Source organism: Syngnathus typhle, linkage group LG6 (genome assembly GCF_033458585.1).
Source record: "Syngnathus typhle isolate RoL2023-S1 ecotype Sweden linkage group LG6, RoL_Styp_1.0, whole genome shotgun sequence".
Taxonomy (NCBI): Eukaryota; Metazoa; Chordata; class Actinopteri; order Syngnathiformes; family Syngnathidae; genus Syngnathus; species Syngnathus typhle.
Genome location: NC_083743.1, coordinates 6,414,827 through 6,536,722, shown reverse-complemented (window position 1 = coordinate 6,536,722; position 121,896 = coordinate 6,414,827). Strand labels below are relative to the sequence as shown.

The following is a 121,896-nucleotide window of genomic DNA, read 5'->3' as shown; positions in this document are numbered from 1 at the left end:
TGGAAAAGAGGAAAAAAGTGGCTTTGTCTTGTTCGTGTGACCTTTCCTGCCAAGATGGTTTTGGTGACGGGGGATCTGATGAAGGGTTGGGGCAAGGGGGGGGGGGGGGGGGCTTTAATGAAGGGCGTTGCATCCGCATCTAATTGGACAATGATGCGCTTACGTGGCCAAGGGAATCTATCTTAAAGCTACAAAATATCATATTAACACTAATAATACAATATGTAAGCACATTTCAAGGCCCTCAAGGACACTGTACAAAAAATCAACAAGAGGGTGGGGCTGATGCGATGAAAGCAAAGAGGCAGTTTGGCTAATGAGGCATGCAGCAGAGTTCTGGACCACTTGGAGCTTACGTCGGGATTTCGAGGGAGCCCCAACGAGAAGGCAATGGTAACAATCAATACGGGAGGGACGTAACAAAGCCGTGAGGGAGGGGCCAAGTCCGGTGCAAGTGAGCAGACTGAGTTATGTGTAAGGAATGATAGGTAGATGATGAAAAGCAAGGGGGGCCTAGGACAGAGCCCTGAGGGACAGCTGAGGTCACTGAGGAGGGGGCGGATGAGAAGAACTTTGCCTGGATGAACCGAGAGTGGTCTTTGAGGTCGGATTGGAAGCATTCTAAGCCGGTCTGTTTGTGTCCAAAGTCTATTGGGGAGGACGGGATGCAAAACGGTGTCAAAGGTCGCACTCGGGTCACCAGTGAGGAACCGCGCGGTCCGTTACGGTACTTCAATCTTCCTTAGCAAACACAAGCTACGTCGCCTGTGACATGACCTCCTCCGTCTTTCCTTTGCAATCAACATTATTATTTGCCAGTGGCAAAATGGCCACCATTTTGGAGCAGCATCAAAAGGTGAAGAAGCAAAAAGAGGGAGCCGGGTCCCCGGTGGGCTTTGAGCGTGCTGCAATAACACGTGTTTGCTTGTCATCTGACCTCCATTTTCTCATCCTGACCCCCCCATCGCTCGTCGACACAACACGGAGCGCGGCGGTGGACGTTGATGGAGGAGGCGTTGGGCCGGGGAGGGGGACAAAAATAAATAAATCATAAAAGAGTGAATCAGACGCGACGCTTTTGATTGGTGTGATGATTGAGAGCTTGCTGCTTTTCCATCAAGCAAACAAATGGATGGATGTTGCTTTGAGGAGGCGGCGGTGATTGTGCAAAAAAAAAAAAGGCGGGGGGTGGGGGGGGGAGTGGGGTCACGTCAACATGCTTCGGCCCAGCAGCGAGTCGATTGGATTCTAGTTTTTGTGATTTCGTTTTTCAGTTAGCAGCCCCCCCCCATGTTAAGTCGTGGCATTTTATGCAACAAAAAAAGTGCTTCAATAAAAATGTTCAATTTTGAATTGATCTAACTAGTATTAATTGTTAAAAAAAAAAATCAATTTTAAAGGTAATTCCATGAGAGGATAGATCCCAGCGGGACACCCTTGAGGAGCCTCTTTCATCCGCTCCGCTTCGGGATTGGCTGATGAGCTGGAGAAAGAAAAAGGAGCTGGGAGGAAAAGCAATGTTCCACAAGACTACACATTCATTAGCGCAAATAAATCTCCATTAAGACAAATGGCGGTCGCATAATCAAACTGCGTGAACAATTAGACACTTGCGATTAGTTTCCCCCCACAAAATTGGAAGTGACACCTGCACAATTGCGAGAGCGGAACAACGAGGACTCCGAAGAACCACCCTAGTTCGTATTTGGACGTCATTTCTGTCAACCCAAAAACAAGTAACTGGAATGAACAGATGACACAGGTGCGGAGACCATGAAATAAAGTCAATCAATATTTTTTTTTTATTATTTAATCTTTCATAACTTCATTAAAAAGTATTCAAATGAAAAAGACAAATCAAAAACCTGTTTAATTAATTTATTAGTAGCCTGCAACAGTGTAAAATAAAAGAATTCTAGCTGAAGTTGGGCGAGATGCGGGTTACGCCCGAGACTGGTCGCCGGCCGAACACAAAGGTAACCATTCAAACCTAGAAGACAATTTAGTGTTCAATTTGTTTTTGGAAAGTCGGAGGAAACACGATGAGCCACTAGCTGCTTCAGGGGAGATTGAAAAGCGCAAACGCCGGAGGCGCTCAAGTGGAGCAAAGATCAAGTTTTCTCCAACAAAGGCTCCCGACTGCATCAGGATGCTTCAAACGTTGGCTGGTTTCGGGCGCAAGGCTTTGTCGTTTGCTTGGTGCTAGCTTTCATCTCCAAAGCTTCGAGACGAAACAAATGGAAGCTCTTCCCTGGGAAGAGGCACTCATCGAGGGAACGGTTGGGGGGGGGGGGGGAGGATGTAAAGGAAAGGAGGGAAGAAAGGACAGAGGAAAGGTCAGAGAAAAGGGGAAAAAAAGAATGGGGAAGGGGGGGGGGAAATGTGACAAGACAGAAAAAGCAAAAGAAAACGGACAGGGAAAGGAGAGGAAAAGAAAAAAAGAAGTGTTGGTGTAAAGAAAGAAATCAAAGGGCAAATTAAAGGGAACGAGGGAAGGAAAGAGGAAAAAACAAAAGATAGCTAGCGAGATACAAGATAGAGGGCTCCCCCGTGTGGCTTCAGTGTGCACTGCAACTAAAATAAAAAAACTACAATCATGGTAACGGCAAAGACAGCAATGATATGTTGACATTTATTGTGCGCTGACCTCTTGTGTATGTATATATTTATATATATATGTAGTGTATATACATCCATTTTTGAACATCTAAAATGTACATGGGAAGAAATAATAACTTAATGCCACTAGCCGGGAATGGGCGCGGGACACGATGAGCAAACGTGACGAGGATTGACATGGGTGGGTTAGTGTTGCTAAGATAGAAATCTATACATTACTTATACATCCTTTTTTTTCAATCATTATTAGGGTGCTACGACACATCATTGATGAGATCATTCACTTGTTGCGTACATCCACAGCAAAAAGCAACAAAACGTTTGAGCGTGGAGAAGTTATGCTCATGGTTTTGTGCCCAAAGAAAAACAAAGCGGCTGCGTGGCCGCTTTCTACGGCTACTTTCTAATTCGACGCACGCACAAAGAGAGAGAACAGGACGCAGAGGATACACCAAAAAGGTAAACATGCATGGTACAGCACTACCGAGCGAGTGTATGTGAGCACGTGTGTGCGTTGGCAACAGTGCGGGCCGGGTTGTTGACGTTTCCAACAAGGTCCTTATTGCACACTCAACTTGCATGCTAATCAACGAAAGAACGATGACTATCTCTTTGGAAGACTCACGTACGTTACGCGCATCGGCGCGGGAAGCTCAGCCCCGCCCTGCCTGAGCCTCCCTCGCCATCTCAGCGATGGCCACTGATGATGCATGTATGTGTTGCGTTATGTGGCACGCTTAGCTCAGCCTCAACATAGACTCGCACGAAAAGTCGAAATGTCGAGTGCAGCCCCGTTGGCAATTGGCCCTCCAACTTGAGGTTGCCGCAGCAATGGCCACCGTGCTTTGGCACCACCTAGTGGCGTCTTTGTGTCTGGCAACTAAGTTGAAAACAATAAATGACGCATTGGGCTGAGCGTGCGAAGGAGTTTTTTGAAACAATCTTAGATGAAGTCATTTTCTACTGTACATGGTTGCATTTATCCTGAAAGGCTGCCATGAGGAGATTCAAGTGGTTGACAATTTAGGTTGCGTGTGTTCCAGAACTTCCAATGTCACTTCGCATACTAATAGGGAACAACGTAGTGCGTGTGTATGTGAGAGACAATCTACAGCGCTCATTCGAGCATCTTTTATCACGTGACGAATGTCCCAACATTCCAAGCGTTGTTTCTGTTAAAACACAAAAATAGTTGAGAATCACATCAAAGAATCCCAGTAAGGCTGGAATGCCATCTATTAGGAGAGGAAAGTTTCCTCCCAAAAATAAAAATCAGGTCGCCTTTTGCCCCTTGAGCATGTGTGTAAGGTGTCAAAAAGTGTGAGGAAAAAATTGGAGCTGTTTTGCATGGACCTTGGCGGCGCGGCGGCCCCATCAAGGTGACTGGGAGCCCGAACGGTAACTCTTGAAGCTGCCCAGCAGGCTCTGCACTCCTTTCTTGACGCGGCGGGCCACAGAGTCGGCGGGCGGGGTGGGCAAGCAAGACACCAGGCTGGGCGGACGTGCGTCCAGACACTTCTGGTAGCGTAGCTTCAAAACAAAAGTACAATGTTAAAATGGAAACGCCACAAAGAAGGAGGATACTTTGTAAGATAATGGACAATGACAGGACTAAAATGTTTTATGATATCAACATTTCAGGGCGACAAAAATTAACTGATTGAAAGTCAGATCAAAATGGATATGGAGCATTTCTGTGGTTGCCCCTCCCAAATGCAGAAAGACTGACCATGCAGGCGGCCTGGACGGCCTCGCTGAGGCTGGCGGCGTTGGGCTCGCACCAAAACTTGTGGCAGGTGAAGTCTCGCGGGCCGTCGGCCATGATGAAGGCGAAGGTGCGCACGTCCTTGCCCACGCCCATGAAAGACAGGAAGCGCACGCGGCACTCCGACACGACCTCGTCCGTCTGAAAATAGCAAGTTTGGTCAGCCGAGGCGTCGCTTTTCGACGACAAATACATTTCTTGTGCATACCTGTAATGTTAAACAAATGAAATCACATTTACAAAAAGACTGCGCTTGGTTACAGAAGAAGGAATCCAACCCCCAAAAGGGGAAAGAAAAAAAAAAAAGTTCTTGAACCTGTTTAGCGAGTATGGTGAGCGTCGCGGGCGCCACGTTGACAGACACCGGAGTCCAGTCATTTTTGTCTTTGCCCTTCACGGCCACCTCCAGAGCCTCGTTGATCACGTCCATGCCTGCCAAACGTGTCCTCGTGTCAGATACGTGCGAGAGGAAAGCGTGACAACAGGGAGTGGAGTCTTTTCTTACCCACTGGCTTGAGCACGGGCTCGCAGCCGAGGTAATACACTTGGAAGCGCTGGAAAAGTTCGTTCTTGGGAGCCGGAAACTCTGGCAAAGGAAGGAAACGATCCATGTGAGCAACCGGAAAATCTTGAAGAGGTGCTTTTGTTTACCTTCAACGGACAACGGCTTGCCCGTGTCTGAGCTGAGACGACTCAGGCCGGGCTTGGACGCCTTTCTTTCAATCATTATCTATCGGGAACGTGCAAAGAGGAAAACGGTGTTGACCCCCGATGTTGAAAGCGTATAGCACGAGGAGAGTCCCACCTTGGAGCACATCTCGTGCAGAGTGGTGGCGATGTTCTTGGCGGGCGAGTCGCAGCGAAACACGTGACACTTCAGGACCTGCGTCAGACTGTCCCGGGCCACGTAGGCAAAATCCCTGCGGGGCAAAGCGCACAAATTTGAAATTCACCATTATGAGACGGAAAGGTTGCGCACACCACAGAGCAAAAAAAAAAAAAAAAAGGCCTCGAGTATACCTTTCCCTGTGGGCATGGGCAAAAAGCAGCATGGAAGAAAAACACAAGCGTTAGAACAATGGCAAGATGCAGCTGTAATACCCTCAAATGTCCAGCAGAGGCTCTCAAAGCGCAACTCGGAGTTGAAAAGCAAACGAGTCAAAAGGTTGAATCGGAATGATTCTTTCACAAACTCAGGTTGCACAACAATGAGTCCATTTAGCTGCGCTGGGCGTGAAAACGGACCTGCCGTTGTCCCTGCCGACGCCCCATACGCGGATGCTGCCGATGGACTGCACGTGAAGCAGCGTCTGTCCCAACGGGTCGATCAGGTTCATGGTGTCCTTCTCCAGCACCATCAGCATGTCCTTGCCCTGTGTGGAAAAGACGTGCATCAGTTGGCTGAGCAATGTGGCCTTCAACTCAAATGGAGTTTTTTTTTTTCAGGTCTCAGAGGCTGGCGTCACCTCTCCCCAGATGCCGGCCGTGTCGTCCAGGTTGTGCTTGTGGTAGGACAGCTGGCGGATGCAGTTGTTGACGGCCACGCTGCTCTTGCCCGGCGCCACGTCATCCTCCGACATCTCCACCCAGCCCAACGAACGCACTGCAAAGCACTGCCCCCGGCACAAGGGAGACGGTCAAGCAACAGTCCATCACTCTTAGCACTCTCAGCGCTAAAATAAGAGCTAGCCGAAATATCAGGACGGACCGAGTACCTTGCTTTCTAAATCGGTGCAGAGTGGGACCGGGTTCTCTTCATCCTCAGACTGGGAGCAGTTGTAGCTTCAGCGTGAGCGACAAGAGATTTAGTCAGTTTTCCTTGCAAAGCCAGTTGACGTGACGCTAAGAGAACTTACTTGAGGTTGATGGAAGCATAGCGGAGAGTGGCCCCCTCAAACTCTCGCAGGCTTCGATCCGACGCGGCCTCTCCTTCCTCCTGCGGACGTCACGGGTTAGAGACGAGTTGGACTTCTGCCGTGTGCCACGCGTTTCCAAAGCTTGTTACCTTCCACAGCTGTCCGTCGGCGCCGCCTTCCTCTATGCTGGAAAACTGCGGCCAGGATTCCTGGGAACACGCACGACATTGGCCGATCAAACGCGAGCACGCAAACACGGACCGTGCGACCAAGTTCCCTCGCTGGCTCGCTCGGGACTTCCAAATGGGAAAAATGTTTGGGATTCGAGAGGGGGTCTGACCTCAGGCTCATCGCACGGCGTCCTCTCCGGAGACACGGCGGAGGGCATCGTGGAGTCGCCCACCTGCCCTAGTGGGGAGGGGGGCTCCCACTGGGTGGTGCCGGTGGGGATGTGCCAGTAGTAGGTGCCCGACGTGTCGCGCACACGCATCCAGCCGGCCGGCAGGTCCGTGTCCGTCTCGAAGGCGTTAGAGTCCCAGAAGGAGTCTAGGGGGGGGCGATGAAGACAAATGCAGGCTTGGCTTCCGCGTGCTTGTCACGGAACGAGAAGCCGCGGGCGCCTCAAGTTCCCCGGTGCTCGATGGCGCTTACCACGGTTGCCGTTGGGAGAAGAAGCGTCGGCAGCGTTATCGGGGCTGGCGGCGGACCAGTCGGCCTCATCGTCGCTCGGTATCCCGTTGACGTTGGCGAACAGGAGGCAGGCGCTCTTGCCGGGGACACCTCCCTCTTGTCCTTTGGGGGCACCTTCTTCATCTGGAGGAGCTTCCTCCAACTTCTCCCCCTTGTCCTCCTCTTCCCTCTCCTTCTCCTTCTCCTCCTCGTCCACAGCGTGGATGAGGAGCGGCTCGTTGAGGATGTTGTTGGCCTCTTCCCGGGTGGCCGCTTTGGGGGACTCGTCCCGCCCCCCGTCCGGGTTGCCATTGTGGCTGATGTTGCAGTTGTGGTCCTGCTCCTGCTGGTTCTCGCTCACCTTGCGCAGCTGGTTCTGACCCTCCTTGTGCCACTTGGCCTTGTTGCCTGTCGACTCGTGCTCGCACCAGTCGTTCAACTTGTTCTTTCGCAGCTCCTCGTCGCGCTGCTTGTTGGCCACGTACGGCCTGACGTCGTCGTCGTCGTGGCCGCCCATCGCTGCTTCACGTTCCACGTAGCTGTGGACCGACATAGGGGAGACCATATACTCCCGGATTCTCTGCTTCTGCGTGTTGCTGCTCTGTACGGTTTATTGCTCATTTCCACATATCACTCTGTACATTAGCATTTAGCTTTAGTGAGATGAAATCATTTTAAGAAATCTTATGGCAGCCTCGTGAGCAGTCTTTCTCAAATACGAGGGCACGAGGGGGGGTTCCAGGGGGTGCTCGTGACCTCAGCAAGCATTTGAATTAAGATACAATTTTATGCAGAGGTGTACTTATTCTATAGACAAATCTATAGTGATTGACATGTAAAAAATAATGGGGGGGGGGGGGTATCCCCGTTATTTGCGTTCTGTGCCAAATATCCCCCATCCCCGGTGGTTGATTGTGACAAAACTGAATGATGTTAGCCGGCTAAGTCGAAAAAATTAAACATTTATTTATTACCACGATAGCAACCCTGTCGTATTTATTGGTCGTAATGTAATGCAAAATGCATTCCAAGAGGAGCTTCGCTGTTGTTAGCATGCTAGCTCACAAAGCTAGTGAGGCGGTCTCACTCCAGTGGTGTTTTCGTCGTCAATCGAGTCGAATGGCTCAAACTACACAACTAAATACACACTTTTAAATCATATCATTTATTTAAACCAGCCAGCTAAGGCTGACATTTCGCGATGACGTTTTAATCTTTCCGATCCGAAGCGTACTTTGGCTATAGTTAATCTCTAATAATAACGTTGCCCTAAATGTCACCATGGCATCGCGGTGACATTTATTGCTCCTCGTGGAATCAAATAATATGCGATGAAATCAAATAGGCTCCATGAAACCCTGCTACGTCGGCCGCATTTTTTCCCGATGCCTCGGCCCGCCGCCGTATGACAATAACGGCCAGTCTGGCACCGTCCATCCGCCATCACTGCCGTCCGTCATTTTGGCTAAGCTAACGTTAGCTTCACGAATGAGCTCCGGAGCGTCGAATTAAAGAGCAATCTGCCCGTGTGGAAAGTCTTTTCACTTACCGGCGGACCCTCCTTGGCTTCAAAAGACGTCCGTTTCAGCGAGTTAGCTACATGTTTCCATGATTACGCAGGCTCAAACTGCTACCGTGCCAACGGCGACGGTCTCTCCAAACGGGATGGGGTGCGGAGAAGGGCAGTGGCAGCGGGGCTCTTACCCGGTTCGCAGTCTAAGCATCTGAGGGGTGTGTCTTCTCTCCACAAAAATAAAATTCGATATGATTCATGGAGGCAACATTTACAACCATTTGATTAGATTAGATTCCGTGGGACTACGATTCCATGTGAAGCTTTCATAATGTTTATTAAATTTGCAAGAACATGTAAAAGCTCCAAAGTCCAAACTGTTCGTGTCAACTAAACTCAAAGAAACAACAAAAAAAATAATACGCAATATCAAATCAATCTGGTCTCTGTCGGTTGTAAAACATAATTTGATACACACAGATTCAGGCAAGCGCCCCACTTTATATTGCCACGCACAAGCTTTTGGTGAATGGCATAGAAAATGAACACGTAAAATTAGTCATAATTTTCAATTTAATACATATATTGTAGATATAAATACATTTGTATACGTTGCATTTGATTTTGGCTCGGATGCAAAGAAGTAAGCGATGTAGGCACAGAAAAGACAAGATAGACGAGCACGTGAAGACAAAAGAAAATATAATGGCATGCAGAATGCAATGACAAAAAAAAAAAGCCGCACCCACAATGATTTAGAATAAGTACACCATTTGTTCTTCCTTTGATGGCCACAATCAAACACTCATGTTTCCTCACGAGGATTTTTTGACATGTAGAGAAATAAGAACTTAAAGCACTTTTGGTCTAGATTTTCAAAAAGCCCAAAAAAATAAACCATGGGTATTATTTTTGGTGTATGGGAAAACATTTTAGAAATACCTTTAGTCATTACAAAGAAATGCTTTGTCATGCTTTGCAAAATGCTGACTCGTGCTGCGTCAACCCTCGGGTTGAGCAAACATGCGCCTTTTGGAATCTCCCTATGGTTTGATTCAGCCCAAGGCCAGCGATATAGGAACACCTTTCACATCCAACCAAAACCCGTCGATGCCCTCCACAGGTTATTCAGCCACGTGTCTTTAGTCAACATGTCCAACATTAAAAAAAAAAAAAGAACTCTTCCAGAAAAATATACGGCTGCTGAGGGTGAGCAGTTTAAGGCAACATCACAATGTCTGTTCAAAAGTTTTTGTTTTTTTTTCTTTTTTACTTGTCCTGCATTTTCTCCAGAATAGGCACAATCATGTCAAATTTGGGCCTCTTGGCCGGGTCCTCGTTCATACAGATCTTCATCAGCTTGCAGATGTGCGGCGAGATGCCGGGCGGAATGGTGGGCCTCAAGCCCTCCAAGGCCACCTGAAGACAAAACGAGAGTTAACATATCTATCGCAGGGACCAGCCAACTTTTCTTCTTCTTCTATGGCATGAGCCGGACGAGATCTGACCTTCATGCCGATTTCCATGTTGGAGAGGTCCGCGAAAGGCACCTCCCTGGTCACCAGCTCCCACAGCAGCACGGCAAAGCTCCACATGTCCGCCGACCGCCGGTTGATCTCCTCCGGCTTCTTCTGCAGGGCTGCAAAAACGATCAAGCAGACCAAGAAATCAGAACGGCCGCATCTCGTGACGAGTCATTGTTACAGTTTGACTTGGGCCAAACTGTGCGTGTGGTGTGCGGCTTCACGCACCCTCGGGAGCCACCCAGGCGGGCGAGTACATCCTGCCGGGACACTGAAAGGAGAACTTGACGTCGGCCATGCTGATCCTGGCCGTCATGTCTTCATCGATCTGTTGATCAAGCCAAGAGCGAGATGTCACGCCCGGCGCACAATGTAGCCTTGGTGACGTGTCCTCACCATGATGCTCTTGCTGTTCAGATAATGTCGGGGGATCATGGGCTCCAGCGTGTGCAAAAAGGCCATCCCGCAGGCGATGTCCAGAGCAAACTTGACCGCTTGCGTTTGGTCCACCACAAAGTCTGAGAGCAGGACGACACGGCGAGCGAGGTCACTACGAGGTGGGTGGGATCTCGCCGGCAAAGTACTCACTGGTGCCCTCGTGCAGCACGTTGTAGAGGGAACCGTACGGCATCCAGTGCGTGATGATGATGGGATGAGGGGCCGGTGGGGACTGACACGCTCCCAACATGGGGAGCACATTGGGATGGGAAAAGATCCTGCAACAGAGGAAGGGCGCCCGGTTGTGACGTTGCAGTCAACGGGACAGACGGCCCAAAAAAAAAAAACGCACCTGAGTTTGGGATACTCCTCGTTAAAGTCCCTACTTTTCCTGGTGGTCCAGTCGCGGACCTTCAGCACTTTGACCACGATCTCGTTGCCTTGCCAGCGCCCTTGCCACAACTACGTAAAATGGAGAAGAAAAGAAAAAGCATGTGAGACTACTGCAAAAAGATATTGGCGTCGAGAACGGCGAGGGTTGGCCGCATCATCAGCGTACCTCTCCAGATTGGTTTTCGTTTATTCGAGCCAGGAGAGAGAGCTGCTTGTAGTCCACGCCTGCGTGTTTGTTCAAAGTACCGTTGCCTAGAAACAGAAGCGATAGTCATGTGGCACTTTCCAGACGAAATTTGATCAAACCATGTGTTGTGTACTCACGAGGTCGTGTTCGGGTGGTGCCTTTCCAAAAGGTGTCCTTGAAGGGGATTTTGTTCAAGTTTTGTCCCATTTTCTCAGCTTTTTCTGCACAGCAAAGGGTAGAATGAGCAGTGAAGAGTGACCGGCAAATAGTGAGAAGCCAGAAAACAAGGCTGATACCTCTGAGAAGCTCTTGCAGGTGAGGCTTGGCTTTGTCCAGGGGGGTCTCGCCATATTTGTTACAGATGCTCACTTGGGCCCCGTTGGTCACCAGGTCCTGCGAGGCGGACAAGGAGCAAAAACTTGCGGCAATTGAGCGCTGAGGAAAACGGGCATCCACTAACCTCCGCCACCAAGTCTTGTCCCCAGAAGCAGGCGTAGTGCAGTGGCGTGTTGCCGTGTTCGTTGGCGGAATTGCAGTCCGCTTTGCACTGAATCAGCTGCCGGCAAACGGAGGACCAGACGTCAGAGACGGCCGGCGGATTACGTACGCAGCCGAGGTATCGCCAACGTTTATATTTTTTGCTAGTGTGCAAGCTCTGTCTAGACACAATCGAAAATCAAAACGAGGCCTTCAAAAGTTGTTTGCGAGACGAACCGAAAATCACAAAGCCGCATCACATTTATTCCAAACCATAAAAAGAGTGTAAAAACATTTGGACAGAAATGTTGCCCACCAGATGGCGCCAGTTTGTATGCAACTAATAGAGACCATTTTGAGGCATCTAATATTCGTCTGTGACTTGATGACACAACATTAGCGGGATGAGTCGCCCACTTTTCCCAGTACCTTGCCCACAATGTCGCGATGCCCGTGGCTGGCTGCCAGGTGCAGGGGCGTGTCATCCCCGCGGTTCATGACGTTGATGCGGGCGCCTCGCATGATGAGCATGTCCACCACGCCGGAGCGGCCCTCCCGACACGCCCAGTGCAGAGGGCTGAAGCCGTGGTCGTCCCTGCAAAGTTGCAACGTCACTTTAATGGACTTAAGTTCACTTAGGAGTCAAGTCGGGCTGTGCGTCAAGACGGCCCGGCACGGATGTCAAGTTGGCTCACGTGTGCCAATTGGGGTCCCGAGTCCATTCTGCCCATCCCGCGCCTCGGAAGATTTTTTCTTTATCCCACAGGCTAGACTTGATTGCATCACAATCTGCTCTGAGCAGCATTGTGGCTGACACAGTGGGCCTTCTGATGTGCTCTGGCACACGGGCGTCAGCAGAATGACACAAGCCATTCAGTCAAAAGCCGACGCAGACCTTCTAAGGGCAGCGAGAGCTCCATCTGTTCTATGTCGATTAGTTTTTTTTTTCATTCCTCCGGCAGTTTGGCTCGTCTCCTCTGTCTCGCTTCAAATTCAAGCCCCCACACAGACGCACAATAATCAAACCGGAGAGAACTGAAAGAGCATTATGAAGGCAAGTCAAGCTTCCGCCCCCGGCCTCCCGTTTTACTGGCTTGTGCTAACACGTCCCGCGCAGACCCAGTCAGTCCCACTACACAGGTCTATCTGTGCATCGGGCGGGAGGAGGCTCATTTCCTGTCTGAGTAGAAGGCCAAACCCCAAAAACGAATTAACTCAAGTCCCCGGAAGGAAGTCTGATGCATCTTGGAATAAGATCTCAACTGCTAACAAAATGACGGAGAATTGAGCGGAGAGCACCACAGAGGAGCGGCCGTGATCGACAACCTTCTTGGGCCATTTGTGGCTAAGCCTTGCTCATTGATGAGCCAAAAACAGCATCTGAATATCGACTTTCCCGCTCCTGTTAGCATTAGCGTGGCACTTTGAAGCTCTCCGGATTCTCATGTTTGCGGCAGAGCTCGATTTTCGCTTTGAGCTCGACATATCTTCCCCCTCCCGCTCTAAGCCCCTCGTGGCGGGCTGCCGTCATTTATTTCAGGCGCTTGCACCTGCCAACGGGCCTCAGTCCGGCAGATGCGTCACAAGGAAAGCCTCGCCGCCGGCCGGTCGGCGAAATCTGAGGAAACGAGCGACCAAGCATGATTCATTCCGTTTTACAATCAACTGATGACGACGGGAACGGATCCTTCCGGACGCAGCGATTTCGACGGCCTTTCATTCATAAAAAGTGTCAGCGGGAGTTATGGCGACCACTAAATGTCCGCTTCCCGCCGCGCTGACAAAGGGAGTTATATATAAAATCAGCAAACACCCCGTAAAGCTCCCGCCTCGCCATCCCAAACAAGGAGCCTTTGCTCGACAGAGCTCAGCCTGCGCAGCTAGCGCCGTTAGCGGCGTAGCTAAATAAAGACGACGGACTGAAGCGGTAAGCCAGAGGAAAGAAAGCCGAGTGAGTGCTTGTTTGGGGACAAACGTTTGGAAATGGAGGCAGCGAGGGCAAAGTTTCAAGTGCAGCAGCTGAAGATTTGAGCTGCCTTCCAAACGGCAGAATAAAGAGGAATGTCGAAAACGGAATCGGCCGAGCGAGGTGGGGGCGAGATGCGCATTCCGCGCACACTTGTCTGTCTGGCCAAACACGACTTGGACAGCGCAGTCGTCCTGCCGGGCGGGAGCGCGACTGCGGCTGGCCGCGTGTTATTCCTTGTAAGGAGATTTAGCATGCGCCAGCCACGCTTTGCGTTTTGTGGCGGCAGAGTAAACAATCCGGGAGGACGCAAAGTATTTCACGCTGAGATTTGAAGGTCAAACACAATCCCAATTTTCCTCTTGGGGGGTGGGGGTGAGCCGCGCTCCTCTTCTTCCCGCCTGAGGCAATAAATCAGCCAGCCGGGGGGAGCGAGGAGTTCGACGCGCTCATCGGCTAATGGAAGAGTCAGGCCCGGCCCGAGACCGCTGCAGACGCCTTCAAGCAGGTCAGGAGAGGCGTTGGTAAGCCTTGGCTGCCTCGCTTCTGCATCGCGGCCAGCTTCCTGCGCGATTGCCGACCCATAAACACGCGCTTCCGAGGAAGCGGATTCAATTCCAGGCCGGCGTTCTCGGGGGACAAACCGCTGTGCTACTGGAAGTCAGCCGAGGGAGCCAAAGGGCCGAGTCACGCCGGCAAATTTTTAACTTGGGCACGAGGCGTCCCTTTTGGATAAGTTTTTTTTTAAAACAATGACTTAATCTCTTTTAATCTCTAATCTCTATTTAAAAACAGGACAGAACTGTATTTGAAATTGCCAATGGCAAAAATGCACAAATTAATTTGGATACTGGTCTACATGCTAATTAACTGTTTACCACCATAAAATCCTACTCATCATCTGGTAATATTTAAAAGACATTTAGTGCCAATTAAAGCATTGTTTTTTTTTTTAAGATTCATGGATTCAATGCCTTTTTGAAGGAGGCGCAGGAACTCTCACCCTTGGTTGAGGTCATTTTCCGTGTTGTCAAGCCAGAGGCGCACGGCCACAGCGTTGCCTTCCCGACACTGCGTGAAGATGTCGTCCATTTTGGAACGCCCGACGTTAGCCCGAGCGGCACGACACTGCGTTGAAGCGAAGAGACGGAGCTTTCATCCGTCCCTCACCGAAACCAGTGAGGGACACGGTCGCTGAGCCTCTTGGGGGGTGAGGAGGGCGCTCGCAGCAGCCTGAAATAGGAACGAAGGGTGTTGGAAATAGTTGGGGCGGGCTGTACGGCTTTCAAAGAATATTGCAATTTTAAATTTCACCCTTGAGAGGGCAAAGGACATTTTCGACGTGATTCATCCCAAATTGGAGAAATTAGAGAAATCCCGTACATGCATATTGCACCAGGATTGAATGTCATTTGTATTTTCTGATTGTTTTAGAATTAATAACATAGCGTATACATGCAGTTTAAGTACCAAAGAACAATAAGGAGAGATTCTTCAAAAAGTGTCACTTTTGGATTTCATTTTTAAGTCATTTACACTGTAAGCAAAATGCATTTTCAATCACTTCGATAAGAAAGTTTGACTGTTTATTGGTCGTTTGTGAACATTTGCCAATGAATTCAACCAAATATTTGCAAGCTGTTGCTTCCTCAAATGGAGGAATTGCTGTTGTTTGCCTGTGACGGTGACTTAAATGTGTCCAGCTTGATCCTTGACGATCTCGTCGAGAAAAATAACCAACATTGCTCGTAATATTGGTCATATAATAATAATAATAATAATATTGATTTAATGGAAGGCTTCTTGCACTAAAGTGCGTTGATAATTGAATTGTGTTGAGCAATTGGAACTGCAGAATAAGCGAAACATTGCGAGGCGATTATAAATTAGATACTACGTAGAAGATCACCCTAAAGTGTTCGTCAAAGTATTTTCGATATGAAGGCGAAGTTTGTCGGGCTAGCACCGCCTGCCATCACGCTAACGTGGTGGAAAAAGCAAACTTTTTGATTTCCACTCAACAGGCCAGAACACGGAACGCTCAGCCGACACCACACTCGAGTAAAAGAAAGAGGAAGCACAAAAAAGGAGAGGGCCCGGGGGTACTTTTGGCAGCTGCAGCCTAGCAAGCTAACCTCCATTCTTGACGGTCCGCTTCTCTCATCGGCAATTGCAGGTCAGCGACAAAAAAGTCGGCGTCGCTTCGCCGTTTAACGAGCACGACGGGCGGCCTCGAGTCACCAAAACAGTCCGAGGCGGTGGCTTACCAGATGTAAAGGAGTAACTGGAGGCCTCGGGAGAAGTTTATAGCGGTGCTCCTTTCCGTCTGGGGGAGACTGAACCGCGCCGAGTCGTCTGCCCACGTCCACACCCTCGCGTAAGGAGGGACAAGCTACCCTGTTATGGTAGCCGGAGGGAGTACGGCTCCCCCTGCAGGCCATGTGAAACATTGCATCAAAACATTATACCCTCAGGGGAAGGATTCTTTGGAGATACATAGAGGTAAATAAGATCGATGAGGTCCCAATGTCCATTTTATGTCCTACCCCTAACCCCACATTTAATATTAAAATAAATATATGAATTATAAATCAATCTTCTAGCCCCAAAAAACACAGCAACATGTTTTTGTAACATATTTCTCACTTCAAAAAATTGCAGTTTTCACAACTACAGTAACATCATGAAATAGAATGTAATGAATTAAATATATTTTGCATCATAATTTTGTGCGACAATCAAGCGAACTTCTTTCTTTTTCATTTTAGGTAGTGATTCTTTTGTGTGCCACTAGAGGGAGCCACATTGAAATTTACTACAAGGGTATATGAATTTGGTATTTCATTTTAGGTAGTGATTAGTTTGTGTGCCACTAGAGGGAGCCACAGTGAGAATTACTACAAGGGTATATGAACTTTAGTCATGTTTTTATGTTCGTCAGCACCCCTCAAGGGAAGCAAAGTCAGTAAGAACGTCCTTGCTTTGTCTTGCCACATGAAAAGCTTGGCCAATGGCTTTTCTGGACTAAAGCACTGAGACTGCTGCCTGTGAAAGTGCAACCTAACATCAAGTTTGCCTTTTTTGCTACTGAATTTGACCTTGTGAGCTGCATGGAAAGCAATGCTTTGCAGGATAACTAAATAAAGGTGAAAGAGGAAATAAAGCGAGTTGAATCCAGACTTAGTAGTATTGTGAAATATTGCTACTTTTCTTTCCTCAATTTCATCTTTACTCAACTTTAGGTGTAAAATGTTTCATCATGCTAATGCTAAGGCACTCAGCTTGATAAGGTTTGTTTTGATGGGAGCGTGGTGGGGGTGTGATGTGTGGGGGGAAGTTCTCTCATACCTCTCGTACTGTTGATGTTGTTGTTGTTGTTGATTAGCCCAGTGCTGCTTCTCATTTTTGGTCTCAACAATGGCTTGGTGTTGGCGCTTGAGTCAACTTGTGCGGTTACAGAGCGGTAAGAAGACAAGGTAGGAGAGTGCAGTATCTTGGACATGTCAAATGGACGCAGCTGATATCAGCTTAATAGCAGACATTTCCTCCCAATGTAACTTGAAAAGGCACGCCAAGCATTCAAGGGCGGGAAATGCTTCATTATCCGAAGCAGAGACTCCCGTCTGCCCCCACCGCCGTTGTCGTCGTCTTCCTCCTCTTCCGACTTTTGCAACATCTTGAAAGGAGGAATTTGCAAGGAGTGAAAGAAATGTCTTTCATGCAGCTTTTTATGCCTGATAAAAACAACGTCTTAGTTTCAGAAATTTTATGAGGTCACCCTTTTTGTGCAGGCATGAAATAAATTAAATTTCTTTGAGGTGACAATTTTATAAGAACAATCCTTGATGCAAAAATTGTCCGGTCCTATTATGAGTTGAACCAAGATGCTTCTACATGTCTGAAAATGGCCGCCTTCAACCGACAGGAAGTGGACCGTTAGATGGTCCGGGCTGGCATGACCCCGATGGAGCTTGTCAGCGTCAACACAGCTGCTGTGTGCAAGCGTGATAGCCTCGCGTAGCCTCGATGCAAAAATTAAAAATAAAACAAGAAAAAAAAGAGCAAGCAGAATGCATGTCTGTGTCTTGTCAGAGGCGGAGGTCAGCTTGATTAGATAAGCTTTGTATATGCAAACGAAGCTTTGTTTATTACCTCCCCCAAGGAAGAAGATACAGTACCAGTCGTAGGTTTACTGTGACCTTTTTTCCCCAGCCGCTATTTTTAAAGTGTGAAACAGCAAATATTTGGATTTTCTATCACGATGCATTTTAAACCAGGGTTTGTTTTCACAACAGCAATGGAGTCCCGCCCACGCCCTTGACTCAACCTAAAGGTGGCGTGGCAATTCACGTCACACCCAGTCATCTGTTGGAAGCAAAACCAGTTTGAATGTTCTTCCTAAAGTGGGGGAAAGAGATGAGAAAAAAAAAATTGCAAACAACTCTAAAAGCTGTTTTTATGTTGCAGCTCATGTTTAAGTGTTTTAAAAGAAAACTTCTACTGATGCCCTTATTTTTTTTTTTAATTTGATTTTTTTTTTTAACAAAACATTGTACACTTCCCCCACAGAGGCACGCAAACATACGCTTTATCTAACCTCCCCCAAAGAAAGCGTGGCTGGTCATCAATTTCGAGCAGTTTCTATTCTCCGATATGATCTGCTTTATTAAAAAAATTGCATGATTTCTCTCAATGGTTGCGCAAAACTTCCTTACAGGAACTTGGCACTCCCTGCCAGAGTGAAGCTAGACGCTCACTTCCTCAATCTGGCTGCAGCCTGAACGCTGGAAGCAAGTGTAGTAAAGTATGCGTCATCCCAAACTGGTACCGCATCTCCATTTATGTAAAGAAACAAGTGTTTTGTTTTGCTTTCTGGTGCAAATGGTTTTATTTAAGCTTTTCATCCACTGCTGTGGTCAGGAAAACCCATCCGACCTTTAACCCAGCATGTTAATTTAAGTGTACTAAAAGTAGCAACAGATACACAAGCACTTTCCAGGTGGTTGCGTAATTTCAGGATAATCCCCAGTGGGAGGACATCGGGGAGAGTGCACAGGGCCTCATAAATCCACAGTCGGAATTTAGAGCTCATAAAAAAAAAAAAGGTCCAAGAGAGCGTCACACTGAGGACTCGTTGAGCAGCATCTTGGATTTGAGGTTCCTCAGGCCGCACTGCAAGTTGGAGCTGGATTCCGACTGGAGGGCCTCGGAGAGTTTGGCGTCACACGGCCTCCCCGCCAGCGACTTCCTCTTAATGGAGTTCTGAATGGTCTCCGAGGTGAAGTAGTAGACGATGGGGTCGAAGCAGCAGTTGGAGACGGCGAGGCACAGCGCCACAGGGTAGATGGTGCGCACCACTGACTCGGCCAGGCAGCCCTTCAGCGTCTTGGTGCGCACCAGCGAGTAAAAGACCAGGTTGACGTTGTACGGGATAAAGCAGAAGCAGAAGGTGCTGAGGTGCACGGCGATCATGCGCAGGATCTTGGTCTTGTTCAGCTTTGCGCCGCCGTTCCGGCTCACCTTGTGGGGGCGCCGCAGGGTCTGCAGTACCCTGACCGAGCAGCCCACGTTGAGCAGCAGCGGGAGGACGAAGCCCACCGTCTCGATGAAGATGACCACCTTGGACAGGTGCAACTTCCACTGCCTGGAGGAGAAGTTCTCAAAGCAGAAGGTGGTGTTGGCGCGCTGGCGCTGCCGCGAGGTGGTGTCCAACAGGAAGCCCGCGGGCAGGCTGCCCGACAGCACCAGCACCCACACGGCGGCGCACACCAGCTTGGCGTTACGCTTGGTACGCAGCGTCCGAGAACGGAAGGGGTGCACGATGGCCAGGAAGCGGTCCACGCTGATGCAGGTGAGGAAGAGGATGCTGCCGTACATGTTGGTGTAGAAGAGCGACACGGAGACCTTGCAGAGGACGATGCCGAAGGGCCAGCTGCGGTTGATGAAGTAGAAGACGCGCAGCGGCAGCGTGAAGACGAAGAGCAGGTCGGACGCCACCAGGTTCATCATGTACGTGGTGGTCTCGTTGCGCAGCTTGAGCGTGCAGGTGAAGATGTAGATGGCCACCACGTTGGTGACCAGGCCCACCACAAACACCACGCTGAACACCGTGCTGTACAGTGGGTACTTGAAGCCGTCGTTCTGGCTGCAGTTGCCCGCTGAGAAGTTGCCGGGACCCGGCGGCGGGACGCCGTTGAACATCTTGGAGATGGAAGCGCCGTGGGACAGCGGCTCTGCTTAGCGACTGTCCACTTTTATTCCGGACACTGGCGGGGACCTATTGAGGTCATCGCTGATGCACGGGTCTGAGGATAGCCTAAAGTCCTGGACCTTGGAAACTTGTTGCCAAGGATTCAAACCTCTCGACTCGTCCCCGACGTGATGGCCATCCTTGATATCCTCGCGGAAGTCCAGCTCATGGTGGAGAGAGCCGAGGGGGGAGCCGGGATGCCCCTTCCTCCCCCGCTCTAGGCTGAGAAGTTGCACAAAGGGAAGCCGGGCATATCCACAAGATGAGGAGAATGGAGAGCACCAAAGTCCTGGCTTGGGCCCCCGTATGCTTGTCCTCTTCTTCCCTCGCAAAAGCAAAAGTCAGAGCAAGTCACAATCGGTCTTCACTGGCTTGTTTCTTCTTTGCTGGGGTATCTCAGTGAGGAGCAGCTGCTTACTTCTCCTTTGTGCCGTTGGCTCGCTCGCTCGCACCCCCCTCTCCCTCTATTGCTCTCTCACTCAGTCACACACACTTTTGTACTTTGACTGGGCTGGGACTCGGTCCACTTCCCCGCCCCCCGGACCCTCCCCCCTCTCTCTTTTGTCTGCTCCCACAGGACTCACAAATGCTGCATACTTGTCTTTTTTTTTTTGTCATTTCACAGTGAGCTCTCATTTGTCACTGTATTTCCAAACACAAAAATATATTTATTCCAGAAAAAATATTTGCGTAGCAAATATCTGTTGTTTTTTGCCCTAAAATAAAATAAAATAAAATAAAAAATTCCACTTTTGGTAGTTACATGCATTTTTTGATGGGTTTTCTAGGGATAAAAAAATCTGGACTGTTACTGTAAATTTTTAAACCATAATTTTGAATTCCTTTCCCCCTCATTGGTAGCAGGATTGTTTTCCTATCCCAGCTCGGAATTGAAAAACAAAAGTTGTCTATTATAAGCAAGAAAATAAACAGCCGAGTGAACATTCCAGAAAACACACATGCCTGCCATGCAACCTCCGCAATTGTCTTTAGCCTTAAAAACAATCCCGACATTCAAACAAGCACAGGCTGAACAAAAACAGCACCAGACGTGCTCCAATTCCCAAGACTGCTGAAGCTCTCACAATACCAGGAAGTATGTTGCCCCCCCCCCCCCCCCGAATGGCGAGCGATGTCAGGTGACATCACGCTTCGACGGCATCACGTTGGAATTCCTGCGAACAACACGAAGAGATTGAAGCGTTCCCACTTTGAGCACGTTAGCGTGCAGCTCCATGTTTGACTTGCCTTGTAAAGCAACCGGCGCCCCCACAACGGGACACCTGTGCAAACAACCACACCAACACCGTTAAACTGTAACAACGGAAACATTTCTTGCGTGGGTTTTTCAAGGTCACACATGGAGAACAACGAAACAATAACTGAAAACACTAACACGACATGCTGTCCTATGCATGCCACGCCAATAGGTGGCGATATTATTTTGTGACCGTACACTGGCAACAAGATTAAATGATTATCAGTTAGTATCATACATGATAACGCCAAAGGAAGGTGAGACGAAAGGTCACGATCGATTCTTGGGAGTGCTTATAAAAATTCTACACACCCCTATTCAAGTGCTATATTTTTGTGATTCTTTTTTTTTTTTTCCTTTCGGGGGGGTCGCCACAGCATATTGTGCATCGTTCTACCTCACTTTAGCTACCAAGAAAACAAGACAAGTTTGAGTGTTTGCTATGTTTCCTTTTTTAAATACAGATTACATAATGTAACATAGTGCAACTGGTATAAAAGTGTAAATGTTCAGTAACATTTGCAGTCCTAGCAGGCGATCGTTTTTTTTTTTTAAGCCTGCATACCCCCAAAAATACAGGTGCCGTACATTACGCCACAAAAAGCTGTAAACAATACCACGAAGGGGAAGCTCTTGTCATCGTTTTCTACCACCCAGAAGAACGCAATCATAGTGAAGAAAAATAATAACGAAACAAGCGGAACCTTTGGTCTTTGTGGTCTTCATCTTTGAAAAAAAAAAAAACAATAGGGCTTCATTTACCTTAGGGTGTGTTGGACTCCTAAACATTGAACGGTAGCGACGTTATCACAAGTAAGGGCGGAGAGGATTTTTTTTTTTTCTCTCTGTCAGTTTCTGAAGGCCCCGTGGCGGCTGGCTTTGCCGATAAAGTTTTTGAGCAGATCATGGTCCATCTCGGCGAAGGCCTGCGTCTGTGTGACCCTTGTCAGGTGGTTGACGCAGAACTTGAAACAAAACTCCTCCAGGTCCTAAAAGGGATCAAGTCTGGTCAGCAGGAAGGAAAGCGAATCTCAGGCGTCTTTAAAATTATAAATCCATAATTGGGAGGAGGGATGAAAAAAAAAAAAAAAAAAAAACGACCTCGAAAGCGAGAGCATGTTTTTCCAGGAGCTTACCCGGGCTTCGTACTTGACAGCAGCCGAGAGCAGAGTGATGGCGTTGTCCTCTGAGATGCTCCTCTTGATGGTGTCCTGGCACAGCCTCTTGAGCCTGCTCTCCCGGTAGAAGGTGGCCAGATCCAGCAGGCCTGAAAAAGCCGGGGGGGGGCGCAGAGGAAGGAGAGCGGTCCATACCGTTGCTTGTGTTACCGAGTGTCCTTACCCACAGCGTCCTCTGGTGGCAGATTTATGGAATCGGTGTAGAGGTACTCCAGGAAGGCTCGGTACACCAGGAAGGGGAACTGCTGGATTTCAATGGTGTCCTCATCCGTTTCGTTCAGCAGCACACGGAAATATTCACACCTGCGGAGGAATAATTTAAAAAATAACCACTTGGAATCAAAGGAGTTTGCCAAGCCTGAATGCAAAGGGGGTAGGGGGGGGGGTGATTGGTGATTGCTAATGCCTGCATAAAAATGTCAAAACTACGATGTAATAGCAGCATACAAATATGTTGCCTCCATAAAAAAGGGGGAAGTATTATTTCATGCCTGTGTTAAAAGAGAAAACATAAAACTGAAAGCAAAGTCACACTTTCATCAAATATGAGCTGAAGAGCGCCATCATCGCATAGAGGCTGTGTCCTGTGTGTGCCTTTTCCAGCGGCCTTATCTGTACAACATACGGAGCTGAACAAACATAGACTTCCTCAGTTAAAGTGCAACTCCAGCAGCTCGGTGGACACGCGATCCTTGCGCCACAGGCAGGCGTTTTTGAAGTGCTGCATATCTGCGGCGTACTGAGGTTAACGCCGCCGACGCAGCAAGCAGACTGTCTGGCTCCTTCCGAATAACAAGAATGTAGATGCTCCGTGTCCGCGGAACGCCGTTATAAAAAGAGTAACGCGGAAACAATACGTCTGCCTGGGCTTCCCCTTTTGACACCGAGGGGAAACGCCGCCGCGGACACGCGGTGTTCTTTCGCCGCAGCACGCTGGAAAAAGTTCGACTTTCTCTACGCGCCGATGGACGTTTTGCTCAATCGACCGCTCGCTCTGGTTGTCGCCGCGTAGACACGCGAGAATTAAACTTACCTTATTTTTAGTAGGGCTTTGTGCACATGGATGCACTTTCCCTCCACTAGGAACTTCAGATCTGAGATCTCGGGGCTGTCAAACTCTTTTTTGAGCGATTGTGCCACCGTCAGGTAGTCGTCACTGTCTGCGGCATACGGGGGGGAAAAAAAAAAGAAGTCTCTTAGGGTTTTTGAAATCCAATAAACAATAGAACAAAAACAAAAGAATGGGCACAGTGAGCGTGACATGTTTGCAGTCGAGTCAGAAGGAATGAGCAGGAAACAGACTTTCCTGTTTTTCCATTTCTTCGAAAGCTTCCACGGTCACATAAAAGAGCCCGCTTGCATGACAATACGGTCATAAAAAATATCTATGGAGATGTGAAACAAAGTGCAGGGGCTTTAACAGAGGTTGAACGGAAAATTTCCCCACGGGCTCACCGACGGTGAGAAGGTGCCACGAGACGGCGGGCGTGGCAAAGCAGGCAAAAACGTCGTCGGTGGAGGTGAAGTGCGTGAGTTGCGTGTTGGTCACCACCTGACCACGACACTGGCCCCACATCAGCACCTGGCCGCTCTGCGTCTTGGCAGCAGACGTGTGACTGGTGTGGCATGCGGCCACTTCCACGATGCTGCGGGGATACAGCGGTGCCTTTAATTAACTCAAACACTTCGACTTAGCATGTCGTGCGGGTGTTTGCGCACATCTCCTCGTCAGTGCTGATGAGCGTGGGGAGAGAGTAGTTGTTCTTGTTGCCCGTGCCCAGCTGGCCGTACGAGTTGGCCCCCCAGCTGTAAACAGAGCCACCGTCGGAGAGCGCCAGCGTGTGCGCGTAGCCGCAAGCCACCTGCAAGGCGGGAGAGAAAAGGCCCTGGGTGCGCTTGCTGATGTCATTAAAAGGCAAACGGCCTCACTCTTACCTGGACGACCTTGATTCCCTGAAGAGCCGCCACCCTGCACGGCGTCTGCTGGTTGCCGGTATTGCCCAAACCCAACTGACCGTTGCAGTTGTAGCCCCAAGCATAGATCTGCAACAGGGGTGGGTGACATAGGCTCACTTCGCTAGCCCCTCCCTTATTGGATGCATCTTCTGACATCATCGCACCGCCAGCGCTCAAATGGAACTTTTCTTAATTTTGTGTTTTAACCAATTTCTCACTGCAGGACGAGGCTTAAAGTTCTTCCAAAAAAAAGTCTCCTGAAATGAATTTTGCTAATCTTTAATGATGCTCTGACCAATTACAAGATCCAATTGTGAGTGGATTTGCAAGTGAAAGAACTCGTTACCTCGCCGCTGTCCAGCACAGCCATGGAGCACAGTTGCCCACAGGCGATGTTGACCACCACTTTGCTCTGCAGGCAACTGCTGACCCGGCGCGGCGAGGGTTGGTTGCCGCTGGACCCTGATCCCACCTGGCCCGAGTTGTTGTAGCCCCAGGCGTACACCTGAAGGCAGGGGTGACACGTTTGCTGGCTTAAAAAAAAAAAAAAAAAAGTTGTATATAAGATGAGGTGGGGAAAGACACGTAAGGATCAGTACCTCTCCTTCTGTGGTAAGGGCAATGGTGTGGTGGGAGCCACAGGCCACTTCGATAACCTTCTTGTTCTTCAGGTTGGTGCAAACCAGGGCGGGGGTCAGCCCGTTGTTGACGGTCCCGTTGCCCAACTGACTGTAGCCGTTGTGGCCCCATGCGTACACTTCGCCATCTGCGCAGAAAGTCGTTCAAGTTTCCTTGAAATAGGCTGCAAACTATCGCCAGCTTTATCTTACCCGAAGTGGCGACCACCACGTGCGGTCCGGTTCCGTAGCTAAGCGACACGATCTTCTTGCCGCAGAGGACATTGATCCTGCGCGGCTCGATGGTGCTCTGCAGGTCGCCGAGGCCCAAGCAGCCGCTACAGTTGGTGCCTAGACCGAAGACCTGCACGCAGACAAAAAGGCACCACATTTCAAAATAATCAAGCAGACTTCATGCGTTGACATGTCAGGTGGCATCGGGAGCAAACATCTTTGCAAATCGAGGACTTGGACAAACAAAGCTGCAGATTGTAGTTCTTTAAGGGGCATTGCAGAACAAAACAAATGAGCACGAATGAGACGGTTGAATCTCCGCCCTCACTGTCCAGAATTAAGTCCTGACGGCTAAAGATAGCCCTATTCCATCTGCTTAACCCCCCCCCCCCCCCACAGCCTCAGCACGTCGCATGTATCTGAAACCTGGCTCGACCCGGAACCCACAAGGCAGACACTTGCCGTCGTTACCTCGTCATTGACGGTGACATAAAGGGCTTCGTTACCGCCGCTACCAAAAACGCACGCCTGCCGGATGAGGCGGAGTTCCTCAGGCGGCAGGAGGGCAAACACTGGCCACTTCCCCACGTCCAGCATGACACTCGATCACTCACTGCGGCACAAGAAGGGTTGGGAAACCACAAAGAAATATGTTCAAGATGATCAGATGTGAAATGTCAAGATTTAACTTGGAGTCTTACAAAGCCAAAATTGTAATACAACAAACCCAGGAGGATTCCCCCAATACAAAATCTACAGGTAAAGATGCTGATAGATGGTGGCAAATTCCAAATGATTTCGAAACGAAACTCCTCACGTCACCATACTTGGTTGAGACCATGTCGCCAGATGGCACCAAAGCAAAAATGTAAATTGCTTTGTCAAATTTTCTGTTGAAAATGTAAATCTAAGTTCCATTGTAGTTTACAAACCATCATACCAATTATTTTGCACAGTGACTGGAATAACTTAATTGTAAATTCCCTGAACGATTTCATTGGAAATATTGTACAATAAAGATCACACATTGAAACGGGTGATGACACCATCGTGTTGGTCTGACATCACCAAAGATTTTTTTCAAGCGACAATTAACAACACCCGCTGAACTTGATTTGACAAAAATTAAAGCGCATAAAGCAGTCACAATGCACTTCTGAAAAGTAGCAGTAGTCACCCCATTAGCTCGAGAGGCTAGGCTAAAAACAACGGCCATCCCAATCAAAAGCAATAAGCTGTCGTGTTTCACTTCAAAGTCAAAGTCTGCTTTATTGTCAACATCTTCACATGCCGAGACACACAGACATCGAAATTACGTTTTCCCTATCCCACGGTGACAAGACATATTACACGATATACACACAAGTAAACAACGCAATATAAAAAACAAGAAGGCACAAACAATAAATAAGAGTAACAATAAATAATAAATAAATAGATAACACAACGAATAAAAGCCAGTGTGCATACAGACAGTAAAAGTACAGGACGCTACGCAGAACGGGGAAGCAAGTTCAGGATCCTGACTGCCTGGAGCTGTTTGAGAGTCTGGTGGTGCGGGAGCGCAGGCTTCTGTACCTCTTCCCAGAGGGCAGAAGCTCGAACTAAGAGTGAGCGGGGTGACTCACATCACTCACAATCGTGGTCGCCTTGCGGGTGAGATGGGAGGTGTAAATGTCCTTCAAGGAGGGGAGCGAAGCACCAATAATCTTACCAGCCGTGTTCACTATGCGCTGCAGGGATTTCAAGTTGTAGTCAGTGCAGCCGCCACCCCAAACAGCAATACAGCTGGAGAGGACGCTCTCAATGGTGCCGCGGTTACCTTGCTTGTTGATACACAGAGCAACTCTTTAGTAGTTGGAAACAAGTTTAACAGGTCAAGAGGGAGTCTGGTTCATCGTAAAGGCAGGTTGGCAACTTGGCAAAATGCCGCAACTTAGTGCTGCTACACACATCCGCTAGTAGCTCCATTAGCTTAGCGTCTTCCGGTAGCGAAACTTCCGGTATCTTGACGCTGCGTTGAAACGCATCGAGAATTTTATTTCATTTAAAGAATGTACTGTAAAATATATGCACGTCCATTTGCGAATGCACACCTCAAAATGAAATAAAAAAATGTTAATATGACGATTTTCTTAATTTACACGAGTGTCATGGTTTTACTTCTGGATGCTACTACTTCCGGTATATTGATTTGTTCAAGCATCAAGGCTTTCTCAAAATGTATGGATTCCGAACACAACGGTGATGTGCTTATCCATGAAATTGTTTTAATTAATATACGTTCTTTTTTTAAATTATATTGACGTTATTTTTTCCATTTTGTATAAGTATGTGCTGTGCATGTCAACCCACTACAAGTACGTCATTCAATACTGTCATACAATTTTTGAAAATCCAAATATAGTAACAGCAATCTACTATTTGTTACGAATTGTACAGTATACAGGTATTATATGAGAATGTATGGTGAGTGACTACAAATAGCCCTGGGGTCTAGTTACTTTCAGGCAGGTGGCGCTACAACCATAATGCTGCATACAGTAAATAATAATTCTCTTGTCACTTTTGTTCTTTTACCTTAATAAGCATTTTTGGGATAACATTGAAATGCATTGCTAAAATTATGACACGTACAAAGTTCGCATATGTTCTAATGATTTGGGGCTTTCACGTCATATGAAAACGAAACAAAACAGAAGGGGGAAATTTGTCTTTTAATGTGTACTTTCTGCATGTACTTTAATCAATGTCGATTTCGTTGAATTGTGGACTGGCTGGGATTCCCATTGACGTAAAAGGTTTTTCCCCAGCCCAGTTTCATTCGCACTACACTTGTCACCATAGACCAGTCTACACGTCCACAAAACGATCTTCCAGGAAAAAGTAGCATGTAAAACGTCAGAATAATAGTCGAGCGGAAATGAATGGTGCAATTTGAACGTTTAACTCCTTTTGAACGGAGTCGAAAAGGCTTCAATTTACTTTCTATAAATTGGAGCTTCGCCATGATTTCCTGTTCTGCGCATGCGCAAACAGTCGGACGGTAAGCGATGGCGAAATTCCTGCATTTTATGCAAGGAGGACCAGCCTGGGAAGCAAAGTTATCTCGATAGATCGGAACACATAGGTAAGCTTTGACCCAATTAACCGTTTTTCGTCTCCGATCGGAAGCCTTTTGAGGCAAAAAAGGGAGAAGATGGTTTAAAAAACAAAAACAAGCTTCGTCTCGTTCACTATTAGCAACGTAGCATCAGGCGGCTAACGTTAGCATGCTCTCTTTTTTGGCTTGTTGTTGTTTTGTCATGGCAAGCTAACACTTGCACAACTGTTGTTTTTTTCCTTTCTTTCAGGTGGTGTGGGGGGCTCGCACCTAGGGGGAAGCTGCTCCTCTTCGCAGCCCGCTGACGTGGACGACTGAAGGAGAGGAAGAAAAGGCGACAAATTTGTGTGCGGTGCATTGCTTGTCGTCCAATAGCGTCTGATTGAGTGAGTAACATTAGCGGCTCTATTTTGATATAACATAAATTTGCTTCCCTTGTTCGATATGAGTCATCGTTTAAAGAAGCATTCGGAAATAAAGGGACGTTTTGAAACGGTTTGCACCTGCTAATGGCTCCCGCAGCCTGCTAATAATATTATGACACCTGTAGCTAGAATAATCACAGGGCTTAGTAGTAGTTGTTCTTGGTATAGAAGCACGACAGCTAAAAGAATATTGGTTAAAATGAAGCAGAGATGAGAAATAGAAATTGCAACAAAAAAAAGATGCGAGGGTCACTCGAGCCACACTTAAGAAAACCAAATCACGGTATTTTGAGATCAATAGTCTGACAATTCTGAGATTAATATTTGACTAGTGATTAAGTGTTTTTGTTTTGTTTGTTTGCTATCCATATTCACCTTGCTTCAGAATTTGTCACTATTGTAACCAATACTGTTTTAATTTTTTTAAATGATTTTTCAAATTCCATTAGGGGTTCATATATTAAGTCAACATTTAAATATTTTGGCTTCTTGACGGAAAACTGCATGTGCAACAATACAAACGTGTTTAAACACGTATAACAGACTAAACTGCAAATCTACAATATTTTGGAATGGATTGTCCGTTCAGGAATCTTCTGAGAAATTCCTGATGGTTGCCAAGCTATACTGAGGCTTGTGCTCGATGTCTGATTGTTCTTACAACCGCCTCAAAAGTGTTGCTTTGGCTGTACATATGCTATGGATGCCATCTACTTAGCTTAATGCTAACAAACAATGCAACATGGGAGAGACAGGCTAATGAATAACATTGGTTTTGCATTGTAATAACCTTAAAGCAATTAATGTTTGAACACAAATGGTGGAGCACCACTTGTCGACAGACAAAATACAACTTAGCCACATATTGTTTATCCTCTTTGAAGAATGACTAATATTCCTTGCCACACATTTGAAAAGATTCATTGTTGAACGGACACAAAATGCATTCCAAGCGATTTATGTGATTACTGTATGTTTATACACATGACTATATTAGTGCTATTTTTATGATTTATTTATTTTTATGCAGTCTAGGAGAGATCAGGCATTTCCATTCATTTCATTGGGTAAAGATGATTAGAAACGTGTGTTTTGATTTTTCCAGCATTAGCACAGAACAAATAACCTCATATCCCAAGGCGCCACTGTAATAATGTCAAAATGTCCACGTTAGGCGTCAGGTGTTGTATTGATTTTGGGACTGTTGCGTAAGGTCGGCAAGTCCGCCGACCAGCTGCCCGAGGGCATCTGGGCTAAAGAGACGCTCTGCGTGCCGCCCGTTCACCCCTCGTACTTCAGTTCATTGACCGTCGCATTGTAAACGCAGCCGGCCCTGTTGTTTCAGCTTAAGATGGGGAGGGGCTAAAGCTAACAGATAAGCCAGATCACTGTGAGCTTTAGCAGCGCAGGCGTACGGCGCTGTAATTAGGTTCAAGGACATACGATACATCTCGCTTGCGGCCTACTGGCATTTTTGGGATAAGTTACACATCATCTGTTCTCCACTGAAAGCCCACTTATTTTATAGAATGGATCACGTTTGATTAGCTTCGATTCAATTAATCCACTTTACCAGGCTTGAGCCGCTATATAATCTCACTCAGTATAGCACGTGTACATTTCTTTAGGTACATTTTACAGGGTGAGTAATCTGCTCCTCTGTTTTTAGGAATTTGTGTTGACACTAAAATTCAAAGTTGGATTGTGTATGGGCCAGCAGCAAGTTCACCCAAAGTAAAAGCTGCCCCTTTGTTGCAGGCGACCCCCTCTAGTGGTGTGAATGAGGGAGACATGGCAGACCACACCCCACCTCTGGAGTCCAGCCAGCTTCTCAGCCCTGAACTCCCCATCCTGGCGTCACCACCGCCTCCAGCCATGGTCAACGGGGAGGGCCCCCAGCAGGTGCGCTCACGCAGTTGCGGAGGGGTTCCCGTATCGCACTTTTCATCGTTCCTTTGTATGACGGACTTCAGCCCGAGTTGTCAATGGAAGTTCTGGAGAGTGCACGCAAGAAGCCCGTTGGAGGTGCTGCGCTGATTTACTGAAGCGGTCGACACGTTCTGCAATATGAGGAAATGCGTCAATAAGCGTGCTTTATTCCAAAGCGGGTCTTCGGTGTGCATAGTAATTGAGTTCATCGGGCTGGAAATTCTTTCGATCAGATGAAGCTTCATCACGCAAGTGTGATATTGAAGGTATCATCATCTCATATAATCAGACGAGAGCCGCTCGTGAAACCCGAAGCGCTCGGCCAATAGTTTCAGATCCTCAAAACACGCAGTCGTTACTAACTTGAAACACCTCAATCGGTTTTGATGACGGATTTCTTGAGAAGCAGATGTACGTGTGATAGCAAGCTCCCCGAGTAGCCATTGTGTAATGGAGCAATTATTTAATGTCGGCGTAAGTGAGACAGAGTGGCCGTGATGTGAGGGCTGCTTTTTGGAGCGCTTTGATTTCTGCGACTTGCCAAATAGCCCGCAGCTCTCGTAGCCTCCTGCCTTTTTCCATCGTCTCTTCCATCTTGTGCAATTTGTTCAGATAAGACTCTCTAATATTAGCCACGGTTCACATGGCCTTCCAGCCGTCCTGTCATTTTCCACAGTGGAAAGAAGGAAAAAAAAAAAAGCGTCATGCCGAGCCGCGAGAGTGATCTCACGGAATTCGGTTGCCTTGTTGACGGCGAAAAATAAGAGGTCGCTCGATTACCTGCGCGCGTCACGGATCCGTGTGCTTAGCATTTTATGCCAGCCAGTCAGAGGAATAAAAATACGACTCTACCTTCCCGCTTGACGTCATTGCCGCGCCTCCTGTTCGGGCCCATTTGAGCCGTTGCGTGTGCATGAAGGGCACTGAAATGTGGCGTAATAACACGTATCTGATAACACGGGTCTGTTTGTCTTAATATACAGATGGGCTTCTCCCCCAGATGCGTTGATCTTTCAATCAATGATTTACAGTATGATAAACAAAACACTTTTTTTTTTTTACTTAATTCCACAAACAGTGGCCTGGGAGAATTTCCGTCATCAGTTGCAGTTATTTGAAAAGATATCGGAAAAAAAAAAAACAGCCATCACATTATGTCTTTTGGGAGCTGTCTCAGGTGTGTACTGGACCCGAGGAGTGGTTTGGTCTTGACAAAGCCGGCCAGGGCTGTTGTGAGGGTGAAAATCAGTGACGGCTGAACCCCCCCCGCCCCCAACCCTTCCACCACTCTCCCCACCGTCGCTGACCTTTTAGTTTGACAAGCTGCAAGGACACTTCCTCCTCCTTTCTCCCGCATCCAGTTCGGGCTGCTGCAAATTTGCGCTCGACTGGAGCAGTTCTTGTGAGCCGCTGCCACGGGGTCATTACCTGAGATGATTAGAGATCACTTTGTTTACAGCGTGATTCACTGCTTCCGTCCATTAACTGTACCCCCCCCCCCCCCCACACCCATCCCTGAAAGGTCTTCCTGCAGTTGCCGGTAAAAGTGGCAACACATGATTCTCTGTCTGTAAATTTTTAAACCTAGCTAATGGCTCGTGGATTGAGTAGATGGAGTGCAGTTGGCCATGTTTTCGAACCGTTGCGCCTACAGCTTCTCGTTACATCCGTGCCAAGAAATGAGCAAATTTGTGCTGCAATTTGCGAGTCACAATTAGCATTTTGTGAAGACATATTCAAAAGCAAAACTCGGGAAGCAGAAGCAAAGATATTTCCTTGACATTATTTGTCAAAACATCTTGGACATACGCTGATAGTTAATGAAATTGCCAGCCTTGCCTTTGCTCGACTAATTAATACCAATAAGTTGATCCATGAAACAGGCAGTGCATAGGCATGAATGTGTGTGTGTGGGTGGTCTGATCTGAGGCTCACGACCCCGTGTGGGCTCATGTTACCAAAAACGAGCGAGACCTCCCTCTGAACCGCTACGAGGGCCAGACGGGAGTGGACAAGGTGCCCGTGTGCTTGTGAAGCCGCAAACATGTCGTCTGGTGCAATGCCGATCAATTTGCTGCGTGTGAAAGAGAGGCAGCGCGTGTGTGTGTGCGTGTTTGAGAAAGTAAAGCGTGTGTGTGAGTGAAAGTGTGTACGTCAGCAAAGAGAGAGAGAGAGAAGAGAGTGTGAGTCGGACTGGGCCGTTATGGAAAAAGGAAGCGGGATTGCTTTGGTTGATATGGAAATGGCAATTAATACAAAGAGGTTTTTGTATTTGTCACCTTTTTCGAGGAGGTGTGACTCCGCAGTGTTTTGGGGACGCTCCCTTTCCCCGGCCAGAGCCGAGACATTTTCCTCCATCACGTATTCTTTCAGGGGAAAGTCAAAGTAATCGGCGGTGACTGAGATGGAACAAATGTGTTCCTTTTGTTCTTCTTTTGTTACTAATTGCAACCCGCCCTCCCTCATTCAAATAAACGAGTTCCAGTGCCACAAGATCCAAAACACGACGATGCGAATTGAATGAAAGCAAACCGCAAACGTACGTCACTGTCCTTTCCGGCCAATGTTAATAACAAGTCTGTTCTGTCTAACGACATCGCATTAAACCGGGTGATTCCGCCTGACACACTTTGACATCCCCACCCTCGTGATGGCGCGATCTCCTCCGTGGTTTGTTACTAATAATATCTTTAATCTCAGGCTTCATAGTGCATCTTGGGAAGATTCCTCCTTTCCTTTCCTACGTTATCCAATCATGCGAGGCTTTCTAGACACGATGAAAGCTTTTTCAATCATCAATCGTCACTCACACACGTGAGACTGTTGCTGGTTTGTTCCGAGCCCGGCGGGATTTTTATTTTTTTTAAACCCCGAGCGTCACCCCCTCCCCTTACCTCACACGTGGCATTTGGCTTGCTTCCTGTCGTCCAGCTGCCGTTGTCTCAGCGCCACACGGTAAACAATTAAAGAGGAACAAATAGTGAGAAACCTGAACTCTGAGTCACAGGCGGCAGCGACACGTCAGCGCCCTGAGCCATGAAATTATGCAGCGGTGGTTGTAAATCCGTTCCGTGTCACTCTCGCCAAGCAGCGTGTTGTAGCATTGCTAGGAAGTATCAAGAGTACACATGTGCTCCACTTGAGTAGATTGTTCAGATATCTCGACCTAAGTGTTCTTGCTCCTACATCTGAACATAGATATCTGTCCTTTTCTACTCGTTACTTTGTCCAACCTCTGTAAGTCATGACGTGATTTAAAAAAAATAAAATAAAATAGAGCTGAGAAAGAGGGACAGCGCCGAGCAACATGGAGGACGGTGACCCGGGGAGCATCACTGACGATAGCGTAATAGTTCTGGAGGATAGTCACCATCCGTGGCCGTATTTAGAAGAATTGTTGGGTGTTGTTAGTTACACCAACGATGGGTTGTCAATGCTTAGAAATCACCAGCGTGTGCCACGCGATACTTATGCGTCCAATCGGAGTAAGGAAATACAGGTAAGCGGAATTTGTCGTTATCACAAGCTACTCTAGTTTTTGTCTTTGTCAGTTGGCAGCGTGCTGCGATGACATAAAAGCCCGGTTAAGGATTGTGACAAGTTCTAAAAAACAAATAGCAGTTACGTTTGACTTTTGTACTTAATCGTATTTTTGATTGTTTACTTGGGTGTTCCAGAATGTGAATGTGTCCATGCACGCTCAGAAAGAACGTCAAACGTTATTTCACTGAACGATAGGAAACAATGCAGATGCGCGCACACACCAAAAATATCGTTTGATGCTCATTTCAAGAGTCCGCCGTGAAAACCGGCAATGCGAGCGACCGTCATTGCCGCTTGTAGCTTTGTCCGCAATTTAAAATGCCAAAGCAAGCGGCGTCGCGGTATTCATTCTCGGGTCATCGTGTTAGTCGTTTTGGAAGCCTGCGCACCGTATTGTTCCGACGAGCCATCGCGCATCTGCTCCCTCGAAGATAATTATAACAGCCCGAAAATGAGAGCAGGAAGCTAGCGCCCATCACTGCTCAGCCATCTGCGTGACGAGTAACCTCTGCAGTTTCTCCCTCTCTCTTTCACTCTACCTTTTCCGAATCTGTCCAAATCATGCAACGGTGCTCACTTCTTAAACGGCTTTGAAATTACTGAGCCAAGAATCAAAACTTTAGGGACACTAGCCGATCCACTTTTGCGTCCTTCTTAGCTTGAGGTGACGGAACGAGTTTGAAACCAGACAGGTGGAACACTTCCCTAATTCGATTTGTGTTCAAGTGTAAGCGCGTATTAATACGTGGCTGCTAACAAAATTAATCACGCCCCCCAAACTCCAAGTCATCTGACGCCATTAAGCTCATTGTGCTCGGATGGTCCTCAATGTAGCGCGATGGCTATTTTGGTTTAATTCCATTAAATCCGGCTTTAAACACTTCACACGAAGTGAAATAAACAGCAGGATTGCTTTTAGATTTGTGAATGAGCCACTCGTGGGGCCGGCAGCGTTGGGGAGCGAGCAGTGTGTGTATGTGTGTGTGTGTGTGTGTGTGTGTGTGTGTGTGTGTGTGTCACCCTGGCACGGGCTACTCCTGCCTGCCGCTTTAAGGAAGGATGCGTTCAGGATGAACGAGGGCAGATGTCGCTACACAGAAGCTCGCTTGAATGTAACGCTCGATGTGCCGTCTCATTCAAGTGCCGCCGTTGCATTCGCATCCAAAGTTGATCGATCCGTCCCCTCCCTGACTGCGCTTGACTTCCGAGGCCTTCCGATTCTGAAATTTCAAGCTCCACGTTATTGTGGCCAAAATGAAGCGTCACACAAAAATATTGGAGTTTTTTCTTTTTTTTTGGGGGGGGGTGGGAGGAAGGGATGGAGGGAGAGAGAGAGAGAGCCTGTGCAGTCATTTATAAATCAGCCTCGGGAGCCGCTCGTTTTCCTTGTTGTGGTGGATTTATTAACCCCCCCCCAAAAAAAACTGTATTGTTACAGTTTGCGCTTTTGAAATGATGCCCATTAGCCGGCACAGCTGGGCTTCAAGTGTGCTGGCACGCAAGCAGAGGCAGGGCATCTTCACACGAGTTAATCCGGCCTCGAACGTCCCCCCCTCACCCCTCCTAAACACGCTGATAAGGTTTCCCAGCCATTGTCTGAGGGTCCGCCGCGGGCGAGTGCTTATTTGTTGAAGGGGGTTGCTGTGATACGGACGGCAGGGAGGCAGGAGACAGACTGAAGCGCCAGGTCTTAGCGACACCGAGATTTACGCCACTCCTCTTGTGAAAGCCAAACCCACTTTTGCTCCCAAAGCGCCGCTCGCCGCCTCCTGGATGTTGCACACTGAGAGAGTTGCTACAAGTGTCACCGGGATCGGTTGCAGCTAGGGGACCCCCGGTGCAGTTTTTATTTTTTTTCCCCCCACTCTCTCGCCTGCGCCAAAAAGCAACGCCTGGATGAGGAAAAAGCGATGCGGGCGACAGTAAGTAGCAGTTTTTTTTTTGTTTTTTTTTTGTGTACGTCGGGCCGCCGGCACCTCACTGTGACGCGCCGGCCCACTTTGACTCAATTAGACCTCCCCAAGCCACTCGCCCACCGCCCCTTTAAGCCCCCCCCCCCTCCTTCTCCTCCTCCTCGCTGACGTGCGTGTGTGTGTGTGAAGCTACGAGTCTTTCTGTGTGCGCGCGGATGCGTGTGGCAGTCAAAGGACTCGTTCCCCCGTCGCTGCCGAGCACATGAATGGAAAGCCATGTTGGCGATGGAGGTGCTGATGATTCCCGAGCGGCACGAGAACCGCTGCCCGAGCCCCGTGCCGGGCGACTGTCGGTTCTATGACAACGTCTTCCACAAGAGCGAGGTAACCCCAAAAAAATATAAGCTACCTGCGTTCCTTCGGGGATTTTCAAAGTGGAGAGAGTGACGACCCGGCGAGGGATAGTTTGAGATTAAATAGGATTTATTGCTCTGTTATTTGTTTGTGCCGGAGGTGGCGGTGAAAAGCGAATTAAGCTTTGTTATTGTTTGCGAAGGCCCCGCGGTGTCGTGCTTTACTCGCCTGACGGCGCTGAATGGTCGTCTGTCTGCGTATGCTCGGTGGCGACCAATCCGCGTTGGAGTTTCGGAAGCCAACTGGGATCGATTTCAGCTCCCCTCAAACCTAAACAGAATCATCTGGTCATATTCTATTCGCATAAGGTTGATGATATGAAAGTGTTTTTGCAACTGTGAGTTTTAAATGAATGAGTCCACCGATCATCCCATTGATGAGTCAAGTAACCGGGTCAAATTTTGTAAGGTTGCAGGCATTATTGTCCACTAGAGGTCGCCATATTTTGTAATATCTTTGACTTTGAATGTTTCTGGCTTTGACCTAGTAGGCTCAGTGTCATACGTGGCCAAGGAATGTAGACGATTGATCGCATGTTAGCGGCGGTTAGCAACGAGCTGCTGTAGGCCACAACTCGCCCCAAGAGGCTCGCACGCAACCCAGCACAAATTCGACACAACGACACTATTAAAGTCGTGTAAGGCAAGGTACATCAAATTTTCTTTTCCACTTTATGCTGTGGAGGGAACTTCTGCCCGCTACTCTTAAGACTCGCTTGTACAAGCAAACGGCCTGTTTTTTTTGGACGTCAAACAAGTCCTCCCTTATTAGCCCTGGCAAGAGTTGAGCCGCTGTGTATTTATTTGCTGTTTTGCTGAATGTTTTTCTTCTTTGGCAGGTAATCCTGGTGCAGGTAAACCCGGGTGAGGCCTTCACTATTCGCCGAGAGGATGGTCAGTTCCAGTGTATCACAGGTAAGCAACCTCCCCGTGTATCTGTAACGATGATCTTAAACTTTTGAAGTGAACTGATTCCGGTACACTTGAAATATGAAATTAACTCGCCACACTGGTCGTCGCCGCTGGCGTGTGCGCGGTTCATCGAACCGGCGTCTTAAAAGAAGCGTGAACGTTTGCATTCTATATTTAATCCATCCAATAAAATGAATGTCATCAGACTACTGTGCTCACGATTGAATGCACCCTCGGCGGGCGAGCACGAAAGACGTTAAATCGGTTCAAAACCTGCAATATGGTGTTTGGCCTTTAAGGGGCGCTAGACTTTGAGAGCATAAAAGAAAAGGTGCAAGAGTGTCTGAGAGAATGTGCGCAGTATGCGAACCATATTTGGCCCACCCCTGCTAAGATGGATTGGAAACATATCAGGTGATGAAATCATACGCTGCGAGCTTCGGCACCAGCTTTTGCACATCGGTGCCTCTGATCTCATTGTTGACTCGCAACGTCATTTCTTTTTCGCCTATACCTTGCCACACAAAGGAATAAAGACGAGGCTAAAAAGCCCATACAGGAGGCCACAGGCGTGCCGGGTTTGGATGACTAAGATCTTGAAGCAGTGATCTAAAATGATCTGGTGGTGGAAGGGATTTAGAAAAAAGAAAAAAAACAAAAAAAAAACAATCCGAGCCTCTCTTCTCTCCACTTCATGCCCGAGTGCGCCGGTGCCCCCGCCGCCGCCCCTCGCGAGACACATAAAGCGGCCTAATAGGGGATGAGCGTACATAGTGTCTCTGTCAGAGGGGGGGAAAAAAAAAAAAAGAACGAAAGAGGTGACTATTGTAGATCAGTGTGGCTGCTACTAACTGGTCTGTCACAGGGTGCACTCATCTCTGTGACGCGAATAGAAGGATGACTCACCGCTTGCGTCGCAGGAAGGCACAAGAGGAGAGTGTGCGCGCGTGCGTGCGTGCGCGCGTGCGTGCGTGCGCGCGCTCCTGTTTGGTTGGTTTGTTTGGCGTGTCCTCGCCAGAGTTGCGTGATAAAATACTGACTAAAACTGCACGTCGATACTCAAGTTGATGCGAGTCGTGGAAATCGATTTGGACCCAAACTGAATTATTTTTAAAACGTACAGCCCTCGAATCGTTCAACACCCCATCTATTGAGATTTGTCTTTTGGGAGTTTAGACTCCCCACTAGTATTTGTGTGCGCGCAAAGACCGAAGGTTGGACAAAGACTGCGGCGTACTTTATTCTCCAGGTGTCACGATTACTCGATGAATCGACCCCGTGTGAAAGCACAGATCAGCTGTCAAATCAATGTGCTGACAGATGAGTTGTTTGGGCTGATAGCTTTCCTCGGAGCATCGTGTTGATCGAGCTGTCTTTCGCACCATTTGGATTGATGCCTTGTCTGTTCACGGCTGGTCCCGTAGAGCTCCATACAGATGTGCGGCGTCCGTGTCCTGGTTTTACCCACGTGTGTGTGTGTGTGTGTTTGTGTTGGTGCCAAAGCAGAGAGACACTCGGTGTGGGTCCTGATGGCGCCGCAGATGCGATGAGTCTGTTTTTCTGTCGGAGTGTTTTGAAGCCGCCCCCCCCCCCGGTGGCTGGCAGAGATCAGCCAGCCGTCTACAGTTGAGTGTCTGAGAGCGGCCCGAGCCTTTAGAATCCGTGGTGTGATCTTTTTTTTCTTTCCGGTTGACATTTGATAACTCTAAATTAGAATTTTGAAAAATAAAGATATATTTTAAAAATAATATGAATAATATAAATACAAAATAATATTTTTGGGAGTGTGTATGTTAAGTAGCTGCTCTGCCAGTTAAATGTGGAAAGAACAAATTCATGTTTGTGTCAGGCAATTTTGTCTGATCTCTTTTGCGGTTTTTAATCTCAACCCTGCAAAATACTTGCAGGTGACTTTTGTTTTTTTTCCACCTTTCCACTGGTTGCGTAACAGACATCAACCCCACCTCACCCTAATCTGCATCATCCTAGGCCTCGGCATATCTACCGCCGCCGTGCCGTCTGCCGTTTTTTGCATTCTGATGAGACGTAGCAGCATGTCAATTAAGGTCTCGTCAGCTGCTCCCTGCCGCACAATCACTCCAAACTGCGATTCGGTTCATTGTTTGAGGCCTTCCTTTCGAGCCAGACCCTGAACCCACATCACCCGCTTTCACAAAGCTTACAAATGAATAGAAACAAAGGAAATAAATACAACTCATTGTGCCAGGATTAGTCACGACAAAAATAATAGTCGACGTGTAGCACTGCCTCCACAACGATAAATATTAAAAAAAAAAGGAATTCAGCTCATCAGTAATGTACGCTGCCAACTTTTCTTCCCAGCCCTGACACCGAGTTGACATTTTAGCTGACAAGATGTCATGAGGCACAAAGGCACCTAGTGTGCTACATATAGTACTCCGTGTCCAGAACACCATAGTTATTTTCTTTCTGTGGGACTGTTCTTTTTGCGTCGTTATAATCCCATATCATATCCTTAGGGTGTGTGCAATGTACTGGAGAGGAGGACTAACTTAATGTTCATTTTTAATTTTAAGTATCAGTGACTGGTATCAGTAGCCTCCGCAGGTACCTGATACTTTACCAATCAGAAAGTCACCATTTTCATTATGACAAAAAAAAACACGAAAACCAACCAACGCTGGCCGAGCCTCATGTCTCGATGCAGCTCGGTCAGCGTTTGTGTTGCGTAAGACGGCCTGGGCTGTCATGGCCATTTTAGATGAAAGCACAACTGTAACAACACCTCTCACGCTCTCCCGAGCTCGACCCGTCGCGTACGGTTGGCGTAATTGACCCCGCCAACACGGCATTAGCCGCATTAATCCGTTGTTTGGCGTACTCGGCGCCTCCCCCGCCTTTGATTTCAAGGAGACGCTGGCGTTCATTCACAGCTTCCATGGCGAGTAGCTCTAAGGATGACTGAGCTCGTGACTCATTCTCCCACTGCTTCGTCCATCAGTGCGAGGGGGAGGCAGAAAGGGCCAAGAAACCCGGCATGTCTAAGTTTAGTCAAGCAGGAGTGTCCACCTTATTTTTTGCGTGGGCTTATAAACATCAACAACAAACAAGTAGGAGGGCAAAATAAACCCTGGTCCCCGCGGCGACGGCCCTCCTCGCATCGCATTGTAGCACAGCGCTCGCTGTCTGGCTTAGAGTGCTCCCGCACGGCAATACGCGCAAGCATGAAGGTTACCGTTAACGTCATCCACTGCAGGAGCCTCGATGAAATAGCCGAGACAAAAAGCTGCCTTTCGACAAGTTCCGTACTACCTTTTGTGTGGAGGGATTTTTTTTCTTTTCATATACAGCCAATTGCGTCGTCGTCAATGTCAGCTAAATCAATTCTAATAATGTCAGTCAAATGCTCTCAAAGGGTGAGTCCGGTTGGGACGGTTCTTGCTTTTTGCTTTAGCTGCGATTATGTCTGCCGTGATTAGGATTCAAAGAAGGAAGTGCTTACTCGCAATTAGTCCTTTTTTTTAATTTTTTTTATTGAGTCCTGTAGTTAGCCTCGTGATACGGCATGTCACCACAATCACTTCAATTGTGGCTCTCTTGATCTCTGAAGTATCCCGCTCGATACCTTCTATCAAGCCCATGAGGATTAGAAGGAAAGTGTTTTAGAAATCAGCTGTTAAGAATAGCTCTATCTGGACCTGGCTCACACCCGCAAGTCAGGAGGGGACGCTTTCGGACGTGAATTTCCGAACCGGTCTCCCGCAGGTCAAACGGTGACCCGTCTTGGCTCGCACTTTTGCGGAGGAGGACTGATGGTTTTGATTCCGCCTCTTGCTGGAAGCCTGGCACTCCGCAGCCACGTCAGCACAGCCAATGTTCCAGTTGATTTAGGGGGAGGGGAAGACGGGAAGGGGAGGAGTGGGTGGTCCGTTCTATCTGATTCTGTCAGAGGTTTGTGCGTCAGACTGATGCAAAACAAGCACCGCCCACCGTGTTTGTTACCTTAATCAAATGCCAACAAACTCCCATTAAGCCGCCATTTTGCACTCAGAGAGCAACATTTGTCATAAATTGTACATTCTGTTACTCAGCATCAGCTAATTAGAATGTTTTCATCCACGGGCAAGTGCACCACAGAGCATCATTAAGTAGTGGGGGGGAAAAATAAATCATGGTTTTGTCATGTGATGTCGATGAGGGCTGAGTCAGTTTTTTTTTTTTTATATAACCTTTTACTCTGACTGTCTTAGCACACAGCTCGTCCCCACCCGTCTTGTCAGATTACACTTCTTAGCCTTCATACCTTCAAGGCATAATCTGGTGCGGCGCCGTTTAACATTCATATTTGGAACGAAAGGGCTTACAAAGCCTTTTGCAGGTTTGGATTTGATTTTGACGTAATCCGTCCAATTGAAATATCCCTCATCTGAAACCATACAACCTTCTTAAGGTTAGCGTCTGATCACAGACACTCGGCTCATCAAAGAGGGGGAGGCGGTGCTGAGGCTTGGCGATGATGTTTTAAAGGCAAGCCTCTGGACTTGCGGGGCCAGTTTGGTTGCCCATTTGCGCCGTGAAGTACGCCAGTTCCAAGAAAAATGAGGAGAAGGTTTCACGTAAGCAGGTGGCCACAAGGTCAGTATGTGCTGGCTCGTCTTGGACATGAGACGTGGAACTCGGGTCGCGAGTGTTTGTGTTCTTCTGCGTGACTCGGCACCGAGGTTTTCCTCCCCGACTCGGCTTTCTGCTGAGCTGTCTCTCGGGCCACAGCCGTGCAGGGAACGATGTCGTTTCCTCAGCACTTTGCTTAAGTGGTCCGTTTGCATTTTTGCCAGGAATTGTGTGAAGAGAAAAAAAAAAAGTATCTATCTTTGGCTTTTCTGCGTCACGAAAGAATACAGAAGGACTAAAGAGGCATTTCCTCTCCCCCAAAAACATTTGCGAATATGCTCACTTACAAGAAATCAACTAATTTTTGTGGAGGCCCGTCACGACGATTCAGTTGCGCTGCTTTGTTCTTGCTGTCAGTCGCTTTGCACTAACACACACACACACACGAGGGTTGGAGCACCTTTTGAAAACTGTTGAGATGGTTCAGTTCTGCTGTTTGACTTGGGTTCACGCATCCCGTCTTATTTAGGTTCAGCAATATACAATAACGCTAATGCTAGCCAAGAATCTAAAATCATTTAGCATAATGACAAAAGCATTTATTAAAAAAAAAAAAAAAAAAGCCCTCTGACTTTCCTTTATGAATGTTCTTATGTAAGCTAAGGCCTTTGTTTGTCAAAGTCCTTGAAGTTGCTTTTCCTTCCCCCTTTCTGTAGGTCCTGCTCAGGTTCCCATGATGTCTCCAAACGGTTCAGTGCCTCCAATCTATGTGCCTCCTGGATACATTTCACAGGTAAGCACCTTGTAATTGATCGGTGATTCCCAACCACTGGTGCAGTGAGAGTTCAAGTCAAGTGTGCCGTGGGAAATGTTTGTTAACGTTAGCTCAAATGTGGTTTGGTATATGCTGACTTTTTTTTTTTAGATGATGAATACAGACAAGCTCAATTATGTCCTCAAACCAGCACTATTTCTGCATCATGAGTTGGAACACTCAAAACGAGTGTTGGTTTCTTTCAGATCATTGAGGAGAACGGAGTGCGGCGGGTCCTGGTGTTGCCACAGCAACCCGAGTTCCACCCAGGCGGCCATTCTCCTCTCCACCATGCACCGCCGCCCCCCCACGCCCACCTTCCTGCCTTTATCCCGCACCCGGCCATGATGCCCCCGCCCCCTCAGCTGTACGCGGGCATGGTGGGCGACATGAGCTCGCAATACATCTCCCAGTATCATCCGGCTCACATCTACTCAGAGCAGGGTGAGACGGCAGCCGGATGCGGCTTTGCATCTCCGCCACGTAACGCACAATTCACTCAAATTACCAGACCGTTCACGACACGTATGATCCAATTTCTCTCCAGCTGCCAGATTTGCTCCAAATACGATATGACAAAGTACAATAAAGTTACAATTGATTGCGAAGATAGGGTTCCATTTATAATGTGATACAATCTGATTCAGTTCAATTATGATACAACACACTCAGATCGAGATGCGATTCAGTCCAATGACGATACGATTCACTCGGATTGAAATACGATTCGGTACAATAATGGTTGGCTCCCACTTTTCATGTTTTGAATTTATAAACATTGTTGAAAATGTTGACTGCCTCCTTTTTTTTTTCTTTCAAATCAGTCTCTGCAGATTCCCACAGCCAACACGGACGCCCAGCATTTGTCCACAGAGATGACAGAACAAGCAAAACGTACGAGCGCCTCCAGAAGAAACTGAAGGACCGTCAGGGAGGTGGCGTCGGAGGAGGGCAGGTGAAGGACAGCCCTCCCCCTTCACCCCAGAAGACCTGCAGCAGCCCCAACGCGTCCGACGTCCACAACGGCGTGGGAGGCAAAGGACCCGAGGCGGAGCCGCCCGGCCATGCGCTCGACAAGCATGCGGGCCGCGGCAAAAACGGAGAGGCGAAAGGTCAGTGTGTCAAAAGACAGGAAAAAATGATCTTCACTGTCAGTTTTGACTTTAAAAAAAAAAAAAACACCCAAGTGACTTTGTACTCGGTTCCTTCCGACCACTGATGAAAGAGGAAGCGGTTCGGAAGGTTTACATTTGACAGTGGTGTTTGCGGATGTTTGGCAGTTTGTTGTGTTTAGGCGCCGAAAATAGAGCCTCATTAGCGGTGCGAGCAGCAAGACGGCCGACATTTTTCTTGATTGCGCGCTCATTCATCATTACCGTTAAATTGCCTCTTGGCTCGCTTATCTTTGTACAAGGTTAAAGGAAAAACATTGACTTTGGCGTTAACAGTGTACAGACATTTGGCTCTGTGGCGTTTCGGCCCAGCCGCGAAATGACACAATCGTGTACGCAATCGTTTGTCAGCTGCCAAATGTATTGAATTTTTGTAATTCTTTTGTCTCCTCAGAGTTGGATCCCGCAGCACAGGCCTTGCAAGCGCTGCTGAGCACCATCAGTAAACCCGTGGTTCGTATGGGCCCGTCTATTATCTCGTGTTTTTCTTTGCGCCCAATTTGCTTGGATTTGCATGTTTTTATGTGACCATCAGCGAGAGAGAGCTGGCTAATGATGCAAACGCGTGGCGCCATTAAACGTCCTATTAACACCGGTGATGAATTCCCGCTGACGCCCGGCTAATGTAATGTCGGAGCTGCTGACGAGCACGCTCGTGGGGATTTTCCGCTCGCCCATGTGTCGAGCTGAGCCGGAATGGGGTTTCCTGTCAAGAGAAAGGCGTGAAAATGTCGGTACTTGTGTGTATTGACAAAGTATGTCGGGACGGTGATGAAATCTGCGTATTTGTAGTTGTTTTGGTTTGTATTGTAGTTTGGAAGTGTGACCAGTAGCATATGACCTATGTTTATTTTCAGGAAATTTGACAGTCTGGGGGGGCAACAGAAATAAAAAGAGAAAATGGCTGCTCTGAATCGAGGATTAGCACCGAAATAGAATTTCTTTGACCTCCATAAAATGTGCAGTACAATCCTCTGAGCTCCTTGTAAACGGAGCAAAAGGGAGTCCATTTCAAAGCGGCCGGGTAAACCGTGAAGTCTAAGGCCGGATACAAAGAGCTTAAATGGGAAAAGGGCTTTTTTTTTTTTCTCCTTTTTTTGCAGCCACGCAGGTCTGGTCAAAGGACAGTGTTGCGAAACAGTGGGGTGTAATGGAGTAAGGTGGGCCACCCTGGGAGGCCAAGGGGCCTGACCTGATATATATACTTTCTTGGTGGAGCACAAGTTATTTATAAGCCTCCTCAAAAGAGACCCAATTTAATCTTGTGACGATTCAATTCTGCTCGGAAAGGTGGCCTCGGGGCATCATTAGAATCTGTAGACTGCGTTACTTACTTGCACACTTGTGTATGAAGCTCATCGATGCTCGGAAAAGACGTTGTTGACACACCTGCCGGCTCGCCGGATAGCACGTTATCGCTGATAGCGCTTCTGTTCCGTGTACATGCGGCAGGTGACGGACATCCAGGCCCGGGCGGTGGAGGCGAGCTGGAGCGCACCCAAATCGGAGGACGATAGCAACCCCGTGGGGACCCTCAGCTATGAGGTGTCTGTCTCATTCAGCGGCAAGGACGGGAAGTACAACACCATGTACTGGTGAGTGACGTCAACGCATGACTCACAAAGTAATGTACGGCCTGAATATTACGCACTGCTTGAAGTCACTTCAAACAGCTTTTATACGGACCGTGCAAAATGTCCTTTACATTAATACACTAATTAGTTTTCCTTCCATTGCAGCGGTGAGGAACTAAGTGCAACTTTAGAGAACCTTCGACCAGCAACAGACTATGACGTCAGGTCAGCACTAACACGGCCCTTAAAGATGGCAGATGGATTTGGGCTAACCCGTGTTTGGGTGTGTGTGTGTGTCCCTCTCCCTTTCAGGGTCCAGGCCATGTGTAACTGTTTACAAGGAAGTCCGTCGGAGGCGGTGAGCTTCACCACGCTAAGCTGTGAGCCGGAACCTCCCAATGCCCCCAAGAAGGCCAGCGGGACCAAGAACTCTCTCGTACTCCAGTGGAAGGTACCTTTGTGAAATCCAAACGAGTGATGTCGAGCTCCAAATTCAGTCTTCTTGTGAAATTGCTATTATTGTATTTATGAAATGCAAATACACACGCTCCCTCAGTGTAGCTTGTTAAATGGGCCGCGCACAAGGCTGTCGACAATGTATATAGTTTATAGGAGGAAGTGAACAGCGTGGAGCAACAGCAGCCATCTTGCCCGGTTGTTGCGGCGGGGCCCCCCCCCCCCTCTTCCGTATCGTTCCTGTGTAATTAACGCTCTCATTTCGCCAGCGGGAAAAAGCAACGCTTGTAAAAAAAAAAGATGGCCTCCCGTGTGTGTGTGTGCGCGAGGCGTTGTTGCATGTGTGTCAAAGACTTTGATATGTGTGCGTTCACAAGTGTGCGGCTTTTACAGGCTTTGCAAAAACAACCATGCGCCATCAGCAACCCTTTGGTGGATTAAAAAAAAAGAAAAAACGTGCACACAGCTGGATGCATCTTGACTGCCTGACACACTGTTGTCCACACTGCATGTTTGTTTTATTCTTTTTCTTTCTTTCTTCTTTAGGCTCCATGTGACAACGGTTCAAAGGTCCACAACTATATTCTTCAATGGGATGAGGTAATCATGTTTTTGAATGAGCTGCTTCAAAGGCTTGGTTGGATCTTTTTGGACATTTTGTCCATTAATGTTGCCGTTGAGCTGCAGCCTGCTCACCTCCTGCTTGCTTATATTTTGCTGTGTAGGGAAAGGGCACCGGCGTCTATGAGCAGTGCTACTATGGACCTCAGAAGCAGTACAGAGTCAGCAAGCTTTCACCAGCCTCCAGATACTCCTTCCGTCTTGCGGCCAAAAATGACATGGGCGTCAGGTAGGGGTACATCCTTTATCAGCTCACAGCACCGCTGAGGCCAATTTTGTTTCCCGTGTGCGCTACCTGACCGTTCCCGCCTCCTTCCCGCCTTTCCCCTCGTTCTTTTTTCGCCCAGCGAGTTCAGCGACTCTGTGGAGCTTTTCACCTCGTGCAGCGTGCCATCGCCGCCCTTCCCTCCGGAGCTGGAGATGGCCGGCGTCACCTGGCTGTGTGTCAAGTGGCAGCGGCCCAGCAGCTCGCCCAAAGAGGACGACGTCTGCTACGTCCTGGAGATGGAGGAGGAAGGCTCGGTACGATGACGTTTTCGACAAGGCAGTCAGTTCTTGGCTATATTTAGCAAAGCTGTCAGGGGGGAGTATGTGTCTTCTGCTCTGCTAGGTGCGTGATCAAAAGCTAAATATTGTGTGATGATTGTTTGAGATCATAATTCGGTATAGTCACAATCCAAACTATTGATATAGGCAAGTAAAAAAAAAATCTCTTGACTCTGTCCACCATTCAAGCAATATATTTACCATGGTCACTAAAGTGAAGTTGTTTTGTTATAAATTCACATGACATTTACAGCTCGGAGCAGCCTCCTGGAACCACACACACACGAAGACAGCTCCTTCCCTCCTGTCGCACATCTCATATATTTTATCTAACTAACGGTCAATGTCGTCTTGAACGACTCTGCTGCTTCTGACGGCTGTCTTCTCCTGCTCCCCAGGGTTACGGTTTTCAGCCCAGCTACGACGGCGATGAGCTCTCCTGCATGGTCAGGAACCTCCACAGGAGCACCAAGTACAAGTTCCGGGTAAGGGGCAACTGTGCAACTCTGGTGATGCCTTATTGGAAGCGTGTGTGGGGGGAGAATGACTGAGAAAAGTGACAGTGTGTGGATTTTTTTTTCTTTTCTTTTCGTCTAAAACTCTAAGCCCTGGGCACGGAAGCTGCTGAGGCCCGCAGCATCTTTGTGAGTCATGACGGTTCTGCCATGACTCTCCATGGTTCTGCCTCAAGGGTAGCATCCTGCTGCTCATCACCAGCTTGTCAACGTGGTTTTTTTTTATTGGCGTCCCAGGAAGTGGAGTGCATTGTTGCGCTCCTTGTTAGCATAAGCGCGTCATTTCAGTTTAACGCTTTCTACTCACTCGGGCCGACTTGTTTGAATAACAAGTGCATGTTGTTATTCCTATGCTAAGCTATGTATGTTTGAGGCAAATGGTGAATGAATAGAAATATGTTTTGACATTAAGGAACTTGAAAATAAACCTTAGCTCTCCTCACAATATGCACAAAATAATCACCAATGGAAAATTGGATTAAAAATTCGAGCTTCCTTCCCAGAATCATCCAGCTGCCGGATGCTAAGCGGGATGAGACTCACTCAGCAGGATTAGCAGATTTGTGTCTTTGTCTTGACGCCCGGTTTCCCATCCTGCTGTCCTTTCCAGGTGGCAGCGTACAACTCTGAGGGCAAGAGTAACCCCAGCCCCGTGGTGGAGTTCATCACCAATCCAGACAAACCCAGCTATCCCTCCAAGCCTGTCATCAAGGGCAAAGTTCTGCCCAACAGCTTCAAGTTGGCCTGGGGTACAGCAAAGCTTTGCAAAACGCGGACCCGGTCGCACGACTTTCAGTTTTGTGCTTTTCTTTTAGAACCTCCAAAAGAAAATGGCGGCGCCGACATCACCAAGTACGTTGTGGAGATATCGGAGGGTTTAAGTGGTGAGTGAAATAAAAGCTGCATTTTTGTTTTGAGTCTGTTGCAGTCTAATTGAAATGTTCTATCTCTTCTGATGTATGCTCAGGTCTGTCGTGGGAGCTGGTCTATTCGGGCCCGGCCATGGAGCATGTGTGCGACGGCCTCAGGCCCGGCTGCTCCTACCAGGCGAGAGTGTACTGCATGAGCGAGGGGGGGCAGAGCCCGGTGAGTCATTCATAAACGCACGCATTTTCACTCTCACGGCTTTGCGCAACTGCTTTATTTGGTCCAAGGCACGGCAAGGAAAAGGCCTCGACGAGCAAGTTATTAGTTTTGGATGCTTGTAGCTTCCACTTAAAGGCAGGGTTATTTGAATCCGTCTGAAGCCGCCTGGCAGCTTTTTGTCAATACGTAAATGTGTACACTCGACTCTGGATATTCAGAGGAAGCCTGGAAACGCGCACTCGGTGTTTTACCAGCGATTGGTGGTCAGAGTGGAATCGAGTGCATTTCTGAGGCAAGGCCTAACAGGCAGCAGAAGGAATCAACAAATTGAAACACGATTTGATTTGATAGAAAATGACAGGAACGCATCGTCTGGATTAGCATTCAATCTATTTCAAAGGAACTAGCTTAATGAAAATGCCCATTCGTGTGGCCTGTTTTTGTTCCCCGTCAAGACCAGCGTCTGCTAATTGATCAACCCTCCCAGGATGTTTTTCCCTAATTAGTCTCCTCCGCAGATGCTGTTCGTTAATTTGTGCGTCGGCCGTTAGCGTGCGTGTGCATTTATTCATGAGTGGCCTCGCAAGCAAAGATGACTCACGGTGGCAAAGCGGGGTGACATCACGCTTACATGTTTGCCATTTTGTCTGGGTGGAAGTGGGGTGGAATTACATTTAAGAATCGTATTTGTTAGCTGAAGCCGCATTTGCTCCGAGAGTGCTGAAAAAGCTAGTTTGGCATTTTGAAGGTTCTTGTAATCAAATTCTTGATTATTTTCCTCCGCAAGCTGTCGGAGACCCTGCAGGTCCAGACTCCCCCAGTACCCCCGGGACCCTGCCAACCCCCGCGGCTGGTGGGCAAGCCCAAAGCGCGTGAAGTGCAACTACGCTGGGGTGAGTCATTTGCTGCCTTGGGGGGGGGGGGGGTATATTGTGCACTTTCTTCATAAATTGCATTCGGCTCTAGTAACGTTATTATGATCTTGTGGAGCGGAGCAGAGAGAAGGTAAAAGCGACTTTTACAGGTTTAATGGAAACTATCAAAGGTTTCAACCTTTTTCATGTTGACAAATGTGCCCAAGTGTTAACAGCATGCGCCAGGCGCTACGCTAGCTCCGCGCTCAGTGATCAATAGAAGTGAAGTGGAGAGTGACGCTTTTCATCGCCAAGATGTAATAGCATCGATGCAGCCCAAATGCTAGCCTATATCAAAGGTTGATTCATGGACTCATCAAGTCCAGACTGTAAAAGTGTGGACGAGATTCACTTGTTGCATAATAATAACTCCTGCAAAGGATTTGAAGGCTCTCTCAGGGAGGAATACGGGTTTTATTTTTTTCAAATCCACACTTTGGTTAGGTTTCAAATGGCACTTTGATGGCCGCCGCACTTCGACCCTGGAATTAGATGCTTTCCAATTAAAAAAAGATTTAAAAAAAACAGTTGTGCTCAAGTAAGTGTCATTTTTGCAGCGGTGCCGCCGATGGACGGCGGCAGCCCAGTGTCGTGCTACAGTGTGGAGCTGAGCGGGCCGCAGTCGGAGGAGAGCAGGGAGGTTTACCAGGGTCCCGAGCTGGACTGCTCGGTGGGAGGTTTGATGCCCGGCAGGACCTACGGCTTCAGGCTCAAGGCGGGAAACAAGGCGGGGGTGAGAAAAAAAAGCACACTCATACAAACAGGTTCATTCTTCTGTTAAATCAGATGTCTAATGATTCTTATTATTATTGATTGTCCAGTTTGGGCCGCTGTCCGAGCGCTATGACGTCACCACCGGCCCCGGAGCTCCCGAGCAGTGCAAGGCTCCTTCCATCACGTGCAAGTCATTCAGCTGTGTTGTCGTCAGCTGGGAGGTAAGGCGACACAAATCGGCTCAAACGTGTTTGTGGCGCTTGCGTCCGATATGATGACCGATGAATATCCTTTCCCCCCCCCTCCCAGGCCCCACCTTGCAATGGGGCTCCGGTGACCGACTTTCGTCTGGAGTGGGGAGCAGCGGAGGGCAGCATGCAGGTGTGCTACAGTGGCGCGGCGCTCAGCCACGAGATGAAGGGGCTCTTGCCTGCCACCAACTACTTCTGCAGAGTGCAGGTACGAGGGAGAGCACACACACACGTGACATTAAGTGGCTTCGACAAGACATTGAGAGCTCATCAGGTGTCCTGTCAAGTGCTTCCCTTAAGTGGTACCGCCATCCTGTGGACAAATGTGGTCTCGCATCTTCTCAGGCTTTGAATGTGGCAGGCTTGGGCCCTTTCAGCGAGGCGGTCTTGTGCTTGACCCCCTGCTCGGTCCCCGCTGCCGTCAGCAACATCTGCGCCATGAAGGAGTCTGACCTCATCAGGTTTGGCGCTCCTGAGGAGGTGGAAGAGGCGGAGGAGGTGGAGGAGGAAGAGGAAGATGAGGACGAATGCGTCCAGCCGCCGCCTCTGTACTCGCCTTCCACCTGTGTGGGGATCTGCTGGGAACCCCCCCGTGACCACGGCTCGGAGATCACATCCTACTTGATCGACCTTGGCGAACGCCAGCCCGTCTCGGTCGGCCCCGTCACGAAGCACGTCATCCAGCACCTGCAGCCCGACACCAGCTACAGGTGGGGGGCGCAGTTTGGCCGGGCCTGGAACAAATCAACTCGTAGAGAACCGTTTGTTATATTAGCATAATCATTTCTGAACCTGTACTTTTGATGTTTCAGGATCCGAATCCAGGCGCTTAACAGTTTGGGCGCAGGGCCCTTTAGTCACACCTTTAAGTTGAAGACCAAACCCTTGCCCCCCCAGCCGCCCCGCCTGGAGTGCACCGCCTTCAGTCACCACACTCTCAGGCTCAAGTGGGGCGACGGTCCGGGCAAAGCCGCCGCCTCAGACGCCCTCCAGTATCGGCTGCAGATGGGCGACAAGAGTGGCAGGTTTGAAGCGCTGCGGTCTTTCCTGTTTTCTTTTGGTTGGTTATTTTCACACCACGGGCACCCAAGCAGCCATCTTCATGCTCTTTGTGCACGTTGCAGATTTAGTTCCTTGTATGAAGGAACATGCCACACCCACAAAGTGCAGAGGCTAAATGAGTCTACCTCCTACGCGTTCCGCATCCAGGCCTTGAACGAGGCGGGCTCGGGGCCCTTCTCTGCTGTTTACTCCTTCACCACCCCGCGCTCCCCCCCGGCCCCGCTCAAAGGTAGGAGTTTGTCTCCCGTACTCTTCTTCCAAGCGTGTCGAATGCGACTTTTCCAAACTCGCTGAGCATCTGTTGCGTGTTTAGCCCCCAAGGTGGAGCGAGTGGATGACGGTTCGTGCGAGGTCAGCTGGGAGGCGCTGTCGCCCATGAAAGGCGACCCGATCGTCTACACTTTGCAGTTCATGATGGGAAACTCTGATTTCAAGCAGGTGCGCAGGATCCTCCTCGCATTCATCTCGCTCAATTGTCCATTATGCCAAGGCCGTTTTTCTCCGTGACGTTCGGCTAATGTCAGCGCGGCGCCCGATGAGATCAAATAAGCGCTAACTGGTCGTTTTTCCGGCCAGGCGTACAAAGGTGGCGCCACCTGCTTCACGGTGCAGCACCTCCACCCCAACAACGACTACCGCTTCCGCGTGTGCGCCATCCGCCAGTGCCAGGACGCGCTGGAGCTGAGCGGGCCCTACAGCCCCACCGTGACGCTCGCCGTGCAGCGGGGGGGCGACAACCTCGCCTCGGCATCCTCCCCCACTTCTTCCTCCTCCTCCTCCAGGTCCACTTCCTCCTCGACGTCCGGCCGGGCCGGCCGCAGCCTGACGGACGAGCAGTGCGCCTTCTTGCTGCTCATGGTGTTCGCCATCATCGCCATCCTCATCGCGTTTGTCATCCAGTACTTTGTCATCAAATGAGCGGCTGCCGCCAGGTCACCACGATTATTACAGCTTTATTCTTTTCTTCAGTTCTTTTAGGTTTTTTTTCCCCCTTTCTCTCCTTTGACACTTTCTCTTACTTTTGCTACCCCCTCTCAGAGTATGTACATTACTCCTCCAAAAATTAGGGCCGTTGGGTGAAATAACGAGATGAACGTAAAATACACCAAAACGTTACAAGTTACTTCAATTGAAGTTTTAAATTTCAAACTTGTCAGTACTGAAGTACATCTCAGTGTAGCTGACACTCTTCAGGTCTTAGAGGTCTTATATTCATTTTAAACTATCCAACAGTCTAATTTCTGTCGTACAAGTGGAAATTTTACCGGTTGTCAATTTTCAAAAGTAAAACTGAATTAAACAAGTGGGAATTCAGGAATGACCAAAGCTGAAATTAAGTTGAACTGTAAAAGTAACAGTGGTTGTCAGACTTTTTTTTTTTCTTCTTTATGCTCCTATTATCACCATCATGACAGACCTTAACAAGACTGCACCCAAAGAAATGTTTGGAAACAACGTGGTGAACGTTAAAGTTAAATACAACTGAACTGACAATCGCTGTTGTGCACTTTAGGCTCATCCTGGCATTTCACCCGCCAAAGCCAAATATCCCGGACTTCTTGCCAGTACTTCTTGTGTATAACCCTTATTTATATTTGCAGTCGTGTCCAGTATGAAGGTATTTTTTTGTAACTTTTTTTTTTTTTTTGCATAATATCTGCAGGACCTGCCTGCTGGCCTGGTGAGTTTGCACAGTGAGAGCTTGAGAACCACATGAATGGACGGATAACTAAGCCCCCCACCCCCAATATAATAATCTGTAGGAACATCATTTAGCACTTTTTCTTTCATGTGGGGAATGTTGAAGGATGCAAAAAACGTGAGCGGAGAAATCCTATTTTTGTACAGCGGCGGTGGTGGAGGAGGGTGACAAAAAATGGCATGGGCTTCAAACGTCAGTGAAAAATGTAAAGCAACCTAACAAATCCAACAATTTTTTACTCCCATGATGACGACGATGATGATGTAGCTTGGTTTTACAATCACACAACAGCTGCTTGAGTCCGGAAATCTTGTTCAGCACAAAAAAATAATGTCCGCTTCCCTTTTGTTGTTTCCTAGATCTTGTCTCTCTCTGTTTTGTTTTTTGGTGGGGAGGGTTTTTTTTTTTTTTGCAATATAACAAGAGTAAAACATAAATGTTGGCTGACTGCGTCCGGATCGGTATTTTACACCACAAATACACTTTTTAAAAAAAAGTCTTTGTCGCTGAAACAACTGAGCAAATGTAAGAAATATGAGACAAAAAATAATCATAAAAAATCTGTTGTTTCAGAGGCCTTAATTGGGGTTCAATCTTAATTTCATGTTGTTTTTCTTTGTTTTTTTATTTTTTTGCTACCGTTTATTTCGTCAGTAAAGAGAAGAAACACCGTATTAGTACGTGCGTGTTTTGTTGGCTTTGTTTTTGTTTTTACTTTTGGCTCGTCCAGGGTTTCGTGTGAAGTATATATATACATCTATTTTTTATATCATATGTGATAATATAAGAATGAAGAGAAAAACAATTTGCCACGCGCACGCCATCTGTCACATTACTATCATGACTTTTGTCTACTTGTTGAAGTCAAGTCATTTCAGACTTGTCTTCAATCCTTAAATGACAATTTAGAAATAAGATTCTCTCGGTACTTTGCAAAAATAATGTCTTGATTTGGTCCTCCAACATTGTCTCGCACTCGCTCTTTATCTTCGGATAGCAACGTGTGCTATTTAAATGTGACCTGTTCAGTTTGAAGAGATGAATACAAAAAAAAAAAGTGACCAAAACAAAGCCAGATATGCACAAAAATGAGAAATGTCATTTTAATCTTTGCAGTTATACCTCATATTCACCATGCATTCCAAAAATGGCGGTTTGTTATACGATACGTACTTAGCTAACAAGACATATCACTTTCCAAATGTTAATTATGTGGGCGGGGAAATGGAATGGAATCATAGAAATCTATTTCACGTGTATATGTATAGCCATGATATCTACAAAAAAATCCATGCACAATAAAAGATTTATTATTCTTAAATATGGCCTTTTTGTTTATTTAAATATCCAGTTTTCAAAGGTTTCTGCTAACTTTTCCCCCTCATTTTGCAGGAAAGGGAATTCAAGTTTGCAGCCATCTTGGAAAAAGTCGGCCCCAGTGTTCGGAGCGCAATCAAGGATTTGAAACTAAACCTTCATTTAGACAAGAATTAATCTCAAAGATAGTGTTTAGCATTTCACTCTTCATTTAAAGAACAAAAACAGATTCAGCCCCTGATATTACATATTGGTCTTTACAGTTTTCACCATTCTTTCGCAATTCAATGCAAAAGTAGGATAATACCATTTGAGCATTTATTCCGTATTCATCTAGAGCTCTGAATCGTGTCAAGTAGTGAGGAAAAAGCCTGACGAATAAGGTGATTTAGTATCGTACCCTCCCACATGTGCATGCTAACTTCCTCCCATTGTCATCATTCAATTAAGAGACGAGGGAGGAGGAGGAGCTGCTCTTCGCTCTTGTCGCCAGATCACACATATCGTTGTTTGTCGCCGGCCCTCAGGTGGAGATCCTCTCTTCCATTTTCCAGGTAAAGCATGCATTTCTTGTTATTAATTGGATTGGAAAAGGCGGAATTGCTGGCACTGATGGATCTTGTGTGAACATGTACCTAATCTAGTGTCCTGTTTTGCTAAGGTTGTAATGTTCCTTAATGTTGTGGACAGTGGATGCTTTTATTCCGATATGTCATTATTAATTGTCCTTTTATTATTTATTTTTTGTAATTATTTGAATATCAGCATTTTTTTTAATCCATTTATTGATTGGGTTTTTATTTGGATGCTTATAGTATTCATGATTACATTTGTTTATGTGTATATATTTTTTATTTATATTTTTAAATACTAGAATGAGAGCATTTTATTTAATTGCTTTATGGTTCTAGTATTTGTTGATTGTATTTTATTATTATTATTATGATTATTTTGTGTTATATTTCAGATTGATTCAGATTCATTCTTTTTTGCTTGCTGAGCGTTGAATGCTATTTTTGAAATATTTCTTCCAGCATATCAGTGAAGTGACGATGCCCTGGACCAGACCCCAAATGGAGCTCCAGTCTCCCGAGGCGGCCGACCCTCCCGGCGGCGGAAGCGGCGTCTACGACCATCACTACGAGGGCTCCCTGTTCCCCACCTCCACGCTGATCCCCGTGACGGTGATGTGCGTGGCCATCTTGGTGGTGGGCGTGGCGGGCAACACCATGACCATCCTCATCATCCAGCACTTCAAGGACATGAAAACCACCACCAACCTGTACCTGTCCAGCATGGCCATCTCCGACCTGCTCATCTTCCTGTGCCTGCCCTTTGACCTCTACCGCCTGTGGAAGTACGTCCCGTGGCTGTTCGGCGAGGCCGTGTGCTTGCTCTACCACTACATTTTCGAGGGCTGCACCTCGGCCACCATTTTGCACATCGCCGCCTTGAGCGTGGAGCGCTACCTGGCCATCAGCTTCCCGCTTCGCACCAAGGTCTTAGTGACCAAACGCCGCGTCCACTACATCATCGCCGCCCTGTGGGGCTTCGCCCTGGCCTCGTCTACGCCCACCCTCTTCCTGGTGGGCGTGGAGTACGACAACGTGACGGGGACACGCGGCGGCCAGTGCAAGCACACGGACGCCGCCATCCATTCGGGCCGGCTGCACATCATGCTGTGGGTGTCCACCGGCTACTTCCTGTGCCCCATGTTCTGCCTCGTCTTCCTCTACGGCTCCATCGGCTTCAAGCTGTGCAGGAGCCGGGCCGACGTGAGGGGGCCCGGCGCGCTCGCCAGAGAACGTTCGCACAGGCAGACCGTCAAGATCCTTGGTGAGTGGACAGACTTTTTGTGTCTGAGCTATTGGAAGAGAAAATTCCTATGCTTGGGTTCGGGTACCAAGTTCAGTTCCAAATTAGGCTCTCAGGCATGGTAAGGTTTTGGTTCATCAATTATTCCAAATTAGGGATTCAAATAATTTGGGTGTCAAAATAGGGTTCCAAGTTGCGGGTTGCTTGCTCTTGTTGGTCCCCACAAGTAATTTGTCAAGCTTTGTCTCCCTGCTTTCACTTAGTGTTGTCCTGTCACACTGAACGATGTGCGTGTGCACGCTAATTGTTCTCTGTAAAAGCAGCGTGACGGCATTTATATACGTTTCCAATATTGTTTTGTTCTTCTCAAGTTGTCATCCTCTCGTGTGAGAATATTCATGGCGCCCAATCGGCCACGAGGCGTCCAATTGGATCGTCCCGGATGAATGATCATTAATCAGCACTAACGACGCTTTTCACTCTGGTCTAATCTGCCGGCACTCGTTTTGCTCGCGTAACGGCCCCATGGCAGTAAATCTCTTTCAAGGAAGCTTTGCAGCTTGTACAAATCGTTTCACATGTCCGGGTGGCAAAAAATATTTCAGTTGAGGTAATACAAACCAATTAAATCGATTCAGTGGGCCCACTAGGTAACAAGACCTCCTAATACTGTGGCATTTTCTGTGTTTGCGCCCCCTAGTGGTGGTGGTCTTGGCCTTCATCATCTGCTGGCTTCCCTACCACATCGGGCGCAACCTGTTTGCCCAGGTGGACAACTACGACACAGCCATCCTGAGCCAGAACTTCAACATGGCTTCCATGGTGCTGTGCTACCTGAGCGCCTCTATCAACCCGGTGGTCTACAACCTGATGTCGCGCAAGTACCGCTCGGCCGCCAAACGCCTCTTTCTCCTACACTGGCGGCCCGACCCTCCGCTGGACCACCACCGCGCTCGCCAGAGCCAGCTGAGCACCGCCGACCCCGCGGAGAGCCTGACCGGGTCCACCGGCCAACGTCTCTGCCTCTCCGTCATTGAGCGTTGAAGATATCGTCGGAAAGCCCGCACCACAAGGTTTGCTGCTTAACATAGGACAAAAATACGAAAGCTGAATGCAGAACTGACATGGCGACATTTAATATGGCGCCCCCGACATTGGCGATTTATTTACGTTTACATAAGTAACAGGATAGCGTTGAGTTTAAACCACTTGTATCTCAGATCATCTCTTCCCTTTAAAATCAATTAAAAGACTAATGACGTACTTAAATCGAATTAAAAAGAACACCTTATAAGATACTGTCTGTTGAGATGTCCGGATTTCTCTCAACTCATCAGTACGGCACTGATATTAGCAATTTTTTTTCTGAGGATAAACGTTATACGACTGCGAGTACTGTTAATGTCTTTCTACGTGTGTCGCTGCGCTGTATGTTGCTTAAAGGTTGATCATGCAGCAATGTTGACGCTGATTAGCATTAGCATTAAATTAGCAGACTGAGCGGCTAAGCCGTGTGGTTGTTATGAATACAGAGTGTAATTCTCTTGATTTTAGGTTTAGTATTAAAGTGAAGCTCAGCTGGCAATGCCAACAAACTGCTTTAAAATTTCTTTAAGATTTGTTGACTGTTTGCCACACTGCCGCTTATTGTAAAGTGACTTGTCTTAAGTCTGTTCACACAAGTCAAATAAAGTCAGTCGAACGACAACTCGTATCTTGAGAAAAACGTGTAAATTGAGTCACTTATGCCTCAAGGCGGTATCATAATTTAAAATCTTAAAAAAAAAATCTAGTAAAAACATGTTTAGATGGTTAGAAATATACAGTGTCGTTTTTGTGATGTGTCTAATAATTGTAAACCATTTTATTGTCATTGTACTGAAAATTTTGATTAGATGTGGGAATGCTAAATTGGGATGAATAATAACAATGTGTACTTGAACACTAATGTAAGATTTAGAACATGCATCGTAACACAACACAACAATTTAGGTCCAAATCTGATCAATACAAAGTTGATTGGCCATTAAAATCAGGGGAAAAACAGCTAGCCAAATGTAAATACAGCAAAAAAAATGTAGATTACCGAGTGAGTAGGTCAAATATAATACTTCAAAGCCATCCATGGCGTGATATATAAAATGTGCAATGTTTACCAATTAGCTTACCGTGTTGATGGATCAACTTAATGCTACGCTGCACTTAACGATTGACTTTGCTTTTCCATTTGAAAGATTAATGTTACCTTCAGAAGCTTTAACATGATTTCAGTGTGTTGAGGGTGAATTTATACATGCTATTTTGTCGTCATTGGCTAATGTTCATGGCAGCTGCATTTACAATATTTGCAATATGACATAGAAATGATGGGTGACAATGTGATAATGTTGTGATAGGTTTGCTTTAGAATAAATCAGATCAAAGATAAGTGTGTTTGTTTGCATGTTTTGTCTGTTGTGTTATTATAGTCAATACAAGTTAAACCCCCCTCCAAAAATTAAATTAAAAATTAAAATGGCTTACAATCAAAGAGAAGAAACTAACCAATTATTACAATGATAAAACAAATAAAAGCTAGCTAGAGGACCCCAAAAATCGAATCCCTATCAAATAAAGCTTCTTGTGTAAGTCAAGTGTGTGTGTGTGTGTGCCAGTGCCAGCTGAGCCCTGAGGTCCTTGTGGGCCCGCCACGTAAGCGTCTGGACTGGCACATAATGTGACACGGTGATTACATTACCGGGGACCTGACTCCCATCCGCATCACCATATTCAAAGTAATGGCCCCTCTAAGTGCATTTGGGCAAGAGTTAAATGATGGCAGCTTGTCAGCGAAGGACTAGCTCCATGCCAGCCAGTCCTCCAGCACCATTTTGGCGAAGGAAGCACATTTGCTCTTGTGCCTGAAAAGTGTCAAAATCAATGTGAAATACAGTAGCAGTGGTTCTCAAATTTAAAGTATCACATAAAATAGTAGTTAGGCCAAGTGTTCATCAAAAAGGAGCCTGAGGCTTATTCCGAAAGATTGTCAGTAACTTTTTGCAGAGTTATCCAGACAAATTATTTAAATGATTACTTCACACATAAGTTATCTTAAGAAATGACACAAAGATTTGAAGTTACTTCCAAGTTAAATACAACTGAACCGTACTCAACATTTTGCTTTGTATGATTAGAATTGTAACCTCAAGAATTGAAAAGCAAACATTTTTGAAATGGTATATGCTGAATTCCACCTTCGCAATTATTCTTTAATACACCGCTAGAGGGAGCCAGCGTCCTTGTAGTTACTCGCCCCATTTTCCACATTGTCTCATTGTCAACATGTTATGACGTACAACAACACTAACAACATCAAATGTTATTTTCAGGCGATGTAAATGTGGTGTGCGTACGTGTATGTGTTCTTTGCATGAACAGGAAGTGGGTCGCTTCTTTGGGACGCTGGACGCGTGTGGCCCTTGCACAAAATCGCTCACAATATGATCTTATTTGTCACAAGTGGCTCTTTTTTGATTGACTTTTCGTGGTGCTTGTCACCTCAGATTGCTGTATGGCTAAGGCAAAAAAGAATAAACACTGAAATTCATCAGCATCATTTTAATTCAATCAAACGACTAAATTACTGGCGTGGTTGGAATATCACTCAAAAAGAACTAAATTTATCTGTATTTTGTAGGTGAATATAACAAACAACTTTCCGTGGTTCAAAATGAAGAAATAGGCAAATACGTGTCCCTCAAAAGCGAGCGATATGGAAGCGTAAGCTTTTATTTCTTTTATTTTGAAAACTGTTAAGAAGAAGTAGTAGTACTTAAAATGGCTGACTTGACGGTGTAAAAAGTCGCATTCCTCCTCTTCTTCCATGGGGTCCATTTGTGTCCGGATATAAACACACAGCCCCACTCTGTCACATGCACTTTTATTTATTTTAACTACACGACCATAAGTCACCCAAAAGAAGAGAGAGAAGAATAAAGAAGAACATTCTCCAGGATGGAGGTAAAAACTGACTTTTCTATCTTTAAACATTATTTCGTATTAATGCCATTTTCTTTCATGTCATTCTTTTTAGGATTATTCTTTCTCTCTCTTTTTTTATACAATACAAAACGTTTAGAGTGTTTTTTTGAGTGAAGTGTAGATCAGTAAAACATGAACTGAAATATGTAAACAATATGAATTGACACCTTTGCTATTTTTAAGATTTTAGCTCAGTATTGCAGGGAAGAGCTGATTTGTTTATTTGTGCATTTTTGTACAATGCAAATAGCTTCAAATTTGATTTAAATTTCGAAAATAAAGTAAGAAAGCTTGTCAACAGATTAAAAAGAAGAATTTTTTGGGGCCTAATTAGCCAAACCAAACTTGTCTATTTTTTAAAAAAATAATCACAAATTCATGAAAGTTGGTTTTGAATAAAAAAACTAATAAAAAACATGTCAAGTTTAATTCAAATTTTAAAATCTTTAAATTGTAAGTAGGGGCTAGTTAGGACCTATAGATAAATCTAGATCATGTGCCATTTTTCTTATTAGTTTTTATCTATACAAAAAAATTAATTGATTGAAATGAATTTGTATAATAGATTAAAATAAAAAAGTCATATTTTTAACGACGACACTTGAAGCTCACTCTCTGTAAAATAATAAACTAGCTGGCCGCTTTTTGCCACAAACATTAAAGAAATTATTTATATGCTATCTTACTTGCTCCGGGTATTTATTTATATACGTAAAGTACACTTCCTGGGGCTGCACTCAGTCAGTTAAACTGGAGTACAGTATTAGACTTTCCCCCCATTTTTGTTTGACTTCTTCTCTGTGGTATTTCCCTGACGGCTTTTTGAGCAGCCTCCTCCCTGTAACAGCAAAACAAGGCATTTAAAAAAGAAAAAAAAGGTATTTCCAAGTGTTTCATGTGTGTCATGAGGGGCCTGCCAGCACCACCCTGCAGCATGCACAGGATCTGATTGGGATGCCAGATTCTCGAGGTTACCGAATACTATTGACGGCGCCGTACATTCCTTATGTAACGTGGTTTCACGAGAAGTCATTTGACTTGTTTTGGATCAGGTGACGTCGTAGTAGAGCTCACGATTGGCGGCAGATGTGGCATCAGACGGGCTGCGCTGTCAAAGGAAAACAGACACGCAACATCGGGAACTGGCCACAATGTGTACAGTAAAACGTTGGCGTTCTTTTTAGGAAAGTGCTCGTTACTTCCTGGCTGCTAAAATGTTCTGCAGGAGAATCCTGCATCCTGCTGGTGCGCTACTCAAGTCAGATTCTGGCTCCGTGCGAAGCTTTTCCAAAAGTTTGATGATGTCATTGGAGGTTTTAATAGGGCTGTTTTTGTGCCTTTACAAGATGTGCCATCGCTACATTTTGCTCTCCGAGGACTCAGGCCGGGCATTCGTTTCGATTTGTTGACCTCCCCTTTAAAAATGTTTTTAATTACATACACAAGATGGCGGCAAAGGGTGACTTTTGTCAATATGAAGCTCCTCAACTCACTTCAGTAGAGTTGGTGAGCCAATAGGAAAGCAGTAATTGATGTTAACTAACTAACTAGCACTTTGTTTGTGACACTGCCATCTACAGGTACGGCATATGCATTATACTTTTTCAATTTTGCAGACCCGTGTGAACTTGGGCCTACGCTTTCCTCTGTCGTCATGTTAGCTTACCCCAAAACGAGCACGTAATGTGTTTTCTTACTCCGCTATCAGCAAAGACTCACAAGTTTCCGTGTAAAATCTGCTATGGCGTTTAGAGATAGCCGGGGTGGGAACCACACAGAGTCACTCGCGGATAAGGAGGCCCGAGAGGAGGAGCCTCAAAGAGGCTGCTATTTCGGAACGTGGAGAAACGACAAAACGTCAGCCGCAGCTTGTTGTGGGGCTGAGAAGCAGCTCCAGGAAGAGGAAACTTTGTTATCTCCCCTTTATCACCGGCTCCTCCAGCAGCCGCTACTCAAAATGTGCCCCCAGTTGTTGCCCTTTTTTGGTAGGATGCAGCTAGCGCGAATACGGTGGCTCAAAGTGCTCGCTTGACAGCCGATAGCCACGTTTGTCATTTGCTGATAAAAAGTTTTGTGCTTGTTGACTCCCATTATTTCAAAAAAAAAAAAATCCCATAGGATGTGATTGATATAAATGAATCTGCTTTTAAGTCCTCTGCTTCCATAGCCAAGAGATCTATTCGGGTTTCTCGGAAAAGCCGCGGCGAGAAACAATAGTCGGCTTTGTGCGGTCTTCTGCCGGGGATCTGACCTTATCTCGTGACCAACAATGCTTATCGAAACACTTCTCACGAGAAGGGGCTCCATCTGCAAAGTAACTCGGAGCACCAAACGAACGAAAACATACATAGAGGTGCCTTGTGATTGGATGGATTTTGAGTGTGTTCCAGATGTGCTCGGGCCCATCGCGGAGCCTCTCCTCTGTCCCAGGGGCCATCCACGCTGGCCAGGCTTTGTTACGGGGACTTTTTCCCAGGCCCCAGAAATAGTTTGTCCCGCAGTCATTCCCACTGAAGCTCCAATACGGTACATGCAGTTGATTGCTAAATATGGCTCGCTGTTTTTTTTTAGGGGGGGGGTCAGGCATATACTGAGAATGACTAAATATGTTATCGAACATGTTTTTTGTGACGAGAAACAACAGCCACACCAGCTAACATGGTCACGGCTCATCTTAAGTCAGACCAATAGCAACACAAGATTTGTTTTTCCAAGTCTACTTCCTGTTCAGTGTGACAAAACTTGAACAAAATATTGATTTACTAAGTCTTTCGCGGTCAGGAAAGCGTTAAAGCGCTTGCAGGAGTGGGTGGTCCCGTGGCGTTTTTCTGGGCCGCAGTTCAGGGCGTCGGCGGCTGACGCTCTGATGTCATGCGTTTGGGCGGCGGCGGTGCTGAGCTCATGCTGACAACATGACTAGGGGGGAAAATCAAGAAAATAAAGCTTGTGATTAAAATGTGTGTGTACCTAGCTCAGGCGTTAGTTTGTGTGTTCGTTGCCATGGGTTACGCCGGAAAGTGTGCGTGCTAGCGGGCAGCAAGGGGAGGCGAGGGAGGGAGAGAAAAGTTCTTCGTGTACCTCACCTCTAACCTGGAATTAAACATCTGATTGGTTCAAGTAACTTACTCATGCAAGGACAAGAATGAAAAAAAGTGAATGTTTCTTCTCAATTTGTGTGCATCAAGGAGTCTCCATCCAAGCTATCGGTGGCCGAGCTGGCTGGCAGGTTCAAAGGTCAGATACGACCCATGCCCGCCGCGCATGATGAGGTTGGACCAGTTCAATATTTTTGAAGAGAGTTACACAAGCGACACACATTTGTTATATTTTTGCTCTTGTTTTGCAGTTGCCCTTTCGACGAAAAGCTCCGTGTTCACTCAGGTTTCCCATCCGGGACAATGAAGAATCTAATGTGAGTTTTTTTTATTTTTTATTATTAATTCCTTTCACGAGCTGCTATTTTAAAACTTAATTTACCTTGAGCCAATTAAACGACGCATCTGCAGTCAAATAATCATGTTCAATGTTTGTTTTCCAGACGAACACTAACGGAACGGTCCCGAGTCCCATCAAAATCAGGACGAAGAGCTCGTCCTCCATCATCGAAAGACTTCAGGTACCGCAATGCTTCCACCTGCTGTTCAACTACCGCCATTACACCACGTAAGGTTGAAGGTAATTGCTTAGGATGGAGCAGTTGTCCCCGTTGAGCTCAGCTTAAGCAGCTAATAATAGGATGACGGGCTCGCGGGGTTTCTAGCAAGGCTCCAAATCGCCGGCCTTGTCACACGCGTGGTGGCAGCCATGGGACAAAAGGGCTGCCGCTTTTCCCTCTTCTTCTTCTCGCCTGTGCAGGTAGGATAGACGTTTCTAGCTGGGAAGTGTAGTTTGTTCTCGAGTGGTAGTGTTACATTTATTTTGGTCGCAGGACCTTTGTGACTCGCCTCATTGTCAAAATAGATACTCCATGTATTACGCCTGTGTGATAAATGATTGAGTTCCAATGATGCATTTTAAGTGTCAGGATTTGAATATGTTCATTCTTGTGAAGTCTCGTTGGATAGCAAGTGGCGGCATAGTGAGATGAAGAAAATACCTCAAGCTACCATTTCCCCCATAGGCCAACCTCGCTTTGTCGCCTTCCACCCTGCTACCGTCGCCCAAAGTTGCCGAGGTCAACCGGCAGCCCGACTCGCTGCCGCTCGTGGCCGCCGCCACGACCCCGCTGAGCCCCACCCTGCTGCCCACCCAGCTGTCCGTGGAGGAGGACGAGGAGGGTCAGGGGGAACCCGTCGGCTTCGACAGCCCTCCTGAAGCGACCTCGCTGCCCAACCTCCACAAGGTGTCAAAAATGCTAACTTAAACTCAAATTCTCTTCATTTCATCGCTTTTCTTGCGGCTGTTATTGTCCAATCAGATTTCAGGGTCCGTGTCGCCAGGGCAGTTTTATCTGCCGAGGGCCTTTGAGATCTGGAGTGCCGCTCTTTTGTGGTCAGACCAAATCCCAGTCTCATAAAAGTAGTGTTTTGGTGCCATCTAGATTTTCACTATTCATGTTCTGTCTGAATTTTCCCTGTAGTCCCGGGTGCCAAAAGCATGGCCTGTTTAATTTGGGACTTCAAGAATCACCCCAATGTATTTGAACTGCACACGTGTACTACTACATATATTTTTCCGCTGTCACCTTGACACGGGCTTGTCCATGAGGCTATTTGCGGAGCGAGCGATTATGTCACACAGCGCCCATAGCATGTTAGCTCTGCAGGTGTCGCGCGTCTCAGATTAGCCGCAGAGGCCAGCACCATTGGAGACGTAATCCGATTTGCGTTCGGCGTTACTGGCTCAGAGAATTTGTGAAGATCTCACTCACACACGAGAGGTGCCACCAGAGAATGAGTTATAGCAACTATAGTAACGGAGAATCATGAGATATATAAAATATAATGAGAATAAGTGTTTCTGATTTATATCCGATCTACAATCATCTGCAATTGAGTAAAGCTAACCTTTCCCCACATCTGTCAGACCCGAGTGCGGCTGTCGTTCAAGAGACGCCCGCCCACCAGACAGCACAGGAGGTCCACGGGCGAGGAGGCGACGCTCCTCGGCCGCATCCCGTCGCCGTGTCAACTGCACTCACCCGAAGCCAACGGGGACGTGGTGTTACAATGCCCGGACCGGGTCACTCGTGAGGGGGGTGATGGAGAGGAAGAGGAGGAGGACAGAGACTGTGAGGAGGAGCAGGGGGAGCGAGCAGAGCCCCCTGCCGAAGAAGGGGAGACACAGGAGGGGAAAGGGCGGCCGCAGCAGACGGATGGAGCAGATGCCGACGCGGTCCTCTGATCTGGGAACAATTAGCACCTCACAAGAACGCACATATTTTCCAATCTTTAATTTCTTTATACTTTGCTTGCATAGATTTTCCTGTATGTTGTTTGCTGGTCGTCTTTTATTTTATTACTCATCAGGCTGGACTCGGGTTTGGGTTATAAAAGTTATGCACTATAATAAAGTTTCTCGTTTGTGTTGCGTACAAGTCTCTTCACGTGTACGCTGATCATAAAATACAAACAATGTGTGTAGTTAGATGAATTGGTTGATAATATTGATTCAATTGTTTAATTTTATTTCATGTTACATTTGAAAATCACTGACTTAACAGCAAACAACCCTGAAGTAAAAAGATTTTATATTCTAATTAAAGCAAATGAGTCTTAATAGTCATTTCAAGCTTGGCATTGCATTTCCGGAAAGGTGACCAATCGGGGAGCTCAGGTGTTGCCGTGTCATGTGACGTCACTGATCGAAACTGACAGCTTGCCTCTCACCTGTCTGGACGTCAGCACAAGTTGGCGGCTCGGTGGTTACCGTGTGTGTTTTTCAGTCAAAACTGAGCCCAGAATCTTTTATTCTGCTTTTATCTTTCGTTTTAGACGTTTACGGAAAGTTCGCGTTTGTCGTAGCCGAGATATTTCCGGGTTTGGACGGGTTTTTATTTGTTTATTATTATATTTATTTACCCCCGACGCCTCCTTTCCTATTTGGGCAATATGCACATCGTGGAGATTGAGTTGTCAGAATTAAAAACGAATGGGAGCGACGCTCTGGAAAGTTTGGTGAGTAATTGAGCATTTATTTTCCAACAAGTAGACCAAATGAACACTTGACTGCACATTCAGTCTCATAACGTCATCGTTTATCCAGCAAGAAGTTGCTAACTGCCGTTTAATAATATTCTCGTTAGTTGCCCATGAAAGACTTTTCTGTAAAGAATAAACAACTTAATTTTCATAATATTGCAACTTTTATGTCAGTACATTTTCCTGAAAAATGTGTGACTTGTCATATTATGGTTTTAATCTCGACCCGAATCTCAAATGCTTTTAATGTTCTATATAACTAATAAAAGAAAAATCTATGACCTCATATCATCAAAGTAATGTGTAACTTCAATATTGTAACAACAAAATTAATTTAAAAGATTAACTATGATATTAATTAATAGTAAGAATTAAAGATATGAAGATGTCATTTAAAAAATGATGTGAAGTGTAAAATGATCTTAACTATGTGAGCATCGTGTGTGTGTGTGTTTAATGGCAGGTGACCACAGGTAACGGTGACAATCACCCCACAGGATGCGAGGAAACGTCGGGGCTCCTGGGCGCTCAGGTGAGCTGGACACAACAAATAAATAGGAAATGGTCCAATACATCCAGTGCTCCCTGCGCTGTGAAATTTCACACCAAAAAAAAGGAAGTGCTGTGAAATTTCACACTAACTGTGCAGTAGAGTCGATTTTTTTATTTCTTTGGAAGTATTTGTGAGACATATGATTCACCAGCATGACCCCAGAATGAGCAAGGGGTGGAACTTTTAAAGGAAGTGTGCTCTGGGTTTGTGTACATTTTGTTTCAGAGGAACGGTTGCAACGGCGAGACGATGCCTTCAGAACGCGTCGCAACCGAGGAAATCTCAAGCTCTAAGGTCTGACTTTCTTTTCATACCTGCAAAAATAAAAAATCTGGAGCGGTTTCAGCTTTGAAACTTCATTTTCCCATCAGTATTCTTAGCTTCAATTACTGCTGCATGTTATGAAATTGTGATATAGTAAAAAAAAAAAAATCCGCTAGTGCATAGCAGCATTAAGCTATGTTGAAAGTCAACAATGTTTTGATGTGCTAGCGCGTTTCCTGGTTCTGGATTTGGGAGTCGAGGTCCGATTGGCGTGTGTGCTTTTTGTCAGGAGAGCGCGGTGGACAGGGTGAAGCGGGAGCTGAAAAAGGTTGTGTGCGGCGGCAAAGTGCGTCTGTGGATGGTCCTTCTCATGCTCCTCGTCGTCCTCGTAGCTGTCATTCTCATCTCTCTGTCTCTGTGCTCGGGTAAGGCTCCCAAAGTCAAAACTTTGAACATGGCGCCCCTTTATGAAATCCGAACAATAACCCGGATGTGGCGCAGTCGTGTACCGGGACCCCGACGAGAAGTTCAACCGCTCAACGTTCCGAGTTCCTCGCCTCTTCAACGGCAGCTTCGTTCTACCGGGCCTCAACTTCACCGAGGACCTTCTCAGCTTTTCGTCCAATCGGAGCCGAGACCTCACCGGCGACCTGCAAGGCAAGGTGAGAGGCTTCAGATAAACTTGCTTATCTTTAGCGCTAACTCGCTAATATGCTCGGAATGCGATGGTGAGCTACGTGCCTGGGCGTGTCTCAACCTGATGTTCTTCTCTCCCCTCAAGCTGTCAAACGTGTACACATCCTCTCCGGCGCTCGGACGCTACTTCTCCAAAGCGGAAATTCACACTCTCCGGTAAGCACGGCGTCTCCGCTCACCTGTGAGGAATGTGGGGCTCACTCTTCTCCTTCACCAGGAACGGCTCGGTGATCGCAGAGTACCAGCTGACGTTCTTCATGCCCGAGGAGCACCAGGAGCAGCTGAGGAACTTCACGCTGAGCCGGAAGATGGTTTACAACGTGCTCCGGCAGTTCCTCTACGCGCAGGACCGCGCCGCTCCCTCGGCTTTGTACATCGACCCCGTTTCCCTCAAGTTGTCATGAGGTGCGTTGACGCCGTGGTTTGTGCGTCGCAGAAGCACACGTAGTCACGCAAAATCGTCTTCCAAGGCCAAATCTTTTAGGGGGATGTCATAATATTAGGGACGCCTGCACAACGTCACATGATGAGGCGCTCCCCAGAGTGGTTGCCACAATCACGGAACAAATGTAAACCAACAAGTATGACACTCACATGGGCCTTTTCCAGTCTTCCAATCACCTCACATGTAAGTTTGTGGGATTCAAACCTCGATCTCCTGACTCCGAGGCTGGCCCGCTCACCACTTTATGTCGTGCTGCTAATTCGAATCACAAAATATGATGAACAGATTATTGAGTTTGAATTAATAGATGGATTGAGGCTTGTACATACTAGATACTTAATTATTTAATCAGAAAATGCAAAAATTGTGTGCAAATCTGAGACTGGGGGTCACAAATGTAAGATCATTGTCAAACAAAAGAGTATTATTCTTTGCAATGGCAAGTTGTGTGTATGTCTTACATATTTTTTATCATAATCAGTGTTGAATATTTGCAAGATGACGGAATTAAGGTATCTGATTATGATCCCTCTTTTTGTTGTAAAATGGAGGATTGTTGTTTACATTGTGTAAATCTTGCAGTGTTTTCTCTACTTGAACACTAGAGGGCGCACTTGTTCCTCCCCCACGGTTTCCTGTCCAATCTTTGTCGAATTTGATCATTGCTGATGAATACGGAAGTACACTTCTCGTGATATATATTTTTTAAATTATTGGTCCATATTTTGCGTGTTGTTAAAAAAATGGATATGTATTTGAAAAAACAAATCACAAAACTTAACTGTAATACATGAGTGCAATGTTTACTGTCCATTGACCAACAGTGTTTGCCCCAAGGAACTTGTTTTCAATAATAAAAAAAATAATTGGATAGGAAAAACGTCCACATTTTTTATAATATATATATATATATATATATATATATATATATATATATATATATATATATATAATAAACCAAGTTCCTGTCACCAAATAACACTTGTAATTTATTATGTAATTTTTTTTTCTTATATTAGATGGGGTGTCTGTACATGCTGCCCCGCCCAAAACCTCGCCAGCGTATTTAATCAGCGGCACTAACTGGATCAAAGCTGTCTATGCCAAATTGTCGTGAACAGACATCCTAACACTAATTTGTGTTCATTAATCTTATTACCTCATCGCTACCCAGGTCAATCGAGGTTATCCCTAATGCTGACATTAATTAAAGGCCTAACATGCTGAGTGTGCTTGGCTTTTTCTTGGGCCTTTTTTCTCACCGCAGAAGACAAAACATGATAAGGAAAAGAAGTTTAATTACAAACTGGCAAGTGATGTACAAAAGGAAGGATCACATTTGAGGAATCTCATTTAGGAGGAGAAGAGGTCATCTTAAGGCTTCCAAAATTTGTGGTGAACTTCTAAGAAGTCTTGTTCCTGTTATCCCATTAAAGGGTTATGTCTGCTTTTGGCTCCTGCCAAGATCAAGAAGATTAAGTTCACTCTCACACACAGCGACTTTTCAGTCGTTGGGCAAGTCGTCGCTCATTCACATCCCGAGGAGCCTGCCGTCCAGCATGGGCGCCCACGGTTCCAACCTGGACGACATCCTGGAGGAGGACATGCACCACTGGTACACCAAGTTCATGAAGGAATCGCCGTCGGGTCTCATCACGCTCTTCGAGCTCAAAACCATGCTGGAGATGAACGGCATGACTGAGGAGGCCAGCAGCTACGTGGACCAGGTCTTCTTCACCTTCGACATGGATGAGGTGAGATGATGGAGCCATTTTTGAGTCATAGCGAGGTGGGAGGGCAACCTGAGCTCACCTGTCGGGCCTTTTTCAGGACGGCTACATCGACTTTGTGGAGTACATCGCCGCCATCAGCCTGCTCCTGAAGGGAGAAGTCAACCAGAAGCTCAAGTGGTACTTCAAGCTCTTCGACCAGGATGGGAATGGCAAAATTGACAAAGATGAAATGGAGACCATCTTCAAGGTAAGCCTTTTTAAAAAAATTAAAAAATGTTTTAGTCCTCACAGTTTGACGAGTCCAAGAAGCATTAAGGCTTAGCGAAAGCGGGTTTAAGTGAATGAACTCGAAACGAGGTCTAATCCAGGACTTATTTTGAAACTCATCGAACTAGTCAACCCTGTCTCCTACCTGTGCTGAGCTGCAAGGAAAACTGTAAAAGTGATTAAACTCAGAGTTCGAACAGCACCGATGTGGCACTGTGTGGAAGCGAAGCATGCTGAGCGTCCGTGTCTCCCGACAGGCCATTCAGGACATCACGAGGAGCTACGAAATTCCACCCGAAGAGATCGTCGCGCTCATCTACGAGAAGATTGATGTCAACGGGGAAGGTGAGATCGCAAACAAGTCTCGGCAATCGCATGATATTTCAGATGCCGTCTTAAATTGCTCCTTGCAGGCGAGCTGACCCTGGAGGAGTTCATCAGCGGCGCACGGGAGCACGCCGACATCATGGAGATGCTCACCAAGATGATGGACCTCACACACGTCCTGAAGATCATCGTTATGGGACTACGCAAGACGTCCTAATAAGGAGCCGGGCGGGATGCCGCCCACGTGAAAAGCGTGCGGTGCCCCCATGGTGGAGGGAAACCCAACTCTCATAGGAAGAGGTCTTTTTTTTTCAAAATCCTGAAAATTCTTCAGGAATAAGAAAACATGGCGGCACGGAACCTAGAACACTACCAGCTTGCTGGACTGCTTTGCGACAATGTGATCAATAGAGGCCTCAGAAGGTAGGAACCCAGTTGATTTTGAGCAAGGCTCAGGTAACTTAGTTTTTTTGTTTTTCCACTGCTCACAATTGACATTTTCAGGTGGCTGAAGTCAAATCTGTAAATGAGCAAAGGTGCTGCTTTTCCATTGTTTAAAAAATGTGCACACAAGATTGTCATAGTGGCTTAAGTAAAAATTATAATTCTATACGGATGTGGGTGACTTGTACAGTATTGTCAGATGGTGGAAGTGTACCTAATGTTGCGGCGGCTGACTGTGATGTTTGTTTGAACTGTCATCTCCTTGCACTACAGTGTTGCCTTAATAAGACCGCTTTTCACACTGCATGTTTGGAATTTTCATTACAGGATGCATGTAAAAGTCTTTTTTCGATGGGACAGCAAAACACTCTGAAGAATTCTGAAATCTGTACGAGTGAATAAACATTGACAGAATGATGAAGGGATGATGTTGTGGTTAATTTTATTGAATTATGTACAGAATATTGGACAGGTGTGATAGGACAGCCATCTCAGCGCACAGGAATGAAAGGCTCCACAATCTCAGCAAAAGTCTTCTTTTCTGGTGGGGAAACAAAGATGTGGATTATTGCATATAACCTATACAGCATTTATCATGGTCTCCTTAAATTGCTGCCGAAGCCGTCCAATACCAATCAATAGATGTTCTGTCGACAGCATTTCAACTCACCCTTGGGGGCAAAGTCGTCTGGATGCAGTTTCATGTACTCCCTCATGTCTCGGTCCAATTTGGCGTGCACGTAATTTTCATATTTTGTCACGTGGTAGCCGATGAACCAGCCGATAGTCGCCATCAGGACTTGACGATGAGCTCCTGAGAACAACAGATTGGTACGTGAATATTGACATTAATATTAGTCCCACATGGGTAAATTCCAGCATACAGGTGGAAAATGCCCCCCCCCCCCCAAAAGACCTGCTTCTTACAATCAAATAACCAGTTATAAACAAAATGTTATAGCAAATTATACATTAGTAGTAAACATTCTAAGTTCAAACCCACTTTTGGTTTATCAGCATTTAAATTTAGAATATCCCGAATCAATTGCATTTTAAACTAGACATGCAAATGACTTAAAACATACATTAAATGATCTTACTCGAACAAATTGGTCCATGCAAGTAAGCAGATGAGAAGTGTAAGGGGTTGCAAGCTAACATGCTAACCTGATTTTAGCGGCGGCCGGTGGTTAAGGCCGTTTTGGAGCATGGCGGTGCACCAGCCCACGCCGGCCAGCCACAAGGAATTCCGGTTGACGATGCCGGGCGGAGGGAGCCCCTTGCCCTCGTCCGGTATGAAGCCCATGGCCCACCAAATCAAAGAGACGTCCTCTCGTCTTGTGTTGACCTCAGTGATTAGCAGACTCCATCCATGAGGGTTCCGTTTTCCGGCGGAAGTCAAGGTGTGACGTCATGTAGTGCCAGGAAAAAAAGTCCGGCCGGGAACAAGGCGTTTGTTTTGATTTTTATTTCTTCAAAAAGAACGACACTTGAAACAGCATGATTTAATATTGCTGTTTTATTTTCATTCTATTTTTTGTAATCGGATGTTTTAAAGTTTTTTTTTAAACACACAAATTATGTTTTAATAAATAGAAAAATAAAAATGATTATCATTATCATCGGTAACGATATACTTGTATTTTCTTTATGAAGCACTTTTATACGAAGCACGTTTTCCTTTTTTTATTTTTTACAATTTAAAAAATGAATTAACAGATGAGTTTGCAATGCAGTGTTCCGTTAGCGAAGACGTCATTGAAGTGCAGTTCTCCTCCTCCTCCTCCTCCTCCTCCTGCTGCTGCTGCTGCTCCTTCTCGTCGTCCATCAGAAGATACACACACTGGAGTTGTGCTACTTCACCAGCAAGCCGTGCCCAGTTGTTTGTTCCGTGCGTGCGACTGTGGCTCCTTGATGAGGTGACCTATGCATCGCGAGTAGCCGTCAAAAGCGGGGCCATCCCCTGTTTGTTCTTTTGAGGTAAGTGTCACTCGCGTGTTTTTCCTCCATCGGGTTTCGTCTTCAGCTCCACAAAGGAAAAGAGCCAAAATGGCCTGGATGAAGCCAAAATGGCTTCACTCGGTGGCTAGCTGCCCATTAGCCATCCTCGCCGAAAAATCAAGATAACCGTCCACGTTTGACACTTTTATACCTGGGTCCGTTAGGCTAGGCAAATAGACAAATAGGGACTCAATAAAAAAAATGAGGCGTAAAAAAATAAAACCCTAAAATTGCTCTGTGTGGTTAATTTTATTAGTGCACCGTTAGTTCCATCTGCTGTCTAATATATTGCGCAACGTTTGGTCCTTTATAACGATTATACAGTCGCGCCTTGACATGCGAGTTTGATTCGTTGCGTGGCCAAGCTCGTACCTCAATTCATTCTTTGTGGTTGGCCATTTGCAAATTAGTTTTTTTGTGCTCAGGCTATAGCAATCAAAGCATGGCTCTTGTGGCATCTCGCAAGGAACTACAGAAGAATGGTGATACGCTGATTGCAGAAAAATAACATTTTAGAAAGTACGATCGGAAAGCTATTGGCCAGGGCAACTAACGGAGAGAAAGAACATGGAATCAGCATCACAGCAATTATTTGCTAGTCACCGTCACTTCCCTATTTAAATCGAGAAACGATACCGCATCGAGTTGGCGTGAAATATTATTGCGGCGTGTCACATTGGCGATTGATTTGCCAATGTGGGTGCAGCTGACTTGGGGATGACATATGTGGCGATGATATTTCCATCTTGTTTATTTGTCTAGTTGAGCATGAGTATGGAGGATTATGACTACCTGTTCAAAATCGTTCTGATCGGGAACGCCGGAGTCGGGAAGACATGTCTGGTGCGGCGCTTCACTCAGGTGGATGTGATTTCAAATGGTTGATGTCGTTGATGAGCAATGGCGGGAGTTGGCTTCAACTTGTTCTGCGCTTCTCTCAGGGCCTTTTCCCGCCCGGGCAGGGGGCGACCATCGGGGTGGACTTCATGATTAAGACGGTGGAGATTAAGGGGCAGAAGGTGAAGCTGCAGATATGGGACACGGCAGGCCAGGAAAGGTTCCGCTCCATCACTCAGAGTTACTACCGCAGTGCCAACGCCCTCATTCTCACCTACGACATCACCTGCGAGGACTCCTTCCGGTGCCTTCCCGAGTGGCTGCGCGAGATCGAGCAGTACGCCAACAACCAGGTGGTCACTGTATTAGTCGGTGAGTCCCCTTCTACGTCCAAGAAAAAGAGTAGTTGATAGAAAACAGCGCGGGGGGGGGGGGATTAGAAAGGTTCCAGAACACTTTCAGGCCAATAGCAACACGAGATTCATTTTGAGGACACACCGATACTGTGTATCGATACCTCTGCTACTTTGGATATGCAATATTTTATTCTACAATGACAAAAATAATGACACAAATGATAATTTGCCTGTGAACGAAACAATTTGGCAGAATGAAATTCCGATAACCGATTCATCGCCGGATTAGTTTAAAAAAATCTGGATCATGAAATGTATTGAAGGGAAGCATCCAGTCCACTGTTTTTTTTTTTCAGGGAGGTTTTGAATTTGAATGATGTTTTTCAGGTAACAAGATCGACCTGTCGGAGAAGCGCGAGGTGGCGCGGCAGCGCGCCGAGGACTTTGCGGAGGCGCAGCGCATGCTGTACCTGGAGACCTCCGCCAAGGAGTCGGACAACGTGGAGAAGCTCTTCCTGGATTTGGCCTGCCAGCTCATCCGCGAGGCCAAGCGCAACAAGCTGGACGACAACGAGGCCGCGCCCGCGCCCGGCGAGGGCAAAGCCATCAGCTACCTGAGCTGCTGCAGCCTCAACTAGCGCGTCGTGGCGGCAACCCATCACGCCGCGCGTCTCGGTATTCACCAGCAGTGTTATTGGCGCTCTGTCGCCGTTTCCGTCGGGGAATGTGCTTTCTTTCCGAATATGTTGCACAATTGTCTCGACCGCGTGGAAAGCCGCCGCTGCAGCGCTTTGTCCTTTTCCTTCGGCGCCCCGTACCCGTATTCTCAGCGCACGGGTAGAACCGCTGCTCCTTTTCTACTACTGCGTGACATCTCTGTAAATTTTATTTCTTAACATCTAGCGTACTTGTACTACTTTTCAGATGTATGCAAAGATGTCAGACAGTCGTGGAAAAGCGCTACGACAAGTGTGCGACTCGTCAGCAAAGCGCTTACGTACGGCTTTCCGGACGTCCTTGCGCCTCGACAAACTGTGAAATATTTTGCCTCCGACTTGCTGCTACCGTTTGGTTTTAGACAGTGTGAATCAGCATTTTATGCCCTTTTTTAGTTTTTTTTTTTTTTTTTTTTCGTACTGGCGTTTGGCGCTTCTTTTGCTAACATGGCCTCCCGTGGTGTCGTTTGTGTCTAGTTTTGTGTTTCATGCGCTTGCCGGCATGTTTTTCTCCACAGCTGCAATGTCGGGCTCATGTATTTATCATAAGTGTAACGTACTGTATTGCACACACACACATGCCAGATAACTGCACACGTCATTGTTTTTCTTTTTACTGTTCCAGTTTTTGTTCTTGTACAAATTTAGCACTTTGCTTTTGATACTTATACTTTATTTCTATTTGCCGTTACTTATCGTTAATCCATTGGATTGTTGTTAACGCAGTAGGAAAACACTACGGGGAGATTTCTCTGTATAAAATATACCCTTGAGTACTCTGTACGTATAATATTAAATAATCCAACTAAATATGGTGGTCATGTTTCTCTCTAAATAGTTTTAGGTTCTCAAAACGTTTAAACCAAGTTCTACCATTATGACCAATGTTAAAAGTAAACGGTACCCTTAATTTTATATGTACATTTAATGACATTTAAAAATGAGTATGCGTTACTAAAATATTTTTATTCATTATATTAATCTAAGCATTTTTGTCTGAAATGATGCATTTTGCATTCAATTAAGTATAACTGATTGAAAGCAAGATAATCAATTATTGTTTTAGTATTCAAATAAAACTGTCTCTTCACTTCGTCTATGAAATTGTTAGTCAATTTAAATACAAAACAAGTCATTTTAAAGAAATACTGTGCTGTATTTCAACATGTATTTGTAAAATGCCCCCCGGACCGGATTTTGGGGAAGCGCAACACTGACGACACGTTAAGAACTACAACTCCCATGAGCACTTTGCGGTTGCTGACTTTTGCAATGTGCTGACGGCTAAGCAAATAATTCCTGATGAAATGTGACCCAAATGCAAGATTAGAGAACGCCGAGAGGAACTTCACATTTATGCTGAGTAGGTGGTCCCGTGAGAATAACTGTTGCTTTATTTAGAACAACTCGGATGTCTGCTGACTGGCTGACTGCACAGATTCACTTCCTTTTCCCTCCTCCTGAGGAGGATCATCCGGTCTTCTTTCCCCAAAATGTGCTGACGACGGGAGTCTTGACAGCGCTGCAGAAAGATGACGTTAGGGGCCGGGAAGGCACGTTTGGACAGAGTTACCTTCACCGGCGTGCTCTTGTTCCTTGTTGGCTCTTCGCACGCCTTCAAAACGCAACTGTTCCGTAGACATGGAGCCTCCTTTCACTCTCCTGACATCCCCGTCAGCTATGAAACTTTTTACCTTGACCAGAAGGTGAGTTGAACCTTTCGCCGAATTCTTCCTTGTAATTTGTCTCAAAATAGACAAAAATAGCACATAGTCTTTGATGAGTTTCAAATCAGTTGTGCAACAGTTTCAGGTCACGTGTTTTTTTATTTTATCCCCATAATTACAATTCTTTTCCATTTGTGTCATTCCAATATTTTTTTTCCACATCCAAAAACATTACACACGTTTGTGGTTGCTGTTTGATTGAATCAGAGCATGATGAAAATGGGCGTAACCACTTTCCTGGGAGAAGAGTAAACAATAGTAGCACATGATCTACAAATGTATAACAGAGAAGCTTAATCTTTGACCAACTAGTTGACAGTAACATTTAGCATGGCTGCTCCAGCCACCCCCAACCTTCCTCCAGCATCCTTCTACATCCCGAGGCTGATTGTCTTCTCCCCCTGACGCAACACCAAGTCATCACGCTCATCTCAACAGGAAATCCTCTTTCATCGTAGCAAATGGACAGATGTCAGCGAAGCAGTCGTTCTCAAAATGACCACACGGTGGCACTATTTCTCAGGCAACCAGATGTGCATCCGAGATAAGCCCCAAGACCGGTTTTATCAATCGACGTGAAATTATTTGGACGTCATAACAGGACGCACAAAAAAAGCCTTAAGCCCAAAATTGAATAGAAAGTTGGCTATTTTGGTTTGAAGAGGCCGTTTTGAAACAATTCCAAAGCTCACTAAGGAATTTGCTTAATTGCATGCAAGGATCAAACAAAACTAAAACAACAGAAAAAAAAAATGAGCTTGTGGATTCTATGTTTTAAAGTCAATCCAGCTGCATAAAAGAGGTAACTTGTGGCAGATATGAAATAGTGTGACCTTTTCAAGGGACAATAGTGAGACATCATGTGATTAAGCTTCATATCAAAAGGTGACCTTTTAAAAGGACACACATCAGCGTTTAAGTGCTTTGTTCTCACAATTACACTGCACATGACCCCACGGGAGCATGCCGCCCTAACAAAGCCCCCCCCCCCCCCTCGCCGTTCGCTCTTATGGAACGCCCACACGCTGCCAAGCCGAGGCTGAATGCGTGCTTTGAATCTTTCTGCTGTCGCCTGCTTAAGTTACTGCCTCCTTTTGTAACCACGGAGACACTTCAGACGGTTGTCGGGGGCAAAATAAAAACATTTATTTGAGAAGTGTCAAGGATGTTTTGATAAGCTGTGTGATGATACCTGATTTTTTTTTTGCTCCCCCAGATTGATCATTTTGGCTTCGTAGAAGACGGCACTTTCAAACAGCGCTACCTTGTGGCCGACAAACAGTGGCGCTCGCCGGGCGGACCCATTTTGTTCTACACGGGCAACGAAGGTGACATCACCTGGTTCTGCAACAACACCGTAAGCCATTGATCCAATTTGGCTCCTCCCCCAAAATGGATGCGCCTTGCAAATGTTTTTATTTTGCATTTGTGTGTGCAAGTACTGTTGCACCTGCAAGAATGTCATGTACAAGTCTTGATTCTGGTCCAGGGTTTCATGTGGGATGTTGCCGGGGAGCTGGGCGCCATGTTGATCTTTGCAGAACACCGCTACTACGGAGAGTCGATGCCTTTTGGAGCCGATTCTTACAGTGTAAGTAAATTCGCTCATCAAAAATGCTGTTTCGTAATTAACTATTGGTGTGACTACTGAAGTCCTCAGTTGGTTGATAGTCGGACGTTTTGGAAGTGAGTTCCCCTCACTCCCCCCACCCTAGGTGAAAATGTCCACACTGTTTGTCTGCAGGATAGCAAACACCTCAACTACCTGACGGCAGAGCAGGCCTTGGCGGATTTTGCCGTCCTGATCCAACACGTGAAGGTCAGCAGAGCCGGAGCCCAGCGCAGCCCGGTCATCGCCATCGGGGGGTCCTACGGGGGGATGCTGGCCGCCTGGTTCAGGATGAAGTACCCCAATGTCGTTGTCGGGTAAGGATGACAAATTGGACTGACATAAATGTGTCCCACATCAGTAAGCATGATTTTTTTTTCTGGGACAGTGCTCTAGCATCCTCTGCGCCAATCTGGCAGTTCTCAGGTATGGTGCCATGCGGGGACTTCTTCAAGGTGGTCACGCGGGACTTTGCCAAAAGCGGACCCAACTGCGACGCAAACATCCGCGCGTCCTGGAGGGCCATCAATAACCTCTCCGCCACTGGTAAGACATTGGCTTGGCTAAACCGACACGTGTCGCCTCACGATCAGACAAAAATGGCTCATTTGAACGGTTGTATAATCATATTTATACTTAATTCTAATACAAGTCTTTAGCCAGATCCAAAATTATCTTTTGGTCTTTTGTTGTGCAGCGTCAGGTCTGGAGTGGCTGTCCGAAGAGTTCAGCTTGTGTGCGCCGCTGAAGAGCGACAAGGACGTGTTGGCCTTCAAGAGTTGGCTCCAGGAGACGTGGGTGAACTTGGCCATGGTGGACTACCCATACAAGGCCGACTTTCTACAACCACTGCCCCGCTGGCCCATTCAGGTACCCACACTAAAGTGCTGCTGGACCAGCCACTAGTGTTTAGTAAGTTAGTGTGTGTGTGTGTGTTACAAGGAGGCGTCCAAATGCCTCCTTGTTGTTTAGCAGACTTGCTCTGTGGCGGCCTGTAAATGCTTTTGTCACATAAAACGCACTGGCGCCTGATTTGCATGTGAAATTCGCCGGGATTTATGGCAGCCATGTCGGAACAAGAGGAGGGACCGCTGTTGGCTTTAGCATCCCGACACGATTAGAATGCCAAAAAAGCACTTTCCATCACGACTTGCACTCCAAGTGTACGCCCCACCAAAAATACTCCCACGTTAACCGTAGGTATGTTTTGGTGTAAATGTTATGATAGCAACATCAATGCTAGTTTCCTTAGCCTGTCTATAGCATTTTACATTGGGTGTTTGCATCATGCTAGCAGATCTGTTTGTGGTGTCTACTTAATTACACAACTTTTAATTCTAGCAGTAAAAAGCTTGGAGCTGCTTTTTGAAAGTAAATGCCAAACGTAAATGTCGCCGTCGCCATCTAGTGCTTGTAATTAGAACTTTTTGCTCGTAACTCAAAGAAACAAAACAGAGTTTTCGAAATGCAAATATGCAAACCGTCACAGTTGTGGCAAGTTAAAAAGTGACAACCAGCATTTAAGCATCAGCTTTTTTTCTTGTCACTTTTTGTTACGGTTTGATAGTTGATACCTCCGATATAAAAAAAAAAAGGAAAAAGAAAACAGGGCCCTGTTGTTTTTGTAACCCCACGAGTTTTGTTACTGAGGCTTTTGTGTGAGGACTCGGTGGTGGTCGATGGATGAGGACGGCCTAGGACACGTCCAGGCAAAGATTTACACCGTGGAAAAAAAAAAAAGAGCAGCGGAAAGGGGTGAACGGGGGTGGGGCAGGGGGGGTACCATCTTCTCCTTACTTTTCAGCCAGGATTAGCTTTATACATTCATCTCTGCCAACACCTCTAAGCCCTCAATGGGCCTTTCTCACACTGGCTCACATAATCACATTAGTTTTGTCATTAAAAAAAGAAAAAAAAAAAGCTTCTCAGCCTAAAGCGCTTACGCTGCCCATCGGGGTCGCATAACATTAGAGGAAACTCCCGATGACCGTTTAGCCTTCCTTGTGGAGACACGGAGCCGGAGGGAAAGTAGATAATACCTGCTGAGTTGGACGTCAGGGGGGGTCAACAGGGTGGGCAGCACGTGACCAGGTCAGGTGGAAACATGAGGCGCTGAGGTCAATGGGGAGAAAAAAACAAGTACCAACTTTGGCAAGGAAAACAACAGCAGTGGAGCTTTTTTTCTTGAGGGTAAGGGGTAGCGCAGAGAGTCCGCAAATACATTTTTTTTTACAAACCCCCCAAATTCTTCAGAAAATGCTGATAAAGATCCACACTGGTGGAAATGTAAACAATTCCTGCATACTCATTCTTCACGTCCATGTTTTTGTGTGCTCCAGGCCGCGTGCAAGTATCTGGCCTTGGATTCATCCGCTTCCATCAAGCAGCTCCTTCACGGCGTGTCCCAAGCGGCCAAGGTCTACTACAACTACACGGGAAGCTCCTCCTGCCTCAACACCTCCGAGACGGCCACCGGCAGCCTCGGAATACTCGGCTGGGACTATCAGGTGCGCCCCAGTTCTTCAAGTCACATATTTTCATTTTCATGTTCAATAATAAGCTCATCCTCCTCAGGCCTGCACTGAAATGGTGATGCCCATGTGCACCGACAGAGTCATGGACATGTTTGAGCCCGGCGAGTGGAACTTCCAGGCCTTCTCGGACGAGTGCCACGCCATGTTCGGCGTCAGGCCGCGAGCCGACTGGGCGGGCGTGGTTTTCGGCGGGAAGGACATCGCTTCGCACAGCAACATCATCTTCAGGTAAGCCGAGAACAATCTTGAAAATCAAGATTTTAAATATTTCTTTACTTTGCGGTGTCACAGTAATGGAGGCCTGGACCCCTGGTCGTCCGGCGGGGTGACGCACAATTTGTCTGACTCCCTGGTGTCCATCATGATTCCGGACGGCGCGCATCACCTGGACCTGCGCTACGCCAACGATCTGGACCCGCCTTCTGTAAGGGAGGCCCGCATGTTGGAGCTGAGTTACTTTTGGAAGTGGATCAAACAAGCCACTAAAAAGCACCAAAAGGCGTCAGAGTCCGGCTGAAACACTCCAAGATGATTTATTTTTTCTGTTTTTGGATCAAATGCATTTGATGATTTCTGTTGTGTTTTTTTACAAATCTGACTAAAACTTTTATGAAATCAAAATTTGGATTCATCTTTTAAATCGTCAATAGCATTTGTCCTTATTTGGGTCACGGGTGAGCTGCAACCTCTCTTTTGTTGTTGTGTAACTGTCTGAGATGTTTTGCCCACCCGATGCGGACTGAATTGCATCATCAATTTAGCTTAACAATTTTTTCCTCCAAGACAGTTATGAGCGTTTAAAATCAGGCTTTTCTCACAACTACCCTGATAATGATGACTGCTTAGTTGGATCTGTTTTCTTTAATATGCATTGTGGCCTTTTAAGAGTCAACCTGGGAAGATCTTTATCACGTTTGAAGCATCCACAGCGAGCGCGAACAATGGCACGGAAATTTAATAAAAGTCCACAGTCGGAGGAGGCCAATAACGCCAGTGGCGGGAGGTTATTGCCATGTGACCTCTTCCTGCGGAATCCCTCTCCCCGGTGACCATTCAGTCACTCTCCGCCTGTTTGTTCCGCCTGCTAGCAATATTATTAATACAGCTCCCGAGGGGGGTGAGTGTCGGGTAAAAGTGAAGCGGGTTTGGAGTTCACTGTCGTAAAATCCTCTCCCTTGGTATTCAACACCCAAATAAAGAAATACCTGTATTATTCCACCAACCCTTTTGGCACTCAGCTGCTTTATAACTTTTTAAAGAAATATCAGTATTTCCATTCCAGTGAAAAAAACCTAAATTTATTTCTATTGCAAACTCAGTTTAGCTTATTCAGTAGTGTTATGGTCATTAGTTTACCTTTTAACCTTGTTTAGCAATATGGTGTATGCAACAACAACAAAATAAGGATGTTATCCCAATGTCAATAATATTTTTATTTTTGTAAATTTTGTAAAAAAGAGAAAAGTAGAACAGGTGTCATAAAATAACAGGCGTCATAAAATAAGATGATGTCATGAGATGAGGGTGCAGTTCACTTCCGGGTTCACGGATTTTTTTTTTTCGTGTTAATTGCGTGTGCCGTGTGCAGCGTCTTCGACTTTTCTGTCCTCCCACACTTTGTCGTCGACTCTTCAGGTTGGTGTCACACCGTTAAAAATGAGGTAAGTAAACCAATAAAATCTCTTTTAATCTCTTTTATGCCAACATTGAGTCGACAAGTTAAACTAAAAGTGAAACAACGGGTCAATACAAATGGAAACGGCCAGCTACTATTTAGCTTAGCATATGCCACACACATTCGCTGCCTCAATTGAATACTATTTTCTTGTGTTCCCCTCAAATTCATTTTTTTTTCTTTCTATAGAAAAGTAACACTAGGTTAATTAATAAGTGGGAGTTCATTGTCATGCTTTAAGCACCCGAAGCATTTTTTAATTTTTTTATTTTTATTTTATATATTTATTTATTTTATATATTTATTTATTTTATTTATTTATTTCAGGTGGGTGTCACACCGTTTTGAATTAGGTAAGTAAACCAGTAAACTAGGTAAGTAAACCAGTAAACTCTCTTTTTATCTCTCTTATGCCAACATTGGGTCGACAAGTTAAACTGAAAGTGAAACAGCGGGTCAACACAATTGGAAACGGCCAGCTACTATTTAGCTTAGCATATGCCTCGATTAGCTACACATTTTCCTTGCGTCTCCATCCAATGCATTTTTTGTGTTTTTTCTTTCTATAAAAAAGTAACACTAGGTTAATTCATAAATGTGAGTTCGTTATCATGTTTTAATACGAAGCATTATTATATTTTTGAGAGGTTCTAAAAATTAAAGCCGTCTTGTGAAATTTTCATGTTCATGGGTTTGATAAATAATATACTGTCAAAATAGCACTATGGGAAATGGCAGTAAGCTTTTTAAACGGTCAAAAAGTTCAATTAAAAAAATTCTATTTAAACCATTCAAACAAAAAGTTGACAGTATCTGCCGTACTGTACCACTTACCACAATGATGTAAAAGTTGATGACACTCTATGCCCGTTAGATGTGTTTTTTCATCTTTTCCTTCCACTTCACCATTTACAGTGTGTAAATGATTCTTGTTTACTTCCAACCAAGACAGGTGAGCTAGTCTGTCAGGGTTTAGCTTTTGCATTCATTCGCTTTACAGCAGGGGTCTCAAAAGTCCAGTCTTGGGGGGGTGGCATTCCTGCATGTTTTCCAAATGTCCCTCTTGCAACACACCATCCTTGAGGACTGCAGTTTGAGACCCCTGCTTCAAAGTGAAGAAGCTGACACCATGCACATGGGCAACAACTCAAGCGCTGGTATGTTGCCTTTAAAAAAACAACGAAGAATAAAAGCTGGACTTGTCGCTGCTTTGTCGTGAGCTGCGCTGACTTTTCAGATGGCGAGATATACTGCCCGGCGCGGGGGAGGACCGTCGGGGTCCCGCGCCACCCAAGGGCCCTCCTTAAAAAGTTTTCTCAGGACTCTGAGGGGTCGTTTATTCCGTCAGTGTCTGACAGTGGCCATCAATCAAAGGCATTATTTAGTATTCACCGGAGGCCAAACACGGGAGTGTGTCCCGGGGGGACCACACACACACACACACACGCACACACACACACACTATATAGGAAGAGATTAAAGCTTGGGGGTGTCACTATGAAGGAAGGGGGGGGGGGGGGGGTTGCTGAATAAATGAATTCTTTTGGGTTTGGATTGTGTTAATGTTGAGCAATATTGCCGCAATATGGATGTGTGCCCTCAAGAACTTTGTGTGTTGTTGTTTGGGGGGGGGCTACTCAAGTGGTTCGCAATTTCTTGTAGCTTGGTAATTCTCAAAATAATTAGCAATAATTAATATAATTAGCTTGTCATTTAAAGAAAAAGGTATTTCTATTTATTTACATATTTTGTATGAAAACAATTACTGCTCTCGGGTTTCGCTTTAAAAATGGATGCTTTCACATGAAAAAATTTGCAGCTTGCCACCGCATACCTCGGATCAAAAGTTTCCAGTATATGGATAAATCATGATGCTTTTACGTCCCAAAAGTGCTTTAAAAAGCAGTTGCAACCCATATTAACATCCCCAAAGGATATTTAGAAAAATTCCACCCTCCCTTAATAAAACCAATCCGCACCCTAACCTTGTGCCCTTTCGGCCTTGACACAACAATGGCATCTTGTTTCCGGGATGTGTGTCATGCTCTGCTGATGTCAATGACCCCCCCCCCCGCGACCGCGATGACGCCATTTTGTCATAATCCTGTCAGAGATTTAAATTAGACATGTGTGACACTTTTCAGTCACCGCAATGTCAGGATTGCCCTGATAAACAATTCTTATGATCGCTAGCAAACCATATTGTGCAAGTAAGGCTATTATGTAATCTAAATTTAATGCGGAGCAGTCATTCAAAAGTCAGTCAAAATTAGATTAGTGCCGTCACTTTCACCGTCGTCCTTTTTTTCCACTCTCTCGCAATTAGCATGAGAAAGAATGTTTAACAGCCTCACTCCAAGTCTAGAACGGCTCACCTCAAGATGCACTGTTTCCAAGAGGAGCCCGATGAATTATTCAACGAGCGTACTGGCACAAAATAGTTAAAGCAGACTCAGGGAAAAAAACAACAACAAAAACCTTTGCCACTGGCAAGCAACATGGCGGCGGCCCCTTTCAATGGCTGGCAAGGCAACTTCCTGTAAAGATGCCCCCGCCGAGCCTTCATACGCGGCATTTCTGTCAAAGTCGGCTTCGACACTCTTCTGGCCTGCGTTCCTCTTCTTTTTTTTTTAGTTTTTTTTTTTTTATTTAACAGCTCCGGCAGCTTTTCCAGTTAAATGGACTGTTCCATTATTGGAGGAGCATTTTAGCGAGGGGCTGTGAGGTGCAATTTAATGAATCTCTGGCACAAAGCTTCCATTCACTGGCCCAGACGAAGAATGGGGGCTATTTAGACCCTGTAGGGCTTTATGTCAAAGGCGGCCCCATAATAGTTGTCAGGCCGGGGCACAAATTCCCACTGGCCTGGGAATACACCAGAAATCAACTTTATGTCACCGGCAGATTAAGACACAAGCGGCCACTTGGTCCCAAAATCGGCGCATATGTTCGGGCGATCGGCTTTTCCCATGACGAGATGTTACTGTATTGGACAGCGCGCGCGGCACTCAAGTTCAGCTTGCTCGACTCAACAGAAAGATTGTCTGGCTATGAAAAGGATGGACTTTATTTATGCGCAGTCCCGTAGTTGTCCTTTGGGACAAAGAGTGGTCTCGTGTCTTTGTTTGAGGTCCAAATGGTAAAAAGGGAACTTGACCAGATAATGAGTATCAGTAGCAAATACTCGATTATATTAAGGAGTACAAATTGAGTGTTTCGTTCGAACAAAGAGAAGTCTCATGTTGTGGTTTTTCATTCAAACACAATAAACGCATGTAGGCCTAAATATGATGAGGCTGTGTTAATACTTGGTTTCTTCAGAAGTCTTGTATCCCCAGATCGGGATAAAGAGCCATGTGGAAATAGTTTTCCTCTGAATTCCTTTCAGCATGACATTCTGGTTTGTCGTGAAAACGGCGAATGAAAAAGTAGGCCATCTTAAATAACGATGCATATTTTTAAATTTTCTTGGGAATTCTAATTGGCCCCAGAGCGAGGGAGCGTGGTCAAGTTCTTTGTTGTCTTTTTCCACATAGTCTCCTTTTACTTTTACTGGGCATGAGCGCACACAAACTCAAACGACAGAGGAGTGTTCCTCAGCGAAGTTATTGTTCTTTGCCCAGCATGGAATCTCAAACAAAATCCCTCTGGGGATGCAGGTGGCCCCGGGACAAGCAAAGAGTTAAGTCCTGCGCTCTTTGAAGGGGGAAACACCCCCTCTCTCTTGACATCACGGGGTCCGGCCCCCTGAAAGATCCCCTCCCTCCGCTGTTCGTCTCCTCACTTGTGCTCCGGAATGTCGAGCAGCATCAGGATAGTGGCGAATATGATCTGAGGAACTTGTCTGGATTGCGGCGGGTGAGGAATGGCCGCCATCATGAACCCGCAGTTCCTGAATTTCTGCTTCCCTGGCTCGGGAATGGACGGGGGTCTCCTTGGTGAGCCGGAGAAGGAAGAAGACTACAAGGAGACCACTAAGGAGCTGCTGAGCTTCATGGACTCAGCCTCCAGTAACATCAAGCTGGCCTTGGACAAGCCGGTCAAGTCCAAGAGGAAAGTCAACCACCGCAAGTATCTGCAGAAGCAGATCAAGAGGTGCACTGGGATCATCAACGTCACCGATGCGGGAGGGAAAGGCCCAGCGTCCTCGCCCCCGGCTGGCAAGACTGTCCCCAAGCGCGACGGCGTCCAGGTCAGCCTGCAGAACCGCAGTTTGGCTGCCCTCTTCAGCCCCACCACGGAAATCCGTAGTGAGAAAGCCAGGAAGCCGCCCCTGCGCCATCGCAACCTACCGCCTTCCTTCTTCACCGAGCCGGCCAACTGCTCCAAGATCAACCCCGTGGCAGGAGTCTCGCTACGGGACCTGGAGCGAGCCAACCCAGAGGCGGCCGACTTCTTTGAACTTCTGGGACCTGATTACATCAGCTCGGCTGCCGAACAGGAACTCTACCAAAGTGTGCCTGGCCCAGACGGCGGTGCCGCCACCTCCTACGATGGCCACCACTTCATCGGGGGTCTCCTTTACCCTGAGTCGTGGACTAGCTGCTCGCCGCCGCTTGCCAGGAAGCTCCCAACGCCTGTCCAGCCCCCACTCTACTGCCACCCGGAGGCCGCCGCCCCATTGGGCATCGAGGATAACGCGCTGTGCTCGTTAGCCTTCTCCAACTTTTTCACAGACTGCTCTGTACCTCAGGTCAACTACGATATAGGCGATGACTACAACAGGACTCAATATTCATCTCTTTAAGAAAATACGGTATTATGGTAGAGGCGGTGGTCCTTGTTTTTTTGGCAGAATTTTGTTATGGCGGTGAATTAGTCAGAACTAACCTACACTGATGCAGAATATAATTAGTCGGCATTTGAATGAAGAAGACTTTAGATCCTAAATATAAAACAATAAAAATAAAAACGGTAAGCACAGGCTTATTCGATCCTTGAACATGCATGTGGAGGAGCCATTGTAACGGCAGAACTCAGGAATGATTGAAGGGGTCTGAAGGTAATTAAAAAAGTAGTGCACAGGGGCCTCGGTTTTCGATGGAGTCACCTTCCTAGGGTGGTGAGGTAACTGTGCCACAGTCGGTCACTAACCCAGTAGTAAAGTTGCATTTAAAGTCAGTCACCGTAAAATATAGCAAACGCTCCACTAGCTTAAGAGTTGTCATGGCGGCTCATAAACCAGGGCCAGCTAGGATGGTGCTTGTCATGTCCTAGTTGGGTCATGTACTTGGATTAGCTTTAGCATAAGTGCTAGCATTACAGTTAGGTGTACAAACTTTGCCGACACGATCAGATAATGTTTATATCAAGACACAAAGTTACAAAATCTTTCAAGATACTATATTTAGTTAGCGGTTAGCAAGTACAGTCATGAGCTGAATTTTGTTTAGTTTTGGAGCTTCGATGGCTAATGAAGGCATCCAATTTCTTGTTCCCTGTGTCAAGACTTCCCAAAAAGTGCCAACTAAAGTATTCTCGACTGTGACTTTAATTGGTCGCATGTTTGACAGTAGTCTGGAAATATTTGCTTGTTGCCCCTTGACAGATTTAACACTCGGAATTCAATGGAAGATATTTCATAATTGGGCTGCAGAAGTCAGATGCAATCAAATACCATAAATGTGTCTGCCAGTTTGACGAAGCACTGATGCGGAACACTTTTAACTTTGCTTCAAGTTGTGACGATCAACGTTAAGTAAAACAGGAAGAATTGTGTTAAATTCATTTTTAATCAATTTTAAATGCTGTACCAAGATGAAATAAAGCTGGTCTTTATTGCTGTCAACTGACTGATTCTTTTTTTCTTCCTCCCACTCAGCTGACATAAGTGACAATCCACTGTGGGCAAAAGTCATAAAGCCACATTTGCGCAGCTTGGAATGTTTGGTTTCTTATTTTATATGATCAATGTTCTGCGACTATACACTTACTATAACATTTTGCTGGCACACATTTAAACCAACGCTGAATTAATTCAATTGTTATATGACATTTATACTGTGTGGAAAAAATACATTACGGGCTGCTTTTGTGGATTAATCTTCTGCAGCCAGCTGTAAACGACCCCAAACAACCAATTAGGAAGATAAATAGTCTTGTAATTATGTTAATTAGGATGTAAAAGGACAAAGGAAGGGACTGTTACCTCCCTGCGACAGTTAGTATGCAGTTAAATTGAGGTTTTGTTAAACTAATGAGTGTCATAAGTACAATTAAAAAAAACACCACTGTTATTGCTCCATAATTTTATAATTACTCAATGCGCTTGAAATATACACTCCAAATAAACAAACTGCCATTTGTAAACTTAAAAAAAAAAAAAAAGTACAATGAGATTGAAGCCAAAAACAGACCAAGTCCATCCATAAAGGTATCATACAAAGCAGATCTAATCAAAACCAAGGTCTGGCGCCCACTGCCTTTTGCTTTGTGCAACTACAGCAAAAGGGTCAAATATGGTACAATAGATCTGTATTGCAATGTTTAACCTTTTTTTTTTGTAATCTCAAAACATCAAGAATATTAATCATGATGGAAAGTAAAATGACAATAATGAAAAATAGAAAATATGCATCTGTCATCTATTCATGTCAATATTCATGTTGAATATTTGTATGACCGGTATTATTTAAAAATGATACAACCTTAGATGAACCCTTTAAAGATTCAAAAGAATTTTGGCATGAAAACCCCCATGAAACTATCCCTGGGCCCTTGGACAAACTCAGATAAATTGGCCAGAAGATGGCAGTAAGATTCCATAGGAAAATTGAGCCACTCCCCATGGCCTCGTGTCCCTTATTCATAATCACAGGAATGAATATACTGTAAATATTCAGTATGTGTGTGTATGTATCTTTTTCTGTTAGTTGAATTCAAGTTTGTCAGTTGACATTCAACAGATGGTGTCCTGTCATTTCAAGTTTGGTTGCAGGTTGTCACTTACCCTTTAAACACCTTCAGCTCTCGCGCTTGCGCCTTCCCTGTACTCAACAGTTGGCCATCAATAATATTTCTTGAGCGGACCTCTCCAGATTTTGTCCGGCTGCTATCACAGCACAGAGAAAGTGGCTCGCGGCTTCACGCCATTTCTTTCGTATGCATTTCATGTCTGGCTGCCTTACATTTTGGTCCTCTGAGGTGTTGCGGAGACGCTCACCACTTTCGCCTGGCGTGATAACGCCAACGATTTGAGTCGCGTCTGGGTCAGTGACGCCGAAAAAGCCAGCCACAATTCAAAGGTGAAGTCTGTTTCTTAGCTGGGAGGGCTACTTTCTGCTTCAAGGAAAATGTCAACAATTTCGGGCAAAAGTAAGTTTTGCGACTATTTAATCCTTCAGTTGAAATGTATTTATTCAATATACTTCCTTGACACCAATTCCTACTCCTTTTTGCCAAGCCCTGGCTAGCCTATGCCCTCTTGTAGAATTGTTACAAACTGACGAGGCGGGGGTTTACTAAGGATTTTTCTTCTTAGTATTTGCTTAAAATGAGTGAGCTCTTTGAGCACTGAATGAACGCGTTTGTCTGTCCGTCCATCTTGAAAGCTGTTCAGTCAAGTCTGGGTCACGCATGGATGGGGTCAGGATACAAGGTGTGTTTCCAAAAGTTGCTCTCCACGTAGTTGGTCACGCTCCATGAGAGCAAAGAAGTTTGAAATAAAAAAGAATTCTGGGCCCCTGGAGTCAAATAGAAGCTTTTGGCCGGATGTTAATTCATCCCTGGAACATTCTAGTTGCGCTAAATCATTCCTTTGAAAATGTCAGCGACCCACTCGGCATTAGCGTTTACTCTTAAACCTCCAAATCCTTGCTGAAAGAAAAAAAAAATGAAGAATCTGAAGTTGGCAGCTGATGAATTTTTTTCCCCCACCCATTCAACTGCTAACATTTCCAGGACGCTCACTGGAAGCTTCGCCGTTCAAATGTGTTTTTCATTTAGTGTTCTGTTATTGACGGCAATAACACGCTTCCTGGAACATATCGTTGTAGACAAGACATCCAGTCCAGTTCCTCTTGCAAAAGTGTTGATGGTCTCGTGCGATGTGTGCGGATATTGCTAACCACGAAGACATTTATGCTGCCCTGTACAATGCAATAAAATATGAAATGGCTCCAAATATTACAGCACTCTGGAAAGAAGGCTTTTTTATATCTTTTTCTGGCATCTGGAATTCATTTAAAAAGGGAATTTTTAAAGCGCAGCAAGCAGTGAAATCCGTACTCCCAATGATGGGAAGGAGAATACTTTGTAGTACAACCTGAGCGTCCCTAGAGAAGCATAACAAGCTTCAAGCTAAGAAGACACGAAAAAAAAAAAAAACATCCTGACTGGCCTCAGATTGGCTCCTTCATAATTGCAGGAATGTTTCCTCCGGGAGCCAAGGACACCAGCCGGCCACACCGATATCCGCCTTATCACAGGGAAGAATCTAGGGGACGTCTATTTTGGTCGCCCCCGTCCCACAGCAAGGTTCGCCTTCTGTCGCTCGGCCCCAAAGTCGAAGTTTGATGGAATGTGTGACCGCAAAGACGAACATGACCCACGTGCAGACCTGTCCTCAGACTTTGAATTTCTGTCCCTTAATCAGAACTAGATGAAAATATGTTCCCCAATGCACGATTTTGAAAATATGGAACCAGGTCTAAGTTGTGGCGCAAACTCTCTGGATAATTGTAAAAATCAAGTCAATGGATGCATACAATTTTTTCTTATCAGAAGAACGCTTTGGTGTTCTTCTTAAAGTCGACTTTAATGTCCTTACTGGACATTTTTCCCCGCAAGCGGACGGGGCGTGACCCGGCTGTAATGTCTCAGCATTTGTATGCTGATTGTCCCATTTGCATTTGGAGTCAATCGAAGGCATTAATGCGCCCTCATGTTGGGGATCAGACGCTATTTGTGTGAGATTTGATTTGATGAAGCTTTCCGCCAATTTGCGATGAAGCCTTATTGATGTGTCAATAGTGACGCCTTTGTGCGTATCAATACGTGCAAGTGTGTGTTCTCCCAAAAAATAATTCTTTGTAATATTTTGGGTTATTTTTTTTTTTTGCTCAAATCTATTTTGAGGCAATATTATGAGCGTCAAGTCCAAGCGCCATAATGAAGCCATTGGTGGGTATGCATGTTTAAAATGTCGGCACTCCAGCATTTAACAGTAATTGCGCTGTGATCTCATGTTTAATGCAGTTTGTTGGTTTGTTTGCTTGCCTGTAGCGGGCGTGGTGGTGGTTGGTGTGGGGGGGTATCTTGCGAGCTCAATGCATCATTGCACCCCACCCTCGTATGAATGTGATCGCTTCTGGTAGAACAGCTGTAAGCCATTTGTCTTTGTTTGCTCAATGAAGCGATTTGATGGCGGCCGTTGGGAGGATTTCACCTGTTACGTTGCACATCTGTCTCACGTGCTTTTCACCTTGCACCAAAAGCGATTTTCTCTTTTTTTTTTTCCCCAACAAAGACTCCTGATTGCTAGCCAGAGTAAATGATACTCAAAAAAACATTAACACGTTCACAGTGAGTGAAACTCTCACGAGTATTATCACAGTCAGGAATATATTTGGGATTCGCTGATGGGTGTGGCACAAGTCAAAATATTAGGCACACTCGCACGCCAATGAGAGTCAAAATAATTAGAGGTTAAAAATATATCTGTCATGTACCGGCGCCACCTGTGACAGGACCACGCCCCCCTATCAGCGGAATCGCCGCCACCTGCCACAGGCTCGGGGACAGCGCTATATCAACGCCGCCAGCGCAGACCCGAGTGTCCGTCTGTCGCATGATATTGCTTCGATTCCACGACAAACTGGCGTCCATGACGAATCGAAGATACCGCAGAAAGCCTTGTTCTTCCCAGCCTGATCGCCGATCCAGCTCCAGCTACTCCCACCTTACCCCCCCGCCCGCAATAAAGTCTCTATCGCTACGCACTTGGCTGTACTGTCCAATCCCATACATACAGACGGACCAACACTATGCAGCCAGCGAACGAAGAGACGGCATTCGCCCGACTGGAGCGAGCCGAGACCGCCATTAGCAGCCTATCCGCCGACATCCGGAACCTGATCGAGGTGAGCCAACGGCAACAGCAGCAGGAAATGGCCCAAGCCCTCCAGAGTTTGTCGGTGGCTGCGCTCCCGGCTGTCACGGCACCCCCGCCCGTCGACCGAGGCCAGGAGGCTCGTGGACGTTCCAGAGCCCCGCCTCGGCAACATCGAAAAATTCAGATCCCAAACACGTGAGGGCGTTCGTGACTAACTGCCGTATAATGTTTGGTCTCGAGCCCGTCACGTTTCCATCGGAGGCCGCAAAAGTCGGGTTCGCCCTAACCCACCTCATGGACAAGGCGCGGCTGTGGGGGCTGGCCGAATACGAGAGGGGGGCCCCGGCTTGTGACGCGTTCGACGCATTCGTGGAGGAGTTGCTCTGCCTGTTCGACCTGGGCTCTGCCGCCGAAGACGCCGCCGAGGAACTGGTGACGCTGCGTCAAGGTAGCCGATCGGTCGCGGATTACGCCCTCAAGTTCCAGACCCTGGCCGGCAGCAGTGGGTGGAACAAGCCGGCGCTCGTCAGCACGTTCCTCAACGGTCTCGCGGAGTACATGAAGGACGAGCTAGTTTCCCGCGATCGGCCGCGAACCCTGAAGGACGCGATGAACTTGGCGGCCCGAGTAGACCGGCGGATCCGGACGCGGCGGTGCGATCGGGAGTGGAGGTCCCTGCGAAACCCGCCAACCGTACCACCCACCGAGCCCATGGATCTGGGATGGGGGTCATCGAGTGACGGGGTGCCCGTCAGGAGCCCGGGGATCAAGCGGCGTGGGGGGATCCGCGTGAGCTCGACCAGCACAGGCTCTCCCAGTCCCAGTACGCTCAGGTTACAGGCACGTGTCCAGCTCGCGGCGGGCGACCGGAACGTGGCTGCCCTGGTGGATTCCGGGGCGGAGGGTAACCTCATGGACAGTTGCCTGGCACGCCAGTGGGGGATTAACTTCCTGCCTCTGAGCCCGCCCATTCCCGCACGCGCCATCGATGGCCGTCCGATCGGCGAGGTGGCCTTCGTGACAGAGCCAGTCAAGGTACTGCTCTCCGGCAATCACCACGGGACCATCCAGTTTTTTCTTCTCCCCCTCCCAGGGCAGCAGCTCATCCTGGGGCACCCTTGGCTGCGGCAGCACAACCCAGTACTGGACTGGGAGGTGGGGGTGGTTCGGTAGTGGAGCGAACGCTGCCATCGGACGTGCCTCAGGGCGGCCACCAGCCCGCTCGGTGGAGCCCCGCCCAGGTACAGCCCCGACATCTCCACCGTACCGGCGGTTTATCATGAACTCAGAGGTTTTTAGTAAGGCCAGGGCCACCTCCCTTCCTCCCCACCGGTCTTACGATTGCGCCATCGACCTGCTGCCCGGCACCTTCCCCCCCAAGGGACGCGTCTACTCCCTGTCCGCTCCTGAGCGCCGGGCCATGGAGGAATACATCCGGGAGTCCCTGGCGGCGGCATCATACGGCCGTCCTCATCACCTGCAGGAGCGGGGTTCTTCTTTGTGGAGAAGGAGGGCACGCTCCGCCCGTGCATCGAATAAACGCGATAACCGTTAAGAACCGATACCCCCTGCCTCTTCTGTCTTCCGCCTTCGAGAGCCTTCAGGGTGACACCGTCTTCACTAAGCTGGATCTTCGCAACGCCTACCACCTGATCCGCATCCAGGAGGGAGACGAGTGGAAGACGGCTTTCAACACCCCGAGCGGCCACTACGAGTACTTGGTGGTTCCGTTTGGACTCACCAATGCCCCAGCGGTTTTCCAGTCCTTAATAAACGACGTGCTACGAGACATGCTGGACAAGTTCGTGTTCGTCTATTTGGACGACATCCTCATCTTCTCCCGCTCGCTCCCTGAACACATCAAGCATGTTCGGACGGTGCTACGCCGCCTCCTGGAAAATTCGCTCTACGTGAAGGCAGAGAAGTGCGAGTTCCACGCCAGCTCGTCGAGGGGGGCCCGGCTTACGCCGTCTGCGCCCTGCTCCGATCGCGGCGGCGCGGTCGTGGTTTCCAATACCTGGTGGATTGGGAGGGCTATGACGACGTCCACCGCTCCTGGGTCCCGAGCCGCTGGATCCTCGACCGTTCGCTCATCACGGAGTTCCATCGCTGTCACCCGGACCAACCGGGCCCCCGGCGCGGACGGCCGAGGGCGGTTGAGGGGCCCAGGGGTAAGGGCCCGAGACGGCCTTGTCCGCCGGTGCCGGAGTCTTCTGCCCCCGCGTCCGTCGATCCTGCGTCCGACGAGGAATCGGACGTTTGGACGGAGTACTAACGGAGTACCAGTACTACTGGTCGTACGGGGGGTCCTTTGGTCTTTTTTGTGTTTTAGTGCTCTGGAGCCGTCCCTTGTGGGGGGGGTTCTGTCACGTACCGCCGCCATGGGTGTGGCACCTGTGACAGGACCACGCCCCCTTATCAGCGGAATCTCCGCCACCTGCCACAGCCTCAGGGACAGCGCTATATCAACGCCGCCAGCGCAGACCCGAGTGTCCGTCTGTCGCATGATATTGCTTCGCTCTCCGGTCCACGACAAACTGGCGTCCATGAAGAATCGAAGATACCGCAGAACAGCTTGTTCTTCCCAGCCTGATCGCCGATCCAGCGCCAGCTCCAGCTACTCCCACCTTACCCCCCCCGCCCGCAATAAAATCTCTATCGCTACGCACTTGGCTGTACTGTCCAAACCCTTGCAATCAGAAGTGATAAAAATAGTTGATGGAAAACAAATCTCTTCAAAGCTAAACGATTTAAGTTTAATTGAAAAAGACAAACAATAATTCATAAATCATATATAAATATGAATGCAAAATTTTTTAAAAAATGATGACAAAAAGACAACATTTTGGAAAAATACAAAAAATTACTGTAATAAAACAAATAGTAAAACAACACTACAACAAAAGGGGTAAAGTCATCACAGTAACAAATATAAAATAATGACAAAACCTTTCCAAAAAGACTCACATTCACAATTTGGAGCCTTCCATGAATCCAACTTGCATTTTCTTAGTAAGCTAGTCATTTGTTTTCCCAGAAAGTCTCCTCTTATGAATATTGACTGAAATGTACTGCGCACATGTAACCACAGGGCAGGCTCTATCAGTCGGCACAAATATCATGGGTGAGAGTCTGCTCCTCGCTGACCTTTTCGCAACACATTATGATAGCTTCCGTGCTGAGAAGGTCACCCATTCGGCCACGAGATGAGGAGGAGGAGGAGGACGAGGAGGAGGAAGGGCACAATGGGGAGCTGCTCTTCTTCAGGTGTGAATTAAAAAGACTCCAGCCACATCCTGAGATGGACGTGGTCACCAACGGCAGCTAAGTGATCTGCAAAGTCAAATTTAGCTTGATAAAATGTTATTTGAATGTAATCAACTAATCAGGGTCCATTGTCATGCCGCTTTGGTTTCACCCATTAGAACTTGGATCCTGTTTTACTTTAAAAAGCCGCTTGACCAAAAAGGAATTGATAGTGGCGTTAACTTTATGAAGAACAATTAAACTGCCAAAATGTGTGAAATGTCGACTTGTAGTATTGGATTTAATTACATGACTACCTGAAGTTTTGTTTTTTTTCCCCCCCCCGTTAGCTTTGCGCATGTGACGCTCATTTGTATTTGCAGGTAAAACTGATGGAGCACTAGCTGAAATTAAGCTAACCTGACAGCTCGCTGGCATGATGGAAATGCCGCAGTGTGATTTTGTGGAGGACCATCACTCATCCCTTCGCCAATACTCACTGAAGGTAAGCGTCTTAATTCTGAGACTCAATCTGTAAGCAAAATGGCCACCACTCATGTACATACAGTTTGGGAATCTCTCACTACGTAGTCACCGTTTGTATTATTTTTTGTAATATAGTCATTTTCCTACATTATTGGCGTGTCATTTTTGTATAACTTTTTTGTTCACAACAAAAAATGGAACCAAATATTGATTGTATTCATTAATTACATTTGTGCTGTAAAATGGAATGATTTGTTTAATTACCAACATAGCTCATTTTAGTAGAGGTAGCCGCATCCTGAGACATTTAAGGCAACCCCCCCCCCCCCCCAAAAAAAAAAAACTAAACCCCTTTTATGGCCAAATTGACTTCGGCCATTATGCGTGTGGTAACTTTTTATATTGTTGTGCCAGCTGGACTCAAACTGAAGCCTGCTGGGTCATGTGATAGATGCAAAAAAAATGTCAGAATAAACCTTGAAGGAACCCCCATAAAGCACAGCTGCGCCATCACAAAAATGCCATGGCGACCAATTAAAACGAGGCCGCCGCGCAAGTGACGCCGCCTGTGCGCCACTTGAACCTGAACTTTCATAACGTGACGTTCCCCCACGTCGCTATTCCTCGCCCGTATGCAAATAAAAGCAGCTCCGCCGCCTTAGCGATGCCTGGATGCAAAACGTGACATTTATGTGGCGGAGATTTAGCCAGATCGCGAGAGAGCGAGCTAAGTGGCCGACATGAATGAAAAAGAGGTTTAAATATGCTGCCAGGGCCACGTCTCCTCAATGCCGTTTGTTTTATTCGGAGCTTTTTGAGGTTGCAATTAGATTTGGCGAAATGTCAAACCTGCTTCAGAAAATATTTGAGCAGCCCGATGCTTAAATAACACATGGGAATGTTCTTTCTCTCTCTTCTGGGGCTTATCGCACGCTTGCAGATGTGATAATGAAATAGATTGGCATACTCGTAGTACGTGCGAACTTGACATTTAATGGTGGTGGGATAAGACAACGGCACTTTTGTGGCTTTTCACGTTGGCTGCATATCATCTTTTGATAATATTTAAATTAGGATCTCAGAATTAAATTGGGGAAACTGCTGCATTACATACACAAATGTAGAGGCGGGACTAATTCGTACAATTTAAAACCTGTCGTTCGCAGGAGCCTAAACTGAAACATGTCAAGTGTAACTTTTCCGAGATGTTAACATTCTCGGTTCAAGATGTATCGCTCCGGTTTACTTCCTTGACACCTTTGTCATTAAAGCGCTAGCCACCTGAAGCTAGCTAGCTTTAGAATCTGTGATTCTCCATTTTTGCTATTCAATGTGTTGTATTGAGGCACATTGTGTAAATTTTCATTCGTAAAGTGCCTTTTTTTAGCCTTGTCATGTTTATTCACTGCTGCATATGTGGATTGCAGTTGAGTTTCCGTAAGTCCTGTGTTTGCCCACAGGTTGACGAGGTGTAGCGATGAGCCACAAACCAATAAATATCATTTCGGGCTCTCCGGATCCAGCCTGATCCTCATGTCTCTCAGTTCCTCGGTTTCCGCCGACAATCCCCTGGCGCCGTGATTGATAGAAATTACACAATTGTAGCATGCGGGCCATTGCCGCCGCAAAGGGAAAGTGTGGGTCACGGAGGTTTAGATTGCGCCATAAAGCTCCACTCTCGGAGAGTGGGGGATGAATATCAAATTGTGGATGGAGCCCTCGACGAAAAAAAAACAACCTCATTTCCATTCGTCACCGCTACAGTTATCCTTGGCATCTTGTGAGAACTTAAAAAAAGCACACACGATTCTGAAATTGAATTATTACACGTCCTCCGCATTTGATGATGATGGTTGAATTAATTTGACAAATCATCATGTAGCATACCTGCTTTCAATCGGAGCTCCTCTAGGAAAATTCCCGAGTAGAATTTCATCAAAATAAACCCCAGGGTTTCGCCTGAGAAGCACTTAAAACCCAAATGGAATTCCTGTTCAATTTGCCACCTCGAGACACTTTAGTGCGTCCTGCTCACCCAACTTTGTGTCAATCACTGAAGCTGTCGCACACATTTCCACCAGGATATTCGCAAATAATTGTTGAATTTTTAGGAACGTCGAAGCCCTCAAAGGGCGATTCACTCGTCAGAATAATAATCATCATGAGGCAGACTTTGGCCAAAACGAATCCCGTCTTGCCGCCACTTACAATACAAGGGCACGTCTAATCACTGCCAGTCGTTTTAGTTTATTTTTCTTACTCTATAACAACACGGAAGGGAAACCGCTGTGCCACGTTTCTTCACACAAAAGTACGCTTTTTTTGGGCAAGGAGAGGAAAAAAAAAAAGCAGAGACGTCAAAGAGAAAAATCAATAGCTTGTGGATGAGCAAGGGGGAGCAAATTGACCTCAGCAACTCGGCTCAGTGTGTAGCCGAGCACCACGCCAGTGTATTTGTACTCCAAACTATGACTGACAAGTTCACTGCCAAGGTTAGCGCAAAGAAAAATCGTCGGACTGAGGAGGTACAGTTGAAAACGGTCATGAGCTAAAGCTTCATCGCCGAGGAGGAACGTGTACATTGGAGCACAATCAAGTTCTGCAGCCTAACGTGGGCCACAGCAGACTGTGTTGGTGCGCTTGCTCCTTTGCTATTATTAGTCCACGCTCGGAGCTTCATCACAAGCAGCGTGACATTGAGATGATGTTGTTTTACCATCCTGTGTTCCTGTTCAGCGCTAAAATGTCAAGCTTTTTTTTTTTTTTAAAGGAATATTTTCTCGAATACCAATAGCTCATAGAGATCGACAGCGCTTTGAAAAGAACATCGTGTTACTGCTTATAAAATAGAAACAAGTACTTTAAACCGACATTGGTGATTGTTGCTTGTTTCATAATGTTTCGTCATATCTGCCATTTTGGACTTGTTTTTCTTCCACCGATTGATTATTTTTTTTTTTCTCTCTGGAAAGTCTCTTAGGTTTCATGAGCCGTCTCCTTGTCTCTCCTGCTTTGTGTTTATCACGGCCGTTGCAGAAGCGTCGGCGTCGGTGTAATGACCGTTCATAATCTCATGGATCCGGTAAATGTTCCGCACAACGGCCGCGGCGCTCGGCGAGGAATTGGCTTGCCTGATTTTAAATCTGCGATCACGTGACACTGTTTGTTTGAGAGCAGACTCAAGACCGCGGCTAGCAATGGCCGACTTGTTTACATTTACAAGGCCTTTTATGCTACTTGTAAAAACGGCATTTTCTGGTCAGTATAAACAGCACCAACGCTGTCGGACAATTTTCAGAAAAAGTCCGGTACACACGGTAGTCAAAGTACGCCGCTTAGCAGCTTGTGTGTAAAAAGGGGGAAGGCGGGTAAATGCCAGATCTCGTGTTACGGCTCCGCCGAGGCCACATTGTTGTGCTCGCTCTTGAATAAATGATAGACTGGCGTGTCATCTTCATAATCGTCGAACGATGCGTCGGCTCTAATTATGACTCAATTATCTGAATTATCTATGCAAAAAATGTGACAATCTTCTCGGTCTTTGGCATTTCCGTCACGATCAAACGCTTAGTAATTGAACGGGGTTTTGGGGCCGCACACGGATCGTTGCTCCCGGCTGGTCTATATATCAACCTATTTTAGATCTAAAAATCAACCTATTATAGACGTCTATTTCTGGTCTATGTTAGATCTATAAATAAACCTATTTTAAACGTCTACTTTAGGTCTATAAATCAACCTAAGGGTCTATAAATCAACCTAATTTAGGCGTCTATTTTAGGTCTATATATCAACCTATTTTAGATCTAAAAATCAACCTATTTTAGACGTCTATTTCTGGTCTATAAATCGTCTATTTTAGGTCTATATATCAACCTATTTTAGATCTAAAAATAAACCTGTTTTAAACGTCTACTTTAGGTCTATAAATCAACCTAAGGGTCTATAAATCAACCTAAGTTAGGCGTCTATTTTAGGTCTATATATCAACCTATTTTAGATCTAAAAATCAACCTATTTTAGACGTCTATTTCTGGTCTATAAATCGTCTATTTTAGGTCTATATATCAACCTATTTTAGATCTAAAAATCAACCTATTTTAGACGTCTATTTCTGGTCTATTTGAGATCTATAATTAAACCTATTTTAAACGTCTACTTTAGGTCTATAAATCAACCTAAGGGTCTATAAATCAACCTAATTTAGGCGTCTATTTTAGGTCTATATACCAACCTATTTTAGATCTAAAAATCAACCTATTTTAGACGTCTATTTCTGGTCTATAAATCAACCTATTTCAGATCTATTTTAAACGTCTACTTTAGGTCTATAAATCAACCTAAGGGTCTATAAATCAACCTAATTTAGGCGTCTATTTTAGGTCTATATATCAACCTATTTTAGATCTAAAAATCAACCTATTTTAGACGTCTATTTCTGGTCTATAAATCAACCTATTTTAGATCTATTTTAAACGTCTACTTTAGGTCTATAAATCAACCTAATTTAGGCGTCTATTTTAGGTCTATATATCAACCTATTTTAGATCTAAAAATCAACCTATTATAGACGTCTATTTCTGGTCTATTTTAGATCTATAAATAAACCTATTTTAAACGTCTACTTTAGGTCTATAAATCAACCTAAGGGTCTATAAATCAACCTAATTTAGGCGTCTATATTAGGTCTATATATCAACCTATTTTAGATCTAAAAATCAACCTATTTTAGACGTCTATTTCTGGTCTATAAATCGTCTATTTTAGGTCTATATATCAACCTATTTTAGATCTAAAAATAAACCTATTTTAAACGTCTACTTTAGGTCTATAAATCAACCTAAGGGTCTATAAATCAACCTAATTTAGGCGTCTATTTTAGGTCTATATATCAACCTATTTTAGATCTAAAAATCAACCTATTTTAGACGTCTATTTCTGGTTTATAAATCGTCTATTTTAGGTCTATATATCAAGCTATTTTAGATCTAAAAATCAACCTATTTTAGACGTCTATTTCTGGTCTATTTGAGATCTATAATTAAACCTATTTTAAACGTCTACTTTAGGTCTATAAATCAACCTAAGGGTCTATAAATCAACCTAATTTAGGCGTCTATTTTAGGTCTATATATCAACCTATTTTAGATCTAAAAATCAACCTATTTTAGACGTCTATTTCTGGTTTATAAATCGTCTATTTTAGGTCTATATATCAAGCTATTTTAGATCTAAAAATCAACCTATTTTAGACGTCTATTTCTGGTCTATTTGAGATCTATAATTAAACCTATTTTAAACGTCTACTTTAGGTCTATAAATCAACCTAAGGGTCTATAAATCAACCTAATTTAGGCGTCTATTTTAGGTCTATATATCAACCTATTTTAGATCTAAAAATCAACCTATTTTAGACGTCTATTTCTGGTCTATAAATCAACCTATTTTAGATCTATAAATAAACCTATTTTAAACGTCTACGTTAGGTCTATAAATCAACCTAAGGGTCTATAAATCAACCTAATTTAGGCGTCTATTTTAAGTCTATATATCAACCTATTTTAGATCTAAAAATCAACCTATTTTAGACGTCTATTTCTGGTCTATAAATCGTCTATTTTAGGTCTATATATCAACCTATTTTAGATCTAAAAATAAACCTATTTTAAACGTCTACTTTAGGTCTATAAATCAACCTAAGGGTCTATAAATCAACCTAATTTAGGCGTCTATTTTAGGTCTATAAATCAACCTAAGGGTCTATAAATCAACCTAATTTAGGCGTCTATTTTAGGTCTATATATCAACCTATTTTAGATCTAAAAATCAACCTATTTTAGACGTCTATTTCTGGTCTATTTTAGATCTATAAATAAACCTATTTTAAACGTCTACTTTAGGTCTATAAATCAACCTAAGGGTCTATAAATCAACCTAATTTAGGCATCTATTTTAGGTCTATTTATCAACCTATTTTAGATCTAAAAATCAACCTATTTTAGACGTCTATTTCTGGTCTATAAATCAACCTATTTTAGATCTTTAAATAAACCTATTTTAAACGTCTACGTTAGGTCTATAAATCAACCTAAGGGTCTATAAATCAACCTAATCTAGGCGTCTATTTTAGGTCTATATATCAACCTATTTTAGATCTAAAAAATCAACCTATTTTAGACGTCTATTTCTGGTCTATAAATCAACCTAATTTAGGCGTCTATTTTAGGTCTATATATCAACCTATTTTAGATCTAAAAATCAATCTATTCTAGAAGTCTATTTCTGGTTTAAAAATTAACCTATTTTAGACATGTATTTTTGGTTTAAAAATCAACCTATTTTAGACGTCTATTTTTGGTTTAAAAATCAACCTTTTTTAGACGTCTATTTCTGGTCTATAAATCAACCTATTTTAGATCTATTTTAAACGTCTACTTTAGGCCTATAAATCAACCTAAGGGTCTATAAATCAACCTAATTTAGGCGTCTATTTTAAGTCTATATATCAACCTATTTTAGATCTAAAAATCAACCTATTTTAGACGTCTATTTCTGGTCTATAAATCGTCTATTTTAGGTCTATATATCAACCTATTTTAGATCTAAAAATAAACCTATTTTAAACGTCTACTTTAGGTCTATAAATCAACCTAAGGGTCTATAAATCAACCTATTTTAGACGTCTATTTCTGGTCTATAAATCGTCTATTTTAGGTCTATATATCAACCTATTTTAGATCTAAAAAATCAACCTATTTTAGACGTCTATTTCTGGTCTATTTTAGATCTATAAATAAACCTATTTTAAACGTCTACTTTAGGTCTATAAATCAACCTAAGAGTCTATAAATCAACCTAATTTAGGTGTCTATTTTAGGTCTATATATCAACCTATTTTAGATCTAAAAATCAACCTATTTTAGACGTCTACTTCTGGTCTATTTTAGATCTATAAATAAACCCATTTTAAACGTCTACTTTAGGTCTATAAATCAACCTAAGGGTCTATAAATCAACCTAATTTAGGCGTCTATTTTAGGTCTATATATCAACCTATTTTAGATCTAAAAATCAACCTATTTTAGACGTCTATTTCTGGTCTATAAATCAACCTATTATAGATCTATAAATAAACCTATTTTAAACGTCTACGTTAGGTCTATAAATCAACCTAAGGGTCTATAAATCAACCTAATCTAGGCGTCTATTTTAGGTCTATATATCAACCTATTTTAGATCTAAAAAATCAACCTATTTTAGACGTCTATTTCTGGTCTATAAATCAACCTATTTTAGATCTATAAATAAACCTATTTTAAACGTCTACTTTAGGTCTATAAATAAACCTAAGGGTCTATAAATCAACCTAATTTAGGCGTCTATTTTAGGTCTATATATCAACCTATTTTAGATCTAAAAATCAACCTATTTTAGACGTCTATTTCTGGTCTATAAATCGTCTATTTTAGGTCTATATATCAACTTATTTTAGATCTAAAAATCAACCTATTTTAGACGTCTATTTCTGGTCTATTTGAGATCTATAATTAAACCTATTTTAAACGTCTACTTTAGGTCTATAAATCAACCTAAGGGTCTATAAATCAACCTAATTTAGGCGTCTATTTTAGGTCTATATATCAACCTATTTTAGATCTAAAAATCAACCTATTTTAGACGTCTATTTCTGGTCTATAAATCAACCTATTTTAGATCTATAAATGAACCTATTTTAAACGTCTACGTTAGGTCTATAAATCAACCTAAGGGTCTATAAATCAACCTAATCTAGGCGTCTATTTTAGGTCTATATATCAACCTATTTTAGATCTAAAAAATCAACCTATTTTAGACGTCTATTTCTGGTCTATAAATCAACCTATTTTAGATCTATAAATAAACCTATTTTGAACGTCTACTTTAGGTCTATAAATCAACCTAAGGGTCTATAAATCAACCTAATTTAGGTGTCTATTTTAGGTCTATATATCAACCTATTTTAGATCTAAAAATCAATCTATTCTAGAAGTCTATTTCTGGTTTAAAAATTAACCTATTTTAGACGTCTATTTTTGGTTTAAAAATCAACCTATTTTAGACGTCTATTTTTGGTTTAAAAATCAACCTTTTTTAGACGTCTATTTCTGGTCTATAAATCAACCTATTTTAGATCTATTTTAAACGTCTACTTTAGGCCTATAAATCAACCTAAGGGTCTATAAATCAACCTAATTTAGGCGTCTATTTTAGGTCTATATATCAACCTATTTTAGATCTAAAAATCAACCTATTTTAGACGTCTATTTCTGGTCTATAAATCGTCTATTTTAGGTCTATATATCAACCTATTTTAGATCTAAAAATAAACCTATTTTAAACGTCTACTTTAGGTCTATAAATCAACCTAAGGGTCTATAAATCAACCTATTTTAGACGTCTATTTCTGGTCTATAAATTGTCTATTTTAGGTCTATATATCAACCTATTTTAGATCTAAAAATCAACCTATTTTAGACGTCTATTTCTGGTCTATTTGAGATCTATAATTAAACCTATTTTAAACGTCTACTTTAGGTCTATAAATCAACCTAAGGGTCTATAAATCAACCTAATTTAGGCGTCTATTTTAGGTCTATATACCAACCTATTTTAGATCTAAAAATCAACCTATTTTAGACGTCTATTTCTGGTCTATAAATCAACCTATTTCAGATCTATTTTAAACGTCTACTTTAGGTCTATAAATCAACCTAAGGGTCTATAAATCAACCTAATTTAGGCGTCTATTTTAGGTCTATATATCAACCTATTTTAGATCTAAAAATCAACCTATTTTAGACGTCTATTTCTGGTCTATTTTAGATCTATAAATAAACCTATTTTAAACGTCTACTTTAGGTCTATAAATCAACCTAAGGGTCTATAAATCAACCTAATTTAGGCGTCTATTTTAGGTCTATATATCAACCTATTTTAGATCTAAAAATCAACCTATTTTAGACGTCTATTTCTGGTCTATAAATCAACCTATTTTAGATCTATTTTAAACGTCTACTTTAGGTCTATAAATCAACCTAATTTAGGCGTCTATTTTAGGTCTATATATCAACCTATTTTAGATCTAAAAATCAACCTATTATAGACGTCTATTTCTGGTCTATTTTAGATCTATAAATAAACCTATTTTAAACGTCTACTTTAGGTCTATAAATCAACCTAAGGGTCTATAAATCAACCTAATTTAGGCGTCTATTTTAGGTCTATATATCAACCTATTTTAGATCTAAAAATCAACCTATTTTAGACGTCTATTTCTGGTCTATAAATCGTCTATTTTAGGTCTATATATCAAGCTATTTTAGATCTAAAAATCAACCTATTTTAGACGTCTATTTCTGGTCTATTTGAGATCTATAATTAAACCTATTTTAAACGTCTACTTTAGGTCTATAAATCAACCTAAGGGTCTATAAATCAACCTAATTTAGGCGTCTATTTTAGGTCTATATATCAACCTATTTTAGATCTAAAAATCAACCTATTTTAGATCTAAAAATCAACCTATTTTAGACGTCTATTTCTGGTCTATAAATCAACCTATTTTAGATCTATTTTAAACATCTACTTTAGGTCTATAAATCAACCTAAGGGTCTATAAATCAACCTAATTTAGGCGTCTATTTTAGGTCTATATATCAACCTAATTTAGATCTAAAAATCAACCTATTTTAGACGTCTATTTCTGGTCTATTTTAGATCTATAAATAAACCTATTTTAAACGTCTACGTTAGGTCTATAAATCAACCTAAGGGTCTATAAATCAACCTAATTTAGGCGTCTATTTTAGGTCTATATATCAACCTATTTTAGATCTAAAAATCAACCTATTTTAGACGTCTATTTCTGGTCTATAAATCAACCTATTTTAGATCTATAAATGAACCTATTTTAAACGTCTACGTTAGGTCTATAAATCAACCTAAGGGTCTATAAATCAACCTAATCTAGGCGTCTATTTTAGGTCTATATATCAACCTATTTTAGATCTAAAAAATCAACCTATTTTAGACGTCTATTTCTGGTCTATAAATCAACCTATTTTAGATCTATAAATAAACCTATTTTGAACGTCTACTTTAGGTCTATAAATCAACCTAAGGGTCTATAAATCAACCTAATTTAGGTGTCTATTTTAGGTCTATATATCAACCTATTTTAGATCTAAAAATCAATCTATTCTAGAAGTCTATTTCTGGTTTAAAAATTAACCTATTTTAGACGTCTATTTTTGGTTTAAAAATCAACCTATTTTAGACGTCTATTTTTTGTTTAAAAATCAACCTTTTTTAGACGTCTATTTCTGGTCTATAAATCAACCTATTTTAGATCTATTTTAAACGTCTACTTTAGGCCTATAAATCAACCTAAGGGTCTATAAATCAACCTAATTTAGGCGTCTATTTTAGGTCTATATATCAACCTATTTTAGATCTAAAAATCAACCTATTTTAGACGTCTATTTCTGGTCTATAAATCGTCTATTTCTGGTCTATAAATCAACCTATTTTAGATCTATAAATAAACCTATTTTAAACGTCTACTTTAGGTCTATAAATCAACCTAAGGGTCTATAAATCAACCTAATTTAGGCGTCTATTTTAGGTCTATATATCAACCTATTTTAGATCTAAAAATCAATCTATTTTAGACGTCTATTTCTGGTCTATAAATCGTCTATTTTAGGTCTATATATCAACCTATTTTAGATCTAAAAATAAACCTATTTTAAACGTCTACTTTAGGTCTATAAATCAACCTAAGGGTCTATAAATCAACCTATTTTAGACGTCTATTTCTGGTCTATAAATCGTCTATTTTAGGTCTATATATCAACCTATTTTAGATCTAAAAATCAACCTATTTTAGACGTCTATTTCTGGTCTATTTGAGATCTATAATTAAACGTATTTTAAACGTCTACTTTAGGTCTATAAATCAACCTAAGGGTCTATAAATCAACCTAATTTAGGTGTCTATTTTAGGTCTATATATCAACCTATTTTAGATCTAAAAATCAACCTATTTTAGACGTCTATTTCTGGTCTATAAATCAACCTACTTTAGATCTATAAATAAACCTATTTTAAACGTCTACGTTAGGTCTATAAATCAACCTAAGGGTCTATAAATCAACCTAATCTAGGCGTCTATTTTAGGTCTATAGATCAACCTATTTTAGATCTAAAAAATCAAACTATTCTAGACGTCTATTTCTGGTGTATAAATCAACCTATTTTAGATCTATAAATAAACCTATTTTAAACGTCTACTTTAGGTCTATAAATCAACCTAAGGGTCTATAAATCAACCTAATTTAGGTGTCTATTTTAGGTCTATATATCAACCTATTTTAGATCTAAAAATCAATCTATTCTAGAAGTCTTTCTGGTTTAAAAATTAACCTATTTTAGACGTCTATTTTTGGTTTAAAAATCAACCTATTTTAGACGTCTATTTTTGGTTTAAAAATCAACCTTTTTTAGACGTCTATTTCTGGTCTATAAATCAACCTATTTTAGATCTATTTTAAACGTCTACTTTAGGCCTATAAATCAACCTAAGGGTCTATAAATCAACCTAATTTAGGCGTCTATTTTAGGTCCATATATCAACCTATTTTAGATCTAAAAATCAACCTATTTTAGACGTCTATTTCTGGTCTATAAATCGTCTATTTTAGGTCTATATATCAACCTATTTTAGATCTAAAAATAAACCTATTTTAAACGTCTACTTTAGGTCTATAAATCAACCTAAGGGTCTATAAATCAACCTATTTTAGACGTCTATTTCTGGTCTATAAATTGTCTATTTTAGGTCTATATATCAACCTATTTTAGATCTAAAAATCAACCTATTTTAGACGTCTATTTCTGGTCTATTTGAGATCTATAATTAAACCTATTTTAAACGTCTACTTTAGGTCTATAAATCAACCTAAGGGTCTATAAATCAACCTAATTTAGGCGTCTATTTTAGGTCTATATACCAACCTATTTTAGATCTAAAAATCAACCTATTTTAGACGTCTATTTCTGGTCTATAAATCAACCTATTTCAGATCTATTTTAAACGTCTACTTTAGGTCTATAAATCAACCTAAGGGTCTATAAATCAACCTAATTTAGGCGTCTATTTTAGGTCTATATATCAACCTATTTTAGATCTAAAAATCAACCTATTTTAGACGTCTATTTCTGGTCTATTTTAGATCTATAAATAAACCTATTTTAAACGTCTACTTTAGGTCTATAAATCAACCTAAGGGTCTATAAATCAACCTAATTTAGGCGTCTATTTTAGGTCTATATATCAACCTATTTTAGATCTAAAAATCAACCTATTTTAGACGTCTATTTCTGGTCTATAAATCAACCTATTTTAGATCTATTTTAAACGTCTACTTTAGGTCTATAAATCAACCTAAGGGTCTATAAATCAACCTAATTTAGGCGTCTATTTTAGGTCTATATATCAACCTATTTTAGATCTAAAAATCAACCTATTTTAGACGTCTATTTCTGGTCTATAAATCGTCTATTTTAGGTCTATATATCAACCTATTTTAGATCTAAAAATAAACCTATTTTAAACGTCTACTTTAGGTCTATAAATCAACCTAATTTAGGCGTCTATTTTAGGTCTATATATCAACCTATTTTAGATCTAAAAATCAACCTATTTTAGACGTCTATTTCTGGTTTATAAATCGTCTATTTTAGGTCTATATATCAAGCTATTTTAGATCTAAAAATCAACCTATTTTAGACGTCTATTTCTGGTCTATTTGAGATCTATAATTAAACCTATTTTAAACGTCTACTTTAGGTCTATAAATCAACCTAAGGGTCTATAAATCAACCTAATTTAGGCGTCTATTTTAGGTCTATATATCAACCTATTTTAGATCTAAAAATCAACCTATTTTAGACGTCTATTTCTGGTCTATAAATCAACCTATTTTAGATCTATTTTAAACATCTACTTTAGGTCTATAAATCAACCTAAGGGTCTATAAATCAACCTAATTTAGGCGTCTATTTTAGGTCTATATATCTTCCTAATTTAGATCTAAAAATCAACCTATTTTAGACGTCTATTTCTGGTCTATTTTAGATCTATAAATAAACCTATTTTAAACGTCTACTTTAGGTCTATAAATCAACCTAAGGGTCTATAAATCAACCTAATTTAGGCGTCTATTTTAGGTCTATATATCAACCTATTTTAGATCTAAAAATCAACCTATTTTAGACGTCTATTTCTGGTCTATAAATCAACCTATTTTAGATCTATAAATAAACCTATTTTAAACGTCTACGTTAGGTCTATCAATCAACCTAAGGGTCTATAAATCAACCTAATCTAGGCGTCTATTTTAGGTCTATATATCAACCTATTTTAGATCTAAAAAATCAACCTATTTTAGACGTCTATTTCTGGTCTATAAATCAACCTATTTTAGATCTATAAATAAACCTATTTTAAACGTCTACTTTAGGTCTATAAATCAACCTAAGGGTCTATAAATCAACCTAATTTAGGCGTCTATTTTAGTTCTATATATCAACCTATTTTAGATCTAAAAATCAACCTATTTTAGACGTCTATTTCTGGTCTATAAATCGTCTATTTTAGGTCTATATATCAACCTATTTTAGATCTAAAAATCAACCTATTTTAGACGTCTATTTCTGGTCTATTTGAGATCTATAATTAAACCTATTTTAAACGTCTACTTTAGGTCTATAAATCAACCTAAGGGTCTATAAATCAACCTAATTTAGGCGTCTATTTTAGGTCTATTTATCAACCTATTTTAGATCTAAAAATCAACCTATTTTAGACGTCTATTTCTGGTCTATAAATCAACCTATTTTAGATCTATAAATAAACCTATTTTAAACGTCTACTTTAGGTCTATAAATCAACCTAAGGGTCTATAAATCAACCTAATTTAGGCGTCTATTTTAGGTCTATATATCAACCTATTTTAGATCTAAAAATCAACCTATTTTAGACGTCTATTTCTGGTCTATAAATCGTCTATTTTAGGTCTATATATCAACCTATTTTAGATCTAAAAATAATCCTATTTTAAACGTCTACTTCAGGTCTATAAATCAACCTAAGGGTCTATAAATCAACCTAATTTAGGCGTCTATTTTAGGTCTATATATCAACCTATTTTAGATCTAAAAATCAACCTATTTTAGACGTCTATTTCTGGTCTATAAATCGTTTATTTTAGGTCTATATATCAACCTATTTTAGATCTAAAAATCAACCTATTTTAGACGTCTATTTCTGGTCTATTTGAGATCTATAATTAAACCTATTTTAAACGTCTACTTTAGGTCTATAAATCAACCTAAGAGTCTATAAATCAACCTAATTTAGGCGTCTATTTTAGGTCTATATATCAACCTATTTTAGATCTAAAAATCAACCTATTTTGGACGTCTATTTCTGGTCTATAAATCAACCTATTTTAGATCTATTTTAAACGTTTACTTTAGGTCTATAAATCAACCTAAGGGTCTCTAAATCAACCTAATTTAGGCGTCTATTTTAGGTCTATATATCAACCTATTTTAGATCTAAAAATCAACCTATTTTAGACGTCTATTTCTGGTCTATTTTAGATCTATAAATAAACCTATTTTAAACGTCTACGTTAGGTCTATAAATCAACCTAAGGGTCTATAAATCAACCTAATCTAGGCGTCTATTTTAGGTCTATATATCAACCTATTTTAGATCTAAAAAATCAACCTATTTTAGACGTCTATTTCTGGTCTATAAATCAACCTATTTTAGATCTATAAATAAACCTATTTTAAACATCTACTTTAGGTCTATAAATCAACCTAAGAGTCTAAAAAATCAACCTATTTTAGACGTCTATTTCTGGTCTATAAATCAACCTATTTTAGATCTATAAATAAACCTATTTTAAACGTCTACTTTAGGTCTATAAATCAACCTAAGAGTCAAAAAAATCAACCTATTTTAGACGTCTATTTCTGGTCTATAAATCGTCTATTTTAGGTCTATATATCAACCTATTTTAGATCTAAAAAATCAACCTATTTTAGACGTCTATTTCTGGTCTATAAATCAACCTATTTTAGATCTATAAATAAACCTATTTTAAACGTCTACTTTAGGTCTATAAATCAACCTAAGGGTCTATAAATCAACCTAATTTAGGCATCTATTTTAGGTCTATTTATCAACCTATTTTAGATCTAAAAATCAACCTATTTTAGACGTCTATTTCTGGTCTATAAATCAACCTAATTTAGGCGTCTATTTTAGGTCTATATATCAACCTATTTTAGATCTAAAAATCAATCTATTCTAGAAGTCTATTTCTGGTTTAAAAATTAACCTATTTTAGACATCTATTTTTGGTTTAAAAATCAACCTATTTTAGACGTCTATTTTTGGTTTAAAAATCAACCTTTTTTAGACGTCTATTTCTGGTCTATAAATCAACCTATTTTAGATCTATTTTAAACGTCTACTTTAGGCCTATAAATCAACCTAAGGGTCTATAAATCAACCTAATTTAGGCGTCTATTTTAAGTCTATATATCAACCTATTTTAGATCTAAAAATCAACCTATTTTAGACGTCTATTTCTGGTCTATAAATCGTCTATTTTAGGTCTATATATCAACCTATTTTAGATCTAAAAATAAACCTATTTTAAACGTCTACTTTAGGTCTATAAATCAACCTAAGGGTCTATAAATCAACCTATTTTAGACGTCTATTTCTGGTCTATAAATCGTCTATTTTAGGTCTATATATCAACCTATTTTAGATCTAAAAAATCAACCTATTTTAGACGTCTATTTCTGGTCTATTTTAGATCTATAAATAAACCTATTTTAAACGTCTACTTTAGGTCTATAAATCAACCTAAGAGTCTATAAATCAACCTAATTTAGGTGTCTATTTTAGGTCTATATATCAACCTATTTTAGATCTAAAAATCAACCTATTTTAGACGTCTACTTCTGGTCTATTTTAGATCTATAAATAAACCCATTTTAAACGTCTACTTTAGGTCTATAAATCAACCTAAGGGTCTATAAATCAACCTAATTTAGGCGTCTATTTTAGGTCTATATATCAACCTATTTTAGATCTAAAAATCAACCTATTTTAGACGTCTATTTCTGGTCTATAAATCAACCTATTATAGATCTATAAATAAACCTATTTTAAACGTCTACGTTAGGTCTATAAATCAACCTAAGGGTCTATAAATCAACCTAATCTAGGCGTCTATTTTAGGTCTATATATCAACCTATTTTAGATCTAAAAAATCAACCTATTTTAGACGTCTATTTCTGGTCTATAAATCAACCTATTTTAGATCTATAAATAAACCTATTTTAAACGTCTACTTTAGGTCTATAAATCAACCTAAGGGTCTATAAATCAACCTAATTTAGGCGTCTATTTTAGTTCTATATATCAACCTATTTTAGATCTAAAAATCAACCTATTTTAGACGTCTATTTCTGGTCTATAAATCGTCTATTTTAGGTCTATATATCAACCTATTTTAGATCTAAAAATCAACCTATTTTAGACGTCTATTTCTGGTCTATTTGAGATCTATAATTAAACCTATTTTAAACGTCTACTTTAGGTCTATAAATCAACCTAAGGGTCTATAAATCAACCTAATTTAGGCGTCTATTTTAGGTCTATTTATCAACCTATTTTAGATCTAAAAATCAACCTATTTTAGACGTCTATTTCAGGTCTATAAATCAACCTATTTTAGATCTATAAATGAACCTATTTTAAACATCTACGTTAGGTCTATAAATCAACCTAAGGGTCTATAAATCAACCTAATCTAGGCGTCTATTTTAGGTCTATATATCAACCTATTTTAGATCTAAAAAATCAACCTATTTTAGACGTCTATTTCTGGTCTATAAATCAACCTATTTTAGATCTATAAATAAACCTATTTTTAACGTCTACTTTAGGTCTATAAATCAACCTAAGGGTCTATAAATCAACCTAATTTAGGTGTCTATTTTAGGTCTATATATCAACCTATTTTAGATCTAAAAATCAATCTATTCTAGAAGTCTATTTCTGGTTTAAAAATTAACCTATTAGACGTCTATTTTTGGTTTAAAAATCAACCTATTTTAGACGTCTATTTTGGTTTAAAAATCAACCTTTTTTAGACGTCTATTTCTGGTCTATAAATCAACCTATTTTAGATCTATTTTAAACGTCTACTTTAGGCCTATAAATCAACCTAAGGGTCTATAAATCAACCTAATTTAGGCGTCTATTTTAGGTCTATATATCAACCTATTTTAGATCTAAAAATCAACCTATTTTAGACGTCTATTTCTGGTCTATAAATCGTCTATTTTAGGTCTATATATCAACCTATTTTAGATCTAAAAATCAACCTATTTTAGACGTCTATTTCTGGTCTATAAATCAACCTATTTTAGATCTATAAATGAACCTATTTTAAACGTCTACGTTAGGTCTATAAATCAACCTAAGGGTCTATAAATCAACCTAATCTAGGCGTCTATTTTAGGTCTATATATCAACCTATTTTAGATCTAAAAAATCAACCTATTTTAGACGTCTATTTCTGGTCTATAAATCAACCTATTTTAGATCTATAAATAAACCTATTTTTAACGTCTACTTTAGGTCTATAAATCAACCTAAGGGTCTATAAATCAACCTAATTTAGGTGTCTATTTTAGGTCTATATATCAACCTATTTTAGATCTAAAAATCAATCTATTCTAGAAGTCTATTTCTGGTTTAAAAATTAACCTATTTTAGACGTCTATTTTTGGTTTAAAAATCAACCTTTTTTAGACGTCTATTTCTTGTCTATAAATCAACCTATTTTAGATCTATTTTAAACGTCTACTTTAGGCCTATAAATCAACCTAAGGGTCTATAAATCAACCTAATTTAGGCGTCTATTTTAGGTCTATATATCAACCTATTTTAGATCTAAAAATCAACCTATTTTAGACGTCTATTTCTGGTCTATAAATCGTCTATTTTAGGTCTATATATCAACCTATTTTAGATCTAAAAATAAACCTATTTTAAACGTCTACTTTAGGTCTATAAATCAACCTAAGGGTCTATAAATCAACCTATTTTAGACGTCTATTTCTGGTCTATTTTAGATCTATAAATAAACCTATTTTAAACGTCTACTTTAGGTCTATAAATCAACCTAAGGGTCTATAAATCAACCTAATTTAGGCGTCTATTTTAGGTCTATATATCAACCTATTTTAGATCTAAAAATCAACCTATTTTAGACGTCTATTTCTGGTCTATTTTAGATCTATAAATAAACCTATTTTAAACGTCTACTTTAGGTCTATAAATCAACCTAAGGGTCTATAAATCAACCTAATTTAGGTGTCTATTTTAGGTCTATATATCAACCTATTTTAGATCTAAAAATCAACCTATTTTAGACGTCTATTTCTGGTTTAAAAATCGTCTATTTTAGGTCTATATATCAACCTATTTTAGATCTAAAAATCAACCTATTTTAGACGTCTATTTCTGGTCTATTTGAGATCTATAATTAAACCTATTTTAAACGTCTACTTTAGGTCTATAAATCAACCTAAGGGTCTATAAATCAACCTAATTTAGGCGTCTATTTTAGGTCTATTTATCAACCTATTTTAGATCTAAAAATCAACCTATTTTAGACGTCTATTTCTGGTCTATAAATCAACCTATTTTAGATCTATAAATGAACCTATTTTAAACGCCTACGTTAGGTCTATAAATCAACCTAAGGGTCTATAAATCAACCTAATCTAGGCGTCTATTTTAGGTCTATATATCAACCTATTTTAGATCTAAAAAATCAACCTATTTTAGACGTCTATTTCTGGTCTATAAATCAACCTATTTTAGATCTATAAATAAACCTATTTTTAACGTCTACTTTAGGTCTATAAATCAACCTAAGGGTCTATAAATCAACCTAATTTAGGTGTCTATTTTAGGTCTATATATCAACCTATTTTAGATCTAAAAATCAATCTATTCTAGAAGTCTATTTCTGACTTAAAAATTAACCTATTTTAGACGTCTATTTTTGGTTTAAAAATCAACCTTTTTTAGACGTCTATTTCTTGTCTATAAATCAACCTATTTTAGATCTAATTTAAACGTCTACTTTAGGCCTATAAATCAACCTAAGGGTCTATAAATCAACCTAATTTAGGCGTCTATTTTAGGTCTATATATCAACCTATTTTAGATCTAAAAATCAACCTATTTTAGACGTCTATTTCTGGTCTATAAATCGTCTATTTTAGGTCTATATATCAACCTATTTTAGATCTAAAAATAAACCTATTTTAAACGTCTACTTTAGGTCTATAAATCAACCTAAGGGTCTATAAATCAACCTATTTTAGACGTCTATTTCTGGTCTATAAATCGTCTATTTTAGGTCTATATATCAACCTATTTTAGATCTAAAAAATCAACCTATTTTAGACGTCTATTTCTGGTCTATTTTAGATCTATAAATAAACCTATTTTAAACGTCTACTTTAGGTCTATAAATCAACCTAAGAGTCTATAAATCAACCTAATTTAGATGTCTATTTTAGGTCTATATATCAACCTATTTTAGATCTAAAAATCAACCTATTTTAGACGTCTACTTCTGGTCTATTTTAGATCTATAAATAAACCCATTTTAAACGTCTACTTTAGGTCTATAAATCAACCTAAGGGTCTATAAATCAACCTAATTTAGGCGTCTATTTTAGGTCTATATATCAACCTATTTTAGATCTAAAAATCAACCTATTTTAGACGTCTATTTCTGGTCTATAAATCAACCTATTATAGATCTATAAATAAACCTATTTTAAACGTCTACGTTAGGTCTATAAATCAACCTAAGGGTCTATAAATCAACCTAATCTAGGCGTCTATTTTAGGTCTATATATCAACCTATTTTAGATCTAAAAAATCAACCTATTTTAGACGTCTATTTCTGGTCTATAAATCAACCTATTTTAGATCTATAAATAAACCTATTTTAAACGTCTACTTTAGGTCTATAAATCAACCTAAGGGTCTATAAATCAACCTAATTTAGGCGTCTATTTTAGTTCTATATATCAACCTATTTTAGATCTAAAAATCAACCTATTTTAGACGTCTATTTCTGGTCTATAAATCGTCTATTTTAGGTCTATATATCAACCTATTTTAGATCTAAAAATCAACCTATTTTAGACGTCTATTTCTGGTCTATTTGAGATATATAATTAAACCTATTTTAAACGTCTACTTTAGGTCTATAAATCAACCTAAGGGTCTATAAATCAACCTAATTTAGGCGTCTATTTTAGGTCTATTTATCAACCTATTTTAGATCTAAAAATCAACCTATTTTAGACGTCTATTTCTGGTCTATAAATCAACCTATTTTAGATCTATAAATGAACCTATTTTAAACATCTACGTTAGGTCTATAAATCAACCTAAGGGTCTATAAATCAACCTAATCTAGGCGTCTATTTTAGGTCTATATATCAACCTATTTTAGATCTAAAAAATCAACCTATTTTAGACGTCTATTTCTGGTCTATAAATCAACCTATTTTAGATCTATAAAAAAACCTATTTTTAACGTCTACTTTAGGTCTATAAATCAACCTAAGGGTCTATAAATAAACCTAATTTAGGTGTCTATTTTAGGTCTATATATCAACCTATTTTAGATCTAAAAATCAATCTATTCTAGAAGTCTATTTCTGGTTTAGAAATCAACCTATTTTAGACATCTATTTTTGGTCTATAAATCAACCTATTTTAGATGTCTATTTTTGGTTTAAAAATCAACCTTTTTTAGACGTCTATTTCTGGTCTATAAATCAACCTATTTTAGATCTATTTTAAACGTCTACTTTAGGCCTATAAATCAACCTAAGGGTCTATAAATCAACCTAATTTAGGCGTCTATTTTAGGTCTATATATCAACCTATTTTAGATCTAAAAATCAACCTATTTTAGAAGTCTATTTCTGGTCTATAAATCATTTATTTTAGGTCTATATATCAACCTATTTTAGATCTAAAAATAAACCTATTTTAAACGTCTACTTTAGGTCTATAAATCAACCTAAGGGTCTATAAATCAACCTATTTTAGACGTCTATTTCTGGTCTATAAATCGTCTATTTTAGGTCTATATATCAACCTATTTTAGATCTAAAAAATCAACCTATTTTAGACGTCTATTTCTGGTCTATTTTAGCTCTATAAATAAACCTATTTTAAACGTCTACTTTAGGTCTATAAATCAACCTAAGAGTCTATAAATCAACCTAATTTAGGTGTCTATTTTAGGTCTATATATCAACCTATTTTAGATCTAAAAATCAACCTATTTTAGACGTCTACTTCTGGTCTATTTTAGATCTATAAATAAACCCATTTTAAACGTCTACTTTAGGTCTATAAATCAACCTAAGGGTCTATGAATCAACCTAATTTAGGCGTCTATTTTAGGTCTATATATCAACCTATTTTAGATCTAAAAATCAACCTATTTTAGACGTCTATTTCTGGTCTATAAATCAACCTATTTTAGATCTATAAATAAACCTAATTTAAACGTCTATTTCTGGTTTATAAATCGTCTATTTTAGGTCTATATATCAAGCTATTTTAGATCTAAAAATCAACCTATTTTAGACGTCTATTTCTGGTCTATTTGAGATCTATAATTAAACCTATTTTAAACGTCTACTTTAGGTCTATAAATCAACCTAAGGGTCTATAAATCAACCTAATTTAGGCGTCTATTTTAGGTCTATATATCAACCTATTTTAGATCTAAAAATCAACCTATTTTAGACGTCTATTTCTGGTCTATAAATCAACATATTTTAGATCTATTTTAAACATCTACTTTAGGTCTATAAATCAACCTAAGGGTCTATAAATCAACCTACTTTAGGCGTCTATTTTAGGTCTATATATCAACCTAATTTAGATCTAAAAATCAACCTATTTTAGACGTCTATTTCTGGTCTATTTTAGATCTATAAATAAACCTATTTTAAACGTCTACTTTAGGTCTATAAATCAACCTAAGGGTCTATAAATCAACCTAATTTAGGCGTCTATTTTAGGTCTATATATCAACCTATTTTAGATCTAAAAATCAACCTATTTTAGACGTCTATTTCTGGTCTATAAATCAACCTATTTTAGATCTATAAATAAACCTATTTTAAACGTCTACTTTAGGTCTATAAATCAACCTAAGAGTCTATAAATCAACCTAATTTAGGTGTCTATTTTAGGTCTATATATCAACCTATTTTAGATCTAAAAATCAACCTATTTTAGACGTCTATTTCTGGTCTATAAATCAACCTATTTTAGATCTATTTTAAACGTCTACTGTAGGTCTATAAATCAACCTAAGGGTCTATAAATCAACCTAATTTAGGCGTCTATTTTAGGTCTATATATCAACCTATTTTAGATCTAAAAATCAACCTATTTTAGACGTCTATTTCTGGTCTATTTTAGATCTATAAATAAACCTATTTTAAACGTCTACTTTAGGTCTATAAATAGACCTAAGGGTCTATAAATCAACCTAATTTAGGCGTCTATTTTAGGTCTATATATCAACCTAATTTAGATCCAAAAATCAACCTATTTTAGACGTCTATTTCTGGTCTATAAATCGTCTATTTTAGGTCTATATATCAACCTATTTTAGATCTAAAAATAAACCTATTTTAAACGTCTACTTTAGGTCTATAAATCAACCTAAGGGTCTATAAATCAACCTAATTTAGGCGTCTATTTTAGGTCTATATATCAACCTATTTTAGATCTAAAAATCAACCTATTTTAGACGTCTATTTCTGGTCTATAAATCGTTTATTTTAGGTCTATATATCAACCTATTTTAGACGTCTATTTCTGGTCTATTTGAGATCTATAATTAAACCTATTTTAAACGTCTACTTTAGGTCTATAAATCAACCTAAGAGTCTATAAATCAACCTAATTTAGGCGTCTATTTTAGGTCTATATATCAACCTATTTTAGATCTAAAAATCAACCTATTTTGGACGTCTATTTCTGGTCTATAAATCAACCTATTTTAGATCTATTTTAAACGTCTACTTTAGGTCTATAAATCAACCTAAGGGTCTCTAAATCAACCTAATTTAGGCGTCTATTTTAGGTCTATATATCAACCTATTTTAGATCTAAAAATCAACCTATTTTAGACGTCTATATCTGGTCTATTTTAGATCTATAAATAAACCTATTTTAAACGTCTAAGTTAGGTCTATAAATCAACCTAAGGGTCTATAAATCAACCTAATCTAGGCGTCTATTTTAGGTCTATATATCAACCTATTTTAGATCTAAAAAATCAACCTATTTTAGACGTCTATTTCTTGTCTATAAATCAACCTATTTTAGATCTACAAATAAACCTATTTTAAACGTCTACTTTAGGTCTATAAATCAACCTAAGAGTCTAAAAAATCAACCTATTTTAGACGTCTATTTCTGGTCTATAAATCAACCTATTTTAGATCTATAAATAAACCTATTTTAAACGTCTACTTTAGGTCTATAAATCAACCTAAGAGTCTAAAAAATCAACCTATTTTAGACGTCTATTTCTGGTCTATAAATCGTCTATTTTAGGTCTATATATCAACCTATTTTAGATCTAAAAAATCAACCTATTTTAGACGTCTATTTCTGGTCTATAAATCAACCTATTTTAGATCTATAAATAAACCTATTTTAAACGTCTACTTTAGATCTAAAAAATCAACCTATTTTAGACGTCTATTTCTGGTCTATTTTAGATCTATAAATAAACCTATTTTAAACGTCTACTTTAGGTCTATAAATCAACCTAAGAGTCTATAAATCAACCTAATTTAGATGTCTATTTTAGGTCTATATATCAACCTATTTTAGATCTAAAAATCAACCTATTTTAGACGTCTACTTCTGGTCTATTTTAGATCTATAAATAAACCCATTTTAAACGTCTACTTTAGGTCTATAAATCAACCTAAGGGTCTATAAATCAACCTAATTTAGGCGTCTATTTTAGGTCTATATATCAACCTATTTTAGATCTAAAAATCAATCTATTTTAGACGTCTATTTCTGGTCTATAAATCAACCTATTTTAGATCTATTTTAAACGTCTACTTTAGGTCTATAAATCAACCTAAGGGTCTATAAATCAACCTAATTTAGGAGTCTATTTTAGGTCTATATATCAACCTATTTTAGATCTAAAAATCAACCTATTTTAGACGTCAATTTCTGGTCTATAAATCGTCTATTTTAGGTCTATATATCAACCTATTTTAGATCTAAAAATCAACCTATTTTAGACGTCTATTTCTGGTCTATTTTAGATCTATAATTAAACCTATTTTAAACGTCTACTTTAGGTCTATAAATCAACCTAAGGGTCTATAAATCAACCTAATTTAGGCGTCTATTTTAGGTCTATATATCAACCTATTTTAGATCTAAAAATTAACCTATTTTAGACGTCTATTTCTGGTCTATAAATCAACCTATTTTAGATCTATTTTAAACGTCTACTTTAGGTCTATAAATCAACCTAAGGGTCTATAAATCAACCTAATTTAGGCGTCTATTTTAGGTCTATATATCAACCTATTTTAGATCTAAAAATCAACCTATTTTAGACGTCTATTTCTGGTCTATTTTAGATCTATAAATAAACCTATTTTAAACGTCTACTTTAGGTCTATAAATCAACCTAAGGGTCTATAAATCAACCTAATTTAGGCATCTATTTTAGGTCTATTTATCAACCTATTTTAGATCTAAAAATCAACCTATTTTAGACGTCTATTTTTGGTTTAAAAATCAACCTTTTTTAGACGTCTATTTTTGGTTTAAAAATCAACCTATTTTAGACGTCTATTTTTGGTTTAAAATTCAACCTATTTAATACATCTATGTTTGGTTTAAAAATCAACCTTGTTTAGTCAATTTTTGGTTTAAAAATCAACCTTTTTTAAACGTTTATTTTTGGTCTGAAAATCAACTTAATTTTATCTTTATCAGTGGTACAGGAATAACCAATTCACATGTACGGATCAATATGCTTGTTAAACCCAAACAACTTCTGTGCATTATTTATACAACTTACGGCTTGTTCAGACTTCAAAATTCCAAAATATGATCATATTTAATGTTTTTAATTTAGACGTCTAGTAAATTGAGCCAAGATCAAGATTTTGCAAGTTAATAAGGGTTGGGAAACTTTGTTGAATGACCCTACCTCGACAGTTTAGTT

At 43.2% G+C, this 121,896-nt stretch overlaps 13 protein-coding genes and 2 long non-coding RNA genes across 19 annotated transcripts; 9 read left to right on the top strand and 6 right to left on the bottom strand.

The window, feature by feature from the left end:
* Nucleotides 1–2,618: 2,618 nt before the first annotated feature.
* On the bottom strand, nt 2,619–8,619 carry LOC133155624 (amyloid beta precursor protein binding family B member 1-like). Its single transcript, XM_061281085.1, has 14 exons — nt 8,459–8,619; nt 6,892–7,448; nt 6,581–6,786; nt 6,390–6,449; nt 6,241–6,320; nt 6,100–6,166; nt 5,851–5,997; nt 5,630–5,757; nt 5,190–5,304; nt 5,036–5,114; nt 4,890–4,970; nt 4,701–4,816; nt 4,349–4,525; nt 2,619–4,149 (listed from the first exon to the last, which is right to left on the bottom strand). The coding sequence occupies exons 2-14, from the start codon at nt 7,424–7,426 to the stop codon at nt 3,994–3,996; spliced, it is 1,947 nt and encodes a 648-aa protein (XP_061137069.1). The 5' UTR covers nt 7,427–7,448; nt 8,459–8,619; the 3' UTR covers nt 2,619–3,993.
* Nucleotides 8,620–8,733: 114 nt separating this feature from the next.
* LOC133156164 (integrin-linked protein kinase) lies at nt 8,734–15,832 on the bottom strand. Of its 2 annotated transcripts, none has more exons than XM_061281975.1 (13): nt 15,674–15,832; nt 14,410–14,639; nt 11,870–12,035; nt 11,424–11,519; nt 11,260–11,356; nt 11,101–11,184; nt 10,943–11,028; nt 10,736–10,845; nt 10,534–10,661; nt 10,342–10,463; nt 10,174–10,273; nt 9,931–10,061; nt 8,734–9,841 (listed from the first exon to the last, which is right to left on the bottom strand). In XM_061281975.1, exons 2-13 carry the CDS (start codon nt 14,496–14,498, stop codon nt 9,692–9,694), a joined length of 1,359 nt encoding a protein of 452 aa, XP_061137959.1. In that variant the 5' UTR covers nt 14,499–14,639; nt 15,674–15,832; the 3' UTR covers nt 8,734–9,691. The 2 variants fall into 2 exon arrangements, with proteins under 2 accessions (XP_061137959.1, XP_061137960.1); XM_061281976.1 differs by having other exon boundaries at nt 15,542–15,682.
* LOC133156167 (uncharacterized) lies at nt 12,680–15,064 on the top strand. Its single transcript, XR_009714797.1, has 2 exons — nt 12,680–13,930; nt 14,364–15,064. It is a non-coding gene; the product is annotated as an uncharacterized LOC133156167 (long non-coding RNA).
* Nucleotides 15,833–17,970: 2,138 nt separating the features above from the next.
* LOC133156166 (lysophosphatidic acid receptor 6-like) lies at nt 17,971–20,179 on the bottom strand. The gene has a single exon (XM_061281978.1). It carries the CDS (start codon nt 19,605–19,607, stop codon nt 18,525–18,527), a length of 1,083 nt encoding a protein of 360 aa, XP_061137962.1. The 5' UTR covers nt 19,608–20,179; the 3' UTR covers nt 17,971–18,524.
* Nucleotides 20,180–21,342: 1,163 nt separating this feature from the next.
* LOC133156163 (RCC1 and BTB domain-containing protein 2-like) lies at nt 21,343–26,877 on the bottom strand. Its single transcript, XM_061281974.1, has 12 exons — nt 26,614–26,877; nt 25,371–25,512; nt 24,879–25,029; nt 24,648–24,814; nt 24,395–24,553; nt 24,028–24,135; nt 23,812–23,954; nt 23,548–23,738; nt 23,126–23,252; nt 22,256–22,395; nt 22,051–22,181; nt 21,343–21,903 (listed from the first exon to the last, which is right to left on the bottom strand). Exons 2-12 carry the CDS (start codon nt 25,494–25,496, stop codon nt 21,763–21,765), a joined length of 1,584 nt encoding a protein of 527 aa, XP_061137958.1. The 5' UTR covers nt 25,497–25,512; nt 26,614–26,877; the 3' UTR covers nt 21,343–21,762.
* A 911-nt stretch (nt 26,878–27,788) lies between these two features.
* On the top strand, nt 27,789–54,478 carry LOC133156162 (fibronectin type-III domain-containing protein 3A-like). Of its 4 annotated transcripts, XM_061281969.1 has the most exons (28): nt 27,789–28,029; nt 28,253–28,388; nt 30,186–30,329; nt 37,065–37,140; nt 42,447–42,523; nt 42,751–42,988; nt 43,369–43,656; nt 44,111–44,169; nt 45,169–45,311; nt 45,456–45,515; nt 45,603–45,741; nt 46,293–46,346; nt 46,472–46,596; nt 46,715–46,889; nt 47,312–47,398; nt 48,039–48,177; nt 48,244–48,312; nt 48,396–48,514; nt 49,302–49,407; nt 49,986–50,161; nt 50,250–50,363; nt 50,452–50,601; nt 50,739–51,103; nt 51,206–51,418; nt 51,518–51,684; nt 51,769–51,893; nt 52,032–52,387; nt 53,119–54,478. In XM_061281969.1, exons 3-27 carry the CDS (start codon nt 30,219–30,221, stop codon nt 52,371–52,373), a joined length of 3,717 nt encoding a protein of 1,238 aa, XP_061137953.1. In that variant the 5' UTR covers nt 27,789–28,029; nt 28,253–28,388; nt 30,186–30,218; the 3' UTR covers nt 52,374–52,387; nt 53,119–54,478. The 4 variants fall into 4 exon arrangements, with proteins under 4 accessions (XP_061137953.1, XP_061137957.1, XP_061137956.1 ...); XM_061281973.1 differs by lacking the exons at nt 27,789–28,029; nt 28,253–28,388; nt 30,186–30,329 and adding an exon at nt 33,664–33,855 and having other exon boundaries at nt 52,032–54,478; XM_061281972.1 differs by lacking the exons at nt 27,789–28,029; nt 28,253–28,388; nt 30,186–30,329 and adding an exon at nt 35,795–35,821 and having other exon boundaries at nt 52,032–54,478.
* On the bottom strand, nt 30,326–33,377 carry LOC133156168 (uncharacterized). Its single transcript, XR_009714798.1, has 3 exons — nt 33,251–33,377; nt 31,664–31,784; nt 30,326–30,487 (listed from the first exon to the last, which is right to left on the bottom strand). It is a non-coding gene; the product is annotated as an uncharacterized LOC133156168 (long non-coding RNA).
* Nucleotides 54,479–55,526: 1,048 nt separating the features above from the next.
* On the top strand, nt 55,527–58,717 carry LOC133156165 (growth hormone secretagogue receptor type 1-like). Its single transcript, XM_061281977.1, has 2 exons — nt 55,527–56,310; nt 56,990–58,717. Exons 1-2 carry the CDS (start codon nt 55,527–55,529, stop codon nt 57,331–57,333), a joined length of 1,128 nt encoding a protein of 375 aa, XP_061137961.1. The 3' UTR covers nt 57,334–58,717.
* Nucleotides 58,718–60,130: 1,413 nt separating this feature from the next.
* Nucleotides 60,131–65,845, top strand: LOC133155707 (capZ-interacting protein-like). The gene is made up of 6 exons (XM_061281219.1): nt 60,131–60,288; nt 63,495–63,578; nt 63,656–63,721; nt 63,848–63,925; nt 64,430–64,651; nt 65,335–65,845. The coding sequence occupies exons 1-6, from the start codon at nt 60,283–60,285 to the stop codon at nt 65,650–65,652; spliced, it is 774 nt and encodes a 257-aa protein (XP_061137203.1). The 5' UTR covers nt 60,131–60,282; the 3' UTR covers nt 65,653–65,845.
* A 268-nt stretch (nt 65,846–66,113) lies between these two features.
* Nucleotides 66,114–69,634, top strand: LOC133155708 (TPA-induced transmembrane protein-like). Its single transcript, XM_061281220.1, has 7 exons — nt 66,114–66,425; nt 66,913–66,981; nt 67,228–67,296; nt 67,556–67,691; nt 67,768–67,928; nt 68,048–68,118; nt 68,180–69,634. The coding sequence occupies exons 1-7, from the start codon at nt 66,360–66,362 to the stop codon at nt 68,364–68,366; spliced, it is 759 nt and encodes a 252-aa protein (XP_061137204.1). The 5' UTR covers nt 66,114–66,359; the 3' UTR covers nt 68,367–69,634.
* Nucleotides 69,635–69,785: 151 nt separating this feature from the next.
* On the top strand, nt 69,786–71,599 carry LOC133155709 (guanylyl cyclase-activating protein 1-like). The gene is made up of 4 exons (XM_061281221.1): nt 69,786–70,161; nt 70,238–70,387; nt 70,665–70,752; nt 70,821–71,599. Exons 1-4 carry the CDS (start codon nt 69,967–69,969, stop codon nt 70,949–70,951), a joined length of 564 nt encoding a protein of 187 aa, XP_061137205.1. The 5' UTR covers nt 69,786–69,966; the 3' UTR covers nt 70,952–71,599.
* Nucleotides 71,600–71,603: 4 nt separating this feature from the next.
* Nucleotides 71,604–72,588, bottom strand: LOC133155710 (NADH dehydrogenase [ubiquinone] 1 subunit C2-like). The gene is made up of 3 exons (XM_061281222.1): nt 72,346–72,588; nt 71,849–71,992; nt 71,604–71,719 (listed from the first exon to the last, which is right to left on the bottom strand). Exons 1-3 carry the CDS (start codon nt 72,482–72,484, stop codon nt 71,670–71,672), a joined length of 333 nt encoding a protein of 110 aa, XP_061137206.1. The 5' UTR covers nt 72,485–72,588; the 3' UTR covers nt 71,604–71,669.
* Nucleotides 72,589–72,936: 348 nt separating this feature from the next.
* LOC133155689 (ras-related protein Rab-30) lies at nt 72,937–75,898 on the top strand. Its single transcript, XM_061281196.1, has 4 exons — nt 72,937–73,158; nt 73,942–74,040; nt 74,121–74,388; nt 74,760–75,898. Exons 2-4 carry the CDS (start codon nt 73,948–73,950, stop codon nt 75,008–75,010), a joined length of 612 nt encoding a protein of 203 aa, XP_061137180.1. The 5' UTR covers nt 72,937–73,158; nt 73,942–73,947; the 3' UTR covers nt 75,011–75,898.
* A 446-nt stretch (nt 75,899–76,344) lies between these two features.
* LOC133155688 (lysosomal Pro-X carboxypeptidase-like) lies at nt 76,345–81,579 on the top strand. Its single transcript, XM_061281195.1, has 9 exons — nt 76,345–76,794; nt 78,032–78,172; nt 78,305–78,406; nt 78,560–78,741; nt 78,813–78,970; nt 79,122–79,294; nt 80,764–80,931; nt 80,999–81,186; nt 81,250–81,579. Exons 1-9 carry the CDS (start codon nt 76,621–76,623, stop codon nt 81,473–81,475), a joined length of 1,512 nt encoding a protein of 503 aa, XP_061137179.1. The 5' UTR covers nt 76,345–76,620; the 3' UTR covers nt 81,476–81,579.
* A 4,770-nt stretch (nt 81,580–86,349) lies between these two features.
* LOC133156089 (protein FAM181B-like) lies at nt 86,350–88,421 on the top strand. Its single transcript, XM_061281853.1, has one exon. It carries the CDS (start codon nt 86,499–86,501, stop codon nt 87,378–87,380), a length of 882 nt encoding a protein of 293 aa, XP_061137837.1. The 5' UTR covers nt 86,350–86,498; the 3' UTR covers nt 87,381–88,421.
* Nucleotides 88,422–121,896: the final 33,475 nt, after the last annotated feature.

Bases quoted from the DNA above. Each gene is read 5' to 3' on its own strand.
- LOC133155624 (XM_061281085.1), bottom strand. From the start codon at position 7,426: ATGGGCGGCCACGACGACGACGACGTCAGGCCGTACGTGGCCAACAAG. The intron at 5,998-6,099 runs GTACTCGGTCCG...TGCCGGGGGCAG, and splicing joins GCACCGATTTAGAAAGCAAG to TGCTTTGCAGTGCGTTCGTT. The intron at 5,758-5,850 runs GTGACGCCAGCC...TTTTCCACACAG, and splicing joins CGGCCGGCATCTGGGGAGAG to GGCAAGGACATGCTGATGGT.
- LOC133156164 (XM_061281975.1), bottom strand. From the start codon at position 14,498: ATGGACGACATCTTCACGCAGTGTCGGGAAGGCAACGCTGTGGCCGTG. The intron at 12,036-14,409 runs GTGAGAGTTCCT...GCAACTTTGCAG, and splicing joins GAAAATGACCTCAACCAAGG to GGACGACCACGGCTTCAGCC. The intron at 10,062-10,173 runs GTGCGTGAAGCC...TCGTTTTTGCAG, and splicing joins CGCCTGGGTGGCTCCCGAGG to CCCTGCAGAAGAAGCCGGAG.
- LOC133156166 (XM_061281978.1), bottom strand. From the start codon at position 19,607: ATGTTCAACGGCGTCCCGCCGCCGGGTCCCGGCAACTTCTCAGCGGGC.
- LOC133156163 (XM_061281974.1), bottom strand. From the start codon at position 25,496: ATGCTGGACGTGGGGAAGTGGCCAGTGTTTGCCCTCCTGCCGCCTGAG. The intron at 22,182-22,255 runs GTAAGGACACTC...CGGCTTTTTCAG, and splicing joins GCCACCAGAGGACGCTGTGG to GCCTGCTGGATCTGGCCACC. The intron at 21,904-22,050 runs GTAAGCTCCTGG...GATCCCTTTTAG, and splicing joins CTGTCAAGTACGAAGCCCGG to GACCTGGAGGAGTTTTGTTT.
- LOC133156162 (XM_061281973.1), top strand. From the start codon at position 33,664: ATGGAGGACGGTGACCCGGGGAGCATCACTGACGATAGCGTAATAGTT. The intron at 46,597-46,714 runs GTAGGGGTACAT...TTTTTCGCCCAG, and splicing joins AAAAATGACATGGGCGTCAG to CGAGTTCAGCGACTCTGTGG. The intron at 49,408-49,985 runs GTGAGTCATTTG...TCATTTTTGCAG, and splicing joins TGAAGTGCAACTACGCTGGG to CGGTGCCGCCGATGGACGGC.
- LOC133156165 (XM_061281977.1), top strand. From the start codon at position 55,527: ATGCCCTGGACCAGACCCCAAATGGAGCTCCAGTCTCCCGAGGCGGCC. The intron at 56,311-56,989 runs GTGAGTGGACAG...TGCGCCCCCTAG, and splicing joins GCAGACCGTCAAGATCCTTG to TGGTGGTGGTCTTGGCCTTC.
- LOC133155707 (XM_061281219.1), top strand. The intron at 63,722-63,847 runs GTGAGTTTTTTT...TTTGTTTTCCAG, and splicing joins GGGACAATGAAGAATCTAAT to ACGAACACTAACGGAACGGT. The intron at 64,652-65,334 runs GTGTCAAAAATG...CACATCTGTCAG, and splicing joins CGCTGCCCAACCTCCACAAG to ACCCGAGTGCGGCTGTCGTT.
- LOC133155708 (XM_061281220.1), top strand. From the start codon at position 66,360: ATGCACATCGTGGAGATTGAGTTGTCAGAATTAAAAACGAATGGGAGC. The intron at 66,982-67,227 runs GTGAGCTGGACA...ATTTTGTTTCAG, and splicing joins CGGGGCTCCTGGGCGCTCAG to AGGAACGGTTGCAACGGCGA. The intron at 67,929-68,047 runs GTGAGAGGCTTC...TCTCCCCTCAAG, and splicing joins CCGGCGACCTGCAAGGCAAG to CTGTCAAACGTGTACACATC.
- LOC133155709 (XM_061281221.1), top strand. From the start codon at position 69,967: ATGGGCGCCCACGGTTCCAACCTGGACGACATCCTGGAGGAGGACATG. The intron at 70,162-70,237 runs GTGAGATGATGG...GGCCTTTTTCAG, and splicing joins TCACCTTCGACATGGATGAG to GACGGCTACATCGACTTTGT. The intron at 70,753-70,820 runs GTGAGATCGCAA...TGCTCCTTGCAG, and splicing joins GATTGATGTCAACGGGGAAG to GCGAGCTGACCCTGGAGGAG.
- LOC133155710 (XM_061281222.1), bottom strand. From the start codon at position 72,484: ATGGGCTTCATACCGGACGAGGGCAAGGGGCTCCCTCCGCCCGGCATC. The intron at 71,993-72,345 runs GTTAGCATGTTA...TGTTGTTCTCAG, and splicing joins CCGGCCGCCGCTAAAATCAG to GAGCTCATCGTCAAGTCCTG. The intron at 71,720-71,848 runs GTGAGTTGAAAT...TTTCCCCACCAG, and splicing joins AGACGACTTTGCCCCCAAGG to AAAAGAAGACTTTTGCTGAG.
- LOC133155689 (XM_061281196.1), top strand. From the start codon at position 73,948: ATGAGTATGGAGGATTATGACTACCTGTTCAAAATCGTTCTGATCGGG. The intron at 74,041-74,120 runs GTGGATGTGATT...CGCTTCTCTCAG, and splicing joins TGGTGCGGCGCTTCACTCAG to GGCCTTTTCCCGCCCGGGCA. The intron at 74,389-74,759 runs GTGAGTCCCCTT...GATGTTTTTCAG, and splicing joins GGTGGTCACTGTATTAGTCG to GTAACAAGATCGACCTGTCG.
- LOC133155688 (XM_061281195.1), top strand. From the start codon at position 76,621: ATGACGTTAGGGGCCGGGAAGGCACGTTTGGACAGAGTTACCTTCACC. The intron at 79,295-80,763 runs GTACCCACACTA...TGTGTGCTCCAG, and splicing joins TGCCCCGCTGGCCCATTCAG to GCCGCGTGCAAGTATCTGGC. The intron at 80,932-80,998 runs GTGCGCCCCAGT...CATCCTCCTCAG, and splicing joins TACTCGGCTGGGACTATCAG to GCCTGCACTGAAATGGTGAT.
- LOC133156089 (XM_061281853.1), top strand. From the start codon at position 86,499: ATGGCCGCCATCATGAACCCGCAGTTCCTGAATTTCTGCTTCCCTGGC.